At 41.7% G+C, this 137,441-nt stretch overlaps 2 protein-coding genes across 7 annotated transcripts; both read right to left on the bottom strand.

Moving 5' to 3' along the window:
* Positions 1 to 34,406: 34,406 nt before the first annotated feature.
* On the bottom strand, positions 34,407 to 62,718 carry LOC125456482 (holocytochrome c-type synthase). 3 transcript variants are annotated; one of them, XM_048539622.2, is made up of 7 exons: positions 62,612 to 62,718; positions 53,521 to 53,663; positions 52,899 to 53,050; positions 52,240 to 52,388; positions 51,092 to 51,211; positions 43,732 to 43,818; positions 34,407 to 38,409 (listed from the first exon to the last, which is right to left on the bottom strand). In XM_048539622.2, the coding sequence occupies exons 2-7, from the start codon at positions 53,630 to 53,632 to the stop codon at positions 38,208 to 38,210; spliced, it is 822 nt and encodes a 273-aa protein (XP_048395579.1). In that variant the 5' UTR covers positions 53,633 to 53,663; positions 62,612 to 62,718; the 3' UTR covers positions 34,407 to 38,207. The 3 variants fall into 3 exon arrangements, with proteins under 3 accessions (XP_048395579.1, XP_048395580.1, XP_059504030.1); XM_048539623.2 differs by lacking the exon at positions 62,612 to 62,718 and adding an exon at positions 62,521 to 62,606; XM_059648047.1 differs by lacking the exon at positions 62,612 to 62,718 and adding an exon at positions 54,695 to 54,715.
* A 4,898-nt stretch (positions 62,719 to 67,616) lies between these two features.
* Positions 67,617 to 120,440, bottom strand: tlcd4a (TLC domain containing 4a). 4 transcript variants are annotated; one of them, XM_048538947.2, is made up of 9 exons: positions 120,059 to 120,439; positions 115,827 to 115,916; positions 113,821 to 113,914; positions 111,677 to 111,838; positions 108,486 to 108,575; positions 106,039 to 106,097; positions 99,452 to 99,546; positions 83,493 to 83,566; positions 67,617 to 72,959 (listed from the first exon to the last, which is right to left on the bottom strand). In XM_048538947.2, exons 4-9 carry the CDS (start codon positions 111,823 to 111,825, stop codon positions 72,644 to 72,646), a joined length of 783 nt encoding a protein of 260 aa, XP_048394904.2. In that variant the 5' UTR covers positions 111,826 to 111,838; positions 113,821 to 113,914; positions 115,827 to 115,916; positions 120,059 to 120,439; the 3' UTR covers positions 67,617 to 72,643. The 4 variants fall into 4 exon arrangements, with proteins under 4 accessions (XP_048394904.2, XP_048394903.2, XP_048394905.2 ...); XM_048538946.2 differs by lacking the exon at positions 115,827 to 115,916; XM_048538948.2 differs by lacking the exons at positions 113,821 to 113,914; positions 115,827 to 115,916 and having other exon boundaries at positions 120,059 to 120,440.
* Between the last annotated feature and the right edge of the window lie 17,001 nt (positions 120,441 to 137,441).

Raw genomic sequence — 137,441 nt, forward strand, 5'->3', positions numbered from 1 at the left:
TCCTCAAAAAACTCGATAAGGTTTGTAAGGCATGACCTACCCCTCACAAAGCCGTGTTGACTGTATTTGATCAAGCCATGCTCTTCCAGATGGTCATAAATCTTATCCCTCAGAATCCTTTCTAACACCTTGCAGACGACAGACGTGAGACTTACCGGTCTATAATTGCCGGGGATTTCCCTATTTCCTTTCTTGAAGAGAGGAATTACATTTGCCTCTCTCCAGTCCTCAGGTACGACTCCAGTGGAGAGCGAGGATGCAAAGATCTTCGCAAGTGGCAAAGCAATTGCATTTCTCGCTTCCCAAAGCAGCCGAGGACAAATCTGATCCGGGCCTGGCGACTTGTCAATCTTAATGTTTGACAAAATTTTCAGCACATCAGCTTCGTCTATCTCTATCCATTCCAGCATGCACACCTGCTCTTCAAAGGTTTCATTCACTACAAAGTTGGTTTCTTTCGTAAAGACAGAAGCAAAAAACTCATTTAGGGCTTCCCCTACCTCCTCAGGCTCCACACACAAGTTCCCTATGCTATCCCTGATCGGCCCTACTCTTTTTTTGACCATTCTCTTATTCCTCACGTAAGTGTAAAATGCCTTTGTGTTTTCCCGGATTCCTTCTGCCAAGCCTTTCTCGTGCCCCCTCCTGGCTCTCCTCAGACCATTTTTGAGCTCCTTCCTTGCCTGCATGTAATCCTCTCTAGCTGAACTTGATTCTAGCTTCCTCCACCTTATGTAAGCTACCTTCTTCCTTTTCACTAGAAGCTCCACCGCTCTCGTCATCCAAGGTTCCTTAATCTTACCCCTTCTTGCCTGTCTCAGAGGGACATATTTACTCATCACTCCCAACAACTGTTCCTTAAACCGTCTCCACATGTCTATAGTTCCCTTACCATGGAACAACTGCTCCCAGTCCATGCTTCCTAACTCATGTCTAATCGCATCGTAGTTTCCTCTTCCCCAATTAAATATCCTCCCATTTTGCCTCATCCTCTCCTTCTCCATAGCTATGTAGAATGTGAGGCAGTTATGGTCACTATCACCAAAATGCTCTCCCACCACAAGATCTGATACCTGTCTTCTGTTCCCCTTGACTGTTTCCCAACAACCTGCTGGAGACTCAAAGTTGGGCTTCCCAGTTCTCTAACCTGTGAAATCTCTTTTGAGCTCGTCAATGTTTTCCAGGATCAGCAGTTTCACGTTCAGCTTCCGCATTCCCTTGCTGGCACACTGGTTGCCCTACAGGTGACAGTCTGCCAGCAGGAGGCAGTGAAGAGAAAAACATCAACTTGACATTGGTGGATCTGACCGGGAGCATGGGGGATGTGAGCAGAAAATCCATCCTTGAGTGGATAGACCCAACCTGCCATGACCAGCTGTGTCTATGCTGAGCTCCATCTGCAGGGGTGCTGAAGATGTCATACAGCTTTGCAACTTTAACCGTGGGCGTGGAGTCTCGTTCGCTGTCAGTCCATCAGTTGAAGTCTCTGACCAGAATGGCCAGCCTGGATACAGGACAACCAGCCGCTCACTCTTTACCACCAGGGTGTCCATTTTGATTAGTTTTACGGGAACGATTCTGTATGTAACATCTGCTATGAGGCGGTGCCCACCCACCACCTCCATAACCCTGGAGACGGTGAAGATGCCCCCTCACAGCAGAATACCCAGGTCGGAGGATCGACAATCGATTCCCCCAGACTAAATGGAAGGCAAGTGGGTCCCCAAGCTCAGCCATTTCCTATAGCTGCTGAGGTGCACTATCCTGCAGTCCTGCAGAAACAGGAGGTCAGCTTTATCGTTGGACAGGTAAGCCAACACAGAGACACATTGCATAGTAGATTTTAACACTACACTTGGTAATACCGGCAATTTTAAAAGCTACCTTTGACAGCTTATAGAATTACCTGTAGATCAATGCCTGTTAACCCATGGTCCTGTCTCCTGGGTACACCCTTTACCCCCATGGTCTGGGAAAACTACTGGGCACTCTCCACACTGATGTGGCTGTACCTTCCGAGGAAGGTCACAACATCAGCTGCCAGGACATGGGAGTTGCACATGTGGACAGTAACAACTCCCCTCCCCTGTGCAGGAACACCGAACAAAGGTACCACAAACAGGATGGAGAGGGGACCCTCACCTCCATTCTCCTCAAATACCCTCAGGAGATGCTCACATTGCTTCACATTCCTGAAGATCACATCAAAATAGTCCCTGCTAGGGATATCCTGCAGACAGAAAATATCTGCTGCTTGGAAGCTGCAGCAATCCAGGAGGACTCTCTTTACAAAGAAGGTCCAGTTGACTGGTGATTCTTCCTCCACCTTGTTCAGTCATCCTGATTGTATTTTGGACCTCCTGGCCTGAGGCACGGGCACTACCAGAGGCCAAAGTTCTGGTTGGCTGGTCACCTAATTGGCATTAGGACAAAGTCAACATGAATATCCACCAATTGCAGCTCAGCTTAGCCACAACCCTCCAAGTTCTGCTGCCAGCCACCAATCAGCATTGATCTGGGAGAACCAACTTCAAGATCATGATATCTCGCCAGCATCAGCCTAGACCAGGAGAAGGCCTTTGACAAGACATCACATATCTGCATGTGGATGTGCTTTCTAAAATGGGCTCTGGGGAGAAAATCTGCAATTGGATCCAATTGCGCTACACCAACAGTCCAATCAATGGGTGGGAATCAGAAAACTTCCCAATCAGAACTGGATTTAGAAAGGAGTGCCCACTCTCTCCTGCCTTGTTTGTGTGTTGTATAAAGCCTTTTGATGAGTCCATCAGGAAGGATGTGAGACTGAGAGGGATGACTATTCCAGGCAGTGGAGGCCTACAGGTCAAAACCTCCCTGTACATGGATAACATTGCCATTTTCTGCTCAGATCTGCTGTTAGTGCGCAGACTAATCAGCATTTATGACCAGTTTGAACTGGACTTGGGACCCAAGATAAATTGAGGCAAAAGGGAGGCTATTTTCTTTGGGAACTGCACCAACTTTATCCTCTTCACCATCTGGATGGATTACCTGAAGGTGCTGGGAATATATTTTGGAAGGCTGCAGAATGTGCAAAAACTTGGGAGGAGTGCACTGTCAGGTGAGGCAGAAACTAGTCTTTTGGGAGAACCACACCCTCTCCATTGTGGGTTAAAAACCTGGTCATTGAGTGTGAGGTACCTTCTCTGTTGTTGTACATGGTGCAGGCCTGGCCCATTCCCAGAACCTGCACCATTGCAGTCACCCAAGACATTTTCCAGTTTATCTGGAGGTCTAAGATGGACTATGTCCACAGGGATATCATGTACAAAGCTCTGGATAAATGAGGGGAGCAACCTAGCCAATACAGCCATCTTCTTGATGGCCACCTTTGTGTGCAGCTGCATCAAGATTCTCAGCACGCAAACACCAAGCGTCATTATGCCCTGAGGTTCTACCTGTTGCCAAGGATGGCCTGGCCTCATTGCCATGGAACACTCCAAGTAATTGGACCATTCCATATCATCTGTCCTTCATGGAGAAATTTGCAAAGAAAAACACTTTTGACCACAAGTCCATCAGCAAGTGGTCAGCATGCGGTGTCCTCAAGACCCTGCAGGAAAAGGAAAGGGTGGATCCTGTTGCCTGATTCCCTGACCAGACTGTCAAAGTCATTTGGCAGAATGCTTCATCACCAGAACTTTCCAACAAGCACCAAGACATCACTTGGCTGGTAATGAGAAGGGCGCTACCTGTGAGATCCTTCACGTACGCCCAGTCTCTGTGCCATCACACACTCCCACCGAAATGGTTGCAGGGAGTGGGGTTAGAGACTGCCACACATCTCCTACTCCTTTGCAAAGGAAGTCCGCAGAAAGATGCAGTGGTTTTTGTCAAGGTTCATCCTGAGCAGCTCCATGATGCTGGATTCTGCTCCATGGTCTGTTCCCTTGGACGCACACCAAGACAAACATCAACTGCAACTAGAGGACCATCAAATCGATGAAAGACTCTCTTTGGTCTACCCAAAACTTGTTGGTCTTTCAGAGCATGGAGTTGACCTTGACCAAATGTTGCAAACTGTCATATTCCAAGGTCCAGGACTACGTGTTAAGGGACTCACTAAAGCTTGGGGCAGCTGCTGCCAATGCACAGGGGTGAAAGATCACTGTCTGAGGTCTTTCTTCAGAATTTAAATGGAGGCGCTTTCAGTTATCGGACCCTGCCAGTGCCTCAAATGTATGTAAATGTAATCTTGTACAGGTAAGAACTGCCTTTGATTTGTTTGCTGGATTGAGTCAAACTCCAATGTTTGTTTGTTTCTTTATATGCTACTGTACAAAACCAAACTGCTTTGGGAACTAAGCATGTCTATAAAGATAGCTTATGAATAAAGTATATTGTTGAAATAAAAAAAATCCAGAGAACAAGTGTTTGAGCATCCAGATTAAAATTATAAATTAGCAAAAGAAAGCTGGTGGCAGTAAAATTGGCCATGCACTGTTAATACAATTAATTTGCTAAGGTCCTTTAGGGATAGAAACCTGTTGTCTTTATTTGGTTTGGTATAGACATGGTGACCCAAATGGTTTCATTCTGCGTCATAATTATTTCTACATGATTCTGATCTCACACCAAGTACCCTTGGAAGACTTGTTAAACCACTTACAGCAACTAAAGATAGGCAATAACTTACCATCTTTGCCAGTCAAGTCAAAGTGCAATAAAATAAGTTTTAAAAATAAGTTCCACACAGTTAGTGTTACCGAGTCAGTCAGGTGAACCTCATAGAAAATGCCTTCCCGAACTGGGGCTGTAATGTGGTCCAATCAGCGAGCCCTGGCTGTCAGGTAAAAACAGGAGTGTTAGAGGTTCTGTTTACGCTGAGAGCTGCCTGTGAGGGAGCTGGCTCAGTGTCAAGGACTCTCCACCTGTAAATAAAAGGTGAGTTGGTGAGGAGATGCCTGCGTCTTTGAAGTTATTTCACAGAGTAATGATTACGACTTTGTGCCTGCATTATCTGATATCAATAAATTTAGAGTAACAAAGTGTGGAGCTGGATGAACACAGCAGGCCAAGCAGCATCTTAGGAGCACAAAAGCTGACGTTTCGGGCCTGGCTGATCTAGGCCCGAAACGTCAGCTTTTGTGCTCCTAAGATGTTGCTTGGCCTGCTGTGTTCATCCAGCTCCACACTTCGTTATCTCGGAGTCGCCAGCATCTGCAGTTCCCATTATCTCTGATCTCAATAAATTTAGGCATTTCTTTCAGTTGTTGCTACTGGGGAAGGCACTCAGTAGCAGATAAATGCATCTGCTTTGAAAAGGGCAAAGATACAGAGTGGATCTTCTAAGAATTCGTCTAAGAGAAGCTTTCTAGACTTTTGTGTAAAGTGTAGGGTCTGGTAACCTCGCAACCTAATGGAAGGCATAAGAAAGCATAAATTACAAAATAAAATCCTAGTGACAGAAATGTACGTTTTACCATTCTGCCTGAACGTGGCTCTCTCGATGTCGGTTGTTGAGGTAATCCAGTGCCATCAATTCTCCTTCCAATGTTGTGTCTAGTTCTCAAGGCAGAGGATAGGTCACTGGTGTATCTTAACAGAAGAGGCACTTTCTTACATAATAAGGTAGTTTATTGCATGATAAGAATGGATTAAAGTCACATGAGATCTTTTGACATAATTACTTCAGATTGTCATGGGCAAAAGGAGACACATCTTCTCCAGACAGGAACTCCTTTCAATCTCCTGGCTTTCTCCACCCAAGACTGAGTGACATCATCAGAGTGAGTGGAGCAAACGTAGCTCAACATTACCCCTTCAGAACCATTATCTTGCACAACAGGATGAAGGTTTTGAGGGAAGAGAATTGTAAAACAGTCATTCGATTTTTTTTCTTAAATTTAAATGTTATTGAAGCACATTTGCTCTTCAAAAACCAAAATCCCTGGAACTGAATACATAGATATGGAAACTTCTGTTCTCGGGCCTTGCGGATAACATTAATGGAAGTGTTTTTTTAATTTAATTATTCTTTTATAGAATGTGAATGTTGCTGGCAACTACAGCATTTGTTGCCTAGCTCTGATAACCCTTGAATTGTATACTTTACTATGTAATTTCCAGAGGGCAGTTAAGAATCAATGACACTGCTGTGGGCCTGGGGTCACACGTAGCAGATTTCCTCCTATTAAGTACACTAGCGAAACAGAGAGCTTCTTATGAGATGTAATGATAGTTGTTTCACTGATCTCGTACTGACTAGCCATAGTGAGGGGTTCCATTAAGTCAATGGTTGTTTTGTGGTGCAAGGTGCCACCATAAAGGTTCCCCCTCCTCAACCTTGCCCCTTACCTGAGGTGTGACCCTCAAGTTAAACCATTGTTAGCCATCTCTCTCTATTGAGACAGCAGACTTACAGAGGCTTTACTGACTGGCTTTCAATTCTGGATTTTATTAACTGAATTTAAATTCCAGTAGCTGCAATGGGATTTGAACCCAGTCCCCTTGATTAATAAATCTAGTCACGTCACCACAACACCACACTCTCCCCTTACCAAAGTCTGGATTTTATTAACTGAATTTAGTGTCTAGTAGCTGCAATGGAAAGCAAACTTGAAATACAGGACATCTTGATGATGTTATCAGGACTATACTTGGATAAAGCACTGCAGGAAAATCCATAAGAGCCAGTAAGCCTTCTGTGAGATAGTGAATAAGATTTGTGAATCTCATATAATTTTTTTCACAAAACTTGTCAGGTCTATACAGAGCTCAGCATAAAACTATCAGGGATATATATGGATTGCCGTCCATGCCTATGAGCACCATGTGTTAATGTGTGAAGGATGAATTAGAAAACACTGAAGGTTTTGAAAGAACAAAAGTATATTTCCAAAACGTAAAAGCAAGACTATTAAACTCACCATTCTGTTCTCAAAGGTACTATTGCATTTTACTCTGCTTCTATGAAAATCATCCTGACTTGTTGAATTACAGAGATCACGTAGAAAGACTTCACCAATACACAATTGTCCCAATAAACCGCAGAATGTGAGAAGAGGGAAATTTGTTAATAATGGAACAATTAAACAAACTTAAACAAAAAGACAGTAAGCTATTTGTCTGCAGGTGAGAAGCTTCAAAGATAATAAATTGATTAAATTTCCTGGACGAGCTTTTGACGCAAAAAGATGGATGCCACTGCGAGAGACAAGATAGATCTTGGAGGACAATCCCCAACAAGGGTGTAAGCTTTGCAGATTTTTGATGATGCACTAAAACTGACTTAAAAACTAGCCTTCAGGTCATAATTCTTTGTAATTTGTAAACTACATGCAAACAAACATTTGGGATGTGTTTTATTTTGTTCATTGTTTGTTTTGCCTGTCATGTATGGATGATATTTGAAGAGCTACAATTTTGCTATCCTAAAGTTGTCGTGAAAAAGAGGGAATATGCTTCCTCTTTAAACAACTGAAATCATTGTACAAATGGCATTTTTGTGATAATAGAAAGTGAATTCACAGACCTTGGCTGGAAAAGGGAATAATTGACAGTGCAAATACTTGTAAGTATGGTGCCTGAATGGAGGCAGTAGTGTTCCTGTTAAATTTTCAGTCTTGACCTTGGTACTATATAAATATAGTTTGTTAGCGGTGGCAGACATTGCAGGGATGGGTAATTCTCTTAACATAAGTTGGGGGCAGTGCTACAGTTTACCCTGTAACTAGTACCTGCTGCAGCCACAATATTTTGTTGACGAATATTGAGTTCAGTCGCAGCAATTCAGTCAGGCCTTTGATAAGGTCCCACTTGTTCGGCTGCTCTGGAAGGTTAGATCATGCAGGATCCAGGGAGAGCTGGCAAACTGGGTGCATGATTGGCTTGATGGTATGAAGCAGGGGATAATGGTGGCAGCATGCTTGTCTGACTGGAGGCCTGTGACCAGTGGTGTGCCTCAGAGGTCGGTGCTGGGCCCATTGCTGTTTGTCATCTATATTGACGATTTGGATGAGAATATACAAGGAATGATTCGTAAGTCTGGAGATGACACTAAAATAGATGGTATTATCGACTGTCAAGAAGGTGTCACAAATTTCAGCAGGATCTTGATCAGCTGGGAAAGTGGGCCAAGAAATGGCATATGGAATTTAATATAGATAAATGTGAGCTTTTGCATTTTGGAAAGTCAAATCAAGGTAGAAGCTTCATGGTGAATGGTAGGGCCTTAAGGAGTGTAGTGGGAGGGGAGGTGATGGTCTAATGGTATTATCGCTTGACTATTAATCCAGAGACCCAGACAAAGTTCTGGGGACCTGAAACTATTGTCGATTGTCAGGAAAATCTATCTGGTTTACCAATGTCCTTTCGGGAAGGAAACTGCCATCCTTACCTGATCTGGCCTACAAGTGACTCTAGACGCACAGCAATGTGGTTGACTCTTAACTGCCTTCTGGGCAATTAGGGATGGGCAATAAATGATGCCAAGCCAGCGAGGACCTCATCCCATGAATGAATAAAAAAAAGTGGAAGCCAGAGAGTCCTTGGAGTTCAGACACAAGGTTCTCTGAAAGTGGAGACACAGGTAGGCAGGGCAGTGAAGAAGGCTTTTAGCTCACTGGCCTTGATCAATCAGAGTATTGAGTATAGAAGTTTGTAAGATATGACGCAGTTGTATATTATGTTAGTGAGGCCACACTTGGAGTATTGTGTTCAGTTTTGGTCACCTTGCTATAGGAAGAATGTTATTAAACAGGAAAGAGTGCAGAAGAAAGTTACAAGGATGTTGCTAAGACTAAAGGGACTGAGTTACAGGGTAAGGTTGGGCAAGCTAGGACTTTTTTTCCTTAGAGCATAGTAGACTAAGAGGGTGATCTTATACAAATTTGTTAGATCATGAGAGGCATGGATAGGGTGAATGCACTCAGTCTTTTTCCCAGGGTTGGGGAATTGAAGACTAGAGGGTGTCAGTTTAAGGCAAGAAGGGAAAGAATATATGGGAAGCTGAGGGGCAACTTTTTTGCACAGAGGATAGTACGCATATGAAATGTGCTGCCAGCAGAAGTAGTTGAGGCAGGTACATTAACATTTAAAAGGCATTTGGACAAATACATGGATCAGAAAGATTTAGAAGGATATGGGCCAAGTGCAGGGAAATGGAGTTAGCATGAATGCACATTTTGGTCGGCATGGACTAGTTTGGGCCAAAGAATCTGTCTCCATGCTATGGGACTCTCTGACTCTATGAGTCCAATTGCAATCAATTGGATGATTGAATAGTGCTCACATCCCAGTTTCAGACAGCCAGGATTTGTCAAGAACAACACGTGGCAAGAATAAAACCAGACCATACTGGAAGCAGTCAGCATCTGCAGAGACAGAAACAGAGTTAACATTTTAGGGCAATGGCTTTTTATCAGAGGAATGAAGAGGAAAACAAACAGAAAGCTCAGTGATGGGGTAAGAGGCAAGGGAAAAATAAACAACAAAAGGGATGATATTGAAAGGTAAAAGGAGATAGACAGGAGACATGTAAAAAAACAAAGCTTGTGTTCAGAGAAGATTTAATGTAAGAATTAAGTGCTTTGGGGCATGATGGTACTTTAAAGGTGCTGTACAAATACAAGCTCATGTTGATTATGAGTAGTTCCAAGGATGAGGTATGTGCAGAGATGAGAGAAAAGTTGTCTTCAGAGAAAAGGAGGTTGGGAGAAAATTTAGCAATGGTGTTAGAAATCCCAAGGGATGTGGGCAGATTAGATAGTGAGACACTCTTTCCAATGGCAAACACAAAAAGAAGAGACCTGCATATCTAAAAATGAAGTGTCAGTCAGGTGAAGCTGCACACAGGATTACTTGCATGCCACACGGTGGAATAAAAAAAATTGACAGAGCTAAGCAATCGTACAACAAACAGGTCAGATGTAAACTCTGCAGTCCTGCAACATCCAGCAGTGAAAGGTGGTGGATAATTAAACATTTCACTGAAGGAGGAGGCTCCACAAATATCCCCATCCTCAATGAATTTGCAACGCTCTTCAGCCAGAGAGTCAAATGGATGATCATTTTAAACTCATCCAGTGGTCCCCAGCATCACAGTTGCCAGCTTTCAGCCAATTCAATTCACTTTACCTGATATCAAGAAATTGCTGAAGGCACTGGATTCAGAAAAGGCAAAGGGCCCTGAAAACATTCCAACAATAGTACTGAATATTTAGACTCCAAAACTAGCCACAACCTTCGCCTAATTTTTTTCAGTATGACTTTCAGATCTACCCAGAGACATAGGAAACTAGCCAGGTACACCCCGTACACAAAAAGCAGGACAAATGCAATGAGCCAATAACCATGCCATCTGTCTATTCTCAATCATTAACAAAGTAATGAAGAGGTTCACCCACAGTGCTCTCAAGCAGCATTTTCTCAGTAAGATAAGGGCCCATGGTGTTAGAGGCAAGGTGCTAGCATGGATAGAAGATTGGCTGTCCGGCAGAAAGCCGGATAGTGTGGATAAAAGGGTCTTTCTCAGGATGGGAGCCGGTGATAATTGGTGTTCCACAAGGGTCAGTGTTGGGATCACAACTTTCCACTTTATACATTAATGATCTAGATGAAGGAACTGTGGGCATTCTGGTTACGTTTGCAGACGACACAAAGATAGGTGGAAGGACAGGTGGTATTGAGGAGGTGGCGAGGCTGCAGAAGGATTTGGCCAGGTTAGGAGAATGGGCAAAGAAGTGGCAGATGGAGTACAACATGGAAAAGTGTGAAATCATGCATCATGCATTTTGGTAAGAAGAACAAACGCATGGACTATTTTCTAAATGGGGAGAAAATTCAGAAATCTGAAGTGCAAAGAGACTTGGGAGTTCTAGTCCAGGATTCTCCCAAGGTAAACTTGCAGGTTGAGTCAGTAGTCAGGAAGGCAAATGCAATGTTGGCATTTATTTTGAGAGGGCTTGAATATAAAAACAGGGATGTACTACTGAAGCTTTATAAGGCTCTGGTCAGGCTATATTTGAAGTATTGTGTGCAGCTTTGGGCCCCATATCTCAGGAAGGATCTGGAGCGGGTTCAGAGGAGATTCACAAGAATGGTCCCAGGAATGGAAAGCTTAACGTATGAGAAACATTTGAGGACTCTGGGGCTATACTCATTGGAGTTTAGAAGGATGAGGGGGATCTAACTGAAACCTACAGAATAATGAATGGCCTGGACAGAGTTGATGTTGGGAAAATGCTTCCATTGGTAGGAGAGTCTAGGACCCGAGAGCCCAGCCTTAGAGTAGAGGGAAGACTTTTTAGAACGGAGATAAGGAGAAACGTCTTCAGCCATAGAGTGGTGAATCTATGGAATTTACTGCCACAGAAGGCCAGGTCATTGAGCACATTTAAGACTGAGATAGATAGGTTTTTGATTATCAAGGGGATCAAAGGTTACAGGGAGAAAGCAGGAGAATGGGGTTGAGGAACTTATCAGCCATGATTGAATGGCCTAATTTTTGCTCCTATGTCTCATGGTCTGATAGCCTACTTACTGAAACTCAATTTGAATTCCACCAGAATTTCTCATCACCTGACCTCATTACAGCCTTACTCCAAACCTGGAGTTGATTGGGACCTGAATATTGAAGGGTAAGACACATTTGGAAAGGTCAAGAGTTGAGAAGCGGTAGACGTGAGGTACTGTTAACTAATCATGGCCTTAGCACAATAGAAAGGGATATCATAAATTTAGGAAACTAGAATGTAGCAATAGTTACAGTGGAGATGCATAAGGATAAAGGTAACGAGTTACTTGAAAGAGTGGTGCACAGGCCCCCAGACAGTAAGCACAAAGCAGAAAGGATTAAAACTGATGGAACAATAGGAAATTGTCAGAAAGCAATAATCAGGGGAGTATTTTAATCTGCGTAGAGACTGGAAAAATCAGATGGACAAATGTAGACTGGAAGATGACAATCGACAAAAGGGATGATATTGAAAGGTAAAAAGAGACAGGCATGAGACAAAACTTGTGTTCAGAGGAGATTTAATGGAAGAATTAAGTGTTTTGTGGCATAATGTCATTTTAAAGGTGCTGTGTGAATACAGGCTCATGTTGATTATGAGTAATTCCAAGGATGGGGTATGTGCGGAGATGACAGAAAAGTTGTCTTCAGAGAAAAGCTATTTTTGGGATAGATTCTGAATATAACAGATCGAGGGCTGTGTTGAGACCAGGCTATACTGGACCTTGTATTGTACAATGAGATAGGATAAATTAATGACCTCATGGTAATAACACACCTAGGTAGCAGCAAAAACAATATAGTAGACTCTGAAGAAGAGAGGAGCGGATCCAAGACCAGTATTTTAAACTTAAATGAAGGCAATTGTGAGGAGAGCAACCGTGAAACTGAAAAATTAGATTCAGGGATAGATTGATAGAGAAGCTGACATTTAAGGGGTTGTTTCAGAATACGCAGAATAAATATATTTCAGAGATAGTAGGAACTGCAGATGCTGGAGAATCTGAGACAACAAGGTGTAGAGCTGGATGAACACAGCAGGCCAAGCAGCATCAGAGGAGCAGAAAGGCTGACATTTCGGGCCTAGACCCTTCTTCGGAAAATTTTCTGAAGAAGGGTCTAGGCCCGAAATGTCAGCCTTTCTGCTCCTCTGATGCTGCTTGGCCTGCTGTGTGCATCCAGCTCTACACCTTGTTGTCATAAATATATTTCAAACTTCTTTTGGTTAACTTAAAAAGCTTTTGCACAATTATGAGTAACAGGTCAAAATATTGAATAAGATATAAAATCAGCAATGCACGAACAAAGGATTAATAAGGAGGGAAAATTTAGAATAGAGAAGGCTAGTTAGAAATAATAAAAACATATGATGAGGGTTTCCACAGATGTTTAAAAAGGAAATGTAAAGGGAATGTTGGTGCTACCAAAAGTGAGTCTGGGAGATTCATGAAAAACAAGGCAACTACAAGTGACTTGAACAATTATTTGACACAAAAACAGAAATTGCTGGAAAAACTCAGCAGGTCTGGCAGCATCTGTGAAGAGAAAGCAGGGTTACTGTTTTGGGTCCCTTGAGCCTTCTTCAGAACTGATGTAGTTGGTAAAAGGTTAGTATGTATGCTGAAGACGGGGTGGAGGAGGGGGCAGGTGTAAACAAAAGATGGAGATGGAGCCCAGACAGAGAGAGAACAAGAATTGGACAGGCAAAGGAGTGAGTAACATTCAGCCTGGGAGAATCAGTAGCTTCTAATGGAGGCCATCACTGGCTGAAACTAGCCACCATTTAGTGTGGTAGCAGCCCATGTGATGCCGAGGCCTGGCGTATTTGGATTGGCGTAGGGCCATGGGAGAAGTCACTAAAATTATTGAACTCAGTATGCAGTCCTGAAGGCTGCAGGGTTCTCAAATGGAAAATGAGATGGTGTTCTTCCATGTTTGTGCTGAGCTTTGCTGGAGCACTGCAGCAAGCCTGAGGCAGAAATGTCGGCCAGGGAACACAATGGTGTGTTAATGTGGCAGATGACTGGGCTCTCAGGGCAGGGACATTTTTGTGGACAGAATATAGCAGTTGCCCAGTCTGCATTTCATCTGCCCGATGTAGAGCAGACCAAATTGTGAGCAATGGATATAGTAGAAGAGATTGAGTGAAGTCCAAGTAAATCAATACTTCACCTGGAAGGTGTGTTTGGGTCCTTGGATAGTGACGAGGGATGAAGTAAACAGGCAGGTGTTACACCTTCTGTGATTGCAGGGGAAGGTGCTGTCACGGTGTGGGAGCTGTCAGGAGTGGAGGCTGAGTGGACCAGAAGGAACAGTCCTCGCAGAAGGCTGACAAGGGAGGGGAGGGGAATGTGTGCCTGGTGGTGGCATCTCGCTGGAGTTGGTGGAAATGGTGGTTAATGATCCTCTGGATGTGGATGCTGGTGGGATGGTAGGTGAAGTCCTGGGTCCCTATCGCTGTTGTTGGAGGGAATAGACATGATGAGGGCAGAAGCACAAGGCGTGGGGCCAACCTGATGGAGGACCATGCCAACCACGGCAGTGGGGAATCTTCAGTTGAGGAAGAAGGTGGACATTTTGGAGGCTCCCTACTAGATGTTGGTATCACCGAAACATACGCAGTGGAGACGGAGGAACTGGGAGAATGGCAATAGAGTCTTTACAGGAAGCTGGGCACAAGGATATGTCTAGTCCAGGTAACTGGGGGAGTCAGCTGATTTGTAGTGGATACTGGTGACCAGCCCTATTCCCAGAAATGGAAACGGAGATACTGAGGAAGGCAACGGAGGAGTCAGAGACGAGCCAGGCGAAGGTGAGAGCAGTGTGGAAATTGAAGTGAACTTGATAAACTTTTCCAATTCTGGAGAAAAGAGGGAATTGGCAGTGAAGATGTCATCAATAAAACTGACAAAGAGTTGTGTGTGGGAGCCCGAGTAGGGCTGGAATAAGGAATATTCCACATATGCCCACAAAGAGACAAGGCATAACTGGGGTGGATATTTATGGTCACCCCTTTGACTTGAAGGAAGTGAGAGGATTTAAAAAGAATTTATTCAAAGTGAGGTATTTGCCATTGGTCTTCACAATACAGTATACAAATAACATTGGAGGAATCGTTTAAATCAGGAAATGGAAGGCAGAGAGAAACGCAAAACCTTACAATCCAAAGGGAAGTGGTCCTGAGAAAATCATTGGAACTGCAGGCTGACAAATACCTGAATCCTCATTGACTTGCTTCTACGATCTTAAAAGACCTGGCGAGTGAGAGAGTTGGCACGTGAGTTTTTCTATGAGAAGTTCTTAGATTTGGGAACAAAAACAAAGTTGCTGGAAAAGCTCAGAAGGTCCGGCAGCATCTGTGAGGGAGAAAACAGAGTTAATGTTTCGGGTCCGGTGACCCTTCCTCAGAACCCTTAGATCTGGGGGATGGTTTTGTTCGAATGAATGAATGAAAAAAATGAATGTAACTCCTTAATTCAAGAAATGAGAGAGGTAGGAAGCAGAAAGCCAGGGGCCACTTGGCTGACATTTGTCATAAGGGACATGTTAGCAGCCATTATTAAAGACATTATCGCAGGGCATTTAGAAAGGTTCACGGTAATCAGGCAAAGTCAATCAGGTTTTGTGGAAGGGAAAGCATGTTTAGCCAATTTATAAGATTACGTTGAGAAAGTAAACTGTGCTGTGGATAAAGGGGAATCGGCGGGTGAATTGTTCTTGGATTTCCAGATGGCATTTGATCTACCTCAAAGTTTATTAGGGAACATAGAGCCTCGTGGTATAGGCAGTAACATCCGAGCATGGATAGAAGATTTACTGACCAGCAGGAAACAGACAGTGGTCATAAATGGGTTGTTTTCTGTTTGGCAAAATGTAATGAATGGTGTGCCACAGGGATACATGCTGGGCCCCAACCTCTTACAATACATTTAAATGACTATGATGAAAGGACCAAAGGTATTTTTGACGATGGCACAGAGATAATTTGGAAAGGAAGTTGTGAGGAGGACATAAGGAAGCCATAAAGGAATAATACATAGTAAATCAGAGGGCAAAAATCTGGCAAATGAAGTATAAGGAGGAAAAAAATGTGAAATTTTCACATCGGGGGCAGCACAGTGGCTCAGTGGTTAGCTCTGCTGGCACCAGGGGCCCAGGTTCGATTCCACCCCCAGGCAACTGTCTGTGCAGAGTTCGCACATTATCCCAGTGTCTGCGTGGGTTTCCTCTGGGTGCTCCGGTTTCCTCCCACAGTCCAAAGATGTGCAGGCTAGGTTGATTGCCCATGCTAAATTGCCCGTAGTATTCAGGGAGGGATAGATTATAGGTGGGTTATAGGGGAATGGGTCTGGGTGGGACGCTCTGTGGATTGGTGTGGACTTGTTGGGCCGAAGGGCCTGTTTCCACACTGTAGGGATTCTGTGATTCTATGAAATTGTCCATTTCAGCAGCAAAAGTGATAAAGTAAACATAATGGTGAAATACTTCAGAGCGATGATTTGCATTGGGGGTCTGGGTGATCTAGAGAATGAATCACAAAATGTTAGGTGCTACAATTAATTACAAAAGCCAATAAAATGATATGGCCAGTTGTGAAGGGGTTCAAACCCAAAGTTAGGAAAGTCATGGTTCATTTGTGCAGAGTATTGTACATGGTACTGGTCTCCTCATTTGAAAATTGATCTAAGTGCATTGGGACGCAGTTCAATGAAGATATACATACCCACATCCAGACCTCAAGCCGCACCTCCATCTCCTACCTACTAACCTCATCCCGCCCAATTGACCTGTCCATCCTCCCCAGACTAACCTATCCCCTCCCTACCTCCCCACCTATACTTACCTCTACTGGCTCCATCCCCGCCCCTTTAACTTCTCTGTCTCCTCTCCACCTATTTTCTCCTCTATCCGTCTTCAATCCACCTCCTCCTCTCTCCCTATTTATTTCAGAACCCTCTTCGCCTCCCCCTTTTCTGATGAAGGTCTAGGCCCAAAATGTCAGTTTTTGTGCTCCTAAGATGCTGCTTGGCCTGCTGTGATCATCCAGCTTCACACTTTGTTATTTCGGATTCTCCAGCATCTGCAGTTCCCATTATCTCCTATACTAGACTACATTCTGCTTTTCACACAGTGGGGATTTCTGTTCAGCATCATGATCTCTCCTCCTCTACCATTAGCACTCCCTTTGTCTTTTGCTTGGGTCACCTTTACCATCTGTTCCACTTGCTCCTCCTCCCCATTTGGCAACAGCATAAGAACAATCACTTGCCAGGCCCCTTCAAGAGCATTTGACAGACTGAGCAAGTGAGCAAGAACACAGCAGATAAAATCTGGATATACATGTGAGGTTATCTTTGGTAGAAGGAACAGGCGTGCAGATGATTTCTCACATAGTGAAATGAATGCTAACATCCAGTAAGTAGGATAACAAATGGTATGTTGGCCTTTCACAATTGGATTTGAATATAGAAATAAAGACTTAGTGCTTCGATTATTTAGAACTTTGTTGAGACTGCATTTACAGGATTGTATGCAGTTTCAGTCCGACTACCTAAGGAATGGGAGATAACAAGGTGTAGAGCTGGATGACCACAGCAGGCCTAGCAGCATCAGAGGAGCAGGAAAGCTAATGTTTCGGGCCTAGACCCTTCATCAGAAATGAGGTTTTTCCAGGGATCTCTTTCCCACTGCAACTCCCTCGTAATCCGCCTCCCCCTCTCTCCCTATTTATTTCAGAGCCCTCTTCCCCTCCCCCATTTCTGATGAAGGGTCGAGGCCCAAAGCATCAGCTTTTGTGCTCCTAAGATGCTGCTTGGCCTGCTGTGTTCATCCAGCTCCACACATTGTTACCTCGGATTCTCCAGCATCTGCTGTTCCTATTACCTCTGCCTAAGGAATGAGATGCATTCATTGAGGGAGTGCAACAAGAGGCACTCATCATCGAAACAGAACTTGCCTGACTACTTATCTGATTTTCCCAAAAATCCCATCATAGTGTATGTCACCCGAATTCAAAGAATATTCCACCCTATGCTTCTACACTGCAGTATTGGTAAAGTGGAGTTTCATTAACGTATTATAAAGCAAACTACAACACTAGGCCTTTTAAAGTGGAATGAGGGCAGATGGCCGAGGAACAGGTTTTGAGAAATGTCTTAAGGAATAAAAGAAAGGTGGAGAGGTAGAGTTTAATATGAAATTCCAGAGCTTTAGGGCTTATGCAACTGAAGGTAGGGCCACCTATAAAGTATCAATGAAAATCATGGATGTTCTGGAGGCCAGAATTAGATTAATGCAAGCATCCTGGAGGTTTGTGGAACGGGAAGAGACGACAGAAATAGCAAGGGATGAGACTGTGGAGGGAAGCAGGAAAACCAGAAATGAAGATTTTTTAAATCGAAGTATTGCTTGACCTGGAGCCAGTTTAGAACAGTAAGAATACAGAGAAAAGACTCGGTGAGGGAAAGGATAGGGGCAGCAAAATGAAAGCAATAGTGAAACCATTTCTGACAAACCTACTGTTGAAGATCACACACTGAAACAACATAGCAGGTCCTCACACAGGTATTTATTTATTTTGTGTAATAGTTATAATTATTTAAATCAAACTGAACATGTTATGAAACACTACCAGGGCAGGTGGGAATTGAACCTGGATCTTCTGTTCCAGAGATAAGTACATTACCATTGCATCACAAGAGGCTAAAACAGTGTACATACATAGACACTATGACTGACTCACATAATTAATCATATATAAATACAATACACTTTAGGAAACTAATTTTGGTGTCACTACCATGCAAGGATAGTTAATCCAAATCATGAGACTTGATGAATTCTTTGCTTTGAGTGTTGTACCAGCATCATGAATTCTGTTTATGTTGTTTGTGTGTTGGCTTGATAAATAAAACTATTGATCAGATGATCCACGAAAGGATCATTCTAACAAGTGCCGGAAAGTCACTGCACACAACAGTCCTCTAAAAACCCTTGAGAGAAAATAATTTGCCCTATGACAAAGGACAGTGTAGTTGAGATCTTACGGAAACTGTACTATATCCCTAAAGGTTAGTTAAAATAGAAGCAGGACATGGGCTAAATTAAAAATTAATTATTACCTGCAACTAAAGTAACCTAGCAAAAACTCACCTTCATATATGTTATTTACCCAGAAAATTCTGGAAGTACTCAGCAGGTTGGGCAGTATCAGTGGAGAGAAAACTGTTCCTGTGACCTTTCATCAGATCAAGCAATTGATGCCAATGTGACATGCTTTGATTTGATTTATTATTGTCATGTGTACCTAGTACAGTGAAAAGCTTTGTTTTGTGTGCAGTACAGGCAGATCATACCATACAAAGTGACAGAGTAATAGAATAGAGCGAAGAATACAATGTTACAGCTGCAGAGAAGGAGCACAGAGAGTGAGATCAATGTTAAAGTTAAAATTTGAGGGGTCTAACAGCTGGAAAGAGCTATTGTTGAATCTATTTGTATGTGTATGCAAACTTTTGTATCTTCTGCCCAATGGGAGAGAGTATAACCAGGCTGGGAGGGTTCAATGATTGTAGATAACAAAGTGTGAAGTTGGATGAACACAGCAGGCCAAGCAGCATCTCAGGAGCACAAAAGCTGACGTTTCGGGCCTAGACCCTTCATCAGAGACTGCTCTGATGAAGGGTCTAGGCCCGAAACGCCAGCTTTTGTGCTCCTGAGATGCTGCTTGGCCTGCTGTGTTCATCCAGCTTCACACTTTGTTATCTCGGATTCTCCAGCATCTGCAGTTCCCATTATCTCTAACACCGGGGTCTATGATTATGTTGGTTGCTTTCCCGAGGCTGTGGGAAGTTTAGGTGGAGTCAATGGATTGAAGGCTGGTTTGTGTGAGGAACATGGTTTCAAGGTTTCAAGCAAAAACAGAAGCAAGGGAAGGTGGGAGGGAAAGGCAGAACAAAAGATGAGGGCTGTGACGGGATAAAGGGCCAGAGAGATTAAATGACAAAGTGGTGATGCCAGACAAGGGGGAATGATAATGTAACAAATAACAAAAGACGAATCACAAAGAGCTGTAAATATCAACAGAACGGAAACATTACTAACAGGTGATAGCCGACAGAATTGGAACTGGAATTGTTGAACTCAATACCAGGTCTAAAAGATTGCAAAGTGCCCAATCAAAAGGTGAGGTGCTGCTCCCTAAACTTCACTGGGACAGGGTCGGAGGTCAAGTTTAGATTGGCCAGAAAGGGAGGGGAATGGAGAATTGAAGTCAGGGCGACTGAATGTTTGAGTCACAATTCCAACGTAGGGCAGACCATATTGTTAGCAACCTTTTCCGTCAGCAAAAGGTACAGAAACCTGAACACAGGCACGAGCAGCTTCTTCCCGGCTGTTATCAGAATGATGAACGGACTCTCAAGCCTCGAATAATGTCGATCTTGCTAACATTGATCTTGCCTGGTGCGCACCTGTGCAATGTATGCCGTACGCCTCTAAGTTTTATTTGATCTGTACACCCTTCGCTTACTATGATCTGCCTATGCAATTCTTAAGCAAAGCTTTTTGGTACATGTGACAGTAATTAAATAAATAAATAGATAGATAAATAAATCAAACGCCCTACAATAGACAATAGGTGCTGGAGGAGGCCATTTGGCCCTTCGAGCCAGCACCACCATTCATTATGATCGTGGCTGATCATCCACAATCAGTATCCTGTTCCTGCCTTATCCCCATAACCCTTGATTCCACTATCTTTAAGAGCTCTGTCGATCTCTTTCTTGAAAGCATCCAGAGAGTTGGCCTCCACTGCCTTCTGGGGCAGAGCATTCCATATATCCACCACTCTCTGGGTGAAGACGTTTCTCCTCAGCTCTGTTCTAAATGGCCTACCCCTTATTTTTAAACTGTGTCCTCTGGTTCTGGACCCCCCCATCAGCGGAAACATGCTTCCAGCCTCCACAGTGTCCAATCCCTTAATAATCTTATACGTCGCAATCAGATCCCCTCTCATCCTTCTAAACTCAAGTGTATACAAGCCCAGTCACTCCAATCTTTCAACAGAACTATGTTACATTGAAAGAAGTAGAGTAAATCACTAATTTACCTGGATTATGTGTTTGGGGCCCTTCACAGTGAAAAGTGAGGTGGTAAAGACCTGGAGAGAGAGATAATGGGAACTGCAGATCTGGTGAAGGGCCTAGGCCCGAAACGTCAGCTTTTGTGCTTCTAAGATGCTGCTCGGCCTGCTGTGTTCAGCCAGGCCCACACTTTGATATCTTGGTAAAGGCCCAGAGTTGTGTCCCCTGCACTATACGAAAGGACGCTGCTTGAGTAGTGGGGATATTGGTGGGGATATTGGGATTTTGTGGGTGGAAATGGTATCTTCTGAAAACTGAAACACGCTATGAGTAGATATCAGCTCAAGTTCTTGTGGTTCCAGGTGGGGTCACCCAAATTGTCAAGCTCTTGGGCGAAGAGGGATGAATTCTGAGGCTCTGCTTCTTTATTCATTTGTCTTCTTGGTTGATCACAACAAGGCTCATTTCAACAGGATTCCCTCCCTTGTGGATATTCTTCCCTCAGACCAAACATATTTATGATTTAACAAGAGGCAGCTTAGCCAGGTGTTTGGCTTTAACAAAAAAGGGAGTTTATTAGTTAAACTCAAAAAGAAATAATAACTCAACACACACACACACAAATCAGGAATAAGAAGTGAGTGCAAAAGTAGAAAGAAACTTCAAACAGATACACGAGGCAGTCTCTAAGTCACTTGTGAAAAATAGATGGAAGAATGGTTTGACCATTTTGGTGATTGTTACTGATAACGTGGATGTTAGCTGTTGAACAGTCACTTGTGACATTCTTGGCTTTGCAGGTAGGTTGACATTCCTTTGTGCTCATTCTTTTTGACAGTGGCTTGCCAATTAGCTGGTCTGTAGAGAGTCATAGAGACATACAGCACAGAAACAGGTCCTTTGGCCCAACTTGTCCATGCCGACCAGGTTTGCTAAACTGAACTACTAAACCGTTCCTATCCACGAATCTGTTCAAATTTCTTTTAAATGTTGTAATTTGACTCACCTCTAACAATCCCTGTGGCAACTTGTTCCAGACGCACACCACCCTCTGTTTGAAAATGTTGCTCCGCGGATCCCCTCTCACCTTAAACCTATGGCCTCTCATGTCGGACTACACTACCTGCAGAAAAGTCCTTGGCTATTCACCTTCTCCATGCTCTTCATGATTTTATAATCCCCCATTCTCTTCATGATTTTATAATCCCCCATTAGGTCACCCCACGGTCTCCTAAGCTTCAGGGAAGAAAGGTCCAACCTATCCAGGATGTCCTTATAACTCCAACCGTCCAGTATCAGTAACATCCTTGTAAATCTCTTTTGCATCCTTTTCAGTTTAATAACATCCGTCCCCTAACAGCACAAGCCGAATTGTATGCAGTATTCTCAGTGTGATCTTACCAATGTCTTGTACAGCCATAGCAAGATGTCCCAACTCTTGTACTCTTGTACTTGGTTTGACCAATGAAGGCAAAAATGCCAAATGCCTTCTTAACCTCCCTGTCTACTTGTAACTCCACTTTCAAGGACTTATATATCTGCAACTCTCGGTCTCTCCATTCGACAACACTCCTCAGAGCCCCGACCAATAACAGTGTAAGTCCTGCCCTGGCTTGTAGAACTCAGGGCAAGGGAGCCATTTACCCGCAATACATGGGTGGTTCTCAACTTTGAGCTTCACAGCATTTGAACTCAGATTAGTACACATAAGCACCTCAGCTCACTAACATGCCTTCTTCCACTAGAACACATACGCCAGCGTTGTACTGGCTTTTAACCCTCGTTCTTGTATATTCCTACAAAGGGAAGACACAAAACCTGTCTCTCGCCCAGTTGGCTGTCTGTCTTCCCACAGCTACAGTCAGAAATAACTCCTGGGACATTACCATTCAGTTTGTAAGGCATTTTCCCCTTTTAAGTCCATCTATGTGAAGGCTTCTTGACACCTCATCAGGTGTGATAGCCACTGAATTTACATCTGCTGTCATTTTGGCTATGTCCTCTTTGTATAAAGAAATACACGTGGAGTTAAAGTTTGATATGTCTATCATGATCCAATGTCATGAGGTAGAAGAGAGGAAGATGCATTTCTAGGTGGCATCAGGCTGTAGTGATGGATATGGCAGACAACAATCTGTTGAAGGTTGAGGCTGTTGGATGGAAAATGTGAGGAAGAGGAAAGCCATCGTTACTCTGGAAAAGAGTAAAGGAATGAGAATAGAAATCCAAAAGTGGGAAGATCTGATTGATTCTGCTGAATATCAGGGATGGGTTATATCATCAGAAAACGGGATAGAGTCCATACAGAAAGCATGACACGTGCATATAGAGTCACCTGTGGAACGAGTGGGTCTATAACAGATGTTGGTTGAGAGCCCATCATCAAAAATGGAGATGGAGAAAATGACGAAGGAAAAAGAAGTGTCAGGAATAAATGATGTGAAGATGAGGGAGCTTGAGGCCAAGCTGATAAAATTACACAGTTCGGATTCAGAGGGAAGTGTGACACATCAGGAATAGATATATTTATGCACTTTTTATAATTAAAACACAAATTTTTATGGGTGAAGGTGCAAAATCTTACATTGGCAAAATGGTTAGGAGTCAAATGTCTGTAAAGTGACAGTTTTAAAGCAGAGAAAACAGGATTTAACTACATCAATTCATTATAACCTCAGGTAGGGACATTCACATGCACCAGATTAATCTGTAAAATAAAAATGAGGGATTATTATGCAGCATTGCAATTTTATGTTTTCACTTAAAATGACAAACATGAGATATTTGTCAGAATTTCATTGCTTTCCGGCCGCAAATGTGAAATGTCAGTAATAGCACAGTTAACAGGGCTTGGTGTTTGAAAAACAAAGCTGACACATTTTGAACAGCATTGACTGAGTGCTGCACTATGGGAACCGGCTTTGTTTAGGTGAGATGTTAAGCTGAGACCTATCTCGATACTTGTGAGGATGCAGAAGACTCCATGCCATTACTTCAGAGAAGAGCTTCTCTTTGGTGTTCTGGTCTTTGCTTATTTCTCAATCGACATCACCAACACAGATTCTTGCTGCTGTGGGTGGGAGAGCCATCTGTGTACAAATTGTCTTCTGTGTTTCCTACATTACAGAGGCGCTTATCTTCAAAGAGTAACGTGCTGGCTGCAAAGTGCTTTTGTCCAGTGCTCATGAAGGGTGCTCTATAAATGCAAGATTTTCTTTATTTTTCTTCATGTTAAGATCTGACAAGTGACACCAGGCACTAGCTGATTGACTTTTGTTGAGTAATGATTCAAAACTTCTTCTTATTCTAAGCCGGCATTTAATTTTCAAGATGACTGGCAGCTTCAGGTCTGAGAAAAGTGATTTTATTTGAGCTGTCCTCTGCTGATCTCTCAAATGTCAGTTTCTAAGGTATAAAGGAAGCAATTAAATTAAGGGCTTAAATAGGTGAGATTTAACATTTAGTCAGGAGACCTAAAAGGTGAGAATGGCCAGAATTCACACAGTGATGTTCTTCTTGAGGATCACTTCAGTAAAACTGGAACGATGAAGCACACAGTTACCTAAAACGTGCCGCATGTATAGCAAGGTTTTAAACGACTTCACTGCCACCTAGAGCTTCAACATTCTCCTTGCGCTATTCCCAACTATGAGCTTTTGGCACCCCCTGCTGATGGAGTGAATAATTGCACCCAATTACTATGATGTAGCCAAGGATGAATTTAATTGAATTACTGTCTTTATTGGTGCACTTTTTCATCACAGTCGATCTCAATACTTCTAACATGGAAATAATTATTTCCTGATTCAGAGTGTTGCTGAAAAATATACAATGGGACCAACTGAGCAACAGTGCAGGGCTTTCAAAGCGATTTTTTTTACCGAGCTCAGGAAAAGTATATACTAGTGAAAAGGAAGGACTGTAAGGAAAGGAAAAATCAGCCATGGATAGCTAATGAAATAAAGGAAGGTATTAAACTAAAAGCAAATGCATACAAAAGTGGCAAAGATGAGTGGGAGACTAGTGGGGTGGGAATTTTTTAAAAGTCAAGAAAACGTCGCAAACATAGCTATAACGAAAAATAAGAGTAAACTAGCTCAGAATAGAAAAACAGATAGCAAAAGCTTGTAAAAATACATAAAATGCAATGGTTAAGATAAACATTAGTCTCTTTGAGGATGAGAAGGGGGATTTAAAAGTGGAAAATGAGGAAATGGCGGAAGTGTCGAACAAAGTATTTTGTGTCAGTCTTCATGTGGTAGATACAAATAACATGCCAATAATTGACAAGGAGACTACAGCAGGTGAGGACCTAGAAATGATTAGTGTCACTTAAAAAGTAATGTTGGACAAGCTAATGGAGCTAAAGGTAGACAGGTCTCCTGGCCATGATGGAATGCATCCCAGGCTATGAAGAGATGGCAAGTGGGGATGTGTTCATGGTAATTTACCAAAATTCCCTGGATTCTGAGGCATTTCCGGCAGAGTGGAAAGAAGCAACTGTGACACCATTGTTTAAAAAAGGAGGTAGATAAAAAGCGGGTAATTATAGGCCCATTAGCTTAACTTCCACAGTGGGGAAAATGCTTGAATCTGTAATCAGGGAAAAAATAGTGAGACATCTAGATAGCAATTGTCCCATCAGACAGACACAGCATGGGTTCATGAAAGGCAGATCATGTTTAACTAATTTACTGGAATTCTTGGAGGGTATCATAGAACCAGAGGATGTGGGAAATCTGGATTTCCAGAAAGTATTCAACAAGGTTCTGCACAAAAGGCAGCTGCATAAGATAAAGGTGCATGACATTACAGGTAATGTATTAGCATGGATAGAAGATTGGTTAACTAACAGAAAGCAAAGAGTGGGCATAAATGGGTATTTTTCTGTCTGGCAAATCAGTAGCTAGCTGTGTGCCTCAGGGATCAGTGTTGATACTGCAAGCATTTACAATTTACATAGATGATTTAGAGTTGGGGACCACATGTAGCGTATCAAAGTCCACAGATGACACTATGATGAGTGGTAGAGCAATGTGCAGTGGACACTGAAAGTCTACAGAGGGACAAAGAGAGGCTAAGAGAGTGGGCGAGGGTATGACAGATGTTGGTAAATGTGAGGTTATCCATTTTCGTAGGAATAACAGCAAAAAGGGATATTATTTAAAACGTGAAGAATTGCAGCCTGTTGTTGTGTAGAAGGACATGGGTGTCCTTGTGCATGAATCACAAAACGTTGGCTTGTCAATGCGGGCAAGTAATTAAGAAAGCAAATGGAATATTGCTCTTCATTGCTAGGGCAATGGAGTTTAAAAACAGGGAGGTTATGCTGCACCTGAATAGGATGTAGGTGAGGCCACATTTGGACGTGCTGCATACAATTTTGGTCTCCATGCTTAAGAAAGGATGTACTGGCAACAGAGGGGGTGCACAGGAGGTTCATTAGGTTGATTCCGGAACTGAGAAGTTTGCCTTATGAGGAGAGATTGAGTAGAGCAGGGCCGTACTTATTGGTTTATAGAAATAAGAGGCGGGATCTTATAGAAACATACAAAATTATGAAGTGAATAGATCAGATAGAAGCAGAGTTGAGGTTTCCACTGGCAGGTGAACGTAGAACTAGGAAGAACAGCCTCAAGTAAGGGGGAGCAGATTAGGACTGAGTTGAGGAGGACGTTCTTCGCCAAAAGTGTTGTGAATCTATCGAATTCCCTGCCCAATGAAGTAGTTGAGCCTACCTCATTGAATGTTTTTAAGGCAAAGATAGACAGATTTTTGAACAGTAAAGGAATTAAGGGCGATGGTGAGCAGGTGGGTGAGCTGTCGAATACAAGACAAAAAACTTTGAAAAAAAGAAGTGTCTTTTTGAACAATATTCAATTTCTAAGGTAGAGAGGAAATAAAGTGCAGCTTCTGTTAATGTAGATTAATGGGAAACCCCAGCAGTTGGTTTTAACAGCCCCAGGATGGAATAAGCTTAGTTATGCTCACTGGCACACAAATAACCAAGAGGTTATCTAGACAATGTAAGATACTGAGGATGGTGGAAATGTGAAATAAGATGAGAAGGTCATTGTTTCTCTCTCCACAAGTATATAAAAGGTGAAGGGGGGGGTGGTAATAATCTACCGCGACCATTTGGTGGTAGGAATTGTTGTAACAGTACGCACAGCATGGCGATCAGCTGTGGGGTTGGTGTTTAAAACCTCAAGCTACAAATGGTAAAACAAAATCAACTTGACACGAGGAAAACAACATGAAAGCACAAGATGGCTTACTGCTTTAAGAACGTTATTGCTTTAGGAATACTCAGACCGTCAGTCAGCAATTGCAAGCGCTTTAGGAATACTCAGACCGTCAGTCAGCAATTGCAAGCGCTTTAGGAATACTCAGACCGTCAGTCAGCAATTGCAAGCGCTTTAGGAATACTCAGACCGTCAGTCAGCAATTGCAAGCGCTTTAGGAATACTCAGACCGTCAGTCAGCAATTGCAAGCGCTTGAACAGAGAAGAAACCAACAGAACTCTACGATGGAAAGGCAGGACAAAGGCAATTTTGACCTCAAAGCCAGGAAAAGGTGCTGGAGCAACAATATATCTAGTAAGATACAAAATCAGGGCAAAGTGCGAAGTTAACAGCGTCCTTAACAGTATGTGAGGGCAGTCTGATCCAAGGTTTGAGAAAGTTCACAGTTTAATAATTTACTTAGATACATTCATGAATAAATAGGTAAATAAACAGATAAATGAATGAATGACCTGTAAAAAGTGCTAAGCAGTAGAGCTGACGATTGAAACTACTTTTAAACATTTCTGTTGAGAGCCAGATGTAGACAGAAAACAGATGCGGTCAGAAGACCTGAATCCTTTTCTGATGAAAGGTCTAGGCCCGAAACGTCAGCTCTTGTGCTCCTAAAATGCTGCTTGGCCTGCTGTGTTCATCCAGCCCCACACTTTGTTATCCTGAATACTAGGTCCGGGGTAAGACTGGGGCAAAGTTAACAAGTTGGGTTTAACCAACTTTCACTGGTGCACACACACTGACAGGCCTTTGTTTAATTTGTATGAAAAAGGAGCTGAGAAACAGGTTGCTGTCTAACCTGGAGGTTCCTCTTCCCCCAGCCCGGCTTGTCTCTGTGATATGCAAATCTTTATCAGCCCCAGGGCATCGGCGAGTCATTTGGGAAAATACGCTGAGATTGCAAAAATAAAATTATTGGCATCAGGTAAAAGTCAGATTCTGCTGTCAGGGCATTAACAGCGAGTTCACCATTGCTGACATGAAACCTGCAGTGAGAATCCAGTGATTTAATCTCATCATCTGCTGTTTCTAGCTCCCCCTTGTTCCAGATAGAAACCCGATGTTGTGGATTCCTGGCATGAAATTCAGAGCGAGGACCTCGTGGCTCCAGCCCACTATTTCAGCCCCTGGGCCTCGATCATGGACAACAGGCCCCAACAAATCGGATATGATTAGCTGGCCGTAAGTTCCTGCGCCCCCATTCACAGTTTGGTATCACTCATGCACCAGCTTCGCCATATCCTTGCAGTAACATTTCCACTCACTTTGCACCATACCACCTCGTTCAGGCCCGAAAGGTTCACAGGAATTCTCTGTTGCCTTGTCTTAGGTGCAGTCACAAAGCCAGGCAGCTTGTGATGATCAGTCAAAGGGCAGGGCGTGCTGTGGTAGAGTTACGTCAATGCCATGCACACTCAATGTGTCAGCAACCTACAGGCAAACACACAGCACATTCTTCAACCATACGCCCATGTCACAATCTCAGGAGAGTTGGGCTGAGTCTGGTCGAAAATAACAGCCTTCTGTCAGACAGACCAGCGCAGGAGGATCAGAGCTTGGATGTGGTCAGTTTCCCACTTCGAATCAGAGTATCATAAGTCCCCACGATGTGAAAGCAGGCCATTTGGCCCATCAAGCCTACACTGACCCTCCAAAGGGCATCCCACACAGACCCATTTCCCCTACCCTGTCTCTGTAACCCTGCATTGCCCACAGCTAAACCATATAACCTGCACATCCCTGGACACTTCAGGCAATTTAGCTCAGCCAATCCACCTAACGTACACATCTTTGGAATGTGGGAGGAAACCCACACAGAATGTACAAACTCTGCACAGGCAGTTGCCCAAGGATGGAATCAAACCCGGGTCTCCGGCATTGTGAGGTGGCAGTGCTAACCGCTGAGCTACCCGGGGCATCCAGGGTCAGGGAGTGAGGCATGGTCAGTCCTGCAAGTCCATTGCAACCAGTCCAGGGACTCGTGATAAGTCAGTCGGGAAGCTGCACTGAGATCAGTCAGGGGTCCAGTTACCCATCACTTGGGGCCCCCTGCCCACATCAGTCAGGAGGCTGGGCCATAGACAGTGCATGGGTCTGTCCTGTAAAATTCAAAGGGGTCAGCGCTGCAGCAGGAACTCTGGGGAAGTCAATTGGAGGCAGCATGCTGTGATGCAGAGGACATAAAAATGTAATAGAGCTGACTCAATTCATAAGGGTGAGAGACGGTGAGAGTCCAAAGGGTACATTGGGATGGGAGGTCATCATCAGTTACCACTGCCCTTGCTTTAGTTGGGTTTGGGGGTTTGGATACAGTGCATTACTGTGTTTTCCACGATGAAACTCTGTACTAGCAGCTCAGAGAGTAGTGCAGAGAGACGGAAGTTAAATAATCTGGTGGGGTGGGAACGTGGGGAAAATCCAAGCTGATGGGATGATGAGGGAGGACTAGGAAGAAAGGAAAATGAAGGTTTGGGAATATCAACTGGACTGAGAAACTGAGCCTGATACTCACTTTTTAAACTACTGACTATATCCAACCTCATCCAAATTGCACAGGTACAATGGACATTAAAAATGGCAGCCTGCACATCTGGAGTGAGTGTTGTTGGTGTTTCACTCTGTGAGGGAGCAAGTCCAACTTCATGTGATGTGACAGACACCCACATAGTACAGGTGAAGACAGGTACAAGTTTACAGAAAGTGATAGCCCTGTGGTACTATTGCTTGACTAGCAACCCAGAGACCTAGATACTGTTCTGGGGACCTGGGTTTGAATCCCACCACGGCGGCTGGTGGAAGTTGAATTCAATAAACATCTGAAATTAAAAGTCAAACAAAACTACCGTCAATTGTCAGGAAAAAAAAAATCTATCTGGTTCACTGATGTCCTTTAGGGAAGGAAGCTGCCATCCTTACCCGGCCTGGACATGTGACTCCAGACTCACAGCAATGTGGCTGACTCTTAACTGCCCTCTGAGCAATTCAGGATGGGCAACAAATGCCGGCCTAGCCAGCGATGTCAACATTTTGTGAATAATAAAAGAAAACTAGCTGTTATCACAATATGTTGTACGTGGGCCTCACAGATTGACATACTGTACCAACCAAAATATCTGGCCTGAAGCACTCTTGACCACATCATTGAATATTACAAATGAACCCTACTAATCCTGTGACACAAAGGTAATGTCTTGTGGTTCTCTTTGCCAAAGAAGTAATCATCTTCCACAGTTCCATAGTCCGCAAAAGATGCAGATGCTGCTCATGTCACACCTTGGGCTGTAAAATATCCACACGCATTACTATGCTGCATGCAATGTTGCCTTTCTTGGACACTATGGAGATTGGGGTAGGAGGAGACCTCCCTGTTATTGCTTCTGCCACATAATCAATCTCTTACTATGTGTGCACCAAAAGCCTCAGCCAGAGACTCATAAACCACAGCAACAACATTCAATGTCCCAATATTTCGAGGACACTGTCCAAATGTTATTGTTTTTCTCCAACTGCTAATGATCACATGATTGAAGAGCTGCTTTGTTCCTGATATGGACCATGGAGACTCCGTGGAACCACCCTCAGGGATCTAGCCACAAACGCTGTGGTTGTCCCTGTGGCTGCTGCACTGAGGAATAGGCAAGGAACTCAAGGCTCAACAAATCCTGGACCAGCATCAACCTCCAGTGGATGTGGAGCCAAACCCCACAGTGAGCTTGTAGCACAGGACCCTCATGGTGTAGTGAAAATGTAGCTTGTCTTCCATGGAATATCATGCAGGTAAGAGGGGCTGTGGTGCTATACTCTGTCCAGATGTTAACATCAGAATCCCATGTCATGCTGTCCAGCGTATCGACAATAAAACACTCCCTTCCATGGGGGCAGCCAAGGCCCATTGGTTTCAACATCAGGTTTCCGTGTAGGTGTTGCCTGGGGCTTTGTACCAATACCATCCAGACGGAGGACATTGCCTGATCCTCGGAATCTCTGATCAAAACAACTGGACGACACACTGAGGCTATGGGATGGATGAAGGGGAGCTGAGAAAGCTGTAGCTTGGTGTTCATGAACATGAGAATGTTCTTCAGGCAGAACAGCACAGTGCCATTGACCACTGTGACACAGATAGAACATCCTTGAGAACCTCATTCAATGGACCGGAGTTGAGTGAAATTGTTTTTCCACTGACTATAAATTTCCTGATGCTGCTGAGGCCAATAGTCCCTGTGTAATCCCAACTGCAAGTGCAGGTTAACACTTTGATCTTTCTACGCTATTAATAGAAGTTAAAATTATGAATGGATTGAAGTCTTCACATCATCCAATATTCCCTTGATCATGACAAAGTTGTGTTAGTGTGGACACTATGAAATGGACAACTATCACAGGCTTATACAGGGCTAGAACATTACGTGGTGTTAAGAGTGACTAACCTCTCTAGCTTCATTCTCGCAACTAAAATGACATTCATCCAAAAGCCAATGGTGAACAGTGAACATATATTTACAGATGTGAAAATTATTAACAAATGAAGAGTCACCCACACCATCTATATGCCTTCAGAAGATCTTCTTTTCCCTTCATGTCACAGTGCAGTCCTGATGTCCACAGTTAGAGTAGAGGGACTGTGTCCTATTTCAAGTTTTGGTTGATGACCCCAGGGACATTTGTAGCTAGAAGGCCAAGACATGTTGACTGACTCCTGCTCAGGAGGTAAGCACATGCTCCTCAACTTGAACTCCTGCAGCACTGAAGATGGCATGCAGGATGGAGATGGAAGGCACGATCATGTCTGGGATGTACAGTGCAGAGACTTTGAGGGGAGCCTGTATGGGATTCCTCGTCTGGATGGGGGAAGCCCTATCTCCTTGTGTGGAAGGGGCACCTGGAGTGAGGTAAAGGTCCCTCATCTCCCTATCACATCGCATTGGTGCTGATCTGCCTCCAAAATCCAACTGGAAAAGGTGCAGAAAGATTTACAAGGATGTTACTGGGTCTAGAGGGTTTGAGATATAGGGAGAGGCTGCATAGGCTCAGGCTATTTTCCCTGCAGCATCAGAGGCTGAGAGGTAACCTATAGATGTTGATAAAATCATGAAAGGTCTTTTCCCCAGGATGGGGCAAGTTCAAAACTGGATGGTATAGGTTTACGGTGAGAGCAGTAAAATTAAAAAGGGACCGTGGGCAATTATTTTCAGGCAAAGGATGGTACGTGTATAGAATGAGCTACTAGAGGAAGTGGTGGAGGCAGGTACAATTACAACATTTAAAAGGCATCTGGATGGGAACATGAATGGGAAGGGTTTAAGAGGGATGTGGACCAAATGCTAGCAAATGGGACTAGATTAATTGAGGGTATCCGGTTGGCATGGATGAGTTGGACCGAAGGATTTATTTCCATGCTGTGTGCTCTGTGACTCTACGTCATTCACGTGGGTGGCCAGTTTTAGGAAGGTTACATCTCTCCCCAAGTAGAATGTAGGAAATGCTGGAAGAGTTGCACCTCCAATCTTGAGCTAGTCTCATTTGTGCTTGTTGCAGATAGATTCTTAAGTGAGGCTATCAGCAGCAAACATAACAGCAATTTAGGATGGAGTATATGCAAACTTTGAGTAAGAAAACCTAAATTTTTATTATGAGTCTAATTTTGTTTGTAGTTGACATTAAACTGAAGTCTACTGCTTAAGTTCTGTATTTACCAGCCTTAAGTAAGGTTTTGTTTTTTAAGTGTTCCAGTGAAAGAGCAGCATAATTAAGAACTAGCTGAAACTGGATCCTCATTCAGTAAGTGAGATAGGCTTTTTGTCTTGGCGGCAGATTAAACCAGCCAATTTAGTTCAACTTAAAACCCAATTGCAATTTACAACAGAGTGCCAGAGTTAGGTGATTAAGGGAATGACAAGTAGAAAGTGAAAGAGGTGTTCTGTTGCTTTTGCTTTTCCTAAACCTGTTTAGCCTCAAATAATGATGCGACTCTGCTTTTGGAGAAATTGTGGTTCATTTTTTTATTTAGTCTTGGGATGTGGGTGTGGCTGACTGGCTAGTATTTATTACCTGTCCCTAATTGCCCTTAAAGGTGGTGGTGAGTTACCTTCTTGAACTAGTCTAGTAGGTAGACCCAATGCGCCATGAGAGAGAGCATTTCAGGATTTTGGGCCAGCAATAGTGGAGGAATGGCAATATATTTCCACATCAGGGTGATGTGCGACTTGGAGGGGAACTTGCAGGTGGTAGCATTCACACGTATCTGCTGTCCTTATGCTTTTAGATGGAAGTGGCCACGGGTTTGGAAGGTGCCAAAGGATCATTGGTGAATTCCTGCAGTATATCTTGTAGATAGTAGCAGTAGTGTGAAATGAGTGTCAGTGCCAGAATGACTGAATGCTTGGACGATGTCAAGGTTATTGAGGTTTTGTACAGGTGTATGCATCCAGGCAGGTAGAGTATTCCATTACGCTCTTGACTTACACATTATAGATGGTGGATAGGCTTTGGGAAATCAGGTGAGTTACTGCAGAATTCCCAGCCTCGGACTGGCCATAGTAGCTACTTTATATGGTGAGTACAGTCAGTTTCTGATCAATGGTAATGTGCAGGGGGACAGGAAATTCAGTGACAGCAACACCTTTGAATGTTAAGGGGCAGTGGCTAGATTGTACCTTATGATAACTATCTGGTTTTTCTACTTCAAGGGTTCAAAGTGGTATTGCAACTGGTAATAATGGTAAACATACATAGATGGCAAAAAGCCAGTATTCAAGTTCAGCAGCTAATAGGGAAGGCCAGTCCATCACACAAACCAGCCTTCCATTCATTAACTCCATCTATACTTCCTGGTTGCTTTCTTAAGGCATCAAAGTAATCAAAGACCCTCTCACATCCCAGATTCAATAACAGCTTCTTCCCCACTGTAATCAAACTTTTGAATGGACCACTCGTGTTAATTCTGATCTTGGTCTCTGCCCTTTCTATGTGGTATACAGACCACTGTATTCTACACTTGGTTCTGCTATCTTGATGAGCTTTGTACACTACAATCTGCCTGTGTAGCACATATACTACCTCAGTACGTGAGAACAAATCAATCAAGGCATGTAATAAGTTAGGCTTAAATGCAAAGGGCATAGACTACAGAAATAGGGATGTTATGAACTATACAAAGGACTATCCAGAATACACCTGGAAGTATTGCAGAGACCTGGAACCAAGATACTGAAAATCCATTCAAGGCTCTGAGATAGACATTTTTAATTAGTAAGGGAATCAAGAGTTAAGGAAAAAGCAGGAAGGTGGAGTTGAGGATTATCAGATCAGTGGCAAATAAGGTATCTGCCCACATTTTACAACCAGCAGTGAAACAAAGGTGCTTGCCACTGACCTTGAATAAAGCTATCCACAAAAATTTAGTTTGTGGTATGTATTTTCCCCTCTTCTGGCAGCAGTCAAATCTGATTCCAAATGTTCATGGGAATGTCTCGGCATACAACAGTAGTGAAACAACGAATCACAAAGTTACCCACTACAAACCATAAAGTACCTAGTAGTCTTTAATTTGAACTTTTCATAGTAAAAGTAATTGGATGAAAATAGAAACTAAAATAAACACATGTAAAAAGGAAATAAAATAAATTCAAGAGTTTTTACAAGACCAACTGTTATGGACCACACAATAAGCATAAAGATGATGTTCTTGTTAAAACACTTGCTTTTCATCAATTTCAGTCGGCTGTAAGGCATTCACAGACTATCAGGTGAAGCACTGAGTCACTAACAGTAATTTCTGGATTTCCACTATTACATTCACCATGGAAACCAATAACCTAAAAAGGAACAAGACTTCTCAGATGATTCCAATGGTAAAACTAAAATTAAAACTAAATACAAATTAATGGGTAAGCTATATTCTGCAAAATTTATCAAAATTAGTCAGTCTACTAGAAATGCCATAACCATAATGCCCCACCCTCAATTGCGAGAATTTCCCAAAAACACCGACATTAACATTAATCAGTGTTTAAATGTGCAGGTCAAAACTCCATTTGTTGCCATTAAGTTCAGTAAAAGAGCAATGACAAATGCAGAGCACTTCACCAACAGTCACACCACAATGACCCTACTTTTACTGACTTCATCATGGTGCCAGAGGCCAACAGTAATTAAAGCTCAACACATTACATCATTTCCAATAGGAATACTATCGATGAGCTAGTCATACTTCAGGGCTTGTGTTCTCCACCAACTGTCCCAAGAAGCTGTTGGCATTAAGAAATAACTAGCCTATGGAAAATGTTTTCTACATTGGCAGCCTCAAATTACTATCCAAATTAAAGAAGTTAACAAATGTTGAATTCATCTGATGTAGTCCTAATATAGAACTATTTCTTTACAGTCTCAAATTGATCAAATGGCCTTTTTAACAGATGTATTACTTATACAGAGCAATCATCTTGAAGATCATTACCTCAACTATTTTCTGAAACTAGGATGATATGGTGATCAAATGCTATTACAGAGTGTGACTGTATTGGATGCTACATTCCCGGTTTCTTCCATTATACAATCCCTTATTGAACAGTGTGCATGCTCACACCTTAAAAGGGAGCATTGGTCTGTATTTTTCACATAAATTAACATTCCAGAGTACTGTGCAGCCACCCAGCCATTAGTCCTGACAAACTCTGAATAACTGATACCACCATCTCCAGCTCAACCACTCCTTGCCATAAAGAAATACATTCTCAAAGAACTCAATGTAAATTCATTGTAATATCTCAAATTATTAATGACAAAAAAAATCACAAGTTGACCCTTTTGGAAAAAAATGGTAATTGGCCTGCATTACTGAGGGAGGAAACTCAACTACACTTTTCAAAGGAAATTTGTTATATATTTGAAAAGGGAATTGTTCACAGGCTATATTTAGCACTGATCACTACACCATCTCCTTGAAAACATTGAGAGATGTAAAGAAAACAATGCATCCAATGCCAGTCTGGACGAGACTGGTACGTTTACATTTGCAATCCATTGTAAAAGACTCAAACCTGAGACATGGTCTGCACTAAGCATACTTTGAACATGTTCATGAATTCTAGACAAGTAACAAAAATTCTATATGCCCACCTGTATACATATTGCTCCCTCATAACTTCATACATACATATCCAAGCCTAGAATACTTGGGTAGAAGTTGGCAGTCAAGATTTAGAAACCTAGACAAGATAGAAAATTGGACCAGAAGCCATTGGGCCCTTCAAGCCTGTTCCACCATTCAACATGATCGTGGCTGATCATTCAGCTCAGTATACTGTTCCCATTTTCTCACTATACCCTTTGGTCCCTTTAGCACTAATAACTAGATCTGTCTCCTTCTTGAAAACGTTAAATATCTTGGCCTCAATTGCTTTGTCGCGGAAAATTCAAAGGGTCACAACTCTGGGTCGAGAAATATCTAAAAACTCACTCCTATATGGCCTACACCATATCCTTAGTCTGTGACCCCTAGTTTTGGACTCCCCACTTATCAGCAACATAGTTCCTGCATTTCCCTTGCTAGTCTTTTTAGAATTTGAAGGTTGAGAGAGAATCCCCGTTCATTCTTGTAAATTTGTGAATATAGTCCTAATCAATCCAGTTTCTCTTCACGTCAGTCCTGTCATCCCAGGAACCAGTCTGATAAATTTGTATCACATTGCCTCCACAACTGAACATCTTTCCTCAGATAATGAGGCCAAAACTGCACACGATATTCTAGGTACAGTCTCACCAAGGCACAATACAATTACAGAAAGACATCCCTGTTCCTGTACTTGAATCCTCTCCCTATGAAGACCAACGTACTATTCGCCTACTTCTGCACCTGAAAGCTTAGTTTCAGCAACTGGCAAACAAGGACACCAAGACTCTGCTTCATCTCAGACTCTCTCAATCAACCACCATTCACTTATTAAATTTTCCTTCTGTTTTTGCTAACAAAGCAGATAACCTCACACTTACCCACAGTAGACTTCATTAGATCAACAGCACCAAGTGTGGATCTGTATGAAGAGGCATCATTGGACCTGAAATATTAACTCTGCTTTCTCTCCACAAATATTGCCAGATCTGCTGAGTTTCTATAACCATTTTCTTTTCCAAGTTTTCAGGATTTGCAGTTCTTTGTTTTATTTTGGATCTCTCAGGTTTGTACTCAGAACCTTCATATCTGATCGACGCACAGAATTAAGATTAAAGTACTAATCTTTAATCATTAACTGTGAGAAAATCTCTTTCAAGATTTTCATGGAAACACTTGTAAAACTGCTTTCATATTCAAGTTAAAAAAATTTATTTGCGCTGTGCAAGTTTGTTACCTAATCTAAATGTTAACAAGAGCATACCAATTTTAGTCTAACATGACTCTTCCCTGAAAATAAGTTTGGATATTAGTGAAAAAGTCGAAATTTCAGCATAGTTGCTACCTTGACCATTTTCCAAATATGACGTTTATCTATTTAGGAATGTGAAAATTAGAACAACTTCTCCTCATGGTTTTGACTGATTCTAGTTTGCACTAGATATCCCCTGCAATATCTACTGTAATCAGATAATGGGAAATCCATTTTAGACATTATCAAGTCTACTGCCTGTCAAGAAAATACTCAGAACTCCAAAAAAAAATCAAGTAAAACTAGCAAAATCTTTAAGTACCTCCCAGTTTAAGGGAAAGCTAACGTAAGAATTTGCTGGTGTATCTTTATTTTTCAGAAAACATTCAGCTCTATAGTACATCAGGAAAATTAATATAACTACTCCACCTTCACTCTGACATGCTGCTTCTCAGCCCTAGAGGGCAAACGCATCGGCCTCGCGATATTGCATCATAGTTTTAGCACTACTCAACTGAAAGCTCAAGAAAATGCTAACAGTTGCAAGCACCCCAGGATTCCATCAAGCTGGTCAACATATGTTCAAATCTGACACTTTTTCAAATTAATACACTGGAATATAGAGGTATTAGGGCTAACAAAAGTAATTCCCTGAAGGAAATGCTCAAGATAAATTAATTGATTAATTATTTCCAATCAGCAAATACAACAGCTAAATATAAAGAATACAACATAATGTATATAATACCGATCATATGCCAAGTCTTGTTCCATAGCAAACCAGAAATGATGAGTTGGTTTAAGTTGTCAGAAGCTTTTAAGCATGTGATATCTGGACTATGGCAGGTACAAAGTGCAGCTTGCTTGGTTTAATGTGCAGATAATTCAATTTAATTTTGAAACATTTAAAGATTATGACATTCATGGGTTCATTTGTAGTAAATGCTACAATTTAAATACATGTTATGAAGTCCAACGCCACCACGCCACTTTCATTCTATCCCACACTGCAGAAAAGGAATCAAGTGCAGGACGCACATCCAGAGCAGTGAACTGATATGATGATTTGTCAACTTCACCTCCATCATAATAATCAATCACATATCGTACTTCCTTTCCACAGCGGTTTACAATCCAGTCGTGTCGATCAAAAGGTAGTTCATACCTAACAATTTTTTAAAACAATCAAGATATCAGTCAGTTTACAAAAAATTAATATTAAATACATGCATAATTTTAAAATTTAACTTTTGGTTACTTTCCTTGAGATTAATATCTAGACTATTAAATGGCTCACTTAGCTAAATGTCAAGGTCCAAATATAAAACTCCAAATTCTTGAGACGAAATTCAAAAATATTTTGTTTTTGTCAATACCTTCTCACTTTTTTGAATGAACTGCCAGTTATATTAATTTACTCCTTCTAAGCACCATTTAGCATACTAGTAAACAAGCAGCAGGCCAATCGGCTCCCCTCACCTGCTTTGTCATTTAATACTTACAGGAAGGATGTTATTAATAGATTAGATTCCCTACAGTGTGGAAACAGGCCCTTCAGCCCAACAAGTCCACACCGCCCTTTGAAGCATCCCACCTAGACCCATCCCCCTATAACCCACACACCCCAGAACACTACGGGGAATTTAGCACGGCCAATCCACCTAGCCTGCACATCTTTGGACTGTGGGGAGAAACCGGAGCACCTGGGAGGAAACCCACGCAGACATGGGGAGAATGTGCAAGCTCCACACAGACAGAGGCTGGAATCGAACCTGGGTCCCTGGTGCTGTGAGGCTGCAGTGCTAACCACTGAGCCACCGTGCCACCCCTGGAGGGTTCAGCAAAGATTTACCAGGATGTTGTTATGTATGGAAGATTTGCATTATAAGGAAAGGCTGGGACTTTTTTCACTGCAGTGTAGGAGGTCAAGAGGTGACCTCATCAGAAGATTATCTATACCCCTCATTATCATATAGAGTTAATGGTACTTGTCCTTTCTCCTGGATTTCAAGACAAGGGGATACATTAAGATGAAAGGAGCAAATTTCTTTTTAGAGATAATGGGAACTGCAGATGCTGCAGAATCCAAGATAATAAAGTGTGAAGCTGGATGAACACAGCAGGCCAAGCAGCATCTCAGGAGCACAAGAGCTGACGTTTCGGACCTAGACCCTTCATCAGAGAGGGGGATGGGGTGAGGGTTCTGGAATAAATAGGGAGAGAGGGGAAGGCAGACCGAAGGTGGAGAGAAAAGAAGATAGGTGGGGAGGAGAGTATAGGTGGGGAGGGAGGAAGGGGAGAGGTCAGTCCAGGGAAGACGGACAGGTCAAGGAGGTGGGATAAGGATAGTAGGTAGGAAATGGAGGTGCGGCTTGAGGTGGGAGGAAGGGATGGGTGAGAGGAAGAACAGGTTAGGGAGGCAGAGACAGGCTGGGCTGGTTTTGGGATGCAGTGGGGGGGGGGGGGGGGGGGGGGGGGGATGAACTGGGCTGGTTTTGGGATGCAGTGGGGGGAGGGGAGATTTTGAAGCTGGTGAAGTCCACATTGATACCATTGGGCTGCAGTCAATGTAACGGAGGAAGAGGTAGGGTTTGGGGCCTGTGTAGGTGCGGAAGAGGGACTGTTCCACGTAACCTACAAAGAGGCAGGCACAGCTGGGGCCCATGCGGGTGCCCATGGCCACCCCCTTTGTCTGCAGGAAGTGGGAGGAATCGAAAGAGAAGTTGATGAGGGTGAGGACGAGTTCAGCTAGGCAGATGACGGTGTCGGTGGAGGGGGACTGGTCGGGCCTGCGGGACAGGAAGAAACAGAGGGCCTTGAGGCCATCTGCACGCGGAATACAGGTGTATAGGGACTGGACGTCCATGGTGAAAATGAGGTGTTGGGGGCCAGGGAATTGGAAGTTCTGGAGGAGGTGGAGGGCGTGGGTGGTGTCACGAACGTAGGTAGGGAGTTCCTGAACCAAAGGGGAGAAAATGGAGTCCAGATAGGTGGAGATGAATTCGGTGGGGCAGGAACAAGCTGAGACAATGGGTTGACCAGCGCAGGAAGGTTTGTGGATTTTGGGAAGGAGATAGAAACGGGCCGTGCGGGGTTGGGGAATAAAAAGGTTGGAGGCTGTGGGTGGGAGGTCCCCTGAGGTGATGAGGTCATGAATGGCGTTGGAGAAGAAGGTTTGGTGCTCGGGGGTGGGGTCATGATCAAGGGGGTGGTAGGAGGTGGTGTTGGAGAGTTGGCGTTTGGCCTCGGCAATGTAGAGGTCAGTGCGCCATACTACCACTGTGCCACCCTTGTCTGCGGGTTTGATGCTGAGGTTGGGGTTGGAGCGGAGGGCTGCCCGTTCTGCAGGGCAGAGGGTGGAGTGGGAGAGAGGGGTGGAGAGGTTGAGACGGTTAATGTCTCAACGCCAGTTGGAGATGAAGAGGTCGAGGGAGGGTAGGAGGCCTGGGGGTGGTTTCCAGGAGGAGGACTTGTGATGGAAGCGGGTGAAGGGGTCAGTGGAGGGGGGTTAGGGTCCCAGTTAGAGAAGGAAGCATGGAGGCAAAGGCGGCGGAAAAACTGCTCTATGTCCAAACGTGACTGGTATTCGTTGATGTGTGGTTGTAGGGGGACAAAGGTGAGCCCCTTGCTTAGGACTAACCGTTCATCCTCAGGTGAGTGGGAGGTCTAGGGGGATGGTGAAGATTCGGCAGGGCTCAGTGTGGCTATCTCCTCTGGGGTTGCTGGCTGTGGAGGTTGTGGGCGGAGCGATGAGGTTGTCGGCTGTGAGCGGGGTTCCGTCGGCGTCGGCTGTGGGCGGGGTGGGCAGCAGCAGCAGTGGTGAGGGTGGTGTGTGTGGTGTTGTAACTGGAAGTGGAGGCGGTGACTGCAGCAGCGGTCGCGTCCGCGGTCCCAGAAGTGGTATGCCCAGCGGTGGCGGACGTGGCGTCATCAGTGGGGTCAGCGGCCATGTCCTCGTGGTCAACGGCAGCGGGTGCGTGATGGGGGAGGGGCAGGGACAGGAATCCTCTTGTGGGTGGCAGGAGCCAGTGTGTTTGTTGTACTTATGATTTTTGGAGTCCAGTAAAGCTGAGTAGAACTGGGTGTTCAGTCTGTGGATCCTACGGAGGATAAAAAACAGCAGAGGTCCTTTGCAGGTCTGGGAGAGTGCCTGGAGGTGCCGGTGCATGGCCGTGAGTGTCTGTTTCAGGACTCGCAGGGAGAAACACTTCTGAAGGGTCTGAATTTTCTGGGTGTAGAGGTGGTCACGGTTGGGGCCAAATTGGGAAGGCTTGAATGTAGACTGTAGTCCAATGGGGATGATCCGGTTCCGTAGGCAGGTGCTGAGGAAGGTGATGTGGCTGTGGTACCTGGTTTGCTTCAGGACATGGTCGAGCAGTTTCAAGGCTGAAGAGATTATAAGAGAGTTGCAGTGGGAGACAGATTCCCGGAGGTTGGTCCGGATGGAGGAGGGTAACTTCTTCAGGTTACCTAACAGGGCAGTTCACATCTGAACTTTCCTGAGGAAGGTGAAGGATGTGGGTACAATCACATTTAAAAGACATTTGGCTAAGTACACAAAGGTTTGGAGGGATAGGGGCGAGGAGCAAGCAGGTGGGATTAGTTTAGCTGGGGATAATGTTTGCATGGACTGGTTGAACCAAAGAATCTGTTTCTGTGCTGTATGACTCTAAGATCACAGCTGATCTGATTATAACCTCAAATCCACATTCACATTTACACCTGACAAGTTTGCACCCCCTTGCTTACCAGGAACCATCACCTATACTTTAAAAATCAAAGATCTGCATCTACCACCTTTTAATAAAGCTCCTTTCGGAACCAACAGTCATCTCAAATCTTTAAGCTAATGAATTATATTTTAAGTACATTCACTATTGTAGTAAATCAAAGAGAGAAACAAAAACTGCAGACGCTAGAATCCAAGGTAGACAAATAGGAGGCTGGAAGATCACAGCAAGCCAGGCAGCATCTGGAGAAAAGGAGAAGTCAACGTTATGGGTATTACCTTTCGTCAAGACCGGAGCTGACTTTTCCTTTCCTCCAGATGCTGCCTGGCTTGCTGTGTTCTTCCAGCCTCCTATTTGTCTACACTGTAATAAAGGAAAGACAGCCAATTCATGCAGAGCAAACTGCAAGACAGCAATGATCAATTTTTTTTTGATATTAAAAGGATGATGAGGGCCATCTACCTTTCAGGATATTGCCACGGGATCTTCTACATCCAGCTGAATGTGCAGGTGGCATGTTGGATTTATGCTTCCTCTGTAGGACAGCACTGCATCAGTACTACACCAGAATGCCAACCTTGATTTTGGTACTTCAGTGCTGAAACCCACAACTTTGATTCAGGAGGTGGAAGTGCTACCAAGTGAGTTATGACTGACAACACAAGAGTGTACATAATGACAGCAGTAGGCCATTTAGCCCCTATATTAGCCTGAACAACAGGTTTTCTTGTAAATCAACCTATCAATGCTAAACATGACATTACATTGGCAATCAAAATGGTGTAGCAAGTCAGCTCAGCATCATTCTCTGCCAACTTCTCCTCTACAGCCTTTATTTGTCCCCTCTTTCACTTCTTAAAATGTCTCCCGAAGACAGCACTTCAATCAGGCCAATTTTCTCTTCTCCAATCCATTCTTCCATCATTTCAAGTAAATCTATCAGTCATCAGTTTTTAAACAAAGAAACCTCACAGATGCAAATTGTTCACATGTGAGTAAACTAATTATGCAAATCTGTACCAATTTTAAAATTTATATTTGCAATTATTTTTGCAGTGAAGTACAAAAAGAATTAGCATGAAAAGATAAATATTTATCTTGAGCAGAGTTCTAAAGTTTTCAATCATCTTTTGCTAATGCAGTTCATTCAAAATTCCACCAGATGGTAGTCACTACATATTGACAAGGAGAAGGAAGACAGAAATGAACAATACAAATGTACTTCATGACGGTTCCTGACTTGGTTGGCTCACATATAATACAAAATAGTTAAATTGATAGGACATAACAACAATTATAGGACCAGACGATGGTAAAGCAATGGTTTATGTATATGAATCCCCCAACCTCAAAGGGGAATTCTTAACCTCAAGGCCTGATTAACGTAAGATGTCACAGGTGTAGGCAGATTAATGGTATCATTGTTGAGGACTAAGAATAGCATTAGCACAAATATAACTGGCAGTGTGACTAGGCTGGATTCAAGAAAATTTACTTTGACCTATACTATGGCAGGATTTAAACTAGTTGACTACCAAGTTCTCTTGCACCCAACTGCACCCGCACATGCATTCACAATACATACCACCCAATCACGAAGGCCTTCTTTCTCCCAAAAACACCATAATACATTTTATTTACATCCTCAAAGAATTAATGTGGTCTCTGACAATTAGAAGTTTTTTTTGTTAAATGCCCAAGCCAAATTAAAATAAACTGTGCCACTTTAAATAGGACTTAAAACGTTCAAAACATACCCCATTAAAGAACGAATCCGAGCTCTTGGTGAATATTCCTTAGCTTTTCCCCCAAAGCGTCGTAATGAAGGCCCACAGGGGCATTCTCTAAAATATCAAAAAAACGTATCAAACATTCTCAACATGACCAAATTAATATCAAAGTCCAATTTTGCTCCTCTGGCTTTATTACAGAATTTATGTTTGGTAAACTTCCAAGTTATATTAGAGATAAAATTACAAGAGAACATGTGGCAATTTATAAGAATACAAAGAGAATATATTTTAAGAAATGACTGAGTTCCAACAAAGTTAATATTTCAGGTCTTCACCACAATGACACCATCATATGTTGCACCGTACCATAAAGCCAGTGAATTCAAACAAATAGGTTTACCAGTAACTACCTGCAGTGCAAAGGTTCTATGAAAATTTAGGAACATCATACATCGGAAATGGGGATGCACATGGATGTTTGCACAGGGCATAGTCCAACTCATTCCTCAGATACTGGAAAGTCCATGCCCACATGCAGCAAAACAATTAAGTGTGGGCTAATGGATGGTGGAATTGTTACTTAAAGCTAAGTACCAGGAATTCACCATCTTCAAGGAATACTTCCTATTAACCTCTCATGGCATTTCCATCTTTGAATACCCACCTTCAACCTCTTGGGATCATCAGTGACCAGAAGGTAAACTGGACCAGTTCCTTCAATACTTCAGTCAACATGCCATGATTTCTATGGCAGCTAATTCATCTCCCGATTCCACAAAACCACAAGTGAGTATTGTGATGGAATGTCAGAATGATACACCTCAAGAACCTCAATACCATATAGGACAAAGCAACCTTATTGACTGGCATCCCACATTCCAGCAGCAGAAGGTACAATCTACTGATTCACAACAGCAACTCACAAACGTTGCTTACAAATCTATGACCTCTGTCACCAAAAAGGCTAAGAGCAGTAGATGCATGGGAACCTCACACGTGTAAGTACGCCAAGTCAGGATGGAACATAGAGCATAAAAGCGCAGTACACGCGCTTCGGTCCTCGATGTTGCGCCGACCTGTGAAACCAATCTGAAGCCCATCTAACCTACCCTATTCCATTATCAGCCATATGTTTATCCAATGACCATTTAAATGCCCTTACAGTTGGCAAGTCTACTACTGTGATAATGGGAACTGCAGATGCTGGAGAATTCCAAGATAATAAAATGTGAGGCTGGATGAACACAGCAGGCCAAGCAGCATCTCAGGAGCACAAAAGCTGACGTTTTGCGCCTAGACCCTTCATCAGAGAGGGGGATGGGGAGAGGGAACTGGAATAAATAGGGAGAGAGGGGGAGGCGGACCGAAGATGGAGAGAAAAGAAGATAGGTGGAGAGAGTATAGGTGGGGAGGTAGGGAGGGGATGGGTCAGTCCAGGGAAGACGGACAGGTCAAGGAGGTGGGATGAGGTTAGTAGGTAGATGGGGTGCGGCTTGGGGTGGGAGGAACACCTCCGCTCAGTTCGCAACAAACAACTGCACCTCCCAGTCGCAAACCATTTCCACTCCCCGTCCCATTCTCTAGATGACATGTCCGTCATGGGCCTCCTGCAGTGCCACAATGATGCCACCCAAAGGTTGCAGGAACAGCAACTCATATTCCGTCTGGGAACCCTGCAGCCTAATGGTATCAATGTGGACTTCACCAGGTTCAAAATCTCCCCTTCCCCTACTGCATCCCTAAACCAGCCCAGTTCGTCCCCTCCCCCCACTGCACCACACAACCAGCCCAGCTCTTCCCCCCCCACCCCAACCCACTGCATCCCAAAACCAGTCCAACCTGTCTCTGCCTCCCTAACCTGTTCTTCCTCTCACCCATCCCTTCCTCCCACCCCAAGCCGCACCCCCATCTACCTACTAACCTCATCCCACCTCCTTGACCTGTCCGTCTTCCCTGGACTGACCTATCCCCTCCCTACCTCCCCACCTATACTCTCTCCACCTACCTTCTTTTCTCTCCATCTTCGGTCCGCCTCCCCCTCTCTCCTATTTATTCCAGTTCCCTCTCCGATGAAGGGTCTAGGCCCGAAACGTCAGCTTTTGTGCTCCTGAGATGCTGCTTGGCCTGCTGTGTTCATCCAGCCTCACATTTTATTATCTTGGAAGTCTACTACTGTTGCAGGCAGGGCATTCCATGCTCTTACTACTCTCTCAGTAAAGAACCTACCTCTGGCATCTGTCCTATATCTATCACCCTTCAATTTAAAGCTATGACCCCTCGTACTAGCCATCACCATCTGAGGAAAAAGGCTCTCACTGTCCACCCTATCTAATCCTCTGTTCATCTTGTATGTCTCTATTAAGTTGCCTCTTAACCTTCTTCTCTTTAACGAAAACAACCTCAAGTCCCTCAGCCTTTCCTCATAAGACCTTCCCTCCATACCAGGCAACATCCTGGTAAATCTCTTCTGCACCCTTTCCAGTGCTTACACCTCCTTCCTATAATGCGGCGACCAGAACTGTACGCAATCCTCCCAGTACGGCCGCAGCAGAGTTTTGTACAGCTGCAACATGACCTCATGGTTCCGAAACTCAATCCCTCTACCAATAAAACTTAACACACTGTACGCCTTCTTAACAACTCTATCAACCTGGGTAGCAACTTTCAGGGATCTATGCACATGGACACAGAGATCCCTCTGCTCATCCACACTACCAAGAATCTTATCATTAGCCCAGTACTCTCTGTTCCTGTTACTCCTTCTAAAGTGAATCACCTCACACTTTTCTGCATTAGACTCCATTTGCCACCTCAGCCCAGCTCTGCAGCTTATCTATGCCCCTCTGTAACCTGCAACATTCTTCCGCACGATCCACAACTCATCCGCAAATTTACTAACCCACCCTTCTCCACCCTCATCCAGGTCATTCATAAATATGAGAAACAGCAGTGGCCCCAAAACAGATCGTTGCGGTACCCCACTAGTAACTGAACTTCAGGATGAACATTTCCCATCAAAACGTCCTCCTACAGCTAGCCAATTTCTGATCCAAACTGCTAAATCACCCTCAATCCCATGCCTCCATATTTTCGGCAATAGCCGACCGTGGGGAACGTTATCAAACGCTTTACTGAAATCCATGTACACCACGTCAACCGCCTTACCCTCATCCACCTGTTTGGTCACCTTCTCAAAGAACTCAATAGGTTTGGGAGACACAACCTACCCTTCACAAAACTGTGCTGGCTATCCCTAATCAATCTATTCCTTTCTAGATGATTATAAATCCTCTCTTATAATCCCCTCCAACACTTTACCCACAACCAAAGTAAGGCTCAGTGGTCTATAATTACCAGGGTTGTCCCTACTCCTGTTCTTGAACAAGGGACAACATTTGCTATCCTCCAGTCTTCTAGCACTATTCCTGTGGACAATGACAACATAAAGATCAAAGCCAAAGGCTCCATAATCTCCTCCCTAGCTTCCCAGAGAATCCTAGGATAAATCCCACCCAGCCCAGGGGACTTATCTATTTTCACACTTTCCAGAATTGCTAACACATCCTCCTTATGAACCTCAATCCTGTCCAGTCTAATTGCCTGTATTTCAGTATTCTCCTCGACAACACTATCTTTTTCCTGTGTGAATACTGACGAAAAATATTCATTTAGCGCCTCTCCAATCTCTTCGGACTTCACGCACAACTTCCCACTACTGTCCTTGACTGGCCCTAATCTTAATCTAGTCATTCTTTTATTCCTGACATACCTATAGAAAGCTTTAAGATTTTTCTTGATCCTACCTGCCAAAGACTTATGTCTCCTCCTGGCTCTTCTTAGCTCTCTCTTTCAGTCCTTCCTGGCTAATTTGTAACTCTCAAGTACCCTAAGTGAGCCTTCACGCCTCATCTTTACATAAGCCTCCTGCTTCCTCTTGACAAGAGATTCAACTTCTTTGGTAAACCACAGTTCCCTCGCTCGACCACTTCCTCCCTGCCTGACAGGTACATACTTATCAAGGACATGCAGTAGCTGTTCCATGAGCAAGCTCCACATTTCAATTATGCCCAGCCCCTGCATTTGCCTTCCCTATTCTGTGCATCCTAAATCTTGCCTAATCGCCTCATTATTGCCTTTCCCCCAGCTATAACTCTTGCCCTGCGGTACATACCTATCCTTTTCGATCGCTAAAGTAAACGTAACCGATTTGTGGTCACTATCACCAAAGTGCTCACTTACCTTCAAATCTAACACCTGGCCTGGTGCGTTACCCAATACCAAATCCAATGTGGCCTCGCCTCTTGTTAGGCTATCTACATATTGGGTCAGGAAACCCTCCTGCACACACTGGACAAAAACTGACCCATCTAAAGTATTCAAACTATTGTGTTTCCAGTCAATATTTGGAAAGTTAAAGACCCCCCATAACAGCTACCCTGTTACTTTTGCTCCTATCCAGAATCATCTTTGCAATCATTTCCTCCACATCTCTGGAATTTTTCAGAGGCCTATAGAAAACTCCCAACAAGGTGACCTCTCCTCTCCTGTTTCTAAACTCAGCCCATACTACCTCAGGAGACAAGTCCTCATCAAACGTCCTTTCTGCCACCGTAATACTGTCCTTGACTAACAATGCCACACCTCCCCCTCTTTAACCACCTTCCCTGATCTTACTGAAACATCTAAATGCTGGAACCTGCAACAATCATTCCTGTCCCTGCTCTATCCATGTCTCCGAAATGGACACAACATCAAAGTCCCCAGGTATCAAACCATGCTGCGAATTCACCCACTTTATTCCGAATGCTCCAGGCGTTGAAGTAGACACACTTCAAACCACCTTCCTGCCTGCCGGTACACTCCTGCAACCTTGAACCTTTATTCATGACCTCACTACTCTCAACCTCCTGTACACTGGAGCTACAATTCAGGTTCCCATCCCCCTGCTGAATTAGTTTAAACCCTCCCAAAGAGATAAACTCCACCCCCACCACCACCTCCCCCCCACTCCCCGGATATTGATACCCCTCTGGTTCAGATGTAGGCCATCCCATATGTAGAGGTCCCACCTACCCCAGAATGAGCCCCAATTATCCAAGTATCTGAATCCCTCCCTCCTGCACCATCCCTGTAGCTACGTGGTCAACTACTCTCTCTCCCTATTCCTCGCCTCGCTAGCATGTGGCGCAGGTAACAGACCAGAGGTAACAACTCTTTGTTCTAGCTCCAAGCTTCCACCCTGGCTCCTTGAATTTCTGCCTTACATCCCCATCACTTTTCCTACCTATGTCGTTGGTACCTATGTGGGCCAAGACTTGAGGCTGCGCCCCCTTAGGGATCCCAAAAACACAATCTGAGGCATCATGGACCCAGGCACCTGGGAGGCAACACACCAACCGCAAGTCTCTGTTGTTCCCACAGAATCTCCTATCTGCCCCTCTATGGAGTCCCCAATGACTAATGGCATGTCAACTGGAAATTCTTCTCTGTCTCTGAATCAAACGTCCTGTAAGACCTTTCCTAAAAGCACTGAGAGTGTATCTACATCACACGGACCCCCATGGTTTGGTAGGGCAGTTTGTGACCACCTTCTCCAAAGGTAATTAAAGACAAGCAATAAATATTGGTCCTACTAGTAACTTCAATGTCCCAGAACAACTAAAAACAACTTAAATTAATAAAACAACTGTCTACTACTAATCTGGAATTTTAAAACAAAATATTCACATTATTTTTGAAGTTGAGACTCCCTGCAGGGGTATCAATTCTGTATGACTGAAAACTAGATTAATAAAACCCCATTTCAGTTTTCAGAATTGGCTGGCTTTTTGCATCACAGACTGCTTAAGTATTCAACAACAAAAAAGAGAGAAAATGATGGAACAAAAGAATCAAAAACTTTATCAAGAACGAAAATTCAAACTAACAAGGTTACGTACCATACTTAATGAATAAGTGGAAATGGAAACTGATCAATATTGGAATACTAGGAAGTGATCTAATTAAAAAATACATCATTCTTAAATGCTTGATATGGTGAATGCTGGTAATACAATTTCTCTGGTTGAAGGAGTTTAGATATTGGGTTCAATCTCAGAATAAGGGGTCAGCTATTTGGACTGAGATAAAAAGTCATTTCTTCAAAAGGTCGTAGGTCTTAGTATTCTTTTCATCCCCCAGAGCCATGGTGGTCCTGTCATTGAATATAGTTAAAATGGAAGTTGTTAGAGTTTTGGATACTAAGGGAATTAAAGACATGAAGATGGTGCAGAAAGGTGATGATAAGGTAGGTCAATCATGATCATACTGGAGTGAAATACATTTGAAGGGCTGAGTGGTCTATTCTTTTTACATTTTTACAACCTAATAATAAATAATAGCGTATCTTGTAATGACGATTATAAAGGTAGCTCAACATTTGAAAAATACTTATTGTTCTGAATAATTTGACATTAACCAAGTTGGGAACGCTGTAATAGTTTCTTAAAATGCCTTTACAGTGGAATTATTTAAGTAAGCCATTGTCAGCAAAACAATCAAGAACCAGACCATTTTCTTCCAATTTTTCATTACTTCTATCACAATGCTACTTCAAACTAGTTTCCTAGCCTCAAACCCTAGAACTATTAAACTTGATATTGAATCCAGAAGACTGAAGAGTTCCCAAGCGGAAAATGGGGTACTGTTCTTCCAGTTTGCACCAAGTTTTGCTGGAGCAAAGCAGCAAGCCTGCAGACAGATGTTGGCCAGGGAACAAGATAGTGTGTTGAAGTGGCAGGAAACTGGAAGATCAGGGTCTTTTTTTTTTAAGTGGACAGAACGTAAGTGGATTTTTCACTCGAGAGTTGTGACGCTTTGGACTTCCCAAACCCAGAGGGCTGGAAAGACTCAGTCAATGAGAACATTCAATACAGAGGTTGATTAATTTTTGTACATTCAGGGAACTAAAGGATACAGGGATACCTCAAGAAAGTAGAGCTGAGGCAAAGATCAGCCTTATATCCGAATGAATGGCGCAACAGGGTCAAAGGACCTACTGCAATAATTTCTGTTCTTAAGTGGGAAACTCACTTATGTACCTCCAGACATAATCAACGTCAGCTTCACCAAAGTTCTTGCCTCCAAAATAAAATCTGTAGCAGTTCATTTTTGTTACCTGTATTGACACTCTGAAGTAAAAGAAAACCTATTACAGGCAACTAAAAATAGCTAGCATATAGAACAGGTGTGAACTTTTGTAACCAAAAAAGATAAAATCAGTGGTATTTATTTTTCCAAGTGTCATTTAATCAAGTGAAATGGTAATGCAATTAATCACTGCAATTTCATTTTGTAACCTGAACTACTGTTCAAGAAATGCATCCATTAAGAGCTATGAACTAACTTGGCATGAAGTGCTTCCCACTTCAGTATTTCTTTCCAGGCTTGTTCATTGTTCTGATTATGGATCTTAACAATGTTTGACATATCTTCAGCTGAAATGTCTTCATTCTGCCAACGCCACCTGTGAAATAGTGTGGAATGGAAGTTTAAACTATGGCATTGAATGTTTTGTCATTGAACAAAATAATCAATTTTTCCCAAGAATAACACAAACATTATACAGAGTGAAATGAATGCCAAGTTACAGAACATAAACTGGTGGCCCTTTATACATTCAACAGTGATCACAGGCAGACACTTTACATTATTATTCATTAAAGAGAATTACAAGTTGGTATTTAACACAGCTGAGCAAGATAAAAGCTAGGCTAGATTATAATGGGACAAACAAAACTATTTTCAGTTACAGGTAGTTCTCCTACAACGGGATAGTTGTGCTCTCATGACCCTATGCTATAGGAAATCACATCATAGGGAAATCGCTATAGAAAATTGCTATACTTGTACAGCAGAAAGTTTGCGCTATCCAAACAGCATTCACTATTCAATTGTATGACAGTCATTTTGTGTCAATGAAACAAGTGTTATAGCAGAACTACCTGTATTTACAACATAGTTCTAGCAACACAGGTAGAGAGTTCACATTTGCATGTTTTTTTGTTTAAAAATGTCTTCTTCAGATGTTTGTAAGGCTACGATTCGCTGAGTGTCAGCAATCTCCACTTGCCTTTGAGGGTATAGGAAGTAAGTGCCAAGAGACTATTGCTGATGAAGGCATCACAGCTAAGCCCAGTCCTGTCTTAGTATCCTCATCTCCTATGAGGAAAAAGTAACTGGAGGGTAGTACTGAGGTACAGGTCGCTCACATGTCACTCTACATACTCAGTTTTAATCCCTCCACCTGCAAACCCTTCATTTAGAGTTCTTCAGAAAGTATAAAATCAATTTTTTCAATAATGTATGTCTACAATGAAGCTGAGATTCAGACGATAGAAATAAACAGAATTTAATCTGCTAGTGTCAGTAACTGTCAGAAGCATTCCCTTACTTAACACATCTGTCAACAATAATGGTATCTGATACCCATGCTGTATGACATTTCCCTCATACTGTTCGTGCCTATTTCACAGCAGGTCTTTGTCTGCTTACCCTTTTCTGATCATTGCATTCCAAAACATCTGTTCTGAAGGGTATACCCAATGCTTGTCTGAGTGAGTCCTTGGAATAGTAGACTCCTCTCTGCCGAGAGAAAGGGGGTATGGCTGATCTGGTGAAGGCGTCTGGTTAGGCGGTGGCATCTACAAAACAAAGTGATATACATATAACTACTGACTAACCCTCCCGAAAAAAGGAAACCATTTTTGTTTTAAAAAAGGTAAATACAACAGAAAAAAAATTACTTCTAAGTTCGGAATCTGAACAGATAAAGTTGAAAATCGAAAACCCCGGGCAAAACACATGGTTTTAGTGCTAATTTCACTTTTAAGGCAGATGTTGCTGATTCCATAGATGTCAATGTAGCATTCCTTTGAGATGCCTAATAAGATTAAACACCTTAAGTTCAAGGTTCAGTTGCTCCAAATATTATAATCACATATAGATAGAATTAAAGCATCACATTTTGATAAGTAATTTATTATACACTTACCTGATAAAGTTTTTTTAAAGTATTAGGAAGAATTTTAATCTACCTAAATGCTTTAAGGCCGTGGAAACTTCCAGAAGAGCAGTGAAACACACTAATTTACAAAGTGCAGAAACTCAGATGTTAGCATTTAAAAGATTACATCATATCCTGTTGAACTTACCATATTACTGGGATCAATATCATCTTCTGTTTGTGGTCTGTTACCTCCACTCATAGGGCACTCCACATATTCGTACGCCCTCTCCTGATGTGCAGGCACAGGATACGATGCATTCTCTATTGAGGCAGCTGTTGACTGATGCATTGGGCAACCTGACAAAACAGGTTGCAAAAGAATGAACGATTCCAATGAATCATTACAATTAACTGTACCAATGTTATTTCACAATGACAGCCTTGAGATTCTGCTATTCGTATTCAAGTAGAAAGGGTCATTTTTGGTTCAGTTAAAAGTTACAAATTCTGCAAAGGAGGAAATCTATTCAGTGTAATGACCAGGCAAATGAGTTTAAAAGTACTTGTTCATATGTAACAATAATGGTTACAGATGTATGAACTACCAATACTATTTTCTGCTGTGATAAATTTTAGAGCAATTAAACCAGGTGCCATTATTCTAAAACACTCAGGTGAATCCATCTTAAAAATAAATTGTAAAACTTCTCAAAAATAATGTATGCCAGTTTTCCCAAAATTTATTTAATATTGAGCATGGTGTTTTGTCTTCTTCAGCTTGATGTAAAGGACACCAGAACAGACTGCAATGAACTCAAAATGTTTACCTTCCTTCTTGGCTTGATGCATTGGGCATTCTGCTGGTGGTGATGCCTGTGCTGTAACAGCAACAGAATCTGCTTGCACATTGTTCGGTAGTATTGACGTGGATGCCCCCATCGTTTCAATAAGCTAAAGCGTTGAGTATTTGCTGCAGAACATAATAAGCCCTTTAAAAACTAACTATAATAAGATCAAGCAACATCCCACTGTAAAATCAATGATAATACTGTCGCGTCTACATGGCAATGGTTAAAGAATCAAAATGTCAGTATTTATATTGTATGCAAAATATTCTATCAAAGTTTTTGAAGAGCAAGGAAATTTTCCCAACATCCTGGCCAACATGCATCCTTCAATCAATACCAGTAATATAGAGATTATTCAGGGCTCTTGTGGCATGGTAATAGTGTCTCAACCTCTGACACAGGAAACCCAGGTTGAAGTCCCACCTGCTCCAGGGGTGTGTAATAACATCTATGAACAAATTCATTGGAACATACCTATACAGATTATCTACCCCAGCCAGCCATTTCAGTAGAGGGACCTTGCTATGTACCAAGGTTACGTACCACATCTTTTAGTACTGCAATACAAATTACATTTGAAGTATACAGGAGTGAGGCTAAAGTGCTCTGGGTCACCTGGTAATATTAAAAGATGCTGGCAAGATGGAAGTCCTTCTTCATGATGATTTAGCGAAAACATTCTAGTCATGCCGACTCGGAACTACATTGTCAAAAATCACATGACAAAAGGTTACAGTCCAATGGATTTATTTGAAAACAGGAGCAGAGCTCCAAAAACTAGTGTTTTCAAATAAACCTATCAGACTATATCCTGTTGGTTTGTGATCTTTGACCTTTTCCACCCCAGTCCAACATTGGCACCTCCACTGGCCACTATATATCACAAAATCTGCTAAAAGCCTTTGACAATGCTCTTCACCTTGTATTCATTAGGACAATTCACAAGAAATCCATAGGAAAAACAACATATATTATAGGAGGAAACTGCTGAATGTGAGGTAAGCAAACTCTAACTGGTAGAGTTGGTGTTATGAAGAATGCACTAGTTAATGCTGCCTGGTAGTCAACTAGCAAGCTTCAAATTTTAAACAAGGCTGAATGACTCTGATAGATCAAGGCATTGCCCAAGAAATGGGCTATAGAACGCCTGTACCTTATTTTGTAGAGTTGAAACATGCGAAGTGTTTGTATATTTTCTGTCTGCAAAAAACAGGGCACTGTGTGTTAATATTCCAATACATGCAATGCCACAACACAAAGAACTGCAGTTGCTGGAGATTTGAAACAATCAAAAACAGAAATTGCTGGAGAAACTCTGCAGATCCGGCAGCATCTATGGTTTTAAAAAAAGAGAGTTAATGTTTCGAGTCCGTTGACTATTCTTCAGAATTACTTCACCACACTACAATGACTGATAATTCCCAATTGGTTGTCAGTGTAATTTTTCTCACACACAGGATTATATTGCAAATGCTGACCAATTACAGAATCACATCTAAAGCTCAACACTGTAAAGCTATGTTTGCTCCAACATTGTTTCAAGGTCCATACTCATTGACACACCAAATGGCATAGAACATAGAACATTACAGCACAGTACAAGCCCTTCGGCCCTTGATGTTGTGCCGACCTGCCATACCGATCTCAAGCCCATCTAACCTACACTATTCCATGTACGTCCATATGCTTATCCAATGACGACTTAAATGTACCTAAAATTGGCGAATCTACTACCGTTGCAGGCAAAGCATTCCATTCCCTTACTATTCTGAGTAAAGAAACTACCTCTGACATCTGTCCTATATCTTTCACCCCTCAATTTAAAGCTATGCCCCCTCGTGCTCGCTGTCACCATCCTAGGAAAAAGGCTCTCCCTATCCACCCTATCTAAACCTCTGATTATTTTATATGTTTCAATTAAGTCACCTCTCAACCTTCTTCTCTCTAATGAAAACAGCCTCAAGTCCCTCAGCCTTTCCTCATAAGACCTTCCCTCCATACCAGGCAACATCCTAGTAAATCTCCTCTGCACTCTTTGCAAAGCTTCCACATCCTTCTTATAATGCGGTGACCAGAACTGTACGCAATACTCCAAGTGCAGCCGCACCAGAGCATGTGCAGAATTTCAGAGGGAACATCAGTGCTGCATTCTGCAAATGACGGCTGTTAGTAATGGTCATTGGTATACATACAAGATGCATTTCTAGCATCACAAAAGCAATGAAATTCCTATACTACCTTATTCATTTGCATTTTTTTTATTCATTCCGCATGCGTGGCCTTTGCTGGCTTGGTGAGCATTTGATGTCCATCTTAATTGCCCTCTAGAAGATGATAGTAAGTTGCTTTCATGAACCAGTGGACTTCATTTTGGTATTGGTACACCCACAATGCTGTTAATGCTGGAGGTTTAGGACATTAACCCAATGACAAGTGAAGGAACATTCCAGATCATAATGGTGGTAATGTATTCTACAGCATCTGCAGTTCCCAAGGTAACTAAGTGTGAGGCTGGATGAACACAGCAGGCCAAGCAGCATCTCAGGAGCACAAAAGCTGACGTTTCGGGCCTAGACCCTTCATCAGAGAGGAAGATGGGGAACAGGAACTGGAATAAATAGGGAGAGGGGGGAGGCGGACCGAAGATGGAGAAAAGAAGATAGGTAGAGAGGAGAGTATAGGTGGGGAGGTAGGGAGGGGACAGGTCAGTCCAGGGAAGACGGACAGGTCAAGGAGGCGGGATGAGCTGGTAGGTAGGAAATGGAGGTGCGGCTTGAGGTGGGAGGAAGGGATGGGTGAGAGGAAGAACAGGTTAGGGAAGCGGAGACAGGCTGGGCTGGTTTTGGGATGCAGTGGGGAGAGGGGTCGAGCTGGACTTCACAAGCTTCAAAATCTCCCCTTCCCCCAGTGCATCCCAAAACCAGCCCAGCCTGTCTCCGCTTCCCTAAGCTGTTCTTCCTCTCACCCATTCCTTCCTCTCACCTCAAGCCGCACCTCCATTTCCTACCTCCCACCTCATCCCACCTCCTTGACCTGTCCGTCTTCCCTGGACTGACCTATCCCCTCCCTACCTATACTCTCCTCTCTACCTATCTTCTTTTCTGTCCATCTTCGGTCCGCCTCCCCCTCTCTCCCTATTTATTCCAGTTCCCTCTCCCCATCCCCCTCTCTGATGAAGCGTCTGGGCCTGAAACATCAGCTTTTGTGCTCCTGAGATGCTGCTTGGCCTGCTGTGTTCATCCAGCTCCACACTTTGTTATCCAGGTCATAATGGTGGCAGGTTCTGAGGGGAAGCTTACAGGGAATCCCACTGTATCTTCTGCTCTTGTCCTTTTAGACGACAGGGGTCATGGGTTTGGAAGGTGCAGTTTAAAGTGTCTTGGTGAATTTCTGTCGTGCATTCTGTAAACTGAGGGAAGGTGATGGCTCACTGGAATTATCTTCAGATTTTTAAATCAGGAACTCAACTAATGTTTTGGCAATCCAGGTTTGAATCCCACCACGGCAGATGGTGAAATTTGAATACCATAAACAAAATATATCTGGAATTAAGGAACTAATTATGTCCACAAAACCGCCACCTATTATTGGTGGACCAGACTGGTTTTTCCAACATCTTTAAGGGAAGGAAATCTGGTCTGGCCTACAGAGCCCCAGCTATGTGATTGACTCTCAATTGCCCACCAGTCTCGAAAAATGAAACTGGACAGATCACCTGGCATTGACCCGGGTAATGGAAATGACAACGGCAAAAACAGCTTTGTCAACCATGCATTGCCTTCCTTAATAACATCAGGGTGCTAGTGCCAAAACTGAGAGAACTGTCTCAGACTAGTCAAGCAACAGCCTACAGAGTCATACTCACAGAATCATATCTTATAAACAATGCCCAAACATGACCATCGCCATCCCTGGATATGTCCTGTCCCACTGGTAAGACAGGCTGCCCAGCAGAGGCAGCAGCACAATAGCATACAGTCAGGAGGGAGTTGCCCTGGAGTCAACATTGACTCCTGACTCCATGAAGTCTCATGTCATCAGGTAAAACTTAGGCAAGGAAACTTCCTGCTAAATAGCACATACCCTCTTCCCTCAGCTGATGAATCAGTAAATCTCTAAGTTGAACAACACTTGAAGGAAGCACAGACAGTGGCTACAGCACAAATCTGGAAGAGGGAATTTCAATATCTAACACTAGAAGTGGCTCAACAGCAACACTACTGATCAAACTGGTCAGGTGCTAAAGAACACAGCTGCAAGACTGTGTCTACGCCAGGTGGTGCAGGAACCAACGGTGGGAAAACATACCTGACCTCATCCACACCAATTTGTCTGCTGGAGATGCATCTGTCCGTGACAGTACGAGTTAGAATGACCACAGCACAACTTTGGAGACAAATTCCCATCTTCACAAAGAAAGTACCCTCCATTGTGTTTTGTAGCACTATGATAAACAGGATAGACTTCAAACAGATCTAGCAATTCAAGACTGCATCCACAAGGTGCTGCAGGCCATCAAAAGCAGCAGGATCATACTCCCAACGCAATCTGCAACCTCAATGGCTGGTTTATTCCCGACTCAAAATGCTAGGAGCAGCACATATTATTCTTAAAAATAAGTTATCAACTTGCTCAAGATATCAAACAGGACAACTTGTGTCCCAAACAGCATAAGCAGCCAGTGATATATGGAGCTAAGTGATCCCACAACCAACAGATGAGCTCTGCAGTGCTGTCACATCCAGTCATCAACAGTTGTGGACAATTAAACAACTTACTGAAGAGGTTCAAGAAATATCCTCATCCTCAATGATTGAAGATCCACCATATTAATGCGAAAGGCTGAAACATTCACAGCAATCATCAACCAGAAGTACTGATTGATTGATCCCTCTCAGCCTCCTCCAGCGTCCCAACATCTTTAATGCCAGTCTTCAGCAAAATTGATTCATTTCATATGAAAGAAACATTTGAAGGCACTGGATACTGCAAAGCTACGGGCCCTGACAACATTCCAGCAACGTACTGAAGACTAGAGCACCACAACTGCCACAGCCCTTGCTAAAAAAGTGTTCCAGTACAGCTACAACACTGACATCAAAATTACCCAGACAGGTGCTGTACACAAAAAGCAGGACAAATGCAACCCAACCAATTACTGCCTCAACAGTCTATTCTTGATGATGAGCAAAGTGATGGATGGTGTCATCAATAATGCTTTCAAGCATCACCTGTTTAGCAACAACCTGCTCAGTGATGCACAGTCTGGGGCCTACCAAGGCTGAACCCATTATAGCCTTGGTTTAAACATGGACAAAAGAGCTGAGGTGGGGGTGGCAGTGACAGCCCTTGCCATCGAGGCCATATTTGACATAGCATGGCATCAAAGAGCCCTGCCAAAACTGCAATCAGTGGGAATCAGGGAGCAAACTCAGGGCACATAGAAAGCTGGCTTGGTTGCTGGTCAGTCATCTCAGCTCCAGGGCATCTCTGCAGGAGATTCCTCACGGTAATGTCCGAAGCCCAACCATCTTCAGCTGCTTTGTCAATGACCTTCTGTCCATCATAAAAGGTCAGAAGTGGGGATGTTCAGCAAAGATTGCACATTGTATAGCATCATTCATGATACCTCAGCTACTGAAGCAGTTCACATTCAAATGTAAACAGATCCGTACAATATCCAGGCCCAGGCTACAAGTGGCCAGAAACATTCGCACCACATAAATGCCATACATCTCTAACATGAGACAAACTAACCACCACCACTTAACATTCAATGTCATTACCAACACTGAATACCCCTGCTTCAACATCCTCTAGTTACCATTGACCAGAAACTCAACTGGACTCACCATATGAATAAAGTGGCTACAAGAGCAGGTGTGGGGCTAGGAGGATTTTGGTAAGTAACTTACCTCCTGATTCGCTCAAGCCTGTACATCACCTACAAAGCACAAGTCAGGAAAGTGATGGAATACTCTTTACTTGCCTGGATGAGTATAACTCTAACACTCAAGCAGCTCGGCACTATCCAGACCAAAGCAATCACCTTGACTGGCACCACAGCATAATGCATCCACTCCCTCCATCATAAGTGCTGAGTAGCAGCAGAGTGCACAATCTACAAAACGCACTACCAAAATTCACTAAAGACTTTTAGACAACACCTTTCAAATACATGACCACTTCCACCTAGAAGGACAAGGGGTGCAGATACATTGGAACACCACCATCTGCAAGTTCCCCTCCAAATCACTCACTATCCTGACATGGAAATCTTATCGCTATTTCTTCACTGTTATTTGGTCAAAATCCTGGAATTCCCTCCCCAAGGATCCACCTACAGCATAGAGTCATACAGCACGGAAACAGGCCCTTTCATCCAACTAGTCCATGCTGACCATGTTCCCACACCAAACTAGTTTCATTTGTCTTCAACTTATCTCTATAACTTAAATCTTCCATTCCTAGCAAAATCCTGGTAAATCCTTGCTGAACCATCTCCAATTTAATAAGGTGATACTCCACCAGCCCCCGTCCCATATGAGAATTACTACACTGGCCAGAGGGGGCTGCCTCCGAGCTGGGTTCCAGTCACCTTGAGGTGAGTGCCAGAAAAAGCAAGGGATTTCATAATTCAGCATTGTATACACTGTCTGATCAAGTTCCTTCAGTCTGTTCCAGAGCGTATATCTCTGTATATATGTATATAGATGGAGGAAGGAAGCACTGTCAAATCAGACTCACAAGGCATAATTGAGATTTATGCTGTAGCTGTACAAAACTCTGGTGCAGCCGCACTTGGAGTACTGCATACAGTTCTGGTCACCGCATTTAAGGAGGATGTGGAAGCTTTGGAAAGGGTGCAGAGGAGATTTACTAGGATGTTGCCTGGTATGGAGGGAAGGTCTTATGAGGAAAGGCTGAGGGACTTGAGGCTGTTTTCATTAGAGAGAAGAACGTTGAGAGGTGACTTAATTGAAACATATAAAATAATCAGAGGGTTAGATAGGGTGGATAGGGAGAGCCTTTTTCCTAGGATGGTGACGGCGAGCACGAGGGGGCATAGCTTTAAATTGAGGGGTGAAAGATATAGGACAGATGTCAGAGGTGGTTTCTTTACTCAGAGTAGTAAGGGAATGGAACGCTTTGCCTGCAACGGTAGTAGATTCGCCAACTTTAGGTACATTTAAGTCGTCATTGGACAAGCATATGGACGTACACGGAATAGTGTAGGTTAGATGGACTTGAGATCGGTATGACAGGTCGGCACAACATCGAGGGCCGAAGGGCCTGTACTGTGCTGTAATGTTCTATGTTCTATAACCCCAACAGCAGGGCGACCAGAACTGCACACAATACACTGGGAGAGCCTCACCAATGTCTTGTGGAACATGACATCCCAATACATATACTGAAAAGTCTGAGCAATGAAGACATGTGTGCTGAATGCTTTCTGTCTAGAGACACCACCCTGTCCACATGTGATGCAAATTTCAAAGTATTATGTACCTGAACCCCTAGGCGCCTCTGTTCTATAACATTATCCAGGGCTCACAAATTAACCATTCACTGTACAAGTCCTGACTTTGTTTATTTAACCAAAATACAATACCTTCCATTATCCAAATTAAACTCCTTCTGCCACTTCTCAGCCCACTGACCCAATTGATCAAAATTTCTCTGTAATCTTAGGTAACCTTCTTCACTGTCGACTAGAGCACCAACTTTGCTGCCATCCCTAAACTTGTTATGTCTCCTAATTGCTCATTAAAATTGTTTATAAAAGTAAAAAATAAAAGTGGATTCAGTACCAATGCCTGTGGAATACCACTAGTCACAGGCCTCTGGTCTGACAACAATCCTCCACCATCAACAACCCCCACCCCGTCTCCTACCATTAAGCACACACTTACACGTAGCAGTTCAAGAAGGCAGTTCACCACTACCTTAAGGACGGGCAATAAATGCTGGCTGGCCAGGAACTCATGTCCCACGAAACAATGAAAAAAATGGTACACACTACTGCTACTGTATTCATGGGCCAGTGGTAGAGTGAGTGCTAATTTGTAGATATAAATTCCAATCAAATATGCTGCTATAACTTGGGATGGTGTCAAGCTACTTGGGTCCTGTTGAATCTGCTCTTAGCGTGGCAAGTGGGGTGTATTCCATCACACTCCTGCTTTGGGCCTTGTAGATGGTGCACAGGCTTTGGGAAAAATCAGGAAGAGTTACTCACTGCACGATTCCTATTGTCTGATTTGCTCTCGTAGCTAACTGTAGGTCCTGAGATAGATAATATCTTATTGTTTTGATGGTAGCTTACTGTTAGCAGAAAAACCCTACAAGCAACATAAAACAGCTAGCTTCATTTGTTACTCAAACTTTTAACGCATCTTAAAGATTTTCAAGATAATCTGGGCACTTCTTAGGACCACACGGTTTAGGATCACTCAGGAATATACACCATTGAAGAATTATATCTTATTAGCTCTTAAAATATAAAGCAACTGCTGCTCTCCAGTTGGGTTGATGGCTGCTAAAAAAGGAAAGATAGCCCATAAAATTCATGAGCAGGCTAGACAGGCTAAATGAATTATTCCTCTTATGATTTAAGTTCACAAATAAGTGGAGAAACTCATGGGTTCCTGGAACGATCACTGGCTTCATGTAATGAGTTACATAATCATAGCACTTCACACCATCGAGGGAAGAATGGGATGCCTCACATATATAAGCCAAGCCTCATGTAACTACATGTTTAGCCACTTGTAGAACAATCTGCAGTGTAACGGAGGAAGGAGGTGTGTGAGGGGCGGGGGGTAGGGGGCGGTCGGGAGATGGGCAAAAAAAAGGGGTAGCTAGCTACAGAAGGGGTATTTACTGGAAAGAAAGGCAGTAGTTACGGGCCAAAGAGAGTAGTAGTAAGTGGGAAAGAAAACGGCAGGAAGATTGTGGTAGTAAGCCAGGGACTACCTCCTATGCCCGATCCTTCAGCCCTGGACACGGCCGAGTACACAAAGGCCATACTTGAATCCTCCCCCGACAAGGCCCAGCGAGAACCTACCTCCCACCCGACGAACGCTTCTCGAACACTCCTCAAGGTGAACACGATACCCATTCCCACAACCCTCCGCGCCGTTAGGCCGATAGACCGCCTTCCATTGATGTCACTTCCTATTCCCAGGCCCCGCCCCTTCGGCGCACTGACAAAACGCCAGCTTCCAGCCTGAGAGAGATAGAGGTATCAGTGCGAAACCGACTATTGCTCTAGTGCAAACCTTTCCCGCTGACATCAATGCAAGTTTGCAGGGATGAGGAAAGTAATGTATCCCTAAAAGATGTGATGATAGTAGTACAACGGTCAAATAAGGAATGACTTGCCTTTATATTAGCGTTTTTCATTACCCCAAGGTGTTCGAAAACAATTTGCAGCTAAGGCACGTTTGTGTAATGTTCACTGATGAATCGCAGACACGTGAGTTTGTGATTTTGGTGCGGGGCCGATCCCTCCCTTAAAATAGCATCAGTGCATCTTTTGCATCCTCCTGGAAGGCATCAGTTTAGACTGTCATCTAAAATACAGCCTTTCCAAATGATGCACGATCTACCCTGATTTTTCAAGAGTAGGACTTAACCTAGCATCTTCTAACTTACCGTCGGAAATGCTACCGCTTGAGCTACAACTAAAACATATTTCACTACTTCAATTCAATTGGATTTAGTAAGGGCTGTTTCCCTCTATAGTGAAATCAAGAACAAAGGACGTTCAATCTTAAAATTAGAAGTCAGCTGTTTAAGTGAAATGAGGAATCACCTTATCCCATTAAAGTTGGTTGAAATCTGGATGTTTTTCAATCGCACTCACACACACGTATGGTACACATAAGGTTGAGGCCGCTAAATGAAATGCTGTATTTGACGTAAGTTTTGAGCTCAGATAAAGATATCAGAGAAGATAATGGTCCAAGACACTTAAATGAAGCCAAATTGTAGATTAGTCTTGTTAAAAGTGAATGGTGATACACGTTCAAGTGTCTAAACAATTCATTCCAATTGTTGATTTAAAAAGAAACAGAGAACTGCAGGTGCTTGAAATTAGTATCAAAAACAGAAATTGCTGGAGAAGCTCAGCGTATCCGGCAGCATCTGTGGAGAAAACAAAAATGAATATTTCAGGTCCAGTGACCCATCTTCAGGATGGAATTGTTCCAAACTTGTTTATAATTGCCAGCTGATGATAATACTGGACAATGAAATAAGACTTGATAAATTATTTGGAGATAGCAAGAACTACAAATGCTGGAGAAGGGTCCTGACTTGAAATGTCAACTTTCCTGCTCCTCTGATGCTGACTCGCCTGTTGTTCTTCAAGTTCCATTATTTGTAGTTTTTTTTGCAGTTAGTTAATGTAGTGGTTAGTCACTGAAACATAGTCACGTGGCTGCAGCTGTTCCTTAACAGAAGTTTATTCCACAAATGATAAAAATGCTCTATATTTAAGACCAAAAGATCTCAAACAGCAAAACAATGTTTCAACCCTTTTTCTTAAAGCAATCCTTTTACAGATACTCAATTTCAGACAATCAGTTGTTATCTTAACCCTAACTTTTCACTTCACTAACTCTTCCCAACTTCTTTTCCTTTGGGCACTGAGACAGTTTTATGACATATTTCTAAAGTCTGTGCCATGAATCATCTTCAATTCTAGTGACCTGAAACACTTCTACATAGTCTCTCGCAACAGGGAGACTCCATGGATTAAAAACAGTTCAGTTAGGATGACTGGTTAGCCTGAGCTTTTCAACTGAAATCAAAAGCTAAACTAATAACCTGGTCTATTTGTAAACCTAGCATTATATACTTTTAGTCCATTAACACCACAGGTATCTTTCCAGACACTTGATTGAAGTGATAAGCCTTCTTGGAAATTGTGAATTTCAGTCACTGTTCTAAATGATTAAAAGGCCAAAACATCTTTATCAAACTAACCAAAATCTACCTGCCTCTATTTTAAAATCCACAGTGGGTGGCACAGTGGCTCAGTGGTTAGCATTGCTGCCTCACAGCACTAGGGACCCAGGTTCAATTTCACCCTTGGGTGACAGTCTGTATTGAGTTTGCATGTTCTCCCAGTATCTCTGTGGGTTTCCGCTGGGTGCTCCAGTTTCCTCTTACAGTCCAAAGATGGTAAATTGCTGTGCTAAATTGTCTCTAGTGTTCAGAGGGCCTGTAGGTTAGGTGTGTTAGCCCTGGGAAATGCAGGCTTAGTGGATGGGGATGGTTTGCCAGTGTGGACCTCTGTAAGGATTCTACGATGATTCCAATCCCAAATGACATGCACACACCTTTTATCTACGTGGATCTGAATCTGAATGAATCTAGACTTGAACTCTCACTTTTGTTGATTCTGTGCCATTGGCCTCTTCCTCACACTCCACGCTCCTTTGGCAGTAACCTAAATGTGACAGGGATGCCAATACCAGGACTGTTGAACAAGACCTTGCAGCGCAGGTTCATAGTTCCTTGAAAGCGGAGTCACAGGTAGCCAAAATAGTGAAGAAAGCAATTGCTACACTTGCTTTTATTAGTCAGTACATTGAGTATAGGAGTTGGGAGGTCATATTGCGGCTATACAGCATATTGGTTAGACCACTTTTAGAATACTGCATTCAATTCTGGTCTCCCTACTATAGGAATGTTGTTGTTAAACTTGAAAAGGTTCAGAAAAGATTTACAAGAACGTTGTCCAGGGCTGGAGTGTTTGAGCTATAAGGAGGGGTTGAATAGGCTGTGGCTATTTTCCCTGGAGTGTTGGAAGCTGAGGGTTGACCTTATAGAGATTCATAAAATCACGAGGGACATGCATAGGGTAGCCAAGGTATTTTCCCCTCAGGTGGTGGGAGTCCAAAACTGAAGGGCAGAGAATTAAGGTGAGAGGGGAAAGATTTCAAAGGGATTTATTTAAAAGGCAGCTTATTCACACAGAGGGTGGTGCATGTATGAAATAAGCTGCCAGAGGAAGTGGTAGAGGCTGGTACAGTTATAACATTTAAAAGGCATCTGGATGCATTTATGAATAGGAAAATGTTATAGGTTATATAGGCCAACTGCTGGAAAATGGGAATAGATTAATTTTGGATATCTGGTCAGCATGGACAAGTTGGACCAAAGGGTCAATTTCCATACTGTACATCTCTATGATTCTATGACTTTAGTGCAATGTCTTCACCATGCGTCTCCAACAGCACAAAATCCCTGAATGGCAAGACATCACTATGTATGTAGTAACATCATCAATGTTATGAAGGTGGGTGGTCTCCAGTACCCAGCATCCCAAAATACCATCCCTGTTTATCCTTTCAGGCTGATCTCCAACCTTTGACATAGTTGACCTCACAATACGCCTCCCTTGGCTGCCTCTAATTCCATTCAAATGTATTCATTTGGAACAGACAATTATTTACAACACCGTCCCACTCCCACACTATTACTCCTGGAATTCATCTAAGGATCGGTCCTAAGTTCCACCCTATTAGATCTCCTATTGACTTTTGATAGAATACTTGAAAACACAGGTCATATTTCATTTGAATGCTGACACCACCCATCTCCAATTTTAATCACAATCTCTCATGAACCATCACATTGCCTTTCCAAAATCCAATACAGAGGAACAGAAGTTTATTGTATTTGACTGTCTGGAGCCTTTTATAGCCTGGGTATGTTTGATAGATTGGCGATATGCTGTTGGTGACCCAGACAGTGTCACAAAAATCAGAATACTCAGCCTCTGACAAACATGTATAGATTGTTTCTCCAATCACATCAGTTAGGGTGGCTCTCAATGGTAATCTCTCAGGATATTGATTGTGGGGGAATTCAACAGGAATCAAGTCATTGAGACGCTAGCGGACAGCTGTTCAGACTCCCCTGAAAACAATCATGACTTAGTGGTTCTGAAGCAAAACATTTCTTACTAATAATCAGCCACAGACTGAATGTTGAACAGGTCTAGCTGTGTGCAAGCACAGACGGCTTCCAAATGTAATCACCGTGCAATCATCAATGAGCATTGGAACAGGGCAGCAGTGAAGAAAGGTCAGTGATGATGCAGCTGAAAGTCTTTGGGCCGAGGACACAGTCCCAAGGACTTGTTGTACAGTCCTTAAGGGGTAAACTGAAGGACAGGCTGTTTCAAACATACAGGTAACATTGAATGTAACAAGGTACAGGGGAGCAACTTCTCATAAGGCGGCATACTAAGGACTTGGGCTCTCCAAAGTGTAAATCAACTTCAGGATTGAAATAATCTAGAGGATCGTTATAATGTCACACCACAAACTTGGTGGTTTGAAAGAGAGAAAATTGTATAAGAATTCACCTCCAGGAATCTTCAGCACAGAACTTTAAACAACACTGCAAGTATTGAACCCTGGGCGCTTCCAGAGACAGATACTAATGGTAGAATTTAGCCACGATTCCAACCAACAATCAGGTAACAGCCAAGTTGAGTTGTGAGACTTAACTTGTTTACGTGAAGGGTCTTATTTTGGTTGTTACGTGCAATAAAATTTTAAAATCGTTGTTTCAGTACTTTATGGTTTGAGAGATTTTTATTAATAGGTAGCCAAATTAAAGGTAGCTTGTGGTGATTTACACACAGTATGCTGTAGGTGTACAATGTATAAATACTTGTGATGAGAACACAAAAAAGTAAGCCACTGCTCATAGGTTAGGATACTATCCTATGAGAAGCTGCATTGAGCTATGTTCCAAATTTCAATGTTGATTCTGGACAATGTTAAACAGTGGCCTGCTGCCATGAACTAGTGAGAAAATACAATAATGTGCCTTTTCTCTACCCTTCAAACCCTCCGCCCCTGTACACACCTCTGCTAGTTTGCATGCATGAATATCCGGCCAAAGACACGAATTAGACATTTCCTTCCCTTAATTCTGTTCATTCTCGATCCAGACTCTCATTGGAAGAATGTAAACTAGGAATGACAAGTGAGGACAGGACAAACTAATTTATGGAAAGTCAAAGTACACTTCAGCAAAATCAATAATCAGAACACATACTTTATTGTCATTTAGAATACAATCTTTCAGGAAATCATTGGCGTTTCTTAGCAAAAGCCTTTTTACATCTGAACATTGTGGAATACATTTAACTTTAAAAATTGCAAGCATGATTAAGATAGCATCAAAAAGCTTTAATTGCATACATAGAGTTAAGCATAAGAAACGTAAAATTAGACAGTGATATTTGTATGTCAATGACTTCAACTTGTATTTCATAATTATGCAACATCTGATTATCAATATAAACCTTTAAAATATATAAAAGCTTTAAGTGAGGAACATGATATAGCACATTGTGCCTTGTACTGACTCTGTGAAGGAGGGATCTAAATCAATTCAATTTCCTAACATTTTCTCCCTTGCTCTGTAAATGTTTTTTAAAGTGTTCATCCGATTTCCTTTTGAAAGTTGCTACCATATCCACCTTTATCACATTTCCAGGCAGGTCATTTCCATTTGTAATTTGGGTTTTGTTCTTTTTTCCTCTCTTTCAAACTTTAACTTAAATCTATCTCAGGTTCTTGAGTAGATTTGTAACTAGAGTTGTTGATGCTGTGGTTGGTTCGCTCGCTGAGCTGGTTCACAGACGTTTCGTTACCCTGCTGGGTAACATCATCAGTGCAGCCTCCGATGAAGTAACTACTGAACTGACGAACCAGTTCAGTGAGCGAACCAACCACAGCAACTTAAATCTGTGTTTTGTGGCTCGTTTCTCTTTACAAATCCTATAAAATGATATGAAAACATTTTTTACCAAGTTGCTGTGGTTCTAAAGTAGCAAACAAAACGAATCAATTGTTTTGATTTAATATTATGAAACTATTCAAAATTCTGCATGTAACCAAACCACAAATGTGCACTGCAGGCAGTCTTGCCCTCACTAAATCAATTTTCCCTCAGAATCCTTCTAACATTTGACCAGTGTAAAAACTATTGACAATCTTGTTGGGAACTCAATATACTTTTAATTCTTCTCTCCTTCACCATATCCTATGTTTTATAAATAAGCCATTGAGAAATTTTAAGTTACTGAGCACTTAAAAACAATTTACAAAGAAACAATCTTCAGTTTCATGGACAAACATTTATACGGTAAATAAAAAAGACATATGCCTACAATAGTCCTCCTAAAATATTGTCCCAGGAAAGTTGAATCAATATTTAAGGCTAAATAATATATATTATATATATCTGTAACATCCAACAGACAAGCTAACTACATACTTTATTAGAAAACATTAGTTTCAAAAATTCATAAAATCTACTTGAAGCATAATAATTGTTATTAAGCCATTAAAGTAACTAACATGCAACTTGTTTATAAACAATTATCTGTTTAATGATGATGATGATGATTCTCAGCAAGGTACATTTATAAACAGTAAAAGTAGCACCTAGTACTTCACACCAATTCCAACTGTTCACTAACCATGGCATAACATTAAATCAGTATTTGGATTAATCCCAGCCATGTGCAGCAACTGGGTGGTCAGAATCATTTACAGTGCCTCTCCCCTCAGCGAGGGATGAGAGAACAAGTAAGAGTTCCAAACCTTAATTGCTGCTAGAACAAAAACAGAAGTTTCTGGAGAAGATCAGCAAGTCTGGCATCATCTATGAAGAAAAATCAGAGTTAATATTTTGTGGCTGGCTGCACAAGCTTAAGACAGTGAATCTCAACCAGCTACTTCACGGGAGGACATTACAATCAATTGCAATACTGGTTTCCCTAAATACGACAAGTCAGTAGCCAAACACAGTTAGGAGTTGGAACTCTTAAATATTTTCTCCTCTCTGAAGGAGAGGTGTTCTAAACAATTCTAAAAACCCAGCTGCTAGTTGGGATTAATGAATAAGAATCAAATCTGTTATTTAATCGGCTTATAGATTAATGCCACACCAGTTTTTACTGTACTTCAGTAAGTATCAATTGTTTCAAGAAACCTCTGGATCTTCTTATATCAGTACTAATTTAAAATCGGTAGCATGGTAAAATGGATGGACTGTGAACTAGCCATTGCTGAAGATTAATTTAACCCTTTTATGTCCATAACTAAGACTAAGACTATCGTAAAACTATAGGCATAAAGTAACAAAATCAAAACAGGACGAGATGATCGGTTTTGCCCAGACTCAAGTTTCTCACTTTTATCTACAACTTTTAAAATTACCATGAGCGATGTTATTTCTCAGATATTTCAAATAATTAACCTCAAAAATGGGATATTGATTGTGGTACCTAAAAATCCCTGATTAATCTGACAGATAATTTTGATAACATATACATACAATGAGGTTTTCCTATACTGCTCGATCTTGATTAATATGTATTAGCTTTGCTATGAATAGACTGTGTTATTTTGATACAAATAATTGAAACTAAAATGGCCAAAGACAAGTATTTTTACTCATGTTATTATGATTAAAATAAAAATAATTTAATTTTACAACTTTTTGGAAAACATGACCCTGGGGGTGGCGTGCATTCTTAAAAAACAAAGATAGTTAAAATTACACACGTGGAATAGCAGGTACTTGCATTTAATGAATCTAATTGTTGCTTGGCTGTTTCAAATAACAGTACATCTTTAACACTTTCAATTGTGACCATTTCTCTGGTTATCGCATACGTTTCACATGCAGAAGGCCTTGAGTCAGAGCCAGGAAGAAGCATCAGAAGGGCTCATGGTGCAAAAGTAGGGTACCTACCCCTGGACTAGGTGGCCTGGGATGATATCCCACCTGCTCCAGAGATGTGTAATAACATCACTGAACAGGTTGATTAGAAAAACAGGTTAAATTAAAAACAAAACTGTGCTTACAACTATTTGAGGCGCTGCATCAGTATTTTGCAAAACTCACTTATCTGCATGCCAAATTAAAAATAAAATCTTAATTTATATCAGAATATCAAAGATACCTTCTCATCTTAACACTTGGAGGAATGAATTGATTTAAATAAACAACACTGCAATATTTTAAATAATAGTAAATGTTAAGATGATTTTTTACTCCAACTGGCTTAGATAAATGGTGAAAACTGCACTTATCAGAAATGCCAATAGACTAAATAATTGAATGTGTAAGGAGAAAAAAAAAATTAAGATAGTTAGTCATTTCTTTAAACAAAAACAAACAGTTTAAAGATGCAGGTGATACAAGTTAATTTGGAATTGTATTGATGGCGAAGCAAAATGAATAGGCTTGAAAAATTCATCTAAAATTTGTTTCAGATAAAAAAGTAGAACATCTATGTTATTCAGAGATAAGTACAATATTTTTAGCTTGAGTACTTCATAGACAATCAAAGCCTAAATGTAACAATTGATATGCATGCAAAATTACAAAATACAAATACACAATTCCATAAATATTATCTACCCCTGTGACTAATTGGTGGTTCAATTCAGGGGTGTTAAAGCATACCAAGGCTCATAAAATGTTGACCTGTTCACTTGACTATTGTTAAAATTTTTCCAACTTGACATCTAAATCAAGCATAATGTTAAAGACATGTTGAATTCAGATAGGCACTTAGTATAGTAATACATTTCAATTTTATCCAACTTTCTCCACAGAACGTCTTAAATAATTAAAAACTTAAGTAAGTCATACCATCAGGTTCCACAATGGTCACAGAGGAGTTTCTGACATCAAGATATCTACTGTTGTGGTAGACAGTTCAATTAGCCAATTTTCCATGTCTATATGAGCTAATGAAACAATAGTCATACCACAAAAAGCCTGTAAAGATACAATTAGCTTACACATTGAAGCAGCATTACAGAGAACAGTACAACGTCAATTCTGTATTGTGAACTCAGAAATAATATTATGTTGGAGGACTGAGGTAATGACTTAATTAAGGAGTGTTGGTCAACACAAATGATGGCATCAAGGGAACTGACAAAAACCATACATTGGCCATTATTGCTAGACTTTTTTTTATAAAAAAATGCAAACCATATAGTTTCATCCATCTCCAGTGGAATTAGGATCTTCATGGCTATTACATGCTACCACATAATACAGAGTTGAAAAAATCAAATATATATATATATATATATCACACACATACATATCTACACATGTAGATTTACCAATTAAAATTAATCAAAATTCAAAGCTGTGACAAGTAGCTATTTGCAATCACTTCACTAATGATTGTACGAGATTAAATTATAAAGTCACACAGTACTGATTACTTCCTGCAGGTATTCTGAATGTATTCTGCATAAATATATTTTTAGATTCAACAGAAACAAATTTCCTGTCAACTACGTGCCTAATAGATTAATGATTCCTAAAACAGCAAAGGTTAAACAACCTTTTTAATACCATAAATTCAACCAGATGACACACCACATGATGACTTCTTAAATGAGACATCTTAATATTAGTCTATTTTAAAAAATAAGTTATGCATTTGAGCCACTTATGCATGCAAATAGTGATCTTCCAATCCTAAAGAACTGACTGTTTTCAACATGTCTGTCTTCCTTGCGATTTCTTCCTGTTTCAAAGGCACTTTATAAATGCAAGTTATTCTTGCTAGTTTTCAGTGAAGAGGAATTTTTTGTTCACAGTTCAAATGAGCAAGTATTCTAATCAATAATTTCCTCCATGGCAATGAAAGATCTTGATGCAGGTGTACAATTGCTTGTGGCATTCAAAGCACTGTGTTCCAAAATAAAAGTGCAAACCTAAAATGTAAATTCTTCAGAGTTGGATTTAACCCGCATGCAGTTTGAGGGCTTCTACTTGTATATGTATGAATAAGCATATTATTGTTATTCAGTGCATTTATCATTTAGATATTGTATTGTAGCAAAACTGTAGATGTTGTAGACTTAAGTTCTAAAATTCAATGGTCATCTTCATTTGATTAAACAGATCGTTAGTGATACAGTACACTGTTAGCTTGTAACTAAGGTTCCACCGTTGTGTACAAAACACCATCATGAATGCTCTCAAAATTTAAAAATATATTTACAACAAGCAAAGCACATCTCTACCGTTGTTTTCCATTTTTCTGAATGTCTGCTTGCTGCTTCTTGCAAGCAAGCAAGACTTTGTAGCACCCCCTTCCAATCTTGTACATCCACATTATATTCATAACATCTAAGCAAAGGCTGGCAGCAATCCAAGCAAATTGTGCTCGCAGTCCAAGCTTGTAAAAGGCCTCTGTTCCAAACGTGGAAATCATTTTGTTATAGTATGGAGGCATGACAGCAATTCTCACCAGAAAGAATACCACTGTCATTAGAAACCCATTAATAATATTTGGCAAGGAAGTTTTTGGATAACTTAATGCTTCAAAAAACCACCTGAAAAGAAAAGGTAAATGGTCAGTAACACTTCCAAAGCAACACCACAATGTGAATACCATCTATGCACCTGCATTCTAATCCATGGCAATTTACACATAAATTGACAACCAGGTTACGCAGCTGAAATAACTCCACGAAGGCCAGTGGCCCGTCACCAGAAACTTGAAAGGGTTTCAGAAAAAAAAGATTTACAAGGATGTTGCCAGAGCTGGAGGGTTTGAGCTATACAGGCTGAATAGGCAGGGGCTATTTTCTTTGGAGTGTCAGAGGCTGAGGGGTGACCTTACAGGATTCTTATATAATTGTGGGGGCATGGATCGGGTGAATAGCAAGGCCTTCCCCACCCACCAGGGGTAGGGGTGTCCAAAACTACAGGACAGAGCTTTAAAAGGTGAGAGGGGCAAGATTTAAAAATGACCTGAGGGGTAACTTTTTCCACACAGAGGATAGTGCACGTATGGAATAAGCTGCCAGAGGAGGTGCTGGAGGCTGGTACAAGCACAACATTAAAAAAAGTATCTGGATGGGTATATGAATAAGAAGGGTTTAGAGCGATATGGACAAAATGCTGGCATATGGGACTAGATTAAATTAGGATACCAGGTCAGCAAGGATGAGCTGAACCGAAAGATCTGTTTCTGTGCTGTGCATCTCAGTGACGCTAAGTCACCCTTTATTTACACGTGCATAGTTACATGACACTTAACCCACTAGCTCAAAACTGGTTCCCAGAGGGTGACCAGAACTCCTGACACTTCTGTTTATATCTGTCAGCCACAAGTCCCGGATTCGGGCTGTTATTCTGGTCCAATCAGGGAACTCATTCTATTAGATAAAAACCAAAAGAATTATAGATGCTATAAATTGGGAACAAAAACAGAAGTTGCTGGAAAATCTCAGCAGGTCTGGCAGCATCTGTGAAGAAAAAAAAAATCTGAGTTAACGTTTCAGGGTCCGGTGACTCTTCCTCAGAACTGATGGTAGCTTGGAAAATGTCTGTTATATGCAGAAGATAGGGAGGGGGAGGGGGAGGGGGGAAGAAATAAACAAACAATAAAGTAGGGATAGAGCCCAAAGAGAGAGAAGTGCAGTGATAGACAAAGGAGTTGATAATGATCTGGCTAGGAGGATGAATAACTGTTAGTGGCTAACAATAGGTAATATGTAATGCAGACTATGTGATAACAAGGCCTGGTGTGTGGGGTAGGGAGCTAGGACATGGGAGAGTTCAGGTTCTAAAATTAATCGAACTCAATATTGAGTCCGGAGGGCTGTAGGGTCCCCAAGCAGAAAATGAGGTGGTGTACTTCATCCTGCGTTGAGCTTCACTGGAACACCGCAGCAAGCCTAAGACACAGATGATGGCCAGGCAACAGGGTTGTGTGTTGAAGTGGCAGGCAACTGGAAGCTCAGGGCATTTTATCTCTCTTCTCCCCCCTCCCACCCCCGGGCAGAATGTACATGTTCTGCAACGCAGTCACCTAGTCTACACTTCATTTCCCCAGTGTAGAGGAGACCATGTTGTGAGCAGTGAATACAGTAGACTGGAAGGTATGATTGGGCCCTTGGATACGAGGAAGGAAGAAAATGTGCAGGTGTTACACCTTCAGTGGTTGCAAGGGCTGGTGCTAGGAGTGAAGAAAGAGCAGATCTGGGTATCCTGGAGTAAGGCAGCCTCTAAAATGTCTCACAATATAGCCTCCCCTATATTGGGGAAACGAAGCATAGACTGTGTGACCACTTCACAGAACATCTATGTTCTGCTCACAAAAAAGACCCTGGGATTCAAATTGCCTGCCACTTCAACACACCACTCTGCTCCCTGGCCAACATCTCGGTTTCAGGCTTGCTGAAGGGTTCCAGCAAAGCTCAGCACAAGCTGGAAAAACATCACCTCTTTTTCCACTTGGAGACCCTGTACCCCTCCAGACTCAACATCAGGTTCAATAATTTTGGGGCTTAAACTCTCCCATGTCCTAGTCCCCAAGCGCACACATTAGGCCTTGTTGTCCCACTGTCTGCCATTACACACTACATATTGTTAGCCACTGTCAGTCCTCATTAACAGTTACTCATCCTCCTAGCCAAATAGTTATCAACTCTCTTGTCTATCCAACTGCTGTTCTCTGTTTGGGCTCTATCCCTACCTATCATTTACTTCTTATCCACTTGCCCCCATTCTATCTTCTGCATGTAAACTGACATTTTCCTAGCTACCAAAAGTTCTGAGGAAGGGTCACTAGACCTTGAAACATGAACTCTGAATTTTCTTCACAGATGCTGCCAGACCTGCTGAGATTTTACAGCAACTTCTGTTTTTGAAATCATTCTATTAGGTCCTCTGGCTGACCTCATTCCAGTCACTACAGTGACAACTCTGATGACCAAGAGTGATTCAACGTACCAAGGTTGTCCTGCCTTTTCCATGTACAACCTTCCTCCACTAATCATGTCAGAAGTCAGAACTCTTAAAAGTGTAAAAAGATTTTTTTAAAAAACCATGGCATTGAAAGAAAGATAGAGTCGTCATACTGTTGATTTTGTTGGCGGCTGGAAGCACTGCTGGATTACCAGACAGAAATGCATGTTCTCTGATGAAGGGTCTAGGCCCGAAACGTCAACTTTTGTGCTCCCGAGATGCTGCTTGGCCTGCTGTGTTCATCCAGCTTCACACTTTATCATCGTGCATGTTCGACAATGCCGCTTTCAAATATTTACAAGCAAGAAGTAGGATTTTGGATAACACCAGCTAGGACAGAATTCTAAAAATTGTATGGAAAGTATAGTTTGGGAACAGCAATATAGAAAGTAGGAATACATCATTTGGCTTCGAGCCTGCTCCCCCATTATAATCACGGTTGACCATCCAACTCAATAGCTTGTTCCCAGCTGCATTCCAAAGCTCACCACTCTCTGGCCGGAGAAATGTCTTCTCATCTAAGTCCTAAACGGTTTCCTCCTGTATCCTTAGATTGTGACTCCTGTTTCTGGTCTCCCCACCATCAGGAATATCCTTCCTGTGTTTATCCCGTCTAGTCCTGTGAGAATTTTACACAGTTCTACAAAAGATTCTCTCCTCATTCTTCTTTACTCCAGTGAATGTAATCTTTTATCGATTCAATGTCTCCTCATAGGTCAGTCCCACTAGGCCAGACGTCAGTCTGGTAAACCCTTGCTGAACTCCCCCTGTAGCAAGAGCATCCTTCCTCAGATATGAGGACCAAAGCTGTACATAATATTCCAGATTTGGCCTCACCGGAGGCCTGTATAATTGCAGCAAGCCATCCCTGCTCCAGTACTACTACTAGCAATTCTAGAACATCTTGAATAATGAACCAAACATTCAAGACTCAGCACAAGCCGAAGCATACGCAATCTACTAATATGTAGGATTTGTTAACAGGAATGCAGGACTTCAGTAAGCCCAGTGCTGCAGTTACACTTCCCATCAGTGACTGGTTAACTTAATTCTACTAGAAGAAAAGTTAACTGAATCACTGTGACAATATTTAATTTTTCTTTTTCCCCTGATGATCTCATTGAGCAATCCATTTCATAGCCAACAATAATTGTCTGAGAGACAATTATTTGAGAGACCTGCTATCCTGTCCTATTAGGATCGGATGGCGGAATTTAAAGCGTAATGTCAGGCAACTATAGCAATAAACTCAACTTCCTAGGATTATCTAGAGACCAAACAGGAGACCACAGTGCCTACACTTTGCTTATGCTTCACTTGAATTCAATTACTTCATTATGTACTTCATTCAGCTTATAAAATACTATACCGTTAAGTATCTATTAATGATATATGTTGAATGGAAGCTTGTCAACTACAGGTGAACATAATGGTTCAAGCTCAGCTTGTGATTAAATTAAGATCTGAACCAGAGGATCTGGAGGCTTAAATCACAGCACATGATTTCTGTCTGGGAACATATTGCAGAATATGTTTCTTGAGTTTTAATGCTAAGACAATATTTTGATTTAATATAGTTCAAGGGGAAGTGAGAAAGATAATTGCACTCCACATAAGAATCTGACTATTTCCTATAAGTCTGCACTTGAACTTTTAATCATTTAGGCTTGGGTATGCTGGCTATACTCAAAGTGGGCTAAATGAGATGGCATCTAAGTACACTAAGGGAAATAAGGAAAACTGTGGATGTATGAGCCGTTATCTTCAAATCGTTCTTGCATGTGGGAATGGGGTCACAGGACAAATAAATTGTAACTGCAAAGTGTGTATGAATAATCTCTAAATCATTGGCTACGTTAATTCTAGGTAAAGATAGGCCAGAATCCTGAGTCTGAAGGACAGGGTTTATGTGCATTTGGAAAGGCAAGGACTGATTGGGGATAGTCAGCATAGCTTTGCAAATGGGGAAAATGTGTCTCAAAAACTTGATTGAGTTTTTTGAAGATGTGACAACAAAGGTTGATGAAGGCAGAGCTGTAGATGTTGTCTATATGGACTTCAGCGAAGCATTCGACAAAGGTTCTGCATTATAGACTTGTTAATAGGGTTAGATTAAATGGGATCGGGGGGGAGCCAGCCAGTTGGATACAAAATTTGCTCAAAAGGGAGGCAGAAGGTGGCGGTGGAGGGTTTTTTGGACTGGAGGCCTGTGACTGGTGATGTGCCTCAAGGATCAGTGCTGGGTCCATTGATTTTCATTATTTATCTAAATGATTTGGATGTGAATACAAGAGGCATAGTCAGCAAGTTTACAGATGACACCAAAATAGGTGGCATAGTGGACACTGAAGAAGGAGGTTATCACAGAGTACAACGGGACCTTGATCAGATGGGCCAATGAGCAGCAATGGAGTTTAGTTTCGATAAATGTGAGCTGTTGCATTTTGGTATGGCAAACCAGGGCATGACGGATACAGTTAGTGGCACGGCCCTGGGGAGAGATGCCGAACAAAGAGACTTGAGGATCCAGGTAGACAGGACAATGAAGGTGGCGTTTGGCACATTTGCTTACATTGGTCAATACATTGAGTATAGGAATTGGACATCATGATGTGGCTGTACAGAATATTGGTGAGGCCACTTTTAGAATACTGTGTACAATTCTGGTCACCCTTCTATAGGAAGGATGTCGTTAAATTTGAGAGGGCGCAGGTAAGATTTATGGGGATGTCGCCGAGACTGGAAATTTTGAGCTATATGGAAAGGCGGAATAGGCTGGGGCTATTTCCCTTGGAGCATTGGAGGCTAAGGGATTACCTTATATAGGTTTATAAAAATCACAAGGCATATGGATAGGATAAATAGCCAATGTCTTTTTGTGAGAGTGGGGGAGTCCAAAACTCAAGGGCATAGGTTTAAGGCGAGAGGGAGAAAGATTTAAAAAGGGACCGGAGGGATAATTTTTTCACATGCGTATGGAACGAGCTGTGAGAAGAGAGGATGGAGGCAGGTACAGTGACAGCATTTAAAGATATCTGGATGGGAATATGAATAGGAAGAATTGAGAGTGATATGGACCAAATGGTAAGATTCGGATATCTGGTCAGTGCTGACAAACTGGACTAAAAGCATCTGTTTCCATGCTCTATGACTGTATGACGCTACTTGAGTCCTCTCATTTATTGAGGCCAACATAGCCCATTGCCTTTTTTGGCACATGCTGTAACTGTAGAAGGATACCTAGGTCTTTTTGCACCTCCTTCCCCGATCCAACTGCCTTTCAGAAAATTATCTGCCATTCTTCCTTTGCTGCCGAAGTAGATAACCTCACATTTATCCACATTATACTGCATCTGCCATCCATTTGCCCACTCACGTCAAAATTACACAAAAGCATTTCTGCAATCACCTCAGTTTTCCCTCTCACTCAGCTTTTTGTGTCATCTGAAAATTTAGAGATGATACATTTGGTTCCTTCATCTAAATCATCAACATATATTGTTAATAGCACAATAGTATTACTTGCAACATAGTTAAAGAATTAGAATTCCAATACCCTAAGAAAAGAACTGATATAAAAACTCAATCATGACTTCCTGCAAATTTTTAATCACAATCCCTCGGTGTGGAAGGTGGAATCAGATGTGACACCGACATTGATTCACAATCTCAAGAGGATCCCCTTTGACAGGTTTTCCAAGTTTTTCCATTACCATGGGTCTGGTTAGAAACCCACAAAGCTGACTGTCTGCAAATGAACGTATATTTACAGATTACAGCACAGCAAGCAACATCATAGCTGACAGTTTTTGATCATTTTTATTATTAAAAATGCACAATTTGACATCCAATTACATTAATAATTGCTTGCAATGATTTAGTTGCTGTTTGTTTCTCAGATGGAAAATTAGCAACCTACCGAAAATGACCTTAATATTTAACATAATTCAATTCTGAAAACAACCATTACAGCATTGAAGAGTGCAAACAACCAATTTTCTTAACCCAATCTTTTGCATCAAAAAATTGTTCAGGAAGTTGGAAGGTTTCTCCTCCTTTGCACACCTGCCAAAAAACAACTTACTTTTTGCCCAATGACAGCATCCTCTTGCTTTTCTTAGCATCTGAGAATCTCAGACCTAGATGTCAGCTATACTCTTTTTGTATTAGTGTTATCAGTCCCTTATTTGATACCACTTGGACATAAGAATGTTCAAGTCCCCACTTCAGAACTTGAGTGCAAAACAAATCAAAGGCTGATGCGCCAATGCAGTATGGAGGGAATGCTGCGCTGTCACAGTTCCATCTTTTGGATGAGATGTTAAGAGTGGTTCTGATGTTAGTCACACAAAAAAAAACTTTGGAATTATCTGGAAGAGGAGTAAGAGTTACCCCTGATCTCTTGACCGATACAAATGTTTACCAAGGAATAAGTTATCCAGTCATCATCATATTATTGTTTGTAGGAGCTTGCTTTGCATAAGTTGGTTGTCACATTTCCTACATTTCAGCAGGGGAGGCAATGGCCTCGTAGTATTATTGCTGGACTGTAATTCCAGACACCCAGATAACGTCCTGGGGACCTCAGAATTCAAATCACACCATGGCAAAACAAAAATCTGGAAAATCTGACTAATGATGACCATGAAACCACTGATGATTGTCAGGAAAAATGTATCTGGTTCACTAATGTCCTTTAGGGAAGAAAACTGCCATTCTTACCTGGTTTGGACTATATGTAACTTGAGACCCATAGCAATGTGGTTGATTCTTAACCGTCTTCTGGGATGAACAATAAATGTTGGCCTAGCCAGCGATGCCCTCATTACACGAATGCATTTATAAAAAGTGGCGACACTTAAAAATTATTTCATTGGATGTAAAGCACTTGAGGATTTCAGTAGTCATGAAATTCACAGTATAAATGAAATGGTTTCTTTCCTTCTTTATCCAAGACCAGTATGAGTTTGAGGAGGAGGCATATTCAGGAACATTGCCATAATGTTTTGCTAGAAATGTAGAAGTTACTCTTATATCTTATATCTTGACCATGCGATTGTGAATCATACTGACTAATTTGCTACCAAGTCAAATTGGAACTCAAAAGAAGAAGTTCAAGCAATTCAGACATATAGGCAAATTCCTATTAACAATGGATTCCTCGAATCCTTCAAAATTGATAAAGATGGATCAAGTCAGATTATCTGACCTTCACTTTTCTAGTCACTATACGTAATATTGTGATGAAAGACTACAAACATGGAAATAAAAAAGATCACTGATTTTATTTTTGGAAGTTATTTTCCGACTTTTGCCTTCACTTTTTGATTCACCCTTCCCCGTTTACCAGCAAAAACTTTCTGCTGTGGTCATTGTAGCGATGGTGCCCCAACACATGATATTGTGCAGGGGCTGAGAGAATAATTTATACAATAATGAACTAACTTCAAAGTGGAGACGCTGTTCCCAATTTATTCATGGTTTGCTCCTTGTCAAATGGTAGAAGTTACAAAATGGGCTGAATTAAGACTTTAAGAAATAGCAACAGATGTAGTCCCTGCCGCCACTCAGGCATGCTCTCCCATTCAGAAGGCTCATAGTTGATCTGATGCATTGTTGCAATGTATCCTATAGACTGCAGCTAAAGCATTCTTGTGACATAAAGTGGTGAATATTGAAAGCAGCAAAGGCCAAAAGGAAGCTAGCTTTTCTCTTGTATAACTAGCTTCCAAAATGTCATTGAAGCTACACAATTAATCAAGTACTCTTATCACATTTCTGATTAGATTATAGATGAAGTAGTTTTGAAGATTCAGGAGGGTCACTCATTGCTAATTAACTAGCTGCTATTCTGACCTTGTTGTCACAGCATTGCTGTGCTAGTCCAACGTGCTTCTAGTTACACAGGTGCTAGATCACAGGTTGTGATCCAACGATAGTCGTTTATCTCAAGAGGGTTGTAATATAAAAGCAGCGATGTGCTTCTGAGGCTTTATAAGGCTCTAGTTAGGCCCCATTTAGAATACTGTGTCCCATTTTGGGCCCCACACCTCAGGAAGGACATACTAGCCTTGGAGTGTGTCCAGCAGAGATTCACACAGATGATCCCTGGAATGGTAGGTTTAACGTATGATAAACGGCTAAGGATCCTGGGATTGTACTCATTAGAGTTTAGAAGGTTGAGGGGAGATCTAATAGGAACTTACAAGATAATGTATGGTTTAGAAAGGGTGGACGCTAGGAAGTTGTTTCCGTTAGGCGGGGAGACTTGGACCCGTGGGCACAGCCTTAAAATTAGAGGGGGTAAATTTAAAACTGAAATGAGACGACATTTCTTCAGCCAGAGAGTGGTGGGCTTGTGGAATTCATTGCCGCAGAGTGCAGTGGAGGCCGGAACGTTGGATGCCTTCAAGGCAGAGATCGACAAATTCTTGATCTCAAAAGGAATCAAGGGCTACGGGGAGAGTGCAGGGAAGTGGTGTCGAAATGCCCGTCAGCCATGATTTAAATGGCGGAGTGGACTTGATGGGCCGAATGGCCTTACTTCCACTCCTGTGTCTTATGGTCTTATGACAGTGCTACCACTGAAAACTGAAGTGGAAATGGTCATTCTTTGGCTAGGTCAGCCCACAACTCAATGTCATCCAGATTCCAGCAGGTTTCATTACCAGAATGCTGTCCATGGGAATGAACACTGTAAAGCCACCAGCAAACCACCTCATTCCTAGCCAATGGTCCATATAAGCTGTGTGCAAGGTGATATAGTAACATTAAAAGAAATACACAATCCAATTACAAGCTGTCCCCATGAAGTCAATCAAAGGAAAATGTTTTGGTACTACAATTTCAAATGAACAGATTGGGCACCATACGTACACAAAAGTGGAAGATTGTTCCTAACTTCCTAACAGATAGGTTATTGATAAAAGGGATGAACCTCGTTGGCACAGACATTATTCACAGGAACTTTTGCCCTCTTGTGGCACTGAGGTAGTATTACTACCTATGGACCAGGAGGGGAAGTTCAAGTCCCATCTGCTCAAGGTGTGTAATAACATCTATTCTGAGGAACTAGGGCACTCTTGTGGCACAGTGGTGGTATTGTCCCTATCCCTGCTCTGTTAAGCCCAGGTTTAAGTCTCACCCATTCCAGAGTTGTGTATTAACATCACTGAACAGTTGACTGGAATAATGCAGGGGCAGAACATGGAAAACACAACACACTGAAGGGTCTAGGCCCGAAACATCAGCTTTTGTGCTCCTGAGATGCTGCTGGGCCTGCTGTGTTCATCCAGCCTCATATTTTATTATCTTACACAGGCAATTGGTCGGTCAAATATGGTACACTTCAGAGGCATCTCTGTCAGACTGCGTGAACAATGAACCAAAATTATCAAGAACATTACAGCGAGGAGAAATAGAGGGATACAGGAGAGAAACACAAAGAAAAAGCTGCACAAAACTAGAAACTTAATCAGAACAATGTATGAAACCCAAGTTATGAAATGTTAGCATAAGTGATGATATTTGATATCAAGTCACATTCCTACTTAGAATTATGTTACAGTTCCTTCATTGTCACCAGGTAAAAGTGCTGGAACTCCTTTCCGAGCAGCACCTTGGACATCCCTGCACCCTAAGTCTGCAGCGAATCAAGGTGGCAGCTCATCACCACCTTCTAAGGGTGGTCAGAGAAGTAGGCAACGAATGCTGGCTGAGCCAGTGATGCTCATTTTCCAACAGTAAATATTTAAAAAGTTCAATTGCTAGCTAATGTGAAAAAAGCAACAATATCTTGAAACTTGCCGTTCCCCACCACCCAGTGTATTGGGGCCAATGGCAGAACAGCAAATAAAATTGAGCAACTTATTAACGTTCTCAATTCATTGACTCTGTCTTCCTAGCCATGAATCTCTGAATGACTTACGCACTAAAAAAAAGTGCTAAAAGACTGCGTTAAACTCCAAAATGTTCAGCAACAAAATTCAGGCTTTTCTTTTGAAATGTATTTCAAAAGCGAGTGAAGAATTAATGAAGAATTATTGCTTTGTTCCTCTGACTTGTTACAGGTTACATCTCTCTGTTTGTACATAAAAACTAAATATACCTACCGCTGGTTAACAAAAGGAGTTGAAAATTCTGCAATCAGACGGAAGTTAGCAAAATAAGGCAGCAATCCTTGGCCCTAAAAGAGCAATTTAAAAATTTAATAGTTTGTCTATAATCAACGTCAAGCAAAACTCTCCACACGAAAAGATAATATAGTGGCTCAAAGCATCAGAGCATTCAAGAATTATACAATAAATTAAAGAAAAACAAATTAAATACTTCAGTCACTTATGTTCCACCAATAATTGCAGTAAAATCCTTGCTTTGAGGCATAAACAGAACAAAATACTATTTTTGTAATATGTGCCCACCTCTGCAATAGTTCATTCTTAAGATAAATAATAATGTTAATGCACATACTATATAGACTTTGAATATTTGTATCAAATGCCAACCACACAGGGCTGGAAAATTGCACAAACAGACTTAGCTCACAGCATATTCCACCTGCATGTTCTGGAGAACCATATCGAAACAGCACGCTGACTAATGTCCTTATGAAGACCTGCCTATTTTCAGGATAAAGAAATCCAGAATTAAAGCATGGAGAATGGAACTCCTTTCCTTTGCTTTCATTGTTTGACCATAACACGATTACGAACTGTTAAACTCAAGAGAAGATGGCAAGAGGACACATTTATTTTCTACTGAAGTTAGTGAGTTCATTTGGTTAGAGGATAATGAATATTTACACATTTCGGTTTTCAAACAGACTTACAGACCCCATTGAAATGCATCACTACAAGTCTTTTTTGGAATATAGTAAGCAAAATGTTGTAATTTCACAGGATATTTTTAAATGCTTAATGCAATAAGAACCTTTCATGAAAGACAATAAAGACATTAAAAGTATTATCTCATTTGTTCTACCATTTATCACACCACAGGTTGAACATATGTTGATATCCAAGAAAGTACAAAAACCCACTTTCAAATTACCCAATATTTAAAGTGCAGAATCTGTATTATTCTGTCTTCTTAGCCTCCATGAAGCTTACTTAAGTGAAAACAGAGAAAATTAACAAAGTCCTATAAATTTCAACTCTTCTACAGAGAGAATTGCACCAGTCTCAAAAGGAAGCATTTTCGTCTCCTTCTTTAAACCCCTTTACTTCCCTATAGAAAATATATAGCTGATTGGCATAGGGCAGGAGATGTGGGGAAATTGTAAAAGATTGCAGTTTACAATAGAACTGGTGTTAGGCTATCAATTCAAGTAACTGAACTCTGACAGCCATGCAATACTATGCACTGTTTAAATCAAAATGTTTATTACCTTTCCAAAGATAAATTATTTTATTGTGTTCAGACAAATAGGGGAAGGGATATAGAATAAGGTTTACCATAGACACTGCTGGAAAGTAAAAATTCTTCTCTCTCTCTCAATGGTTTCTAAATTGACCACCACAACGACTGCCTTTTTTAGTTTGGTTCTTACCAAGAAAGTGGTGACAATAACGATTCCTGCAAGGAGTGATGATTACATTCTCGCTTGTTGGAGATGGTCATGTGCCTGGTGTCACGCAAACGTTTCTTGCCACTTGTCAATGCAATATGGATGTTTATCCAGGTCCTTGCTGTATTTAAAACACAGCAAGCTTGACTATCTGAGTAGTCGTGAATGGTGTTGAATATTTTGCAGTCATCAGCGAACATTCCCACTCCTGATATTATGATGGAGGGAAAGTCATTCACAAAGTAGCCAAGATTCGCTTGGCAAAAGGATCCTACTCTGAGGAATCCCTGCAGAGATGTCCTGGAGCAGAGATGACTGACATCCTGCAACCATAACCATCTTCCTTTCTGCCAGGGATCACGCCATCTAACGGAGAACCTCCCCGATCTGAGTTTTGCTAGGAGTGCTTGATGTTACATTCAGTCAAACAAAACTGTGATGTCATTCTCACATCACCCCCAGATGTCAGCTCTTTTGTTCATATTTGAACCTACAAAAGAAGTTCTTTTTTCCTATTCATTTGTGGGATGTGGGTGCTGGCTGGCCAGCATTTCTTGCCCATTCCTAGTTGCTCATGAGGTGATGGTGAGCTGCCTTCTTGAACCGTTGCAGTCCACTTGCTGTGGGTTGACCCACAATGCCATTAGGGTGGGAATTCCAGGATTTTGATCCAGCAACAGTAAAGGAATGGCGATATATTTCCAAGTCAGGATGGGGAGTGGCTTGGAGGGCAACTCTGGAGGTGGTGCTCCCAGGTATCTTCTGCCCTTGCCCTTCTAGATGGAAGTGGTCATGCGTTTGGAAGGTGCTGTCTGAAGGTGGTCAATGAATTTCTGCTATGCATCTTGTACATGGTGCACACAGCTGCTACTGAGCATCGGTGGTGGAGCGAGTGGATGCTTGTGGATGTAATGCCGATCAAATGGGCTGCTTTGTCCTGGATGGTGTCAAGCTTCTTGAGTGTTTCTGGGGCTGCACTCATCCAGGCAAGTGGGGAGTATTCCATCCCAATCCTGACTTGTGCCTTGTAAATGGTGGGGAGACTTTGAGGAGTTACTCACCACAGTATTCCCAGCTTCTGGTCTGCTCTTATAGCCACTGTGCTAATTTGGTGAATCCAGCTGAGTTTCTAGTCAATGGTAACCCCAGGATGTTGATAGTGGGGGATTCAGTGATGTTAACATCATTGAATGTCAAGGGACGGTGGTTAGATTGTCTCTTGTCGGTGATGGTCATAACCTGGCATTTGGGTGGCACTTGCTACTTGTCAGCCCAAGTCTGGATATTGTCCAGATCTTGTTGCATTTGAACACTGTCTGCTTCAGTATCTGAGGAGTCACAAATGGTGCTGAACACTGTGCAATCATCAGTGAACATTTCCACTTCTGACCTTATGATGGAGGAAAGGTCATTGATGAAGCAGCTGAAGATAGTTGAGCCAAGAACACGACCCTTAGGAAGTCCTGCAGAGGATGTCCTTGAGCCGAGATGATTAACCTCCAAGAACCTCGACCATGTTCCTATGTGCCAGATACGATTCCAACCACCAGAGAGTTTACCCTCTGAAACACATCAATTCCAGTTTTGCTTGGGTTCCTTAATGCAACACTCAGTCAAATGCAGCCTTCATGTCAAGGGGTGTCACTCTCACCTCACCTCTGGAATTCAGCTCTTTTGTCCATGCTTGAACCAAAGCTCTAATGAGGTCAGGAGCTGAGTGGTCGCGGTGGAATCTAAACTGGGTGTCACTCAGCAGGTTATTGCTGAGCAGTTGCTGCTTGATAGCACTGTTGCTGACAACTTTGATCACTTTACTAATAATTGAGAGTAGACTGACGGGGCGGCAATTGTGTCAGTGATAACGGGAAGGGGGCGGTAATTGGCCGGGTTAGATTTGTCCTGCTTTTTGTGTACAGGACATACTTAGGCAATTTTCCACATTGTTGGGTAGATACCAGCAAAATAAGTGTACTGGAACAGCTTGGCTAGGGGAATGGCAAGTTCTGGAGCACAAGTCTTCAGTACTATTGCTTGAATGTTGTCAGGGCCCATAGCCTTTGCAGTATCCAGAGCATCCAACCATTTCTTGATATCGCATACAGCGAATCGAATTGGCTGAAGACTGGTATCTGTAATGCCGGGACCACTGGAGGATGTCGAGATGGATCATCCACTCTGCACTTCTGGCTGATGATTGCTGCAAATGCGTCAGCCTTATCTTTTGCACTGATGTGCTGGGCTCTTCCATCATTGAGAATGGGGATATTTATGGAGCCTCATCCTCCAGTGAGTTGTTTAATTCTCCACCACCATCCATGATTGGATTTGGCGGGAACACAGACCTTAGATCTGATCTATTGGTTGTGGGATTGCTTAGTTCTGTCTAGCACTTGCTGCTTTCACCATTTGGAGTACAAGTAGTCCTGTTTGGTGGCTTCACCAGGTTGATACCTCAGCTTCAGGTACGCCTGGTGCTGCTCGTGGCTTGCCCTCCTACACTCTCCTTTGCATCAGGGTTGATCCCCTGGCTTGATGGTGACAGTTGAGTGGGGGATATGCCAGGCCACGAGGTTACAGATTGTGCTGGAGTACAATTCTGCTGTTGCTGATGGCTCACAGTGCCATATGGATGCCAAATCTTGAATTTCTAGATCTGTGCAGTCTGTCCCATTTAGCACTGTGGTGCTGTGCGGCACAACACGATGGAGGTTATTCTCAATGTGAAGGTGGAACTTCGTCTCCACAAGGACTGTGCAATGGTCACTCTTACCGATACTATTATGGACAGGCGCAACTACAGCTGGCAGATTGGTAAGGAGGAGGTAAAAGTATGTTTTTCCCTCTTGTTGGTTCCCTCATACCTGCCACAGACCCAGCCAGCTCAATCTGGAGTACTGCTACTACTCTTGGTGGTGGACATTGAAATTCCCCACCCAGAGTACATTTTGTGCCGTTATCATCCTCAGTGTTCCCTCCAAGTGTTGTTCAACATGGAGGAGTACTGACTCATTAGCTGAGGGAGGATGGTGGGCAGTAAGCAGAAGGAGGATTCCTTGCCCATATTTAACCTAAAGCCATGAGGCTTCATAGTATCCAGAGTCAATGTTGAGGACTCGCAGGGCAGCTCCGTCCTGACTGTATACCATTGTGCCACCATCTCTGCAGGGTCTGTCCTGCAGTGGGACAGGACATATCCAGGGATGGTGATGGTGGTTGCTGGGACATTGACTGTAAGATATGATTCTGTGAGTACAACTATGTCAGGCTGTTGCTTAACTAGTCTGTCAGACGGCTCTCCCAATTTTGGCACGAACCCTCAGATGTTAGTGAGGTGGAATTTGCTGTTTCAGCAAAGGGCTGTTTCAGCTGTTGTCTTTTCCAGTGCTTAGGTCGATGCCAGGTGATCCATCTGGTTTCATTTCTTTGACAGAGCTGAGTAGCCTGGCGGAGTATCAGTGAGCAGATTATTGCTAGTCAAGTGCTGCTCAACAGCACTGATGATAACCCCCTTCCATCACTTTTCCTAACCCCTTCCCAACTTTTCTATAGCTTATTTATCAAATAATCTTTTTTAGGAATGTTATTCCTCGTGAAATCATATCCTTTTCAGGATTATTTCACAAGGTAAACTTCCACTTGTCTGCTAAAACAATTATTCACTGAAGGAATTATACAGGTGACTGACCTATCCCCTCCCTACCTCCCCACCTACACTCACCTCTACAGGCTCCATCCCTGCCCCTTTAACTTGTCTGTCTCCTCTCTACCTATCTTCTCCTCTATCCATCTTCGAATTGCCTCCCCCTCTCTCCCTATTTATTTCAGAACCCTCTCCCCGTCCCCCTTTTCTGAAGGGTTTAGGCCCGAAACATCAGCTTTTGTGCTCCTCAGATGCTGCTTGGCCTGCTGCGTTCATCCAGCTCTACGCCTTGTTATCTCGGATTCTCCAGCATCTGCAGTTCCCATTATCTGTAAACTTAATTACAGGTCATTTTAGGTCAAATGAAATCACCACCATCCTAAAATTTCCCACATCAAGAGAATATTACATTCACATACATCCACTATCACAGATACCATATGCTTGGCTCAATAACGGACAAAAAAGAGCCAAATTCCTCATGGAGGGGAGCGTGACTGCCCTTGACATCAAAGCCAAATTTGATTGAGTGGGGCATCAAGGAGCCCTATCAAAATTGGAGTCAAAGGTGGGGACAGTGGGGAGCGTTGGGAAGGTTTTGAGCTCTGCACATAGGAAGACAATTGAGATTGTGGAGGTCAGTCATTACCCTGAGGAACTCTCGCAGAAATGTCCTTGGACAAACCATCTGCAGCTAGTTCAATGACCTTCCCTCCATAAAGCTCGGCAATGGAGACGTATGATGATTGTTGAACAATGTTCAGTACCATTTGTGACTCATCAGATATTGAAACAGTCTAATGTCCAAGTGCAGAGACCTGGACAATACCCAGGTTTGGGCTGACAAGCAACATTCACACTACACAAATGCCAGGCAATGATCATCTCCAACAAGAGAACATCCAGCTATCATCCCTTGATATTCAATGATGTTATTCTTGCTAAATCCTCCACAATCAACATTCTGGAGTTTACCATTGACAAGAAACTCAGCTGGACTACACTTGTAAATAGAGTAGCTGTAAGAGCAGGTCAGAGGCTAGCAATACTACGTAAACCTGCCCATCACCACAAGGCACAAGTCAGGACTGTGATGAAATATTCTCCACTTACTTGGACAGGTGCAGCACCAACAACACTCAAGAAGCTTGACACCATCCAGGACAAAGTAGCCTGCTTGACTGGCACCATAGCCACAAGCATGCACTACCTCTACAAAGCTCTATAGCAGCAGTGTATACCGTGTACATGGTGCATTGAATTTCTGCAAAGATTCTTAACTTGCACCACTGACCAACGACCACTACCACCTAGAAGGACAAGAACAGCAAATACATGGGCCACCCACCACCTGCCAATTACCCTCCAAGCACTTGCCATCCTGATTTGGAAATATATTCCCATTCCTTCACAGGCATTGCATCGAGATCCTGGAATTCCCTCCCCACAGGCATTGTGCATCTACCCAGCCACATGGATAGCAGTGGTTCAAAAAAAGGTAGCTCACCACCAACTTTTCAAGGGCAACTAGGGATGGGCAACAAATGCTGGCCCATCCAGTGTGCCTACATCCTGAGTAAATTTTTTAAAATTCTAGTATGTCAATTGTCTTCCGCAGATCTAATTGCAATATAACCATTATGGCATAAATAGTAGACTTGTTCCAACAAACAGTGAAATATAAGTGAACAGTGAGGATGAAAGCCCTAGATTATAGGACTGCAAATGGAACTTAATCCTGAAAAGTGAGGCATGATGCACCTTGACAGCATGAACAAGGCAAGGGAGTACACTTTGAATAGTAGGACCCGAGGATGTACAGGAGATCAAAGTGATCTTGGTATGCATGTCCATAGATGCAGGAAAAGTGGATAAGTTAGGTAAGGCAATGGGATCCTTGACTTTATTTATCATAACATTGAATACCAGAGCTAGGAGGCAATGATGGAGCTGAGTATAATATTAGTTAGGCACAGCTGGTGTACTGTGTGCTGTTCTCATCATCACAGTATTGGAAGAACATGATTACACTAGAAAGGCCACAGATGAGATTCTTTGGAACGTTGCTTGGACTGGATCAATTTAGTTATGAAGGGAGACTAAGTAGGCTGGGGTTGTTTTCCTTTGAGCAGAGAAGTTTGAGGAGGCAATATGACCAAATGTACAATCTTGAGGAAGATGGGCAGGGTAGAAAAAGAGAGTACATTTTCCCTTTGTAAAGAGGTCAATTACCAGAGGACACAATTTAAACAGGTAAGGGGTAGGTTTAGAAAGGAGCAATGAGTGAGTATGTGGAACTCACTACCTGAAAAGGTGGGTAGAAGCAAAAACCTTCATGACATTTAACAATTATTTAGACAAGACTTGAAACACCGGAGCACAGAAAGATACAATTCAAGTTCTGGAAAATGGGGTTAGAATAGATGGATGTGGATGAATGACACTGACATGATGCAAAAGCTCTATGAGCTAACAGGCAATCTGATCCATTTAGGGCAATGTAGTCACTTTAAAATGTATGGGAGACCTATACCCAATGCAACTTTTAAAAACTGCAGAAACAGCCAAAGACTTACAGATAGATGAGTGAGGGAAAAAAAATCCCAAAGCTTATCTTGATAAATTTCCAAATAGAACAACTATGAAACTAATCATAAAAAGACTCTTGGTCTGAATCCCAAAATATTAATAACAAGCATTTACCTCATCCAGTTCACAGAAAGTGAGGATCAATTTGCAGATGGGGAAATATTGGAAACTAAGATTAGCTTGGCAAATATGGTCCAACCAGAACTGGAAAAATTTGCTTCCACTTGCAGTTGCTATCACTTGGAAAACAGTACAGAATTATAAACACGTTTCCTATATCGGAACGCAATTTCTGGAGCAAACAGATTAAATTAGATATTCAAAGATGTCTAAGCTCTTCACACTACATAAACGTTAGGCAATGACCATCTCCAACCAGACAGCGTCCAGCTATTGTCCCTTGATAATCAATGCTGTTACCATTGCGACAACCTCCACAATCAACATCCCGGGGTTTACCATTCACCAGAGTAACCCACCTTTTCGATTCTCTATTCCAACTACACCCATACTTTCCGAGCAATATTATACCTCCATTTCTCAAAGAAACCTCAACCCATTAGCAGATGTGGATTTCTCATGACATGGCCTAGAGACATTATTGCTGATTTTTACATTGGAGTTTATAGTGCAATCATGAATTTCCAACAGGCAAATAGCAAAGCCCTACTTTTAGAGCAAATCTGGGAGTGAGAGATCTGGGAACTGGTCATTATGTAATAGACGTAATGTATAAAAAGAGTTCACTGGGGAGAGAGATAGATACACGAATGATCTCTAGTGGCAATGGGGTTGGGTGTACTGCATCAATTTTGTAGAATGTGGGCCCTTTTCCATCTCCACAACTCCAGTTACTAGTCTCTGCGAAGATTCATGCATTTCATTGTTGAAGGCACCTCTGGCAAAAAAAATGTGGCTAGCTGCTCTTAAACACTGCTCAGCAGCTAATTACAAAACAGTTGTGGCAAACATCAGGATCCACCCTCTCTCTCCGGACCAGCAATGGTGCAAAGGATTCAAACACAATGTATGAAAAGATGAACAAATTAAAAGAAACAAAGCATGCATTTGCAATATGCAGTTACTGCTAGATAAATACTTTACAATGCTGTCATTCGTTACATCCCATCAGACAGATATTGATTAACTCCACTGGGTTTATAACAAAGGTACTTCTACTGTCATCTAGGGAAAGAAAACATCATTATCTTACCAGGTAATTCTACAGGAAGAGTTAAAGCATACTTACAGCATTATGAATGCATAAACTTGTGAAATGTACAATGACAAAGAAAAAGGAAAAAAGCCCATTCAAAAATGGAGTTGAAAGCATTGTATACTAATACTACTACATTCTGGTAAGTCCATATTACTATGAGGCAATACAATTGCTCAGTATATAGCAATAGCATTTAATTGCAGACAAGAGAGATATAGAAGCTCATTAGGTAAATTGATTCTCTCCTAATTTTGTAGTTTTGCAGTTTACCATTTTAAGCTCAGATGGTAAAGGGTGTGAGTGGGATTTAAGTATATAATTAGGTAAGTAAGGAGAAAAGACAAAAAGAAGTTAGACAACTACAACAGCATCTACACATGGGACTACAATTAGTGGCAGAGAAGCAGAAAATTCATGCATTCTAGCACTGTGTAAGGAAAGACAATATTAGGCGCTGACTAGTGCACATTTTTCAAACAATCAGAAAGACAGAAGCTATAGTCAGTGGTAATACGACCAATACTAGAAACTTCAGACAAGTACCTTGCCCTGCATAGATTCACCTGCATAGATTTATTTTTTAAATTGACAGTTTCAGTGGAGAAAAAGAAGCCTCTTCAAGAACTTACAAGGAAGCAGTTACAATCTTCTGTGGCCAAGGTAAATGCAAAAAGGTCAGTATCCCCAGGAGATGATTAATATATCACAAGCAGCCTCATTTCAAAACACACAAGATTCCGCAGATTGCATGCAAATTAACTATTTAAATGTTCCACCACAAACTCTAACCTCCAAGATTCATTAATACTGCTGCAACAAATTGGTTAAGTCATCTATTGGGGGGGGGGGGGCTTAATTTTCTGTTTAAACATTGAGAGACATGGCATGCTCAAAAATAGATGCAGATAAGCTTAAAGGCTCCAACAGTTCCTACTCTGCAAAATCTACTTAGAACTACAGGCTTTTTACATCAAACACTGATTCAGGGAGGGTTTTCAAAATGGTTTTTCCTGCATCACTAAAAGCAATAATCAAGAGATTTCAATACATGGTGGAAATAGTCCAAAGAAGAAAAATAAGCATTACAGTATACATGTTTTGGATGGATAACTTGAAACAAAGTTAACATTTGCTTGCTACAGACCTACTGCAAGTCTGTAGTGTCAAACAAATGAACAGAATTCAAACATAAGAATTAGGTAACACTTGTTGCAAATTGAGACTTGCCTTAAATGGTTACAACTCAAATTTATTAGTCTGAATCAATTTAGAACAGTATTTTGATTATGCACAAAATGATTCAGCAATGTATACATATCAAAAATGAAACACGTCAGCAGTACATCGATTAATAGAAAAGTTTTTATACTGACAGACTTCAAGTGAAACTTCTCTACAAACAAATAGCCTATCCTATTTTGAGATATTCCCTTACGAGCATCACAAGTAAAACAATAAATGGGACAAAAATAATCTTAAAGTGAGACTCCTATTCACTCAGTGGTTAAATACATGAATGTGGTACAGGATTTCACCCAATTGCACAGTTAGCTAGTTTCTACCAGCACACCAACAAGAATGATCATAAATAGCTCTAGAAAGAGGAGCCAAAATTCTCAAACTGTTCATTGACCCCTGCAAGTGTGCACAGATGAAGACAGGATCCCTATCACTGAACAACTTTTAGTCTAGGCAGGTTAGGCTCGTTCAGACATGGCCCATAATGGTTACAATCCCATGCAGATCTATATTTCAACATGGGTCATTAAATCTCAGGAGAGAGGCATTGCAAGGGAATAGAAATGAGAAATAGATTGGAATTACAATATAAACAACATTATTTTAGTCAATGTGTTTCTGGGAGCAAAATTGATCCCTCAGTTGAAACAAAAATACATGCAAAATTGAAGACACAAATGCAGCAACATGCACAGTTACAAAAATGTAAAGATAGAGAAGAAGACAGTTAATTTACATCCCACTTACAATTAAACACTGCATGCAAAATTACAAAAATAGTGAGATAAATCAGCTAACCCAGTGATGCAAGTTTCAAAATGTCTTTGGACCAAGGGTGAACAGCCAGAGACAAGCCTAAAGCCATCGAAAATTCACGTAACTTTAATGTGGCAAGACATTGTAAAATACTGAACTACCAATGCAAAGTCTTGTAATTTTTTTTAATTTGTAATAAAAATGCATGATTTGTAATGCACCAAAGATAAGTTAGTTTGAAGGAAATTTCAGATTTTGCATGAAGAATGTAAGCACAGGCGTAATCCATAAGTAGTCATTAAGGGGCATCAAGAGTACAAGTTTTACTTATATTAATTCTTGCCCAAAATGTATTTCCCAAAAGCTACTATCTAATTTTCCCCTTCAGACCTTTGTCTCACTTTCAGTGGCCTGATGTACTTTGTTAAAATTCCAATCATTTAGTTGCTGTGCACATCTTCCCTTCCTCTCAGGATCTCTGTCTGATGTTTAGCATTTCTCAGTTTATTCTCCCACTTGTAACATTCATCTTTATGGTGAAGGGAAGAACAAAGTCCTAAACTACAACCCTCAATATTTTTCACTTCCCATTTTAATTACAACTTTTCAACACACTTTTGCAGTCAGTGCTTCCAAGTCTTGAAATCATGGAATAATTAATATTAATAATCACTTGTCCTCTCCCATATTTGTGTTGCTAAACTCCCTTGTTTATGTAAACAATGGATTCTTAGATTCATCTCTCAGAAGGCAATGATTCTGTTATTACGATGATGGAGCTTGTTTTAGGAGAATATAGTGAGAACAGTGGTGGGAAGGAGAAAGTAAAATTTTCTTCAGCCAAAATGTGTGGAAAAACTGAAACACAGAGCATTTCTTAAAATGGGGAGAGATTGAGGAGTATCAGCGTGCAAAGGGACCTTCGTGTCTTTGATCATAAGTCACTGACAACAAAAACACAGGTGCAGCAAGCAATTAGGAAGGTCAATGGAAAAAAAAATGCTGGCTTTCATTGCCAGAGCATGAGCGCACAGGAGCGAAGACATCTTGCCGTAACTGTACAGAGCCTCATTTAAACTTCACCTGGTGGACTATGCACAGACTTTGTCACCTTACCCCAGAAGGATACTTTCCACTGAGGCAGTACAAGGACGGTTCACCAGACAACAATCCCTGATCCCTGGAATAGTGGGACTATTACTTGATTAGGGATTCAGGAGACTGCGCACGTATTGACATGAGCGATGAACTCGATGAAACCCGCAAAATTCTTGCAGAACTCCAGGAGGAAGATGCAGGACAGATGTTTCTACTGTCTAGGGAGGTTTTGATCTTTAGAACCAAACAGGGGAAAGAGAGTCTCAGAATGAAAGGTTGTCCTACATGATCTAAAAATAAGAGGAATTTCTTCACTCAGGTATGGAATCTTCAAATCTCTTCACAAAGGTCTGCAGAGCCATACATTCAAGATAGAAATTAATAGATCTCTAGATATTAAAGAGGTAAGAAATTAAGGGCACAGGGATGGTACAGGCAAGTGGCAACGAAGTAGAAGATTAATCATGACCAAGTTGAAATGCACAGCAAGTTTAAGGGGATGAAAGTTCTACACTTACTCCTGTTTCCTGTGTCCACAAGAGACCAAGTTCACAGGGCTTGGGATGGGCTGGAGGATTCTTCTTCCTTTGGCCAAAGAGAAGAAACTCCAGAATATTCATCACGAATGTCCATGATTGAAAAGCCAAGCATGTTAGCACAAAAGGCATGACAGGAAAAGTTTGGCCCAGAGGAACAGCAGGGCTTAAAGTTTTTTTTGTTTGGAGGTGGTTGCTTGCATCAGGGTGGTGGCAAAGGGCAGTTGCTGGTGGTGGTGGCTAGCCTCCTTGTTGCTATCCTACCTGCACAATTCAGTCAGGGGTAGAGAAAGTAGAGAACAGCCTTCCTACTCAAAGGCTGATGGAGGTCCTCACGCAGCCCAATTACTTCCCATCCCCATTGGCATGCTCCACATTATTGGACCTCACTGAGCTCATGGTGGACCTGCTGCTGGAATTATAATGTTGATCATCTGCCAGCCATCTGGTGGCCTTAGGCTTTCGGATCTCCACCCTTATAGGAACCAGAGCCCTGATGCCAGGCTGTTACTTCCCCAGTCAGTACAGAATCACAGCCACGTTCCTGGAAAAGATCATGGGAAGGTTACACCAGATTTCCAGGCTGCCATCAGGGCTTCACTACTGATATTAATCACAGCCGATGAACTGTATCACAGTGCCATTTTTCACCAGCTAAGGGATGGCAGGAGGAGATAATCTGAGTCATTTTCCAGCCCATACCTCACAAGAACCCTTGAAATTCAGAGGATCCAAACTTCTAGGGCCATTCCTACCAAACAGACAGCTTTGTCTCGGATTTTGGTAGCTCCATCCTGGTAGTGGGACAATGAGTGGCACTCTGACTCAGTGGTTAGCCCTGCTGCGACACTGCGCCAGGTGCCCGGGTTCAACTCCAGCCTGGGGTGGCAGTTTGTGTGGGGTTTGCAAATTCTCGCTGTGACTGCGTGCATTTCTACCAGGTGCTCCAGTTTCCTCCCACACAGTCCAAAGATGTGCAGATTAAGTGGATTGGCTGTGCTAAATTGCCTCGGTGTCCAGAGGTGTCAGGCTACATGGGTTAGCCATGGGAAATGCAGGCTTGTGGGGATTGGCTGGGGGTCTGGGTCTGGGTGGATGCTCGCTCTTCAGAGGGTCAGCGTAAACTTGATGGGCCAAATGGCTTCTTGCTGCACTGTAGGGATTCTATAATTCTATCCAATCCTAAGCCTTGTGAACTTGGGTTGGAGAAGTTTGGGACTTCAGCTGAATACGTAGGACTGTACCAGGTCTGCATTTGATTAGGATTAGCTCAGCTCTATCAACAGGTGTGTTCAAGGTCAGCTGAGCTGGAGAAACGTCTTTGTCATGCCTGAATCTGGGTCTTCAAACTGAAGCACAGGATAATCTCATTCAGAAACTACACATCAACACCACAATTTAATAAAACAAAGCATTGTGATACTGAAGATCTGAAACAAAAGCAGAGATTTCTGGAGCAACTCAGCAAGTCCGGCAGCATCTGTGAAGAGCAATCAGTGTTAACATTTCAGGTCCAGTGTCCCTTCCTCAAACCTGTTGGTGTTTACCCTTTGTCTGCTAAGAAGTCAGCCACCTCGAAACATTCACTTGTGCCTCTCCCCACAGATTCTGCCTGGCCTGCTGACCATTTCCTATATTCCTAAAGGAGAATCAATTCCTGCCAGATGCACAGGAAGAACTTTCATAAGAATATTGCCTGTTAAATACTGTGGTTTACCACTGTCAGACAGGAAAAGCAATTAAAAATATTAATGAAAAGACAGAACAATTGCATTTATGCAGCATGTTTTACAAGTACCAGACGTCCCAAAGTGCTTTCCAGCCAATTAATTACTTTTGAAGCTTGGTCACTGCAGTAATGTAGTAAAAGCTGCAGCCAATTTGTGCAAATACCAAAAAACAGTAATGTGATAACAACTATATAAATGTGTTAGTGATGATGACTGAAGAATAAACATCAGTCTGGATGCTGGTGACAACTCTCAAAATGGCTCAAAGGGCGGCCTTGGTTTAAAAAGACAGAGCCTTCAACAGTGCACTACATGCCCCCAGTACTGTGCTGGAGGTCCAGCCAGGCCAGGCCAAAAAGGTTTGATGCTGAAGATCTGAAGTGGGCCTTGAAACTTGTGAAATCAATGGGGATAGCACTACCCAGTGCACCACAAATCCCTGACCTGAGCTGTCCTCACTTCACATCAGTGAAAGCATTCCTGAAAATCGTGGCAGTGAAACGTTTTTGAGTGAAGCGCTTCAGCTAAGGCCCTTACTCAGCAGAAAGTACCCTGTAAGTTGAAATGTAGTCCCTGAGTTTAACATTTAACTGCAGGAATTTAGTCACTCAAATAACTTAAAATTTAAAAAAAACCCTGCTTGAGAGATAAATGTAATACTTAACTTGCAGTACATTCTGCAGAGGACTTTCCAACTGTTGATCCAAAGAGGGGGCTATCTGGGGTGTGTACTGCGGGGTCCTGCAGTCATCAGGCTGCAAACCTTTGGCTGGGGTTGTCACTTGTTCCTGCTGTACTGTGGTGTGTTTCCAGGAGTGTGCTGCGCTCCTTTTTTACTGGCTGACTACTATCTCGGCAGCTCCATAAGGTAGTATGGAATGTAGTACGTGGAGAGATTCCTACTGCACATCACGGGCAGTGGTGCAACATCAGGAGAGGCCACAAGTGGGAGGTTCTTGAGATCACGCCAAGTTGTCACCAATCGCACACTTACATTATAACCAATTATATGTACATATTTAACCAATATGAATGCTCAGTAAGATTTCCTGTTCTAATAACTTACCAATGTTAAAGGGAAAGAATGCTAAAATGGGGCAACTTTAAAATGCAGAGTACCTGCATGTTACGAATAAGCGATGGCAAATGGCTTTCCAGTTCATTAGTTAATGATAATGTAAAAAATCTGACCGACTTTTGCCGCTAAATGTTTTGTCAAATGCTTGAAACTAAAAATTTTCAATTAAATAACTCAGTTGCTAGCCCAGGGGAGAAAACAGAAATGCACAAGTGGAACCACTAAGTTGTCTAAGCCATCTCAATCATAAATGGGGATGCATGATATTTTTTCACATTGGCAATAAGGTGGCTTTTGTCTTTTGCTATAAAGTAATTTCATTACCCTGAAATGCTTTGGTATGCTTGGGATATCTGGTATATAAATGCAAGCTGTTTCTTTACAGCAAACCAGAATGTAAAGTACAGAGTTAACTTAGAGAAAATTCAATTTCCATGTTGGCAATTTTTAGTAAGTCACTAGCATAATTCAGCAAGTACTTAAACTCAATTCAACGATTGGTCACAACATTAATTCAACTGCTGTAAGTGGTTATTGCTGGCTAAAGCACAGGTCTGTCGCTGTTTACCCTTGGTCCTTTCTTGCCCACAAATACTGCTATTGTCTGATATGGCACTCACCAGTACATAGTAGTAAGCATATAGCGCTGTTGAATGGTGGATAATAAAATATATGTCTCCAATTGCTTCCCAATACCATAACATGAGTAGGAAATCTAGAAAAGCAACACAAAACCAAAAATTAGAAGGGATTAGTTCCACTCTAGAGATTTATTCAGATGCTGAAAGTTACAGCTGCTATCAAAACAATGATCTCAGCTGTTTGCTGCAAACACCTAACCTCAAAAAGACAAGATGTAGGAGCAGAAGTTGACCTATCAAGTCTGCTCTGCCATTCAATGAGATTAAGGCTGATTAGACAAACCTGAGCTCCACTTTCCTGCCTTCCAGCACCACCCTCCCTTATTAGTGAAAAATCTATCCATCTCAGCCCTGAATTGCACTCATCCGTTTTAAAGGACTTAATTATTTAATTTCTGTATTTATGTGTAAGAGAATAGGGGTGTGATGAATCCACATTTGCTGAGAACACAAAAATAGGTGGAATGGCATGCTGTGATAAAGACATAAGGAGTCTGCAAGGAGAAACAGAGTGAGTGAGTGAGTGAATGGGCAATAACTTAGCAGATAAAGTTTAAAGTAGGCAAGTGAGAGGTCATGCAATTTGGTAGGATGAACACTGCATTGGAGTACTATACACACTTTTGGTGTTTACGAAAGGACATACTGCCATTGGAAGCAGTTCAAAAGAGGTTGAGAGATAACAAGGCGTAGAGCTGGATGAACAAAGCAGGCCAAGCAGCAGAGGTGCAGGAAAGCAGACGTTTCAGGTTTAGACCCTTCTTCAGAAAGAAAAAGGGTCTGGACCCGAAAGGTCAGCTTTCCTGCTCCTCTGATGCTGCTTGGCTGCTGTGTTCATCTAGCTCTACGCCTTGTTATCTCAGATTCTCCAGCATCGGCACTTACTACTGTCAAAAGACGTTCAATCTCTTTTTCTCTAACCGAGAGTGTTGTGGAAGCTAGATCAGTGAAAATGTTGAAACAGGAGGTAGATAGCCTTCAGCCCTCAGATATTTCAAAAATCTATGTGAAGTCAGCATGAGACAAGTGAGGCCTTGGGTAGATTAGCCACGGTTGTAGAGGAGCAGGGCAGGCTTAAGAGGTCAAGCAGCTTCCTCCTGCTCCTATTTATTAGCTTTTTAACAAGTCAGCATCTACGGCCCTCTGACGAAGAATTTCACTGATCCACTACCTTCAAAGAAGTAGATCCTCCTCATCTGTCTTTTACATGGGCAACTTCTTATTCTGGGATTATGTCCTCTGGTTCTACATTCTCCCAGAAGGGGAAACAAACTGTGAACATCTACCCTTTCAAGTGTTCCATTAATCCTATCTGATTCAATAAGACCTCCCATAATTCTCCTTAACTCCAATGAATACAGATCCAACTTACTCAGCTTCTCATAAGAAATCCCTTTATTACCAGGATTGACTTCTTTAGTTAAAAAAAAATCATAATAGAACAGAGAGTCCCTACAGTATAGGCAGGTCCTTTGGCCCAACAAGTCCAGACCATCCCTCCGAAGAGCATCCCACCCAAACCATCCCCATCCCTCTACCTTTTCCCTGTAACTCTGCATTTCCCATGTTTAACCACCTAATTCACACATCCCTGGACAGTATGGACAGTTTAACATGACCTGCAGATCTTTGGACAGGGGGAGAAAACCAGACCACCTAGGGGAAACCTACACAGACAAGGGAAGAACGTGTAACTCCACACAGACAGTCTCCTGAGGATGGGACTGAACCTAGGTCCCTGGCACTGTGAGGCAGCAGGGCCAACTACTTAGCCACCGTGCTACCCGTAGCACTACACATGTTGGAAATTTGAAATAGAGGAAATTCTGGAGAAATCTAAGTCTAGGAGCATCCATGGATAGACAGAGTTAAAATTTCAACCTACAGCATGTGGACTGCAGCAGATAAAAAAGGCAGCTCACCATCACCTTCTCAAGGACCACTAGGGACAAACAATGCTGGCCAGTCAGTGATGCCCACCTAACATGACTCTGCAGAAACTTTAATTCTCTTCTCTCCACAGATGCAGCAGACCTGCTGAGTTTCTCAAGCAAGCACTTTGTTCAAATTGTCTCTGGACTACCTCCAATGTTTGTTTACCTTGCCTGTTAACAGTGTTGTAGTGAGGTCTGACTAGTGTTTGGTTTATCTTTTACAAGACTTCTCGGTTTGTACTTCATTCCCAGTGAGATAAAGGCCAAGTCTATAGGACTTCACAATTACCTGCTGAACTTGTATGTTAGCTTTTTGTGATTTACGCAAATGAAAGGAACGAGGCCCGAGGCAGATCAGCCTTTGTCTTGTCGAACAGCAGAGAAGGCTGAGAGGCTCACTCCTGTTCCTGAGATAGTAAGAATTGCCAATGCTGGAGTTAGAGATAATACAGTGTGGACCTAGGGAAAGACAGCAGACCAGGCAGCATCTGTGGAGCGGGAAAGCTGACGTTTCGGGTTGGGACCCTTTCAGAAGGGTTCCAACTGGAAACATCAACTTTCCTGCTCCACTGATGTTGCCTGGCCTGCTGTGCTCCTTCAGCTCCACACTGTATTATATCTCACTCCTGCACTGATTTCTTTGTTCTTAATGACCAAGCCTCTATAGCCCCCCGGTGAGAAATTTCACAGATCCACTACCCTCAAAAAAGAAATTCCCCCCTCATCTCCTGTTTTATGTGGGCGACCCCTTAGCATAAGGTTATGTATCCACAAGGACATTTGCTAAGTCATTACAAAGAAATTACACTCCACAGAAAAGCTAAATGGTTCCTATGTGCAGTCCTCTATGCCCTCCAATGAAGTTCTGTTAATTGGGTGGACCCAAGTGATATCAAAATGTTTCCTTTGCATGCAGAGTAACAATAGAACACTGCCATCAGCAGAGCTCCATCCACTGGATTAGCCTCCTAACAAATGGCTTTTTATTGCCAATATAAATAGCAAAAGATTAGTTTCTTGTAATAGTTGTTATTTTTAGTATATGATTTAAATGTTTTTAATGATTTACAGCATCAAAATTCTAACCACTGAGCCACTGTGATTTTATAAACCTCAATAAGGTCACCTCTCAGCATCCGACACTTCAGGGAAATTAACCCCAGCCTATTCAGCCGCTCCCTATAGGTCAAACCCTCCAACTCTGGCAACATGTTTAAAAATCTTTTCTGAGCCCTTTCAAGTTTCACAACAGCTTTCCTATAGCAGGGAGACCAGAACTGAATGCAGTGTCCAAAATGTCACATTTTTCAACAACAACATATAAACAGTGAGCTACAAATGCAGGAAACACCGCGCAGCGTATGTAGAAACAGTACCAGTACAACTAGAATCAGCCTTCAAAAGTTCACCCACTTGCTATTGATTTCCAGCCACACACTGACACAGCGGTAGTTTTGTTAAATCACTAGTTCCTATTTGAGAAGGCATTAAAAGTACTTTCTAGCTCTTTGCTTTTGTGAGCACAAAAGCTGTTCACTGTCCACTGCCACATTTCCAAACTATTGACGAGCAATGTTTGGCATAATATTGTAACGAGTAGTAAAACATACATAATACTTTAAAATATATGGACAGCAAGCAGCAGTGAATTCTTTACATTGAAAGCACTACTACTTCAGATTCAGACATGTAACAGTGCCACATTAATATGTCAATCATCAGTCATCTAAATCATTATGGGCTACAGTAACATTTCCTTAACCAAATCACATCATTCACAAAACCCTTTCGGAGCTGAAATAGCATTGAAAAATAGCTCCTCTTTGTTGTTCTCTCTCAATAAAACAGACTTTAATCAAAAAAATACCTGAAGATAAAAACAAAAATGCTTATGCTCACAGGACCTCAAACAGAAAAAATACTGAAGACAGATTGTGGCATCGAGTTACTCTGATTCCAGCATTTTAGCCAAGTAAAATAACAAGAAAATCTCCTTCACAGTGGCAATTAGTAAAAGTTTAATGTAAATCAATTCTAAAAATACAGCATTCAAATTTTGATTTATAGAAATGATGAGGAGATTGCACAATGGTAATGTCATTAGACTAGTAATCCAAAGGCCTAAATTAGTGCTATAGGGACACAGGTTCAAATCCCAACAAGGTAGATGCTGGAATTTAAAATATGGTCAATAAATCTGATGTATGGATTAAAGATAATCTCAGTAGTAGCATTCAGAACAGCTGTCATTGATTGTTGTAAAAACCCATCTGGTTCTATGTCCTTTCAGGAAAGAAATCAGCTGCCCTTACCTGGTCTAGCTTACTTTTTTTTAAATTCATTAATGGGATGAGGGCATTGCTGACTAGGCAGCATTTATTGGCCATCTGTAATTGCCCAGAGAGCAGGTCAGAGTCAACCACATTGCTGTGGGTCTGGAGTCACATGTAGGCCAGACCAGGTAAGGATGGCAGTTTCCTTCCCTAAAGGCCATTAGTGAACCAGATGGATTGTTCCTGACATTCAGCAATGGATTCACAGGGATCACTGAAGTCTTAATTCCAGATAACATCAAATCGACAGATGATGACCATAAACCCATAGACTCTTAATTCCAGATATTTTATTGAATTCAAATTCCACCATCTGCCATGGCAGGATTCAAACCTAGGTCCCCAGAATGTTGTTATCTGGGTCTCTGGATCAGCAGTCCGGTGATAATACACTTGGGTGGCTCTTCATTGTTCAATGGTTAAACAAGCTACTCAAGGGTAATTGGGGTTGGGAAACATATGCTGGTCCTGCCAGCAACACCCAAATCTCATGAAAAGTAACAGGGTAAAAAAAACAGTTTAAAAAACTCTTAAAATGGACCAAATTTCATCCTTGCAGAAGGATATAACTGAGGGAAGAAAGAATCTAAGAGACTGTAGCTCTTATAAAAATATCCTCATTAATCAAAAACACTTCAGGACTGTTACAACTATACTTTACACAAGTTGAAAGGATTTTTTGAAGCGAATAGTTTTTGTAACCATAAAACCAGATAGTCAAACGTTAGAAATATATAAGAACAACAACAACTAAAAAAGAAATAGGAGGAGGACAAGCATGCAGTCCTTCAAACCTATTCCCCCATTTGAAATGGCCATTGTTCTTCTTGGGCTTCAACTCTTCTTCCTCCCCATCCCTTGCTCTCTTCTGGCCATTTCCCCATCCCCACCACTGCTCCTCTTATACTTTGACTTCCTGAGAGACAAAAAAGTCTTTCGATCCCAGCCTTGTGTGTTCATAATGAAACATCCACAACCTTCTGGGATAGTGAATTTCAAAGACTCACAACCATGTGAGCCAGGAGATTGCTTTACATTTCAGTCCAAAATGACTGTCCCCTTATCCCAAGGCTCTGCCCCCAGTTTTAGATTTCCTCACTAGCAAAGAAATCTTTCAGCACCTACCATACCAAGCCCGTGGGAATCTTGTATGTTCCGAGGAGATCACCTCTTATTCTTCAAAGTTTTATTCAGCCTCTCATCATAGCAGAATGCTCTTCAGACCAGGGGCCAATTCAGTGAACCTCACCAACATTGCTTCCAATCTCATGGAAATGCAGAATGCGGGGGAAGGAGTGGCTCATTTGGCCCTTCAAGCTCATTTCATCATTCACCATGATCATGGCTCATTCTCCATCTCAACACTGTATTTCCCCATCCCTTGATGCCCTTAAAACCTAAGCATTTATCTAGTTCTTTCTTAATCTTTGTTCTCAACTTTTCCCAAATATGGAGTCCAAAACTACTCAAAGTAAATGCAGGCTCACGAATGATTTGCCAACTTGTAGCAAGACTTCTCTATTCAATGCACCAATCTTCTTAAAATAAAAAGGCCAATATGTCATTTGCCTTCACAACTGCTTGGTGTGGGTTCCTTGTATAAACAAACCTGAGTCCCCATGAACATCAACATTTGCAAGTTTTACAGCTTTTTAAAAACATTCTGGTTTTCTATTCCGACAGCTAAAGTGAACAACTTCACACTTCACACAGCTTACCTTAGCTAGTTTTGTACACTTAGCATGCTTAGATATATTACTCCTTGTCTCTTCATCCAAATCATATATAGATTATAAATAGCTGAGGCCCCAGCATGGGTCCTTGCAGCATTCCCCTCATCACAGCCTACCAACTTGGAAACGCACAGATAGTTCATCACAACCAGGCGTCAGATGGATTGGACAACTGGGTTATACATCTTTCAGCCAGCCTGAAATGTCAGCCAGTTATTTCTAAAACAGAAAATCACCTTTTCAAAAATGCTCATGAAGTATTTTGCATTTTCATAATATTTCATGACACTTTGAAACCTTAATCCAGCATCAGCAACACTACATGTTCTTCACAAAAAACCTTGCATTTTCTTTGGAAAATTTCAAGGAGAGAAGGAGACACAAATCAAAATTTCCACTATGCAAATAACTCCGTCTAAATATGACGTCATTGTAAATTAAAAGCCTTTTAAGTCTTAGTTCTTAACCAAATTCAGATGTTGCTGTATTTATGAGTAACCACAAAATATTCTGGTTACAAAAAGGTACTTGGAAAAAGAAAATCCTTCAGATGAGAAAGTACTCACCAGAAATGAGGTAGCCCGCAGTTAGACCAACATTTAATTTAACCAGTGCAGGGTCCCCCCTGCAAGTAACAAGAAGATCAAGGTTATATTTTGCAAAAATAAACTGTCTAATAGTTGTACTCGCTCCATGGCATCTTTACACTGAATTAGTTCCTTGCTGAAAAGGGTGTGTGCATGCATTTGGGTCAATTGGCAAACATAGTGTAAAAAGGGAACAAAAAAAAAGTTGCTGGAAAAGCTCAGCAGGTCTGGCAGCATCTGTGGAGGAGAAAACAGAGTTAACATTTTGAGTCCGGTGACCCTTCCTCAGAAGGGTCCTGAGGAGCTGTTCTGAGGAAGGGTCACCAGACCCGAAATGTTAACTGTTTTCTCCTCCACAGATGCTGCCAAGCCTGCTGAGCTTTTCCAGCAACTTTGCTTTTTTTCCTGATTTACAGCATCCACAGTTCTTTTGGTTTCTATATAACAGGATTTTACCCCAGCTTTCTCCACTCTTGAGCAGCATTTTAATCTCCAGACTAATTACTTGATATTCTATTTAAGACTTGGCAATAATTTTGTGATTGTTCAACATATTGCATATTCAAAATTAAAAGTACTTTAAGAAAATTGACAAATGTCAAATTGCCTTTCACATGCAAAATTTAGGAGGATGAAGAAAGTTTGCAAATATTTTATGTTGCAATCTTTTTTGTCAGCTAAACTAGCATGAAGCAGGAATTAGTTAAATTTTTTGTGGCTGTCTTGTGTTTGAACCCCTAGAAAGTTTAGGTCAAGTTCTATCCTTAAAAGATTAAAATAAGAAGTCATTGACTTTTTAAAACTTAAAATTAGCTATCCCTCCTCATACCTATTTGCCAATTTAGCCTCATTGCTGAATGTTGATAACTTCTAGTTTGTTTGTGATTTTGTTAAGTATGACATTTTAAATAGAAGCAAAACTACTCATAGACCAACTGAAGAATACTGGGAACTAAAGTTACAATATTCATTATTTTTTCAATACAATAGATGTGGGCTACTTAAGCCCTCAAAAGTCATACCATGAGTCAACAAAATCATGGCTAAATCTTGATTGTAACTCTACCTTGGCTTCATATCTCTTAATGGGTTTGATTAACAAAAATCTGATTAGTTACAGTTCATCAAATTACCATATTTTGCTTGTTAAAGGGCTCTATAACATTGCTCTGAAATAATCGGACTCCGATTTTGTCACGTCCCCTCGTCCTAGACCTACCCACCAGCGGAAAACATCTCTCTTCAGCTATCCCATCAATTCTTTTCAAAATGTCAAACGCTCACTCCACATCCAAAAAAGTAAATTAAACTTGCACAATTCAGGAAACACCAGCAGATTCATTTGACGTGTTATTATAAGTCAACTACTAAAAGCATGGTAACATCCTGGACTCCTGACACAATCTGTACTCTATTCCTTCCAATGGCAATACGTCCGAAAGAACAGTGACCAGAACTCATAATACTCCAGCTCTACTCTAATATTAGCTCTTGGCGAAGTTTTCTCTCCTTTATAATTGTATTATAATTGTCAAGGCCAATGTTCCATTTGCCTTTCTGATCTCACATATATATCAGTATGACATTTTAAGAGATTAGTTTAAAGTAAATTAGCATATTGTGTTACGAATGCTGGACTTGACAAGGTGGTTTTGCTCCAAATAATGCCTTAATATTAGGCAAAATAGAAATTTCTAGAAGCATCCAGATCACAATGCCCGTGTTATCTGGTAAACAGGACTCCAGTGAAGTATCAAATGACACTATTGAATCCTGAGGCAGCTTTTATTTTTAAAAACAACAAAAAAAAGACAAAACTGATAAATGTTTTGTGAGAAGCAGATCAGCTGCTATGAGGAGCAAAGACTGTTCTCATGTTTACAACCAAGCAGGATTCTTGGTGTGGTTTCATGGCTTGGCCAAAATAAGGAAAACAGTATCAACAGGGCTTTGAGTCTTAAGGAACAAGGAATTGCTGCGTTGAACTTTGCAGGTGAAAGGCAGATCTGGAAGTCTAAAGCGGAGTGAAATAATTCCAGAGAGCTTGGAAGTTTTGACATGGCCAAATAATCAAAGAAACAGTCATTAATGTGGAAGCATTTTTTTTAAGGTTAGTGCATTATTAACCTGTTAAGTAATGTTTGGTCTATATTAGTTTTAAACTTGTGTGTTATAGGAGAAGTATCAGAACTTGAAATCTCTCTTCTATTCACTGGGAGATTCACTGCTTTTAAAATAAGAAATCAGCCTCCAGGGGGATTGTACTAGCAGCATATTGTAGCACGGGCCAAGAAGCTAGTAAATTTAGGAACAAAAGAAAAATGCAGCAAGGTCTCAGTGTTTCTTTTAAAGATGCTTCATTTTGCAACACACTTCCATAACCACAGAAATCCAGAAACTCGATCTATCTTAAATAGGTATCTTACCAGATAGGATCGGCATTAACCGCATCATCAAACCACAGCAAATATAGACACAACAGCCCAACTATTAGTGCATGAAACGTTGACACCACCCTGAAAAATGGAAAAACAGATTGGGCATGATCAGTGTACTCTCTACAGCCTATCAGCTTAACAGACAGCATTTTATCTATCATTTATAATGAAAAAACATGTACCTTTACCACAAATTCATTCATAATTTCAATAAAAATAGCCCAGGGAGGATTCTTTCCCTTTCATTCTGTAATTAAAGCATTTTCTTTAAAACCAAGTTAAACAGAATCAGTGCATATCATGGAAAACAGGAGACTCAGTTCACACTGATATTTATGTTCACATAAAACCATAGAATAATAGAATCTCTACAGTGCAAAAGGAGGCCATTCAGCCCATTTAGTTTATGCTGACAGTCCGAAGCGCTTCCGCCCAGACCCAGACCACTATCCTATCCCTGTAACCCCATATTTCCCATGGCTAATCCTCCCATAGATACTATAGACAGTTTAGCATGGCTGAACGACCAAACCACATTTTTAAACTGGAGGAGAAAACTGGAGCACCAAGCAGAAATCCACTCAGACACTGGGAGAACGTGCAAACTCCACACTGACAGCTACCCGAGGGGGTGGAATCGAACCTGGGTCCCTGACACTATGAGGCAGTAGTGCTAAACGCTGAACTGCCTATCTATCCTTCTCCTACACTAACTTATTTTTATGAATGTCCCGTTTTAGCCCTTCACTCCCTTCTCCCTCATTTATTAAACCTCCCCTTATTGTGGGAATTCTGTGTATTTCAACCAGAATTTAGCAATTTGTTCCACATTACACCATGCTCTGCACAAAGATATTCCTGCTAAATTCTTTATTTGATGTGTTAATTGATATTTAGTATTTTTGTCTCCTTGCTCTGGACTCACCTGTTATAAATGTCCCTGTCTGAGCTATCTTACCTCATCTATACATCAATGTAAAAGAACCTGCTCAAACTTTCCTCTCAATTGCAGTGACATACAAAATTTAATTCAAAATCCATTCCATGTACACCATTTTGGAAATATTCCAAAATCTAAGCTTTACACAAACTTCCAGGCAAAAGTTCAATTTACAAAGTCATTCATTTGTATTATTTTAATAAGGCAAACCAAATCTGCTGGTACTGGAACCATTTTACATTCAAGTAAATGGAAATATTGGCAAATGCAGAACATGAGCAGGCTCTGATATTGTACTGTGAAGACAGAATCACCTACAGGTGAGCAGCTCAGAAATTCAAACCGCAGGAGCCTACTTGTCAAGTCAAAAGTTAGAAAATCTTAAAACTCCTTAATGGTGATTGCTCTAGCCCTTCTATGGTAATCTGTGAATAACTCTGAACATTAAACAGAATACATTCCACACCACAATCCAGCACATTCTTCAATCGACTATCTGCCAATGAATGTCAGAACATAAATCATAGATGTGATTTATGATGAACAGCATTCCCTAAAATCTACCCCTATTTATATAACAACGAATATCCAATTAGAAAACCAGTGCCTGTTAAATCATTCCTGTTTTCTTTTGTTTATGATGCATGTCTCTACCAAATAAACCAGAGTTCCTTGCACTTTTCCCCTCCAGATTATTCAGTAAACCTCTTTCTTTTTGGAAAGGTAATTAGTCAGTGATTAAAAATGGGTACAGTACTGCAGCATTTATGCTCTTGAATAGGCAACTGAAAGGTTATGAACTGAAACAGGCAGGCAGCACAGTGGCTTTGTGGTTAGAACTGCTGTCTCATAGCACCAGGGGCCCCAGTTTAGTTCCACCCTCTGTCGACTGTGTGGTGGGATTTGTACATTCTCCCGTGTCGGCGTGGCTTTCCTCCCGGTGCTCCAGTTTCTTCCCACAGTCGAAAAACGTGTGCAAGTTAGGTCAATGGCAATGCTAAATTGCCCACAGTGTTCAGGGATGTGCAGATAAGGCAGATTAGCCAGGGTGGATGTGGGGTTATGAAATATAGTCAGGTGCTGGGTCTGGGTGGGATGCACTTCAGAAGGACAGTGCAGACACGATGGGCCGAATGGCCCGCTTCCACACTATAGTTTTTCTTCTTTGAAACTATATCATAACAAGTAAAACCAAATTAATTGAATCTGATCACTAGTGTATTAGCGCTTATTAAAAAAAAGACATTGGTCAGACATTTTTGGCAAATTTTATGTCCCCTTCAGGGATGGCGATCTAACAATCCTACACAATTTAACCTACATGTGATTCCACTCCTCAGTATATGGTTCATTCTAGGTGCCCTCTGAAACAGACAAAGAAATTATTCAGCTGGAATCAAGACTGTCACCGCCAGCAATGAAATGATAAACACACTCTTGCCGGAATAAACAACACAGCAAAATTTAAAATGTTCAAAGCAAAACAAACTTGTTTGATTTTTATTCTGTACTCATTCTGTTCATTTTAAAGCACAAAAACGGTCTAATGAAACATTATGTATTAATATATAGTAAGTGATCTAAGCTTGGTCTTCAGAGTATGTCTGACTGTATTATTACGCAACTCCACCTCTATGATTGCCGTTTATTAGACATTCTTTATTATACCTTTAAAGTAATGTACTAAATAAAGTCATGACGGAGACATCAGTCCTCAAAATTCTGTCCCATCCCAAAAGTTTTCCACTTTTGAAAGACGGACAAAATAAAGTTATATCAAGCATAGTTCTGAGGAGCGGTCACCAAAACCGAAACATTGTTTCCTTCACAGGTGCTGCCAGACCTGCTGAGCGTCCAGCAACTTCTGTTTTTGTTATGATCTAGCAATCCTGATGCTAGTCATTAGGTCATGAGCAGGGAAGCAACTCAGACAAAACAGTCACCCACCCACTGCCATATTCGGGACCTGCAACTGGAAAGAAGCATAGATGCACTAACACAGTTAGTGAGCAAGTCACTGGATCATTTACATGGAGGTCGTGTGCCATTGGAGACTCTTAGGAAAGGCAGAAGTTTAAATAAAACATTGGTTGACATTTAACAAAGGAAAACGTAATGTTGAGACTATAATTAGGAAACAACGTTCTTCACTCCGGATAAGTTTGCAAATGTGCCTCAGGTTGAACTTATCTTTTCATATTCAGTATATTTCCTGCAAATAACCTATAAAAATCAGTACCTGGAGTTCCATTCAGTCTTCTGAATGTCAGTCAATGTTTGATAACTCTTGCAGAAAAATAAGGATATCCTCGCACTTAAATAATGGAACATAATTTGAAACAGTGTGAAACTAGCTACCGCAACAATCAGCCAATCAAGTGAAGCCATGACGACTAGCGCTCTGCAAGAAAATAAAAATTGACAAAGTTTTCCAAGTAATATGAAGACAGTTTAAAGTTTATTTCAATAACCCAATATTATATTACAGTCTAAATTCATATGCTCTTTCACAGTTCAAAATGAAGTTGTAACTCAAATCTCTCGAATCACTAAGATTAGAAATCGATAAAAAGGCAACAAAGAAAATCCGAGTGATTTTCTAAAAATGTGTGTGGAAGCAAGGGCTACAAATCCCTTCAGAACTGCAAGCACTGTACCACTGTAACCTTAGTAAAAGTGCAGCAGAAACCCGGTTTAAATTCAAACCAGGATTGCTAGCCCGTCCAGAAATTAAATTTTTCCCGAAGGCATTTCTGCTACCCTCAGGGAACAGTAACTTGTGGAGAGGAGGATATGCTGCTGGTGTAAAAACAGTGACGGTCGCTGACTCTGAACATTATTAATGATTCTGTGAACGGACTAAGGAAATCTCCTTAACCCAGTTGTCGGTCATGCACTAAAGCTCCAGTTTATCTTGAATCTCAGTATTAGGCGACAGAACCTATCCTTTAACCATAATTTGGCTTGATTTAATATATCCATGTTATTACTAGCTTGCATCTATATAGCACCATTAGCATCCCAAAAGGAATATCCCAATAATCTCCCTATGTAATTTTAGATAGATTCTCATGCTTGCAAAAAGACTTGGTTAAATAAGTGGGATGAAACGCTGCAAGCTTTCAATTCTGAAAATTGTAACACTACTTTGTCAACTAAACTACAGAGGGTTTCAGGATTGAGATCAGTAGTACACTGCAGGAACAGGGAAAGTCCACAATGTGTCCCTTAAATGTAAACTGCTCTCCAATGTCTGAAGGTTGGGCATGGAAAGGGAGGGGTAAGAAGACCAGCTAATATGATCTGTTGTATGGTAACAGACTGCTTGATCTGAGCTCCAAAGTATGTTTGCTGTTTGCAATACTGGCCAACTCCCACTTAGTTTTCACAGGCATGGACAGCAAGGCATTGTTATTTAGCAAGGCAGCCTCTACCGTGGATTTGTGGCATGCATGAGTAACAGAAGAAACAATGTGGCTTTCTACCAAGTTAAAGCACCCTTACTAAGATACATAGAGTCTAAAACAGGAACAATAACCCAAGGAGCAAGGCCTAAATTTAGATCATTCACAGGAAGTGTAGGAGGGAAACAAATGTGCGAATTTAGGGGCAAGCGTCAGAAATAAACTTTTTTCATTAATTTCTAGTACAACATAACTCCGAAGAAGCAAGATTCTATACTTGTTAAAAAATTAAAGACTAAGGGCTAAAAATTGCTTGGCATTAACTATATCACTATAATGTGGAGGTGCTGGTGTCAGTGTCAGATTGGGGTGGACAAAGTCAGGAGTCACACAAGGCCAGGCTATAGAAGGGTTCTGATCTGAAACATCAACTTTCCTACTCCTCTGATGCTGCCTGGACTGCTATGTTCCTCCAGCTCCACAGTTATTTCTGACTCCAGCATCTGCAGTTCTTGCCATCTCTGACCAGATTATAGTCCAAACAGTTTATTTGAAAACAAATTTGGAGGGCTCTGCTTCATCAGATGAAGTGGAGTTTTATTTTCCCTGATGTGATTCATTGGGATGTTCTAAAGCTTCACATCCTGAGTTCAAGGCAAAAACTTTACTGTTGAGGTTGCCATCATGTAGCTTCAAAGGAGTGGGGTCCTTCAATCTCATCTCCAGTATGTAAATTGTGCCTACATGTAGCCTGGAAGCAACCGTTAATTTATTTACCAGTAACAGCGGAGCATCCTTAGCCTCACCAATATGCCTAAAGAAAAATCTAGACTAATGCATTTTGTTATTGAAGTCAAACAGCTTTGGCAATGTTTTGCAGGTTAAGCCTCAACACCCTGAACCTGTTTATGCAAACAGGACATGTAAGAAGTCAGTCTTTTTTTGTGGATACTTTTTGAATTTAAGTATTACTTCTTACCTCTTTCTACACACTTGTCTTCTTGTTTTGAATCATACAATTGTTCTGCTTCAACTTAACGGCTTTTGCATTCCACATTCCGCCCTTGCTTATACTGAAACAGTCAAAGGTAATTGCAGTCATTTTTTCCCCCCCAAAATGTTCAAATGCCACCTGATGAAACCTGCAAAAATCAAGAGTCAGCAATCCTAGTCTCTGCCATCCTTAACGTGGCAGCAGAGCTAAGGTGCAAGAGGAAATTTGTCATGCTTGACAGTTCTGCTCTATTCCCAAAAATATATCCGCCACAGTACATACTGGAAAAAACAGTAATATATTTCAAAATCAAACTCGAGGATGTAAAACATTAACTCACTCATTTTCTTTGAATTGTATTTGCACTGTTAAAACTGAAAGCCTCTGCCCAACCTGCTTTAGAATTGACTAGACTTTAAAAGTATCTTATTAGCTATAGCGTGTTTGGGACATCCTGAGGTTATGAAAGGCGCTATATAAGTGCACGTCTGGTTTTGTACTCACCACATACTGATGTTTGTGCAGGCAAATTTGAATTCCCCTAAGTTGCAGTTAAAGTTAAAGCATTCAGATAATATATCTCAACATTAGCCTAGTATTAGAGTGTATATTTTATGAACTGGGAGTGTAAGGATCTGTTTGCTGCACATGTTTAATTTCTTCCACATGAGAAAATAGAATCATATGGTCAGACAAAGCCATTCCAGCGAAAACGACAAAGATTTACTGACAGAAAACAAAAGTGAAAGAGCAATGTTAGCTGCAAGTATTAATTTAAAACTGAGTGGAGCACAGAATGAATTAGGACTGACTGTAACAAACGTTTAAATTTGGGGCAATTAGCAGAAATAGTTCAAATTATAACAATGCTGGTCACAGACATGCTTCTAACAAAGATGATCATACAAGAGGTCTTTCACATCACAGTGTAATCACCCTGCAAAATGTCCAGGTATTTCTTCATTATGAGAAGCAATTGAGTATCAGGCTTGATTATTAAAAACAAACTGATCTTTTTGTAAATTTTCTATGAAGATTTTCTCATTATCCAACAGTAAAAGCCACACCAATGTACTCCTTACTTTGACCAAGCAAATATGCCTATTTTGCTTCTCCACCAAAGCTCCAAAAGACCAAACAAGTGAACATTTAATCTTGTGTTAATCTTGTCCACTATACATTGCTTTGCCTGTATCCTACCAAGACTGAAACAAAAACTTTTGCAAATCAAATCACCCTTTGCACCAAATATAATTTATTTTTAATCATGATTATACTAAAAGCATCCAATCAAAACTGTTTGCAACTGTTTCAATTGTTCTGAAGAGGAGCCACTGGACCCAAAATGTTAAGTCTGCTTTCTCTCCATAGATGTTGCCACACCCGCTGGGTTTCTCCAGTAATTTCTGTTTTTGTTCTCAACTATCTTCCTTTCCAAAGGAAAACTGCAGAATAATCACCTTAGGAGTGAAGAAAAAAAACACTTTCCCAGGTGCCAAACAGATTTTAGAAGTCAAATTTCTTTTTTTTATAAATTCATTCATGGGATGTGGAGTCACTGGCTCGACCAGCATTCACTGCCCATGTCTAATGCTCAGAGGGCAGGCAAAGGTCAACCACATTGCTGTGGATCTGGAGTCACATGCAGGCCAGACCACGTAAGGACAACAGATTTCCTTTTCAAAAAAGTACACCTTCGAACTAAATGGATTTTAACGGAAATGGTTATATGATCAAGATTAGGCTTGCTTTTTATACCAGATTTTTATTGAATTCAAAATCCATCATCTGTCACCTGTCCCCAGAACATTAGCCTGGAGTTCTGGATTGCAAGTCCAAAACATTAGCATTGCTCCATGTCCTACCCTAAATTCTGCAAGTTGTCCAGCACCGTCAAAACTCTACTGTGCTGTCAGCTCTAATTTAACATTAAACATTATTTTTAAATAGGCAATTGAATTCTGCCTGTGCACTAGTGTGTGGTACCTTACCTGCCAGCGTCGATCGACACAAGTCAATACACACATGCACATCAGACTGCTTTGGAATCAGGGACTAATGTGCAACCAGCATTTCAAGCCCTGTAACGTTATGCAAAATGATCAGGGTAAAGATCTTATTTTTGAGAAAAACCTAAGATGTTTGGTATACTCCACAAGACACAACTTCCTGTACAGCATCTATTTCTTGAAATCTGGGACTTCACACATCTTGCATTGGAAATTTAAACTATGTTTTTAGAAAAGTTAAAAATTAAACTCGGTTTTAAGTCTGAAACTGGACTGTGTGGGTCATCTACATTAATTTAAACGTACCTACTGATCTGCCAGTTTTCAATTTCTTAAACTAAAGTCTCAGAATTTTTTTTAAAAAATTTGCCAGAAATAAACAATGAAGTGAAGTAGCTCCTTATTTAAATGGACTATCCAAGCCAATGACAGCAAATCTCATGAAAGGCAAAGCACAAGTGAATGATGTTGTCAACTGGCCTACCAATCAAGGAGTGCAAATGGTGGTATTTCTATAGGGGTGTGATTTGGCAGGGTAAAACTAGAAAAACTCAGAAATTTGAATATTTTGAATCTATGCATCAGATTTGTTATGCTAAAAAGGTAAAAGTATTATGCAATGGTGAATATGTTACCCGAGTATTGATTAATAGGAGTTGAACAGTTATACTGTTATTCCGGGGATTGAGTAAGATGAAATAAATCAAGACATCAAACAGTGCCAGTATTTCCATTCTGGTTTCTACATATGTAACCAGCTTTCTGTGCACAAGGTTAGGTTAAACAAGAAAAATATGGAAACAGAAGAAACAAACGAGAAAAAAGACCCGTTATTAAAAAAAGGCAAATTGCCACTAAACTGCATGCTACAACCACAATTCTCATTGACAAAAGATGTTTAAAAACAAAATTAAGTGTAGCAGTTTATAAAATTCAGAGAAAGCCTACAGGTAGATGTAAATTCTGTCGATCTGTCCAGATGTAGTTTAAAAAAAAATCAAATACAGCTCAAGAAATATATCACCAAATTCTGATTGTTAACAACATGTTTCCAGTTATGTTCTGTAGACCCAGGTACAAATCCTGCCACTGGAGATGGTGGAAATTAAATTCAATAAAGAATCTGGAATTAATCATCTAATGCTGGCTATGAAACCATTGTTGATGGTCAGAAAGAACGGTCAGTGAGCCTGATGGGTTTAAGGGAGGAAACTGCCATCCTTACCTGGGCAGGTCTACATGTAACTCCAGACTCACAGCAATGCAGGTGACTTAGGGATGGACAATAAATGCTGGCCTAGTCAGAGACATCCATATCCCATGAGTCAATTTTTAAAAAAAAGTTAAAACACATCAGCTACTCTTCCCATTTAGATTCCCAACATCCTACAACACCACTCTTCTTTAAAAAGAGCAAAACAGTAATTCTCAGCCAACTTCAATACAGACTCTGTATCTGAAATACAGAGTTTAAAATGACAACATAAACTTCTAAAGTCAATTTAGAGTAAAGCCTCCTATAGTTTCACCCCAGTTCTAAGAAAATCTCGAAAAAGTGATATCTTGTTATGGTACAGACCTATGCTTTTTCTTTTAAAGCAAAGTTTTATACACCAGATTCAAATTTACTTGAACAGATAACAGGAACTGCAGATGCTGGAGAATCTGAGATAACAAGGTTTAAGCAGATGAATACAGCAGGCCAAGCAGCACCATAGGAGCAGGAAAGCTGACATTTCAGGCCTAGACCCTTCGTTAGGCCCAAATCGTCAGCCTTCCTGCTCCTATGATGCTGCTTGGCCTGCTGTGTTCATCCGGCTTACACCTTGTTATCTCAAAATTTACTTGAAATTAGGGTAAAGTATCTAAATTCAATTCACTTGGCCAAACAACCTTTGGCTAGGTTGAGTCCTTTTTTCAGAGATCTAAGAGAGTAGCCTTGTCCCATTTTTAGTTTGAGAATTGACCAAGCAACACAGCCAACTAATAACTCTGACAGCATCCCTGCTAAACAGACATCAAACAGTAAGTTGCAGACTTGTTCAATTGCAGACTAATCCTGGAAGAAAATTAGTCAGATGAAACATTGCATGATAGCCAGATCTGGCTGAGTATACAAACAGGAAAGGTTTAGAGGAATATGGGCCAGATGCTGGCAAAGGGACTCGTTTAGGATATCTGGTTGGCATGGATGGGTTGTACATATCGAGAGCTCTAAAATTATTAAGGACGTGATGCCAAAAATATTTAGAACTGAATTTTCACCAGCCCTAGTCATTTTTTTTTCTTTTTCCTGTCCCTATTTGATGTTGCACCATGAAGACAAGCAGCCTGGCCAACAATTAACTGATCATTTCTAATACCACTGTTGTGATGAGGCATTGCACCACACAAGAATAACCGACAATATTAGCAACAGATCTTTCCTTCCAGAGAAAAACGGGAAATGTGCTTGCTGACTCAAAAAAGTACGCAAGACAAAAATGACTTTCTTCGTTGGTCCAATTTCTTCGTTTTCCTGTCCCTGGTGAACAAACTTGCTGAAATGAAAACTTGGCACAAGGAATCACAGACACAAGGTTGTACATAATATTGCAGCCCACCATGTCACCCATGCTTAACCTGCAGCATCTGAACTTAAAATGTGCAATGGATGACAGGATTCATTATGAGTAATCTCATCCATAGACTGCTGCAATCACACAGTGAACAGTTTCACCACAAACAAGTTGAGTGGCTTTCCATTCAAGTTGGTCTCCACTTTCTCTAATAGTATAGCGAATCTACCAACGCCTTGAATTTATCCATCACCTTACCAAGAGTGAATAAAATTGAGCAATAATCAATGGCCTTATCAGTAATTCTCACAGCCCATTACCGAATGAAAACTATTCCAAAAGCAATAAAATTATATAGCAACAACAGTTGATGCGTCTTTGGTTTATGAATCATAGCAAAACAGTATCACCAGACAAGTCAGTGCAGATGAAACAATTAAAAGAATCAACTATAATATAAAATATTCCACCTTCCATAACTCCACATGCAACATATATCATGTGTGTCTGTCTTTTTGGTATGTTTAAGCAAACTTATTCTAATACACTGCTTTTCCATTGCCTGTAAATAATACAACCCCGCTCCTCGTTAATCTCTGTCCATCTCCATTGAAGGTGGGTCTAGGCCTGAAACGTCAGCCTTCCTGCTCCTCTGATGCTGCTTGGCCTACTGTGTTCATCCAGCTTCACACCTTGTTTTCTCAGATTCTCCAGCATCAGCAGTTCTTACTATCTCTGAAACAATCTTTTACCTACAAGGTTTTTCTTCTTGCCAACTTCCTGGTTTATTTGTTCCACCGGTTTAGTGGCTTGCTTTCGACAGTCAGGGAGAAGGGCTAAATAGTCCAGTCCTTAGGCAGATGAAAAAAAACACACTGGCAAGAGGGAGTTGTGATGATAAGAAGTGGGGAGGGGGAAGGGGGTGGTCCCAGATGTCACCTTACGTGGGGAAGGAGAGGGTAGATGAGGGGTTTACTTGGGGGGGGGGGGGGGGGGGAGGGGGGGCAAGAACCTGCGGAGGGTGTCCCTGGTGTCACTTTACTGGGGGGGGGGGGGGGTGGGAATGCCTGAGAGGAGGAGGACAGGTGTGACTTTACTGGGGCGGGGGGGGTGGTGCCTGAGGGGGGATCCCAGATGTCACTTTACCTGGGGGTGGTGCCTGAGGAGATCCCAGGTGTGACTTTACCTGGGGGGGGGGGTGTGCCTGAGGGGGGATCCCAGGTGTGGCTTTACCTGGGGTGGGGGTGCGCCAGGTGTCTGTTTGGGCTCTGGTTCGAGCCCGGGCGGGAAGCCGCTGTCTCGGCTCCCTGTCGTATTCGGAAGCGGGGGGGGAATACTGAGTGAACGATGTACCGCAGTCCGAGGCCTGGCCGCACTCGCCGGGCCCAGCTTTGCCTCCTTTCCCTTCCCCAGCGAACAGACCCGCTTCCTGATCAACATCATTCCGGTCCCTTTCCCCTTCTCCATCTCCTCCTTTCTCCCAGCCGCCCTTCCTGCTCTTGAAAGCTTCCAACCTAAATCCCTTCAACCTGGGGCTTCACACACTTCCATTCCGCTTTTCATCACATTGACCCATTTTAAAACGACGTTATATTATTTTTCATTTTAAAAAATTTTCCATCTCTCGCCAGCGCCTGGTAGAATCTCAGTACTTACCATGTGTCTTACAGGCTGCTGTCTCTCTGTTCCTTCCTCTCCCTCAAAACAGCTTTTTCTTTCACCGCCAGAGCTTCTGCCTTTCCCTCAACGCCAAGTCACTTCAAATGAATTCCTTCTGGTCTGACCGAACATAAACTGTTTCAAACCTCCTCCAATCAACTTGCCTCCTTCACCCCATCCCCCTCGAGCACATTTTCATTGAGTAGGGTGCGTTTAGAGCCGGGTGGAGATTTCAAACGCACAAACTATTTTCAGACCTGCAGGCAGAGTGCTTCACAGTCACCCAGCTAGCGCTTCCAAACCCATCAGTTTCCCTTGTTTTAGCTCAGGGAAACGTCAGATAAAATCCCACCGGGGGAGGCAGAACCCACTCTGTGGAAAGGATGAGGGCACGAGTGAATTAAAAACCGAAAGAACTGCGGATGCAGGAACAAAGACAGAAGTTGCCGGAAAAGCTGAGCAGGTCTGGCAGCATCTGTGAAGGGAAAAAAAAATAACGTTTCGGGTCCTTCCTCAGAACTGTTCAGAGCTTTTCCAGCAACTTTGTTATTGTTGCACGAGTGAATTAATCTGTTGGAAGTCCAGGTTTTGTCTTTTATCTTTGCTGAAACTAGTGGATGTTTCGAGTTTTCTAAAATATTTTATTGGATCATTTTTAAAGTGCGAATTAGTGCTTAAAAACTGAAAGTTTCGTGCATTCAAAAATACACGCGTGTGTTCCATGAGGGCTGATGGAAAACTGGACAAAAAGGTTTCGCAAGTACTTACTCAAAATATTCAATCATGTTCGATTTGAATAGCAGATGTTATGAAAGCCTGAATGTTGCAGTCAACGATGAAACAACTGCCTTACGTCAAAGACAGCTGCCCACATCGTGGAATGATATTTCTCTCTACCAACAGCTATTTAAATCTGGTGCCAAGTCAAGGACAACACAGAGTGGAGCAGGAGAGTTGACGTTTCGGATTGGGTGCCCTTTCTTCAGAAATAGGGGAAGCGTCAAGGGAGCTGGGAAATAAGCCCCACCCACCTCTATTTATTTCTGAGCTCCCTTCCCCCCCACCCCATTTCTGAAGAAGGGTCCCGACCCGAAATATCAACTTTCCTGCTCATCTGATGTTGCCTTGCCTGCTGTGTTCCTCCAGCTCCACACTGTGTTATCTCTGACTCCAGTATGTGTAGTTCTTGATATCACCAAGTCACTGACCTTATTGAGCTTTTCAAAATTATGATCGATTTTGACAAGGTAAAGAGGGTATTCTGTTTCCACTGGTTGGTATGATAGTGACTCGGGGTCACATTGAAGATTGTCAGCAGGAGAGCTAAAACTGAGACCAGAAGAAACTTCTTGATTCCGAGTTGTTAGGATTTGGAATGCATTGCTTGGGAGATTAGTGGAGACGGATTCCGTATGATGTTTCAAAAGAGAATAGGGCTATATGCTTGAAAGTGGTGAATTTAGAGTGCTACAAAGATAGCGTTGGATAATGGGATTTGTTAGTAAGCTCTTTCAGGAGCTGTACAGAACTGATATGCTGAATAGCCTCCTGTGAAATTCCTTGATTGTTAGCATGTAGTAGCTGTGGTGTCCAACAGTAAAACAAAAGCCAGTCATATTGAAGTTTTTACGCAGGAAACCAGCAACTTTTTAAGGAAAGCAATTGACCTCACTTTGAATTTAAACGTTCAGTGAGCAAAATAATAATGATTACATTTAGATTAAGCTGGGAGCAAAAAAAAATTTTTAACAAATTATTTCTAAAATTTGTGATCGTTCACAGTGCAGAAATTTGATGTTCCACAAAGCTAAAATTTGCTACTCAAGGGCAATAAAAACAGTAATTGGTTGGAGTTAGTATACTGTAAAGGAAGCCTGATACACCTGTTTCAGCAATGTGCAACTTTCAAGGGTTTTCACTGCAGACGTAACAGCATTAAGACTGATTGTGTCAGCAATCCATTGATTTATCATTGATTGCCATCTGGTAGAGGGAGAGGAGCTTCAGCAGCAGACTCTGGAGAAGTGGAGAATTATTGACCCAAATTCTGGACTTCCTCATCATTCCGTATGTGTGCTACCCTGAGTGAAGTAACAAAAATAAATGCTAGCAGTTTTGCTGCCATTAAAATCCAGGCTGAAAAATGCTTAACTTTCAGCATGGCCTTCAGATTACAATGATACTTCACTATCCCTCCTTGATCAAAAGTAGACTAGTAGAGAATCTGATTTGGGAAGTGTGTATAGTGAAAGCATTACTGAAGAACAATGATATCCTACTTGCATTTCTTCAACTCCATTCTAAAATGGTCCAGCATTATGTGAATTGCTCATGAGATGATAGAGATCTTAACTCCCTACTGTCAGAGGCAGGGACAGAAATCATGAACCCTGAAACTATTTTCTGGCACCCAGCCTAAGTACAATGGGTTCCCTAGAGGCCTGGGCCTCAGATGTTGGGTGTTGATGTATCTCCCTGTCCTGTGCCCTTCGTATTTTCATACACATACTCCTGCTACAAGTACAAGCTGATAACTTGGACGAAATGAGAAAGCGGGCTAGAGGAGAGGAAATGCAAACAATAATTACCACTCAAGGAAAAGTACTAGGGACACTAATGGAGATGAAGGCTAAGTTCAAGAATCAAATAATTCTTAGAGTACTCAACAGGGTAGATGGTGAGAAGTCATCTCCCTTTTGAGGAGTTTCTGGAACCAGCGGGCTTCTGAGAGTAAGGCATTCCTTTCTTCAAACAAATGAGGAGGATTTCCTTTTTCTCTCAGGAGTCACTCTATCTGTGGAATTGTAGAGGGCTGACAGGTGAGGGTTGTTCAGTTTCATTCAAGGCTGAGATAGATTTCTAATCAGTAATGGAATCCAGGGTTATGTGGATAAGGCAGATTCATGCACAAGATGCCCCAAATCTCTTTGTGCTTTCTCTAAGTCTTTCCGCTTTGAAATAATATACAGTTCTTCTATTCTTCCTGCCAGAGTGCATAATCTCACATTATTCCATCTGCCTAATTTTGCCCACTCAACCTGACTACATCCTCTCTTGCATCTCTTTAGTCGCTCTCACTACTTGCCTTCCCACTTGTGTCATGTACAGACTTGGTGATATTAAATGCACGTATGTCATCCATGTTATCAATATTAATTGTAAATAATTTGCACCCAGCATTGGTTCTTGTGGCATTCCATGAGTTACTGATCCCTGCCCTTTAACAAACTATTTGTTGTCTATTCATTAGCCATTCCTCTATCCATAATATATTACCCCTAACATAATGGAATCTTATCAAGTAGTCTTATCGACAGTACCCTAACAAACACCTTTTGGAAATCCAAGTATATTACATCTTGCTTCCCCATTCCCAATTCTACTTGTGCCTCCTCAAAGAATTGTAAAATCTTGTTCAGCATGATTTCCCTTCCATGAAGCCATGTTGACTCTGCTTTATTATGTTAGGTATTTATAGATGCTCTGCTACAATATTCCCTATATTAGACATTTTCCTAATAACAGAACTGACTGTAGTTACCTGTATTTTTTCCCTCCTTGTTTGAATTACAGTGTTAACATTGGCAGCTTTCCAATTCTCTGGAGCTCTCCCAGAATATAAGGATGCTTGGAAAATTATTACCAGGGCATCCATTATCTCTGTAGGTGCTTCCTTTTAAAATCCTAGGATCTAAACTATCCATTCCAGGGAACTTAACAGCCTTTAGCTCCATTAGTTTCCCTAGTAGTTTTTCTTAAGTGATAGTTATTGTCTTTATTTCCTGTCCTCTGGCCCTCTTTCTCACTTTGTCCAAGTTATCAGCTTGTACTTGTAGCAGGAGTATGTGTGTGAGAATACGGAGGGCACAGGACAGGGAGATACATCAGCCCCCAACAACTGGGGGCCAGGCCTGTAGGGGACCCATTGTACTCAGGCTAGGTGCCAGTAAATAGCATCAGGGTTCATGATTTCTGTACCTGCCTCTGATAGTAGGGATAATAAAATGTGAGGCTGGATGAACACAGCAGGCCAAGCAGCATCTCAGGAGCACAAAAGCTGACGTTTCGGGCCTAGACCCTTCATCAGAGAGGGGGATGGGGGGAGGGAACTGGAATAAATAGGGAGAGAGGGGGAGGCGGACCGAAGATGGAGAGTAAAGAAGATAGGTGGAGAGGGTGTAGGTGGGGAGGTAGGGAGGGGATAGGTCAGTCCAGGGAAGACGGACAGGTCAAGGAGGTGGGATGAGGTTAGTAGGTAGCTGGGGGTGCGGCTTGGGGTGGGAGGAAGGGATGGGTGGGAGGAAGAACCGGTTAGGGAGGCAGAGACAGGTTGGACTGGTTTTGGGATGCAGTGGGTGGGGGGGAAGAGCTGGGCTGGTTGTGTGGTGCAGTGGGGGGAGGGGATGAACTGGGCTGGTTTAGGGATGCAGTGGGGGAAGGGGAGATTTTGAAACTGGTGAAGTCCACATTGATACCATATGGCTGCAGGGTTCCCAGGCGGAATATGAGTTGCTGTTCCTGCAACCTTCGGGTGGCATCATTGTGGCAGTGCAGGAGGCCCATGATGGACATGTCATCAAGAGAATGGGAGGGGGAGTGGAAATGGTTTGCGACTGGGAGGTGCAGTTGTTTGTTGCGAACTGAGCGGAGGTGTTCTGCAAAGCGGTCCCCAAGCCTCCGCTTGGTTTCCCCAATGTAGAGGAAGCCGCACCGGGTACAGTGGATGCAGTATACCACATTGGCAGATGTGCAGGTGAACCTCTGCTTAATGTGGAATGTCATCTTGGGGCCTGGGATGGGGGTGAGGGAGGAGGTGTGGGGACAAGTGTAGCATTTCCTGCGGTTGCAGGGGAAGGTGCCGGGTGTGGTGGGGTTGGAGGGCAGTGTGGAGCGAACAAGGGAGTCACGGAGAGAGTGGTCTCTCCGGAAAGCAGACAGGGGAGGGGATGGAAAAATGTCTTGGGTGGTGGGGTCGGATTGTAAATGGCGGAAGTGTCGGAGGATAATGCGTTGTATCCGGAGGTTGGTAGGGTGGTGTGTGAGAACGAGGGGGATCCTCTTGGGGCGGTTGTGGCGGGGGCGGGGTGTGAGGGATGTGTCGCGGGAGATGCGGGAGACGCGGTCAAGGGCGTTCTCAATCACCGTGGGGGGAAAGTTGCGGTAGGGAGTTGAGATCTCATTAGCAATTCACATTAGCAATTCTATTTTAGAGTGGAATTGAACAATGACTCAGAAATGCAGGCAGGATATCATTGTTTTTCAGTAATGCTATCATTATGTGCACTTCTCAAATCAGTTTCTCTATTGGGAACAAAAACAAAGTTGTTGGAAAAGCTCAGCAGGTCTGGCAGCATCTGTAAAAGAAAAAAACAAAGTCTGGGATGTTGTACAATGCAAGTGTTTCCTTTGGTAATGTAATTACTGCTTCAGAAGTGTGAAGCGACAGTTTCATGTCCAGAGTCATTGTTTACTATGCAACCATGTTCACCGAGGTCCGTACTAAGACATTGCTACGGTCATGATAAGAAGAAGATGGCATCAGGGATTGCCTTGCCTTCTGATGACAAATTGAGTAAGTAATGTAATGTCATTTCTTCCAGTGGCTTTAAAAGACCTAGCCACCTATTGGAAAATCTTGCTGTGGCTTGATAATTTGTGATATCAAAACGTCCTTGGTGCAATCATTGTAGTTTATTAAGTCTCAGGCCTCTTGGAATCACCACCCTTCTGTCAAAAATGAATAAATCATCAGCTACACTCTTGGTAGGTACTGACTGAGAATGGGATTGTGTGGCATGTTCACTGGCCTCCTTTGACACAGAACTCCCTGACCTGAGTATATTCATCTGATTGCTGTGCTTCTCTGATTTAATTCAGTTTATAGTAGAATTGAGATTGTTATGGATATAAAGGCATCTATCTTTTCAAGCTAAAGACAAAATGAAGGTTTAGTTTATTGGAATGAGGTGCAATTGTTTGGGAGCAATTGCCGTAGGCCATATGTTAACAGTCAAGAAAAGAGTCTCTGAGCCCCGGAGAAGTATTGACAAGGTCAGGTTGTAAACAGTTGTACTATAAACTAATCATTTTGTTCCAAGGTGAGAGACAGCTTGACATTCAAGGATAGCTAATTCCCAATTCTATCTGGATACAATGCACATATGAGTCACATTTGCAAGGGGAAGGATGCAGAGGAAATTTTTCTAAATAAAAGAGTATTAGCTTCCCTAAAATAAAGAGATTTTGAGGCTGCCTGCATCCATCAGCAGGGGGGGAAAAAAACAGGAGATAAAAAAGATTGTTGGCTTCACTGTGTGAAAACGCATGTGGAGGTTTGCATTCAGATTGAAATAGCCACATTCATGGGGGAGTAAAAACAAGGTTGGAATAGTCAGCCCATTTTTTAAATTCACTCATGGGACATGGACATTGCTGGCTGAGCCAGCATTTATTGCCTGTCCCTTGTTGCCCTTGAAAAGATGGTGGTGAGCTGCCTTCTTGGACCACTGCAGTCCATGCACTGTAGGTAAACCCAGAATGTTGTCAGGGAGGTAATGACAGGAATTTGACCTAGCAAAGCAACAGAGATATATTTCCAAGTCAAGATGGTGAATCACTTGGTGGTGGTGGTGTTGGTGGTTGGTGGGGTGGGGGGGGCGGGGCGGTGGTGGGGAAGAGTCTTCCAGTTGGTGGTGTTCTCATGTAACTGCTGTCCTGTCCTTCTGAATGGTAGTGGTTGTAACTTTGGAAGGTGCTGTCTAAGGATCTTTGTATGCCAACACACTTGTCATTTGAGATCAGAGATCATGGGAATTGCAGATGCTGGAGAATCCGAGATAACAAAGTGTGGAGCTGGATGAACACAGCAGGCCAAGCAGCATCTTAGGAGCACAAAAGCTGACGTTTCAGGCCTAGACCCTTCTCACACTTGTCATTTGTGACTTGTAGATTGTGGACAGATTTTTATAGGTCAGGAGGTGAGTCACCCACTGGAGGTTTCTTAAACTGCTCTTGTAAACACTATCTTTATATGGTCAACTATAATTCCTGGATTGTTGATGATGGGAGATTCAGTGATTGTAACACCATTGAATGTCAAGGGGCAATAGTTAGATGGTGTCTTATTGGAGATGGTCTTTGCCAGGCATTTGTGTTGCACAGCTTACCAGTTTTCAGCAAAAGCCTGGATATTTTCCAGGTGTTGCTACATTGGACATGGACTGCTTCAGTGTCTGAGTCATGAAATGTACTGAACATTTGTGCAATCATTGGCTAACATCTCCACTTCTGACCTGATGATGGAGGGATGGCCATTCAAACAGCTGAATGTGGTTGGCCTAGGACACTTCCCTGAGGAATTCCTGCAGAGATGTCCTGGACTGACCTGCCACAACCACAACTATATTCCTATGTGCTAGGTATGACAAATGCTTTTATAAAGGTCATTGATGATGTAGCTAAAGACGGTTGGGCCTAGGACACTACCCTACAGAACTTCTGCAGAGTTGTCCTGGACCTGAGATGACTGACCTCCAACAATCACAACCATCTTCCAAATGCCAAGTATGACTCCAGTCTATGGAGAGATTTTCCCTGGTTACCATTGATTCTAGAGATAGTAGGAACTGCTGTTGCTGGAGTCTGAGTTAACAAAGTGTAGAGCTGGAGGAACACAGCAGGCCAGGCAGTATCAGAGGAGCAGGAGTAGCTAATGTTTCGGATCAGGACCCTTCTTCAGAAAAAAAGAAGGTTCTTGACCCGAAACGTCAGCTTTCCTGCTCCTCTGATGCTGCCTGGCCTGTTGTATACCATTGATTCCAGTTTTGCTAGGACTTTGTGATGCCACCCTCAGTCAGATGTGCCTTTCATGACAAGGCTCCCACCTCACCTCTGGATTTCAGTTCTTCTGTCCATGTTTGAATCAAATCTGCAATGAGGTCAGAAGCTGAGTGGCCCTGACAGAACACAAAATTGGCATCTGTGAGCAGGTATTGCCTGATTATGCTGTTGCTAAAACCTTCCATTACACTCATTTGGAAAAATCTGAGTAACATATTGAACCACACTTCTCACCCCTGCTAAATGCCTGGCAGGTAGCTCCTTTAAACTTAAGATACAAGCCCAATCTTTTCCCTTGTCTTGGTTGAGCAAAGACAAGGACCCGATGTGATGGCAAATTGCAGTGGTATAGATGGAGTGGTGAATGAAACCAAACCTTTCCCTTCTCACCTCACATAAACAGATGGTGATGGAAATACCAGCCTACTGCACTATTGTGGCAACAACAGGAGATCTGCCAAAGATGGAGATATAGTCCACAACCATGCTAATATTTGCTCACTTGCTAGTTATTAATGCTCCAGTAAAGGAGAGTGCCAGATGTTTGCTATTTCCATCCTTTCCTAGATCCATGGTACATCGAATCGCATCTCACAGCTGTACTGAAATTCGTCACTGGCAGGGACCACCACAAAAATCAAAGACCTTGTCTTCTCATAGAGGCCTTGAGGGAATAGGCAGCTGGTCCTCCTATGTTACCAAGCAGGGCAGCTTCCCAGCTGGAGGTCATCATTCTGTCTCATTGTTAAACTTGTACCATTTTACAAATTAAAATTGCTATGCATCTCTTAAGGTTTAGAAAGTTATAAAAGGTTGCACAAATTTAAGATGTCACAATTGTTTTAATTCTGGTTTACCAATGTTGTTAGTGTTAGGAATAAATAATCGCTACCTCATAGCAATTGACATCATGGGACTCGCTACTGGTCCTGTATGCTGTGTTCACAATGATACATTATATACTATAATGCAACAATGTTTTATCCTCTTCAAAGCATGTTCAGCATAAGAATTTGGAGCAGGAGTCAGCCATTTGAACTCTCAAGCCTGGGCTGCCACTAGATAAGATCGTAGTTTATCTGGTTCTGGCGACAGCCCTCTTTCCTGTTTACTCTTGATTCTTCTGTCAATGAAAAATCCAAGAGCGCAAATAAGTAACATTATTTTGGCTCGCATCATTCAATGTGTTACCTTCGGCACAATCAATTACCATTAATTATAGCTTGTCTTACTTGGTCAGTGTTGTTTGATCTATGCACAACCCAAGTAATAAAGTTCTGTTCACATTATTATTGTATACCATTGCAGTAGCAGAAATTGGACTAATATAAGTGAAGGAGTGTAACATCAGAATCAAAAGCATTTCCTGAAATGTGGTCCTTAGCTTATTTATAGATTTGTATCTGGAGATGAACAGATTACATGTACAGTATATAAATAGCTTTGGGTATACCGTTGCATGATTGCCATAAAGCTATTAAACACATGTACTTTTTCAGTAGCATCACTGCTTATTTCAAATGCCTGTATATAAAGCAACATGAAAATGAAAATTTCTGATTAACAATCATCAAATCTTTGTGCATAGTGTTTTTTAATGCCCTCTTTCAAATTCTACAATTTTTTGTGCACAAAACGTAACATTGCTCTTCCTTTCAGATATACAAACTAGTCAACATTTAACTGCATCATCAACAGGTTACATGATTTGTAAAAACATTTATATTCCCCACAGAGAATAATAACTTTTAAAAATAAAAGAAATTTGAACTTCCAGTTAATAGCTAAAAAAACACAGAACACTATTTAATGTTTTAACATGTTAACTTTAATGAATTATAGTAAACACTATTAACTTAACACTTTTAATGCAGGAACTTATTTTTACACTGGTATGGAGTAACCCTTCTTATTCTTAGCTCAACTGTTAAAATACACTTCACAATTCCACTTTACATCATTCTCAATGTAAACATTCAATGTTCCCAGAATCAAACCAAAGTGATTCTTACCAGCCTGGTAATTTGCAACAGGAGAACTGTCCTTTAGAGTGAGGTTTTCTTTTACTGAATAACCTCCCTCTACCTCAAGTGTGACACATCAAGAACGCCGAGCAGAACTTGAGTCAATGGGAATCATGCTGGGGGGAGCCACATCTCCATTGTCGTTATACCTCGCACTGAAGAAGATGGTTGTGTTTGTTGGAAGTCAGTCATCTCAGCTCCAGAACATCTTTGCAGAGTTTTTCGGGGTAGTAGTCCTAGGTCCTCTAGTCCATTATCTTTAGCTGCTTCATCAATGAACTTCCCTCATCATAAGGTCAGAAGTGGGGATTTTCACTGATGACTGCACAATGTTCGCTACCATTCACTACTCCTCTGATACTGATACTGTCCAAATGCAGCACAACTTGCACAATATACAGACTTGGACTGAAAAGTACAGAGTGAACAGCAATGACCATAAGAGATAACGTTTACCAATAGTGTTATTATAACTAAATGCCCAAGGATCAACATCCTGGGGAATACCATTGACCAGAAACTAACTAGAGTAGCTTCAAGAACAGGTCAATGGCAGAGAATTCTACAGTGAGTTACTCACTTTCTGTCTCTCCAAAGTCTGTCCGCCATTTGCAAGGTTCAAGTGATGGAATATTCTCCTTTTGCCTGAATGGGTGAAGCTCCAACAACGCTCAAGAAGCTTGATATCATCAAAGCAGATCATTTGATTGGCATCATAGACACAAACATCCACTCCCTCCATCACAGACGCTAAGTAGCAACAATATGTACCATCTACAAGATTCTTGGAGAGATTTACCAATACTGTTTAGGCAGCACCTTCCAAATCCATGGCACTTCCACTTGGAAGGACAAAGGCAGTCGATATTCATAGTCAGCATGGTTTTGTGAAGGGAAGGTCGTGCCTCACAAACCTTATTGAGTTCTTTGAGAAGGTTACCAAACAGGTAGATGAGAGTAAACCGGTTGATGCGGTGTATATGGATTTCAGCAAGGCGTTCGATAAGGTTCCCCACAATAGGCTACTGTACAAAATGCGGAGGATTGGAATTGTGGGAGATATAGCAGTTTGGATCGGAAATTGATTTGCTGAAAGAAGAGAGAGGGTGGTAGTTGATGGGAAATGTTCATCCTGGAGACCAGTTACTAGTGGTTTACCGCAAGGGTCGGTGTTGGGTCCACTGCTGTTTGTCATTTTTATAAATGACCTGGATGAGGGTGTAGAAGGATGGGGTAGTAAATTTGCAGACGACACTAAGGTCGGTGGAGTTGTGGATAGTGACAAAGGAAGCTGTAGGTTGCAGAGAGACATAGATAAGCTGCAGAGCTGGGCTGAGAGGTGGCAAATGGAGTTTAATGCAGACAAGTGTGAGGTGATGCACTTTGGTAGGAGTAACCAGAAGGCAAAGTACAGGGCTAATGGTAAGATTCTTAGTAGTGTAGAAATGCAGAGAGATCTCGGTGTCCATGTACACAGATCCTTGAAACTTGCCACTCAGGTTGACAGGGCTGTTAAGAAGGCACACAGTGTTTTAGCTTTTATTAATAGAGGGATCGAGTTCCAGAACCAAGAGATTATGGTGAAGCTGTACAAAACTCTGGTGCGGCCGCACTTGGAGTATTGTGTACAGTTCTGGTCACCGCATTATAAGAAGGATGTGGAAGATTTGGAAAGGGTGCAGAGGAGATTTACTAGGATGTTGCCTGGTATGGAGGGAAGGTCTTACGAGGAAAGGCTGAGGGACTTGAGGCTGTTTTCATTAGAGAAAAGAAGGTTGAGAGGTGACATAATTGAAACATATAAAATAATCAGAGGGTTAGACAGGGTGGATAGGGAGAGCCTTTTTCCTAGGATGGTGATGGCGAGCACGAGGGGGCATAGCTTTAAATTGAGGGGTGAAAGATATAGGACAGATGTCAGAGGTAGTTTCTTTACTCAGAGTAGTAAGGGAATGGAACGCTTTGCCTGCAACGGTAGTAGATTCGCTAACTTTAGGTACATTTAAGTCGTCATTGGATATGCATATGGACGTACATGGAATAGCGTAGGTTAGATGGGCTTGAGCTCGGTATGACAGGTCGGCACAACATCGAGGGCCGAAGGGCCTGTACTATGCTGTAATGTTCTATGTTCTCTGTTCTATGATACATTGAAACACTCTCATCTTCAAGTTCCCCTGCAAGCCGCTCAGCATCCTTGTGGTGGGTCTGGGTGGGATGTCATTCAGAGATTCAGTATGGACCTAAGCATGCTGGAGGGCAATGAATTCAGATCACTGATATTTGTGTACATTTCCTTGACTCTGAATTTATCAATATTGATTGGTTATCCAGTTTTTAAATTTTGTATTTGGTGTACTGAAGTCGTACATCTATTGTAAAGGAAAATCTGCAGTTCCCAAATAAGCTGCAAGAAATGTAGGAAAGAATGCATTTGCAAATAGGCCATAAATTTACAAACTTGAGTCTTCAGAGTTAAGCAATCCTATATGGGGATTCAAAGTCCACAGTCACGATTTTTTTTTTGCCTATCATCTGATTTCGGTATTCAATGATTTAGTTAGTGATTTTAATTATTACTTTCTTCAATAATAACTGCATTTGAATGACTAAAACTGTTCTAGGAAACTAACAAAAATAAATCTGTCAATAATTTAAGATTGCTGTAAAGACAAAAGACTTGCAATGTTGCTCTACCATTTCATATCTCATTGAAACATTCCACATGATGGTTTGGCCACTTTTGGAATACTATGTTCAATTGTGGTCTCTCTGCTATCGGAAAGAGGTTGTGAAACTTGGAAGGGCTCAGAAAAGATGTACAAGGATGTTTCCAGGTTTGGAGGGTTTGAGCTATAGGGAGAGACTGATTAAGCTGGGACTATTTTTCCTGGAGTATTGAACATAGAACATAGAACATTACAGCACAGTACAGGCCTTTCGGCCCTCGATGTTGTGCCGACCTGTCATACCAATCTCAAGCCCATCTAACCTACACTATTCCATGTACGTCCATATGCTTATCCAATGACAACTTAAATGTACCTAAAGTTGGCGAATCTACTACCGTTGCAGGCAAAGCGTTCCATTCCCTTACTACTCTCTGAGTAAAGAAACTACCTCTGACATCTGTCCTATATCTTTCACCCCTCAACTTAAAGCTATGCCCCCTCGTGCTTGCCGTCACCATCCTAGGAAAAAGGCTCTCCCTATCCACCCTGTCTAACCCTCTGATTATTTTATATGTTTCAATTAAGTCACCTCTAAACCTTCTTCTCTCTAATGAAAACAGCCTCAAGTCCCTCAGCCTTTCCTCGTAAGACCTTCCCTCCATACCAGGCAACATCCCAGTAAATCTCCTCTGCACCCTTTCCAAAGCTTCCACATCCTTCTTATAATGCGGTGACCAGAACTGTACACAATACTCCAAGTGCGGCCACACCAGAGTTTTGTACAGCTTCACCATAACCTCTTGGTTCCGGAACTCGATCCCTCTATTAATAAAAGCTAAAAAACTGTATGCCTTCTTAACAGCCCTGTCAACCTGGGTGGCAAGTTTCAAGGATCTGTGTACATGGACACCGAGATCTCTCTGATGATCTACACTGCTAAGAATCTTACCATTAGCCCTGTACTTTGCCTTCCGGTTACTCCTACCAAAGTGCATCACCTCACACTTGTCTGCATTAAACTCCATTTGCCACCTCTCAGCCCAGCTCTGCAGCTTATCTATGACTCTCTGCAACCTACAGCATCCTTCGTCACTATCCACAACTCCACCGACCTTAGTGTTGTCTGCAAATTTACTAACCCATTGGGTGACGTCATGGAAGTTTATAAAATCATGAGGAGCATGGATAGGGGGAATAGTCAAGGTCTTTAGCCCGGGGTAGGGGAGTCCAAAAATAGATGGCATAGGTTTAATGTGAGAGGGAAAAGATTTAAAAGGAACCTAAGGGGCGTCTTTTTCATGCAGAGGGTGGTGTGTGTATGGAATGAACTGTCAGAGGATGCGAGTGCAGGTTGGTACAATTACAATATTTAAATCTGGATGGGTATATGAGTAGGAAGGGTTTGGAGGGATATGGGCCAAATGCTGGCAAATGGGATGAGATTAAATGATAAAATCTGGTCAGCATGGACAATTTGGACACAAGGGTATGTGCTGTACGTGTCTATGACTCTGTATCCACAGTTGGATCTGAAATCAGATTCTTGAATCTCACTTGAGGCACAGAAACTACATTTGTATCTTTGGGAGGAGATTTTAGGACAAGTAAAACAAATTATAAGAAATTACTGTTCCTCTTAAGCATTTTCCCTCCCACCACCCAGCATCTATTTTTAACCTTTCTTAAAATAGCAAAGGAGTTTCATACAACGCATTAATGTTTTTGCATTCTAACATTTCACAGCACAACTACATCTCATAAGTCAAAAAATAAGTCCTACAATGATATAAAATCATGTGACATTAAGGTAGTCGTTGAAATTATATGGTGGCTCATAGACTTTCTACTTGCTGTAATCTTCTCATTCTTCTTTTCAACCACTTCAATCTGTGTGATAGATTTGTGAATACTGCTTGGTGTTGTGTTGTGATTAATTCTGTTTTTGCTTGTTCTGCTGGTATTAATTTCATTGGATGTTATTTATACTTGATGCTTACTACTCGCCTAACATTTCCACTTCAGCTCCCATTTCACAATTTTCCATTGTTCGAGACTCTGTTAGGTACCTGAGGGATCGCCGATTTTAATGAGCTGGTGGTGACTTGATGTTCATACGTTACAAGGGTTGACATTGCTCCTTCAACTAACAAAAACAAAAACAAATTAACTGAGTATTTATCCCATTGTTAGTGCTTTTCTGGATATGGAAAGGCTTGTGAATAATAAAATTTGAGCAGTTTCCTTATCCTCCAGATGCCTGTTGTGCACTTATAAATCAACTTGCATTGTATCAAATGCTTAAAGTTTTTCACATTTTATTTAACCTAGTTTCTTTCAAGTGCTATGCCGAAAGCAGAATTTGAAATAATCTCTCAGTATGTTATGAAATATAAATTGTCATAACTTGTACATTGAGCAATAATATGATATATTATGAAAATATACAAACATTGGTGCTTCTAGAATGTTCTACTTTTCAATGCTATTTTAAACCACAACGTAGTTTCATATTTCAAACTTAAAACTATCTGACCTCTGATGGAACTGCTCCTATGTCAATTTATGTCAACTAACTATTGTTAAACTAACTTCTGACAATTAGCATAAAATTCTGAAATCCAATTTAACTTTAAGTGTAAGACCCAGGGTCTGACCAAGTATTATACTACTGCTGGCATGAATGTGTTTTTGTCAAGATTCACAAATTTATCATGTGTGATATAATCACAGTCATCAAAACAAGCACAACAGAAGTAACACTTAAAAAGGCATGGATATAAGCAATTCACAACTGGGATAGGGTGTCATGTCTTGAAATTCTTCTTTCTGCAGACTGAATAGCAGACTTTATTAACCCTTTTCCAAATTGCAACAACAGCCTGACCAATGGTAACCCTGACCTCTGGATTGGGCAGTGCATGATTAGTTTCTGATTGGCTCAGTGCACCATTTACAAAGCACATCACCTCCCGATGACCATTAAATGAAAAATGCAGCAACGAACATGCAGCTCTGGTATTTTTTTCTTTAACAAGACATGTGCAAAGCAATCACGATTGAGATATCACAGAGTTTGGGTCGTATCTGTCGTGCTGCATTGCTAGTCAATTGGTTGCAAGATTTGTGAGATTGGAGATTGGAGAGGGTGCAGGTGTCAGGGATGAAAAGTCTCATCTGCACGACCATCAGCAGAAATAGGTGCCAGCAAGGCTGTGAGGGTGGGGAGTCAGGGTGTAAGGGCTGCTTAAAATTACAGAGAAAAGCAAATAAAATATGCACATAATGCTCAACTGGATTTTATACACAAGTATTAATGATGTTTAGATTTGTACTGTGTTTAGTGCAGAGTAATGAGTCTGTACCGAAAAGTCACTAAATGACTGTTGCAAGATTTCTGACCTATAGACTGTGGTCACTTCCAGTATGAATGCAGATCCATCTGGATCAAAACCAATATATGATCTGGTTTCATCCTGGTCCATATGGGATTGTCCCTCCAGAGGAAGTATGATTAACCCCTTGTCTCTGAGTTTGCTAATTTGTTATGAATTCCTAATTAAATCCGACACTGCTTTTATTGAATTTGTGTGTTGGTGATGAGATCCCTCGTTTTTAAATGACTGTCTGCTTTTTGGAGGCCTGGCAATAGGTGATATGCTTTATTGTGGCTTTTGTCCTTGGAATGCTATTTTACTGATTTTAAAAAAAATTGTAAAGGCATTTTAATAATTTTAAACAAAGCAATATAAACCTTTATACAGAGGATTGCACAGTGTAATACTTAAAATATTTGCACAATGCTTGTGTGACATAAATGGATAGCAACCCTCAGCATTTACATTCAGTCCTTATTATCCACAAAGAAAAGGGGCATGGACTTCATGTGGATGATAAAATTGTAGATACCATTCCAATGTACCTCTTCTATGCACCAAATAGGACCATGGAATGTTTACTGAGACAGACCAGACAAAAGGGAAGAATAAAGCTGGATTCTGGGGCAAACGCTCGCGAGTATGCAGATCTGAATGTAGCAAGGCAGCAGATAACAAGGACTGAGTGCACAAGGTGGGCTTGGTGAAACATTCTTACATGTTCTGTTGTAATAGTCATGACAGTTGACATGATGAAGTTCACAGTGTTCTAGAGCTAATCCACTCAGTGTTCAAAGTTAATCACCCATGAACAGTATTTAAATCTAACACAAGTACATTGTGATCCTCCTACTGCATTATCGCTAAACTCTTAAATTTAACTTTTTGAGAGTGGGCTAAAGAATTAAATGAAATGTTTTGAAAGATTTCTTTTTGCACTTGCTTTCCAATCAGAAGGCTGCATAAGAAAGAGAATGTATTGCTTTGATCAACTGGAAAATTGAGTTGTGATTGCAAAGTAACACAAGTTTTCTGATGATTATCATTCACCGAGTATGCCAGAGTGAATGATTTATAAAGCCTGTTTGTGAAGAAGGTCTTTAATCTGCATTCTGGGATTTGTAGTTTAGTGAAATGACATGCGGAGGATGTCTTAAATTTACTGTGTTTTTTTTCCCCCTAAAAGTCAATCTGAAAAGCCCATGTCTTGGAAATTGAGGCCAGGGAACAGACACAAATGAATGGCAGTTTATTCAGTAAATTGGATGTATCACATACATTCATTTGATCTTCTTGGCTTTGGAAAGCAGTGCAATAAATAATATATCAGGTCATGACTTATGACTATGAGCTACTGAATAAATGTATTATTAATGTGGCAAGAATGCAACACTAAAAATCAAACAACAGAATTTAAATACTTTATTGGGCCTAGCTAAAACACAAGCATCTGCTGTCCACAATACAACTG

Source organism: Stegostoma tigrinum, chromosome 8 (genome assembly GCF_030684315.1).
Source record: "Stegostoma tigrinum isolate sSteTig4 chromosome 8, sSteTig4.hap1, whole genome shotgun sequence".
Taxonomy (NCBI): Eukaryota; Metazoa; Chordata; class Chondrichthyes; order Orectolobiformes; family Stegostomatidae; genus Stegostoma; species Stegostoma tigrinum.

Coding starts and splice junctions, on each gene's coding strand:
- LOC125456482 (XM_048539622.2), bottom strand. CDS start 53,632: ATGGGGGCATCCACGTCAATACTACCGAACAATGTGCAAGCAGATTCT. Junction 52,389..52,898: donor ATATTGATCCCAGTAATATG/GTAAGTTCAACA, acceptor TTTGTTTTGTAG/ATGCCACCGCCTAACCAGAC. Junction 38,410..43,731: donor CGGATTCGTTCTTTAATGGG/GTATGTTTTGAA, acceptor AAAAATTGTTAG/GTATGAACTACCTTTTGATC.
- tlcd4a (XM_048538948.2), bottom strand. CDS start 111,825: ATGGCTTCACTTGATTGGCTGATTGTTGCGGTAGCTAGTTTCACACTG. Junction 99,547..106,038: donor TGCGGGCTACCTCATTTCTG/GTGAGTACTTTC, acceptor TTGCTTTTCTAG/ATTTCCTACTCATGTTATGG. Junction 83,567..99,451: donor ATGCTTACTACTATGTACTG/GTGAGTGCCATA, acceptor TTGCTCTTTTAG/GGCCAAGGATTGCTGCCTTA.